The sequence below is a fragment of the Durio zibethinus genome, chromosome 14, assembly GCF_047325235.1.
Source record: "Durio zibethinus cultivar Kanyao isolate XHJ-2024 chromosome 14, ASM4732523v1, whole genome shotgun sequence".
In the NCBI taxonomy this organism is placed as follows: domain Eukaryota; kingdom Viridiplantae; phylum Streptophyta; class Magnoliopsida; order Malvales; family Malvaceae; genus Durio; species Durio zibethinus.
Window position 1 is genome coordinate 8,460,677 of NC_143175.1, and position 144,179 is coordinate 8,604,855.

At 30.2% G+C, this 144,179-nt stretch overlaps 9 protein-coding genes across 12 annotated transcripts; 5 read left to right on the forward strand and 4 right to left on the reverse strand.

The window, feature by feature from the left end:
- Nucleotides 1–8,709: 8,709 nt before the first annotated feature.
- On the reverse strand, nt 8,710–27,690 carry DPE2 (disproportionating enzyme 2). 2 transcript variants are annotated; one of them, XM_022887018.2, is made up of 22 exons: nt 27,011–27,690; nt 25,033–25,150; nt 24,890–24,945; nt 24,604–24,731; nt 24,363–24,489; nt 24,072–24,268; nt 23,620–23,698; nt 23,464–23,502; nt 15,070–15,189; nt 14,822–14,923; nt 14,549–14,632; nt 14,180–14,422; nt 13,896–14,021; nt 13,745–13,819; nt 13,159–13,227; nt 12,159–12,278; nt 11,163–11,260; nt 10,876–11,035; nt 10,663–10,761; nt 9,684–9,881; nt 9,419–9,512; nt 8,710–9,298 (listed from the first exon to the last, which is right to left on the reverse strand). In XM_022887018.2, exons 1-22 carry the CDS (start codon nt 27,362–27,364, stop codon nt 9,075–9,077), a joined length of 2,910 nt encoding a protein of 969 aa, XP_022742753.2. In that variant the 5' UTR covers nt 27,365–27,690; the 3' UTR covers nt 8,710–9,074. The 2 variants fall into 2 exon arrangements, with proteins under 2 accessions (XP_022742753.2, XP_089599548.1); XM_089743422.1 differs by having other exon boundaries at nt 24,363–24,485; nt 24,600–24,731.
- A 1,105-nt stretch (nt 27,691–28,795) lies between these two features.
- Nucleotides 28,796–34,903, reverse strand: LOC111295600 (uncharacterized). The gene is made up of 5 exons (XM_022889146.2): nt 34,264–34,903; nt 31,111–31,223; nt 30,663–31,034; nt 29,673–30,483; nt 28,796–29,197 (listed from the first exon to the last, which is right to left on the reverse strand). The coding sequence occupies exons 1-5, from the start codon at nt 34,517–34,519 to the stop codon at nt 29,130–29,132; spliced, it is 1,620 nt and encodes a 539-aa protein (XP_022744881.2). The 5' UTR covers nt 34,520–34,903; the 3' UTR covers nt 28,796–29,129.
- Nucleotides 34,904–62,926: 28,023 nt separating this feature from the next.
- LOC111295201 (phosphoinositide 4-kinase gamma 1) lies at nt 62,927–66,943 on the forward strand. Its single transcript, XM_022888594.2, has 4 exons — nt 62,927–63,101; nt 63,234–63,280; nt 63,396–63,508; nt 64,776–66,943. Exon 4 carries the CDS (start codon nt 64,885–64,887, stop codon nt 66,571–66,573), a length of 1,689 nt encoding a protein of 562 aa, XP_022744329.2. The 5' UTR covers nt 62,927–63,101; nt 63,234–63,280; nt 63,396–63,508; nt 64,776–64,884; the 3' UTR covers nt 66,574–66,943.
- A 5,526-nt stretch (nt 66,944–72,469) lies between these two features.
- Nucleotides 72,470–79,149, forward strand: LOC111295136 (Peroxisomal membrane 22 kDa (Mpv17/PMP22) family protein). 2 transcript variants are annotated; one of them, XM_089743423.1, is made up of 7 exons: nt 72,470–72,974; nt 75,229–75,316; nt 77,593–77,687; nt 78,079–78,151; nt 78,227–78,334; nt 78,421–78,507; nt 78,925–79,149. In XM_089743423.1, the coding sequence occupies exons 1-7, from the start codon at nt 72,616–72,618 to the stop codon at nt 79,003–79,005; spliced, it is 891 nt and encodes a 296-aa protein (XP_089599549.1). In that variant the 5' UTR covers nt 72,470–72,615; the 3' UTR covers nt 79,006–79,149. The 2 variants fall into 2 exon arrangements, with proteins under 2 accessions (XP_089599549.1, XP_022744249.2); XM_022888514.2 differs by having other exon boundaries at nt 78,242–78,334.
- Nucleotides 79,150–87,623: 8,474 nt separating this feature from the next.
- Nucleotides 87,624–90,368, forward strand: LOC111295620 (elongation factor 1-alpha-like). Its single transcript, XM_022889169.2, has 3 exons — nt 87,624–87,699; nt 88,521–89,002; nt 89,109–90,368. Exons 2-3 carry the CDS (start codon nt 88,541–88,543, stop codon nt 89,994–89,996), a joined length of 1,350 nt encoding a protein of 449 aa, XP_022744904.1. The 5' UTR covers nt 87,624–87,699; nt 88,521–88,540; the 3' UTR covers nt 89,997–90,368.
- Nucleotides 90,369–90,750: 382 nt separating this feature from the next.
- Nucleotides 90,751–91,838, reverse strand: LOC111295621 (calmodulin-binding protein 25-like). The gene has a single exon (XM_022889170.2). The coding sequence runs from the start codon at nt 91,634–91,636 to the stop codon at nt 90,962–90,964; it is 675 nt and encodes a 224-aa protein (XP_022744905.1). The 5' UTR covers nt 91,637–91,838; the 3' UTR covers nt 90,751–90,961.
- Nucleotides 91,839–96,691: 4,853 nt separating this feature from the next.
- On the reverse strand, nt 96,692–97,051 carry LOC149515016 (uncharacterized). Its single transcript, XM_089742959.1, has one exon. The coding sequence runs from the start codon at nt 97,049–97,051 to the stop codon at nt 96,692–96,694; it is 360 nt and encodes a 119-aa protein (XP_089599085.1).
- Nucleotides 97,052–100,844: 3,793 nt separating this feature from the next.
- On the forward strand, nt 100,845–101,629 carry LOC111294476 (large ribosomal subunit protein cL37-like). Its single transcript, XM_022887784.2, has 2 exons — nt 100,845–101,023; nt 101,161–101,629. Exons 1-2 carry the CDS (start codon nt 100,867–100,869, stop codon nt 101,496–101,498), a joined length of 495 nt encoding a protein of 164 aa, XP_022743519.2. The 5' UTR covers nt 100,845–100,866; the 3' UTR covers nt 101,499–101,629.
- Nucleotides 101,630–103,130: 1,501 nt separating this feature from the next.
- On the forward strand, nt 103,131–114,263 carry LOC111293735 (putative protein S-acyltransferase 4). Of its 2 annotated transcripts, XM_022886651.2 has the most exons (6): nt 103,131–103,974; nt 104,559–104,747; nt 105,300–105,608; nt 107,357–107,590; nt 113,215–113,693; nt 113,889–114,263. In XM_022886651.2, the coding sequence occupies exons 1-5, from the start codon at nt 103,915–103,917 to the stop codon at nt 113,689–113,691; spliced, it is 1,269 nt and encodes a 422-aa protein (XP_022742386.1). In that variant the 5' UTR covers nt 103,131–103,914; the 3' UTR covers nt 113,692–113,693; nt 113,889–114,263. The 2 variants fall into 2 exon arrangements, with proteins under 2 accessions (XP_022742386.1, XP_022742387.1); XM_022886652.2 differs by lacking the exon at nt 107,357–107,590 and having other exon boundaries at nt 103,309–103,974.
- The last annotated feature ends 29,916 nt before the right edge of the window (nt 114,264–144,179 follow it).

Here is a 144,179-nt window from a genome sequence, read left to right on the forward strand (position 1 = left end):
CGTATAATATTTTTCTTTAATTAAATAAGTATTAAAATAGAAAGTTAAGAACTTAAAAAATTATTTTTCTTTCTAATTAATAAAATACATTTGGAATATTTACGGGGCTGATTGTAAATTTTTTTTTATAATTAATTTTAACATATTTAAGGATGATAATAAATTATTATTTTTATTTCTTTCTTTCATTGCTTAAATTTATTAAAATTAATAATTAAAAAATATATAAAAACATATAATTTTTTTTAACTTAATCCCTCTTATATATATATATATATATTATATTTGTATTTGTGTCAAGCTGAATTTAGAAGATGATCCTATGGTATTAGATAGGGTAAGTTCAAGGAGAGATGTTTAGATTGAGTTCAAGGCAATAAAAAAACTTCTCAGTTTACGAAGTATATCATCCTTACCAGTATTATTTTTTTTTCTAATCTATTTATTTATACATTTGTTAACTATATTTATTTTTTAATCTTGAGAGATCCGAAAGAATTTTTTCATTTTTTTTGAATTTTTTAATGAGACATTTGGTTAGAGGGAATATAACAATACGATTGATTTTTAAAAAAAAATTTTATTTTTTAAATTTTAAAAAAAATATTTGATACATCAAAAAAAAATTTATTTTCAAAAATAAAAATTATAAAAATGTATTTGGCATGTGCCTTTTCAAAATAAAAAATATAAAAATAATAATTAAATAATTAAGTAAATTGCATCTTTTAGAAAAATAAATTAAATAATAAAAGCAAATTATAATTAAAATAAATATATAAATTCAAATAAAAATATTTATTAATTATTTAATAATCATAAATTTCATAATATAATGATAAAATATAATCTAGCTTTTTTAGCAAACTCAACTTTTATATAAAAATTAAAAATAGACTCACAAAAAATGCTTTTTTTTTTATGCTTTCCTGGTGGAAATTTCGAAGTCAGTGTCCATGGTGAATCACTAAGACCTCCTGATTCGAACCTAGGGAATTTGGATGCTTTCATGCTACCTTTGCATGCATTATTGGGTTTTACATATGTAGAGATATTATTTTAGATAGAGGTCATAACGATTCGAATTATTATATAATATTATAAAATTTTAAAATTTGATTTGAATTTAAATTAAATTGAATTAAATTTTATTAGTTTGATTTTGTTTATTGATTTTAATTTTTATATATTATTTTAATATAAAATTTTAATATATTTAAAAAAATTTTGATATAAAATTATTATTTTTATTTTATAAAAATTTAAAATATATATAAAAACTAAAAAAATGTATAATTCAATTCGGTTTGATTTTTTTCAAATTTTCACTTCCCGATTCAAAATTCGATCCGAACCTAATATATATATTTAATATCTGAGTATAATCCGAACTAAATAAAAAAAAATCGATCCAAACTAAATTGAATATTACGATTTTAAATTACTTTTTAGATTTTTTGATTTTTTCTCACCCCTTGGAGACCTCAAACCTACTCCCTAAATATTTGTCATCAAATAAAACGAAATTTTTAAAAGCCCAGTGTTTCAAAATTTTCATTTCCTCCATTTCATTTTCCTTGAAAATAATTAAAATAACATTTTTTTCTAGTATTGACTTATTTTCATTTTCATTTTCTAAAAAATATTTTCTATTTTTTCAACCAAACAAATATTTTAATTGATTTCCTATTTTATGTGAAATAAAAATGAAAAACAACTTTAATTTTATAAACCAAACACACACTAAGATTTTTTTGAAATGTTACTGTTGAGTATTCAAATTCTTACGTTTGGTTGGGGTGTCAAATTTTTAAGATATTATTAAATTTTTAATAGTACCCAAAATATAGGAATAAAAATAAATATTTTCCTTTGGTTTTTCAAATTTTCGAAAGGAAAGTTATTTTTGTCCCATATTTTACATAAATAAAAAATATTTTATATTTTTTTATCTTTTTGAAAATCAAAGTATGATCATTTTTTTTTGTAAACATCAAATATTGCATTTGTTGAAACCAAATGCAGTAATTGTTTTATTTTTTTTTTATTTGTAAAATTAACATAGAAAACAAACGTTCTCAATTATTATGTAATAATAAAAAATAACGTAATATTTGATAATAATTGTTTTAAAAAATACAATTATTTTTTTTAACATAGTCAATTACTGCATTATAAAAAAAATTAACGTAATATTTAATTTTAGTTGTTTTAAATTTTTAATTTTTTTAATAAGGAACTCAATTACTATGTTGAAACAAAAAGTATTGTAGTATTTGATTGTATCTTTTTTAAATGTCAATTCTTTTGTATAAGACTCATAATTATTGCGTTATAATAAAAATTAACACAGTATTTAATTAAAATTTGCTTTAAATTATCAATTTTTTGTTATAAAAAACTCATTTACTACATTATAATAAAAAATAACTTAGTATTTGACTGTATTTTTTTAAAATATCAATTGTTTTGTATAACGCTCTTAATTACTGCATTATAATAAAAATTAACGTAATATTTTATGAAAATTTATTTTTTGAAGAACTCAATTATTACATTATAATTAAAAAGTAACGTAACATTTGATTATATTTTTTTTTTTAAATGTCAATTGTTTTGTATAACACTCCTAATTACTACATTGTAGTAAAAAAACTAATACAATATTTGATTAAAATTTATTTTAAATTTTAAATTTTTTATTATAAATAACTCAATTACTGCATTTTTATTGAAGTAAACACAGTAATTGACAGGTCATGTTGAGTTACATTTTTTAAATTTATGTAGATGGTTTAGGTTTCAATTTGGATTTAGATACGATGTGGCACATAGATTAAGTTGTGTAACGACATGATTGATATATTGGATATGACAATTTTGATATTTATATTTAAAGAATCAAATACTACTTTACTTTTGTGTATAATGCAGCAATTGATACTTGTATTTATTTCAAACAATCAATTACAGCGTTGTTATGTTGTATAATGTAGTAATTGATTTTGAAAATTAATTACTAACCTAAATGTTGTCTAACGCAATAAGATACATTGTATCTTAATACAATTTATGTAATTTTGTTTATACATTGTATCTTATTTGATTCAATTATTTTTATGTTGTGTTATATGCCATAATTTGTGATACATTTTATTTGATTCAGAATTTTATTTTATTTGTGATACATGTATCTCATACAATTTATTTAATTTGTAAAATTTGAATAATCAAATATTTTTTACTTGAAAAAAAATTATCAATTACTATGCAAATAACCAATTAAATGAAAAAATTGATTTTTTTTTATTTTTCTAAAGGAGAAATCAAATATTGTGTTCATTTGTTATACAACATAGTGATTAATACTTGTTATAATTTCAAACAATCAATTACTACGTTGATATGTTGAATAAAGCATTATTTTTGTAATTATAACTATTTTGAATAATTCAATTACTGAATAAAGCATTATTTTTGTAATTATAACTATTTTGAATAATTCAATTACTGCATTAAATTGGTTATAAATGCAATAATTGATGTTCATTTTTCAAGCAATTGAATACTCATTTGAAATATTATAATGTAGTAATTGATACTTGTATTTACTTTAAGAACTCAAATATTGCGTTACTTTAAGAACTCAAATAGATGTGTTCATTATGTAAGGAAGGATATTATAATAAAAATACAAGATTAAGTGATCTTACATTCTCTCCAATCAAGTACAAGAATATAAAAACAGGATGCCATGAAAAATCACACATTCTTCATATTCACACTTTCCCGAGGATTATATTTTTCCTTGAAATATAAGATTTTGTGAACCAAACGCTCTGTAATTTTTTTTTTTAATTTTTTTATTGTAGCTATTTGGTTTTTTTTTTTTTTTACTTTATTTGAAATTTTTTATGAAATTATAAGTATAAGTTACAATTATAATTAAGTATTATATCTATATATAAAAAATAAAATATAATTAGACAAATCAAATCTAAAATTGAATCAAACCCATACAATGAGCCTTCAACCAAATAGCTTGAGTTGGTTTTTTTTTTTTAATCTATTTAGATTGTTTTTAAGTACTGGACTTTGAGCAAATTTGCTTTAAGAAATTTTATTTACAATTCAAAATTTACTCTTTATACTCATTTATTAAGTACAATCCAAATTTAAATATTAAACTCAAATATTTACTTTTTAGGAGACGTTTGGTTAGTGAAATTTTAGATTTTAGGAAAGAATGTGATCCCTAAGTAAGAGTAGATTTCTGATAATAGGTGATTCATATGTTATGAGAATGTTAGATTTTTGTATTTGGTTTAAGAAAAAATTAAATTACTTAATAAAGGCTTTTTATTATAATAACTTTCATTATTTATGAATAACACATTACTAATATTTCAACTGTCAATTATATTATTAAAATTAAATATATGGCAACCATTAAATAAAAAAAAAAAAGGTTTTTATTTTTATAATATTAAAAATAAAGTGGTATATTAAGAACAAATATAAATATATATATAAATCAAAGACTATATTTAAAAAAAAAAACATCTTTGACCAAAAAAGTCAAATATAGTTAAAGACAACATTTTTGTTATATAATAACTCAAACACTACATTTTTTTATAAAAAATATATAACCACTATGTTTTCTCCTTTAAAAATGTAGTTTTTGAATTAAAAAAATACAAGTATTACATTTCCTCTTTTAAAAATGTAGGCTTTGAATTAAACATGCAATCATTACATTTTATCCTTAAAAATGTTATCTTTGAATTAAAAAATACAACCATTTTGTTTCCTCTTTTAAAAACGTGGTCTTTGAATAAAAAAAATATAACCATTATTTTTTTTTATTAAAAATGTGGTTTTTTTATAAAAACATACTAATTGAAAGTTCCAAGAAAACATAGGGTAAAGCATACATAATCATAAATAGAATACTAATTCAGAATTTGTAGAGCATTTAACGGTGTAAGATTAATCACAGTGCCTATCTACAGGACTTGTTCACCTTTCTAGCACCATTGTAAGAGGAAAAAAAGGCTGAAAGTTGCATGCTTCCACACCAGTTTTTTAAGAAACCGGTGGTATGGACCCTTTGAACCTCATAGGTGCTTTTAAGTTTTGCAAACTTTTTGTGCGTTGTGCTTTGTGACATCAGTTGTCTCATCAAAGGTGACATCATGAAAAAATACAAGGCCGTTATCTTTTAATAATAGGATATTCGTTTCTATGAAGTCTGTCCCCTCTTCAATAATTCTCTGCACAGTATATGGTAAATGTAAGGATTACGTTTCTTGGAAACGTAATTTTTTATATTACTTTTCTAACGTAAAAACGTAAAATTTCAGATATGTTATTTTTATTCATTATCAATCACATTAAATTTTTTTTTGATAGATTATCAATTATATTTTAATTAATAAATATGATCTTTGTTAGCAAATAATATATTTTTATGTATCATAAATATTATTTTAATATTATATCCATTACTATATTTTTCACATAAAAAAATGAAAATATTTATTTTATTTTATTATTTTCATTTATCTATTACGTTTTAAATATAAAAAATATAATATTTTTTAAAATAAAAAATTTAAAATATAAAATTACAATTATCTATTATGTTTGTTCTTTTAAAAATATTTTTTTATTATATATTATATATTATATGTCAAATCGTGTATTAAGTTTTCAATCGTATGATTATAAATGCTTATTTTTATATCAAAATAAATTTTTATTTATTTTATAATTATGTTGATTTTCAAAGATACAATAACTCAAAAAATTTATTATTCGAGTTAAATATAAAACAAAATTAATTTTTTTTTTGAAATCTTAAAAAATCATAAAAAAAATAAATTTTTGATTCCAAAAATTTAGATATTATTAGACATCTTAAAATACCCTTAAGATTAAAATATCGTAATTCAAATGTGAGAATTAAATTATAAAAAATAAGATTTCAAAAGATAATTAATTTTCTTTCAAATCAAACGTCCTCTTAAAATAAAATAAAATAAAATAAAAATATCATTTTTCTTTAACACCGTTCACCCCATCACCCCATCACTCCTCAGTCCTCATTCATCTCTCTTCTTCTTAAGGATTTCCTTATCTCCGAAACATTATCACCCCAAATATCTCTTCAAACCAAATCCATCTTAAAAAACTTCAATTTAAATCCTAAAATCATAACTTTTTTACTAAATCAAATTACTCAATTCCAATTTAGAGATAAGCTGCATTTGATTTTGTTAAATTTTGATTAAATTAAAATTTTATCTATAAATTTTAAGAGACTTATAAATATATAAATCCATAAACTTTTAAAAATTTATAGATATACATATCAATGAATTTTTAAAACTTATAAATTTACAAATTCCTAAAAAAAATTCGCTTACGGGTCTTGACCGTGCTTGATTCATTCTTCCACACTCCTCTACTTACGACTGCTGCCATAATACAGCTCTACAATCGTGAAAGCAACAATTATTGATTAACTCTAGCTATGTAAATTAACTTGCCCATGTTATACACATATCTTACTACTTGCCAAGCCAAGCTACATACATATGCATGACGCATTTGAAAAAGAATAATTCTATATTAACTCGAAAAAAATAATTATTAAAAACTGCGAACTTAAAAATATTTGCAGATTAATCTTCTAGATTTACTATTTCGGGGTATGGGCGAGGATCCTGAAGCTCCTTCACATCATCGCCACGACTTGCAACAACAGCAACTTTGAGCGCAGCAATATCATCAGTTGGAGCAGTGGCCTTTGACGCGGCAACAGGAATTTTCATATGTACACTTTTTTGCCTGCCAAGCTTACTAGAAGGCTCAAGAGTCGTAGGAGGAGAACTCCTCAATTAATCTACATGATTGCTCTGTCAGAAGCCCCAAGGACAAAGTGACCAGTCTCACTGGTGATATCCTCGGTGGCTTTTTGCCTCTCCTACAAGACATGGCCTTCAGGAAACATCAATGCAAAATCCTTTGGAAGCACCTTCAGTTTTGAAAAGTCAATCTGCCTCGTGTTTAGGGGCAGTCGGTGGAGCTGCACGTGGTTCAAGGCAGAGTCCCTGAATCGATGACCAATGCTCAGAGCATAGGCAAAAAAGAACTCTAGCAACTCGTGTTTCTGCTTGGCCAACCTTTCCTCCGCTAAGGTACGCTCCTTTTGCAGTTGGCGCTCAGGCTCTTGCACTGGCAACCAAGATGAGGTGTTCAGTAGCATCTCTGACCTACGCCTCCTTAGTTTGCACCCTCTCCTTGGAGCTATTCATTTTTCCCTCCAACTCATCGACCTTGCCCTGTAAGCTGCTCACAGTTGCCTTCAACTCTTGCATCTTGGCCTTCAATTATTTGATGAGACCTTACTCTCTCGGCAAGCAATTGGTTTTGCTCCCGCTGATGCTTCTCAGCCAGCGCTTTGCCCAGCTGCTTTGTTTGGCTTAACAAATCACGGACCAACTTGCTCACTTGCTCATGTTGAGCCATTTTATTTGCTAAACCCTGCACACACCAAGTGTTAGTAAAAATCATTTTGCCAAATATTCTAAGGATAAGTATAACGTTACGGAAAATTTAAACTGAAAATTTTTTCCAAGTATCCATTAGCTTCCATAAGTCTCCACAAGCCTCTACAATGCTTGCCATGCCACGTCATAGTGCCAGCTCACTAAAGCAATCACACACCAAGACCAATATGCTACTGATAATCTTTTCATTTATATCTAGATCTGATGGGCATTCACTTTGTAACCTCTCTCAGATTTAAGGATAATTGTTATACCTTGATCAGAGTCCACGCTTTGACCGTCATGTCAACCAAACTTGCTTCCATTGACCTTTAAGACGATGATAAACCCATTACTCCGACCCTAAACCACAACATTAGATAAGTCAACTAATCCCTTCAGTAAGACTAACCACTGGCTGATCACGTTAATACCAATCCACTGTATAAAAGGTAAGGTCGAGAGATAGGTAACTCATTCTAACCCTTTTACTTAATCTCATTCACCTCCACCTACTTCACCTTCTCCTACCTCTTTTTTTTTTTTGTTCTTTTTACCTTTTTTGTATAAATTATTGATTTGAATGTCGAAATATGCCCCGAAATCTTACTGCCAACGTATCTTTTCTGTCTTCCTTTTGCCTTTTCTTATTTTGCTTTGATTTGAATAATAAAATAATCGTCAACAAATGATTAACTCAATTAATTAAAATTTATGTTTTTTGATAAAAAAATTTTGAATTCAAATTTTATCGATAATTATTTATTAAAATAATTTTAAATATATTATTTATAATCATTTATTTTAAATTATAAAAGATGACATTTTATTTTGAATTAAAAAATTAAATAACTTATTTATCTTAAAATTTTTTTCTACCAAAAAAATATATATATCGAAATGCACCTCAAAATCTTACCTTCGACGCCTCTTAATCATTCCTATTCTCTTACAAATCACCTTAACCTCCTAGTCAGCTTCCCAGCAAGTTTCCAACAAGGCACCCAATCGTCATGCCACAAAAACCATGAACACTACATTTAGATGAATTTTTTGGATTTGAACTTAAATATTTTAAACATGAGGAAACGTGAGAGTTTAATTAAGCTGAATTTGACAAATACTTCCCAAAAAAATAAATTGAAACCCTTGGTTTGTAGGCAAAATCCAAAATTAATATTATTAGAATCACTTGCAAATTATCAATTGTAATTGGCTGGTGCAACACCCATGAGTTCAATTACTTGAATTGTTGAACATCGCAATTTATTTAACAAGCAGTAGCTAAGATTAAAATATGCTCTGTAAATACTATTAAAAATGTAAAGTGAGCTACAATGCTCACTCACTGTTCACAAGGTTTCCCTCGTTATTTTAAAACCTGGGATTCCCAGGTAAAGAGCTTTCCACAAGAACAGCCTCTACTGTTAAGGGCCTAGCAGCCCAGGCAGGGTTTAATTCTTTCTGCCGAACTCCATTACGAATCATTCAAGTCTATACTCGTCCTATTTATAGGGCTTACATGACAGCAACGCTCTCTTTCCGTGAAACTCCATTACGAATCATTGCTGGAGCATCAACATGCTGCTGCTTCTCCAAAGCTATCGCTGCTGTTTCTTGAATCAATTGCTTTTCAGCTTCTCCAGGAGGAGGATATGATCTCCCGCTACCGAATATGAGACCTTTGATGGTTGCTTTAAGCTCTTCATCCTTCATCAAGGACTCCATTGTAACATGTACACCTGAGTTAGAAGCAGGATAAAGTATTTAACTATACCACCTTGAAGTAAAGCACTGTTATTAAAATAAAACAGAGCAATATCGGACCAATTAAGGAGACATCAGGGACAAGAGTTACATACGGTATCTCCAATAGTGCTTTGGATTTGTAGGGTCATTTATTGTCTCCTCTGTTGGAGGGCGAGTCATGTACTCTTCTTTAAGCGCTAACAAATCCTGATCATCAAACCCACAGTTTCAGACACTTCTATAACAGATATTGTAACGCTTACAAGAAAAATGCCATCAGTAAAATACTTATATTTTATTTTGTTTATAAACTCTCAACCGCAGTTCCAAGAGGACATTACATTGAAGTTGATGCTGCTATCAAGTTCTATCACAAACCTGAAGGGGGAAAATTGCCCACATTGATGGAGATTCAACATGTTGCCTTATGATGAAATATGCCACGTCTGGAACACATCGACTTGGAGGTAGTGCATCAGACCCCATCACAGATTTGAAAAACCGGTGCCGTCTCTCTTCATCTTCTTCCCACCAGGCACGCAGGGTGGAGCAGTCATGACATGATGGAGCACACACCTGAAACATATAGTGGAAGCCAACTCTTAATTAATTTGTTTCTTTTATAAGCAACTCAATTTAAATACAATGAGTTAAGCAAGGGACTAAAAGAGTTCAGTGAAAGCTATTGATCAGGAAAAAGAAGAAAAGAAAAAACTCCGTACAATGTCTATGATATTGCATGCTTTTTAAGGAAAAACATCACTGTATTACCCATCCTTTCTAATATTAATATTAAAGTAAACTAACAGGCCCATTCCCTACTAACACCCTACACTCCCCCTTTAACCCCCAAAAAGAAAAAAATTCCACAATGTCAGAAGCACACTGTTAAGCCAGTAATAACTAAAAGGACATCTATCTCAGAAACAGAAAAAAAAGGACATGCATACTCTTATTGATAAGTCAGACACTTTCATTGCACAGACGATGTGCCCTTGTCTTCAGTGTTAATATACTTCATCATCTTTTGAGGCATAGGAGCACTGACTTTCTAATCAACGACAGGAAACAACTTTTCTACAGTAAGACAAGAGGTTTTCATTTCCATTGAAGGATATCTCTTAGAAAGTGTTCAGCGAAACTAATTAAAATATGCATTATTTATCAGCATATAGTTGAGACAAGTCAGTCCACTTTTCGCAACATTTGGTATATATATCTTTCTTTGAACAAATTGGGCCCCTTTCAAAATTATATAAATTCTAGTATCTTTACCTACTACTTGACAGAGAAGCAAAAATGAAGCTGATTGACATATGGCATATGCAAAGGAAATCTATGTGATATTGGCTCTTACTGTCATGTAGCTGTACTGAGAAGGAATACCAAATTCAAGATCTGGTTCACTGGGCATACGTTGAATACGCAAGCCAATAAGGCCCAGTTCTTGCATAACCTGCACTTTCATATGAAAAGCACAATGAAGGAATATATAAATATAAGCAAAAAGTAGGAAGAAGAGAGTGAGGGGCCAGTCAGGTTAACAATGGGAAACAGTGAATGAACATACAGGATGAACACATGCGGGAATAAGGCCCAGATCTTCCCCACAAGCTAGCATATCGGATGAATTTAGGAGCACGGGGAGGGTCTTCAAAGCATTTTGCCGCCACAACTTTTCTTGCCGATGGAAATAGTAGTCATAGTACAATCTTTTCAGAACATTTTTGCTATATTATGTGACAAACAGTTAGAGATCCATTGATTTATGTGTTTCAAGATGAAATAAGGCTTTAAATTGAATATCAGGATTTTGATTTGTCCCAAAGAAAAACTAAGTTAATATGGTCAAACTACCTGTGATCATCCAGATCTCTAAAACTTGGAGCATCTTCAAGATTAAAACGGGGATAAAAACTTCTTGCATGGTCTGGATCTCTGATAAGAACAATGCTCTGCATAAAGAATTGAACAGACAATGAAGTCTAAGATTAGTACAAGAAAAATATTGAACATCCACAAAAAAGTAATAAAAAACACCCAAGGTTCCAGCATATGCTTCTTATTTGACAACTACAAGTTTCCTGGAAGAATCTATATCAATGGATCCTTTTGACAAACTAGCTTTTACGTAACATGCAATTTGCACGTAACCATGAAGTGTTATCTTAATTATTAAAAAAATAATAATAATAAAACTTGAAGTATCTTCAAGATTAAAACAGGGATAGAAATGTCTTGCATGCTCTAGATCTCTCATAAGAACTATTTCTGCATAAAGAATTTGTGCAGAAAAATGAATAATAGGATTAGGAGTAGAAAATATTGAACATCCGGAAAAAGAAAAAACACCCAGGGTTCCAACACATGCTTCTTATTTGACAACAACTAGTCTCCAGGAAGACTCTATATCAGTGAATCCTTAAGACATACGAGCTTTTACTTGACATGCAATTTGCACATGAACCATGATATGTTATCTTAATTGTTTAAATAAATAATATAATATACAAGTTATTCTACTAAAATAAGCATTCTGTCAATTTTGAACTCTAATAATTTTTTTCAAATAAAATTTTGTAACTAATTATTTTAATCTTATATATTACTTTGTTAAATTAATTTTTTTTAACCAGGTTTTTTACTAAGTTTTAAGATTTATCATTTCATTCAAGGTTGTTTTATTCTAATAGGATAACCACTCAATTAATTAATAGGTATTATAGAGATTACTTTTATTAATAACAAAATGACATAATTGGAATTTGATTAAAAGCAAAAGGAAATAGTTTTCAAAAAAGTTTCATACCCCTTAATCCACATTTATATATAGTATAGATTAGATTATGCTACCTTTAGAAGATCAAATAGATCACTACGTATCTTGTCTTCACTCTCTGGCAACAAGGACCTTTCTGCACATGACTTCAGCTTGGCAGCAATCTTTTTCTCTGTGTTGCAGTCCTCCTTGAACTAGAATTTCATGGAATAAACAATGCAAATGGTTCAGTCATTCAAGAGGACCTGATCTTTGCCGAAACAACACTAAAACTAACAACTCATTACAATCAAATGGTGAAAAACCAATTTATTGCCTAGTCATGATTCCTTCTAGCGATAGAAATAGATGTTTCACAATCACAAACAACCAAAAGAATTGTTTAATAACAAGAAAAAAAAAAGAAGAAAAAGAGGATAAACTTTTCAGAATAAACTTTTTTACATTAAAATCCACCAATCTCATATTGTATTTGTCTTTATACATATTCAAAAAGTTTTTTACAAGATATACACCATAGATTATAGTATTGAAGATATTGAGTTATCTTAGATTGATTTTAAAGAATGTAAAGTTCAAACAATGAAACCAAGAGACATCAAAGGACCAGCAAGCAATTTATGACCAGGAATAACTCAAGAAAAAGGGGAAATAAAATCATCTAATAGTTACGGAAGGTGATACCAGCCAGTGGAGTAATTAAATCTCACGACGACAAACTCAAGTAATTGCATCCATTAAATACTTAGGATTTTGGAATACACCAAAGAAAATGCAATTTTTAACTTCATTCGATATGCATCATTAAAGAAAAGTAATTCATGATATGATTTCCAGAGACATGTTAATCGAATAATTTACTCACATTAATGATCCCATTTTCTCAGATCCCAATGACTTCAAAATATGCAGTTACTAGTCAGTTAAATTAGCATTTACTTCTGTCAATTAGATGAATCAACATGGTCATTCAAGGTTCAAAGTTAGCATGAAATCAGTTAACAGGTAACTTCAAGAGTCAAATGGAAGAATGAAATGAACAACAAACTATAGCAAGTAGAGTATGATCATCACCTCATAACGGTCCAGATACTCGTTCAAAAAAGTTGTAGCAATCAAAGTCCAAGAATCTCCAAATTTTTCCTGAAATGAGGAGAAAACAAACAAAGAGGTAAATATGCATAGAAAGTAACAGCCAACACTGTCTGGAAGGAAACTTAAGTCTTAAGGCAAATTACAAAGGTTAAATATTCATTTTGGAATCTAATGCTTACCATATTCTTCATTTCAGGATTCACCCTATTATTTCTTTGAAATTAGGATGCAACCTTCTCAATTCTATCCATTAAGGAAAATTGATGAAAAAAATTAGTTATTACCAATAATGAACCAACTGATGCAAATCCATATTTGTTAAGGTTACCCTCACATGTTAACTATTGGTTCCAGTTACAATGATCACCAACTTTTTTTCATCAATTTTTCTTAATGGATAGAATTGAAGAGTTAGCATCCTAATTTGACCCAAAAAAAAAAGTTGTCTTCTGAAATGAAAATTTTGGTAAAAGTTAAATCTTAAAATGAGTATTTAGCCAATTACAAACAAGGCAATACTCTTCATAATAAACCAATTGGAACCACCAAGATACTCTTTCCCCACCTGTAAAAATTCTTTTCGAACATATGGACGAGTCAAGCGGTCAAAGTCCCAAATACCCTCTCTTTCAAGTTCTTCCTGAAATCAAAGCATTATTCACATTTACATCAAGAGCAAAGTTGCTTCCCATGATGTTTTATACCAGCATTAATACCTGGCTCAGGGGGATAGATGGTCGGAATTTTCCAATTAGACCAGTCATAGCATGGTCCGGGAGTTCCCAAATTCTAAAGAAGCCTAATATATGATCTATTCTATAAGCCGTAAAGTACTTTCCCATCTGTGATGAAAGTAAAGAAAATTATCAAAATTTCAGCATAAAAGAAAGAGAAAAGACCATACCTTTTCCTTAAAACTGCATGACAAAGCCAAACAGCTTATGAATTTGGAATAGGGGTTTAAAAGAAAACAGTAAAAGAAAGAATGAATTAGCAAAACCTGTGTTAGGCGAGCACGCCACCAACCATAGTTGTCTTTTGACATTCCCTCCCAGTTATAAGTGGGAAAGCCCCAATTCTGGCCATTTTGGTCAAAGTAATCTGGAGGTGCCCCGGTAGAGGTGTTCATGCGGAACAAATTTGGATAGACCCAGGTATCAACACTGTTCCTGTCAACACCAATTGGTAGGTCTCCTTTCAAAACTACCCCTTTAGTTCTTGCATATTCTGCAGCTTCTGACAGCTGTCCATTAAATTACCCAGTAATAAAAACCATGAGACCAATTTGTTTAACAGCAAGAAAATTTTAAACAACAAGAAGCAGAGAGAGAAAGATGCATAAGTATTGAGATTGACTAATTTCATTTACCTGCAAATGTAAGTGGAACTGGATGTAATAATGAAAGCAAATTGTATCATAGTGCAAAGTATCTTTCGAGACAAGTTTCTCAAGCTGTAAGAAAAGGAGAGTGAACATTTTTGTGATAAAAGTTAAGATAAAGAAGCCTTCTATGCAATAAAACCTAAGGTAAAACAGATGAACAGTTACAATTTTGAAAGGACAGGACCATTTTAACTATATTCAACTTCCTGACTCAATTTAGAAGTTCAAGTTAAAGTTGTAACTTGGAACGATCATTACCTTGCCCTTAGAATAAGTAGAAAAACGACCCCACTGACTGTGATCTGATGTTTCAAAAAAGTCCCGCAAAAAACAGAAAACCGCATATGGTTCTAACCAATCCTTTTACCAATTAAAAGTACGGTCAGAATAGTAATCATATATCAGAAATTAACAAACTTGATAGATAGCAGAATATTGGAAAGGGACAGAGATATTTGACCATTATATAAGGTTGATAGATGGAGGGAATTAAAAGTATAAAAGACCTTATTCTCAGAAAAAAATTTATGAAAGGAACTGGAGTTGAGTATAAAATCCTTTTCTTGGATGAAGACTTTCTTGGCAATTGAAAGTTTTGTAGCCATTGTAGCCTCATAATCAACATCCTGCATATACCAAAAATATGTCATTACAATCTTTATAATCATAAATACTAAGACAAGATGAAAGGGGTGCATATGCCAAAATTTACTTCATCACTGCTGATTAATTTTCAACTCTTTTTCTTTTTCTTCCTTAAACCTTTTGTCAATTTTTAGAATTCTACAAATATAATTTCATATCTGGATTTGGATAAACCTTATCCAGTTAAACTAAGAAAAACTTAGGTAAAATATTATGGTCATGAAAATATAAACATAACATAACCATGGTACTACGAACTACAGCTACCTTGACAAAAGTAATCAGAATATTTTTAGCTTTTAAGGCACTATCCATTACACTTTGTATTGTAATCTTATTAGAATGTTATAAAAAAATGACAAGAACTAATTGTAGTCCAACAGATATCCGCTTAACTAACAAATCCTGAAACCAAGTGGTATTCAGCATATGCATACAGCGATGAAATGTATGTATGCATATCCTAGCTGCAACACCAAAGATTACAAGCTCCTAACACTATGCACATCCAATTTTGAAGTTATTGCCCAACAATACACAGGTATTTCAACTAAGCATTGTTAAACAAAGACAATAAGATGAATGCTGACAACAAGGTTTGTGGCAACATGGAGAAAATAAGTGAAAAACATAGGTTTATTAGGTTTATAAGCTCCCATTCCGTTGTGTGATGTCTTGACTTTACTTGCAAGAGTAGAAATTGGTCTGAAATAAACAAACCTATGGCATTCAATATTGAAGCATGATTTTTCCCCAACCTAGATATTCTCGAGTAAATAAGCATGTCTCCATAAGTGGTTACATGCAAAACAACAAATGCAACTTTGGCTCCAAAACTGTCCCTTACAAATGGGAAAGTCAAAAGCCCAAAGCTCTTAAGGCATATTTGGTTGGAATTTCAAATTCAACAGTCAGAAAACCTATTTCTCAATGCTTTCAGCACAAGAGAGAACTCATTCACAGAAACTCTAGTTCAGGAAATAGAATATGCTCTAGCTCTTGAAACAAGCTACTAAATTTCAATACTCAAGGGACTGAGAAGATGGAGGGCGGAAGAAAGACAAGAGGAGTAAACTAGCAAAACTAGGTGCAACTCTTCCACCTCCTTACATTTATCTTGAAAGAAATTTCATTGTGAAGGTTGAAAGAAACAAGCTACTCATCATGAGCTCAGTGCAGACTTCAAAATAGACCTGACAATTTGGACATGGCATGAACGCAACATGGAGTTAAGCAGGTTTTGGTTTAGGGTAATCGTGTTTTGTGTCTTAAATGTGTCAAAAAATTTATGAAATGTCAATTAAACAGGTTAAAAACACTTAACACGAATACGAATATGCTCATTAATTGAAGCTCTAGTTCAGCAAATAGAGTATCTGTAGCTTTGAAACAAGCTGCTAAATCACTTAAGGGATTGAGAGAATTGAAGGGGGGTTGGGGGAGAAGAAAGACAAGAGGAGTACACTAGTAAAATTAGGTGCGAGTCTTCTACCACCTAACATCTATCTTGAATGAAGTTTCTTTGTGGAGGTTAAAAGAGGATCATCCAGCTCACATATGATAAGTCGCTTCTTTTGCATAAAGCATGAGTATAGGGTTTTTTTTTAGGGGGGGTGGGAGGTGAGGGGGGAAGAGTGATACTATAGTAACCTTTAAATTCTCATTCACAACTTTCAACTAAATTTTTAGGATAAGTTGTCCAGAAGTGCCAATGAGAGAAATTATGTAGAAATCTAATTCTCCTATATTAGTGTAGATCTAATTCTCCTACATTAGTGCAGCTTGAGTTCCGAATTTATTTTGGGAATATTTCTCATTTATTCTTCTGATTTAGTCAACTATTCTAATTGTCAAGTTTTTAGGGATTTGTTTCTATTTTAAAATAGAATAATTCTTATTCATTTTGTTATTTTTTGTTTTCTGTTTCATGTAAGTTTTTTCCTAATAAGGAACTTCACTGTTCCTATTTATTTAGATATACTCCTTCATTCTAAATAGAATAAGAAGAAATAAGGACAATTGTTCTTTAAGTTTTCTACATGGTATTAGAGCAAGCCTGAACCATTAGACTGTAGCCACACGAGTTTCCGTTATGGCTAGCAAGAGTGAAAACTCTTCTTCTACAGAGGTATGGCATGAGGAAAGTCACAAAAAGGTGAATATCCAACAAACCCTTCAAAACAAGTTTGTAACCTTTGGAACTTGTTTACTAGCACAAAAAGGTAATTTCCTAAATGCCTTAAGTGCTCCATAGGGAAATACACAATCTTGGATTGTTGATTTAGGAGCATCAAATCACATGACTGGAGATGCATCCTTATTCAACATGTATAAACCTTGCTATGATAGCTATACTGTAAAAATTGCTGATGGCTATCTCTCAAAGGTGGCAGGAACAGGTTCTATTATAGTTTCAAAAGACGTAACACTTGACTCTGTTCTCCATGTCCCTAATTTAAGCTATAACCTACTTTCCATCAGTATGCTTACGAATGATAGATGTTGTGTCACTAAATTTTTTCTTAACTTGTGCAAATTTTAGGGATTGGGCTCAAGGAGGATTATTGGCAGTACTAGGATGTGTATCGGGCTCTACCTTCTTCAAGATGATGCACTTGAGAGATCATAAAACTCTTGTACAACCTTAGCCTCTAGTACCAATAAAGATGATCTTATCATGTTATGGCATTATAGATTAGGAAATCCAAATATTTCATACCAAAAAAGGCTATTTCCCTCAATATTCAACAACATCTCTAAAGATTTTCAGTGTGAAATTTGTCAACTTTCCAAGCATACTTGAAATACCTATCATAGCCTTTCCTATAAATCATCTCAACCTTTCTCAATGATTCACAGTGACATTTGAGGATCGTCAATGGTTAACAATATCACAGGTTCTAGGTAATTTGTTACATTCATCGATGATCATAATCGACTCATTTGGGTATTCTTTATGAAAGAAAAATCTGAGGTTAGCCAAATCTTTCAAAACCTCAATAGCATGGTACAAACCCAATTCCAAGTCCTAAAAACTGACAATGGAAGGGAATACTTCAACCCTATTCTTCGCCCTTCCCTCACAAATCATGGTATTATCCATCAAAGCTCTTGCGTTGACACTCCACAGCAAAATGGGATGAACGAATGCAAAAATAGACATTTGATAAAAGTGACTAGATCACTGCAACTTATTTGGTTAATTGAATACCTTCTCGAGTTATTGGCTTTAAAACACCTTGTCAAACCCTCTTTGCTTCCTACCCATAAACTCGGTTGATCTCTTCCATTCCCATCAAACTCTTTGGTTGCATTGCCTTTATTCATATTAGCCAACAAAACAACAACAAGCTTGATCCCAAAGCCTTAAAATGCATCTTCCTTGGTTATTCCCCAAATCAAAAGGGCTATAGGTGTTACCCAACACAAAAAGATTCTATAGCTCTATGGATGTCACCTTCTTTAAGAATCTTCCATACCACAGCAAGAATGATATCTAGGGGAAGAATACTACTTAGGAATATCAATTCTTAGCTGTTGAGTTGCCAATTTCCCAACTAGCCCCTTCAAAACCAGATTCTCAACTACCCAACCTATCAGCCATGTAGATTCCAAAACCCAACCTATTCAGACAACTCTTGACTCTTCAAACCCTAAGGTTATGCAAGAAAAAAACAAAAGAACTGATAGTCTACTCAAGGAAGCAAAAACCACAAGAAGAAGTGGACAATTGTACACAGCCCATCACTAAAAATCAACCTGATTTGAGTCTCCAAGAACCTGAAACTAACATAGGTAATGTCCCTATTGAATCTGAAACTGAAACTTGTGCGCCAGCTAGTGACCTTGACATTCCTATTGCATTAAGAAAAGGTGTGAGATCATGCACTCGGTACCTTATCTGCAAGTACATCTCATATGATAGGTTAAATCCAAACTTTTGAGCTTTTACTACTAACCTTTACAATGTGCAAATTCCAAAAAATATTTAGGAAGCCCTTAATGAACTAGATTGGAAGGCAATAGCTCTTGAATAAATCAAGGCACTAGAGAAGAATGGGACATGGGAAATTTCAGATTTGCCCAAAGGGAAAAACCCGGTTGAATGTAAGTGGATCTTCACAATAAAGCATAATATAGATGGAAGTATAACCAGGTTCAAAGCTAGACTTGTTGCAAAGAGGTTCACTCAATCCTATGGGATAGACTATGAGGCGACATTGCTCCGGTAGCCAAACTCAACTCAATCAGAATTCTATTGTCACTAGCAACCAACTTGGATTGGCCTCTCCACCAACTTGACATCAAGAATGCATTCTTAAATGGTGACTTGGAGGAGGATGTCTACATAGAAATTCCTCCTGGTTTCGAAAGGCAAGACAACATGAACAAAGTGTGCAAACTTCGAAAATCTTTGCATGGATTTAAACAGTCTCCTCGGGCTTGGTTTGAATGGTTGACCAAGGCAATGAAGAGGTATGGATACCTTCAATGTCAATTTGACCATACTATGTTTGTTAAGTTCACTAATGTAGGAAAAAAAGTTATTCTTATTGTTTATGTGGATGATATCATACTCACCGGAGACCACAAGGAAGGAATAGATGATTTGAAAAAACTCCTTAAAAAGGAGTTTGAAATAAAGGACTTGGGGTTCCTTAAAATATTTCATTGGGATGGAAATGGCTCGGTCTAAGAATGGAATATCAGTGTCTTAGTGTAAGTATGTACTTGATTTAATTAAAGAAACCGGCATAATTGGATGCAAACCTGCCAATACACCCATGGCCTCAACTAATAAAATTGGAAGTGAAATGAAAGCTCTTTCACGGATAAAGGGCAATACCAAAACCTAGTTGGGAAGCTTATTTACCTCTCCCACATAGGACCTAATATCGGGTTTGCCGTAGGGATGGTGAGTAGATAAATGAATAATCCAACCAAGGAGCATCTCAAGGGTGTTCATCGCATCCTACAATACTTAAAGAAGAGTCTTGGTGAAGGTCTATATTTTAAGATGTCGGGTGTACACAGATGTTGATTGGGCTGGATTACTAACAGATAAAAGGTCCACTACTAGATATTGCACTTATGTTTGGGGCAATTTGGTCACTTGGAGATGTAAAAAGCAAGCTGTTGTAGCTAGGAGCAGTGCTGAGGTTGAGTTTAGAGTAATGTCTCATGGTATTTGTGAAGGAATTTGGCTGATGAGGTTACTTGGAGTATTAAAAGTTTAGACCGACATCTATGACACTTTTTTGTGACAATAAGGCTACTATAAGTATTGCCAAAAATCCTATTTATCATGATAGGACCAAGCACATAGAGCAAGATTGACATTTCATAAAGGAAAAGATAGAAAACAGGTCGGTCAAATTGGCCTATATCCCTACAAGTTCACAAATTGTAGATATTCTTACTAAAGCTCTTCCAAGAAGCATTTTTGACGGATTGAAATCCAAGCTGAGTATGATTAACATTCATAACCCAGCTTGAGGGAGAATGTAGAAATCTGATTCTCCTACATTAGTGCAGATCTGATTCTCCTATATTAGTGCAGTTTGATTTCCTAATTTATTTTGGGAATATTTCTCATTTATTCTTCTGATTTGGTTAACTATTCAGATTGTCAAGTTTTTAGGGATTTGTTTCTATTTTAGAATAGAATAATTCTCCTTCTTTTATCATTTTTTCTTTTTTGTTTCATGTAAGTTTTTTTCCTAATAATGAACTTCACTGTTCCTATTTATTTAGATGTACTTCTTCATTCTAGATAGAACAAGAAGAAATAAGGATAATTGTTCTTTAAGTTCTTAGTGATGTGAGATTCTTTACTCACATGAGAAACCTTATCCTAACAATTTTCCCTGTTCACTTGTGAGTTTTGATCAAGTCCCACCTTGGCTCCCATGTGCAAGTAAGTCCTATCAACACCTCTTTTTGGGCCAGGCAACCTTATGTCTTGGATGGTCTCAGTGCCCTTTAGGCCCAGCATTCAACCTTGCCTCTCTATGGGTCTAGGTTGTCTCAATGTCTCTCAAGCTTAGACTCAATCATAGCACACAACCTTAGTGCCTAGGTTGTCTCATTGCCTCTCAAGCTTGGACTCAATCATAGCACACAACCTTGCCGCCTAGGTTGTTTCAGTGCCTCTCAAGCTTGGACTCAATCACGGCCTTAGCCTTGCACTTCCTCACAGATTGACTCAGTACATCACCTTTTTAGGTATTTCAATTCCACACACTCGCTACGTCCAAATCGAACCTTCGACTCTGATACTAGTTGTTGGGGAGATAAGTCACACTTGGAGCCTATAAGAGCACACCAAAGAGCCCATACATACATGTTGGACACCACTTGAGCCCAAAAGCTTAAGCTATTGGGTTCTTGGGTCCTTCATGTATATATAGGACATCTCATTCAGATTTCTTAGCGATGTGGGATTCTTTAGTCATATGTGAACCTTATCCCAACAAATTAGATGTTTACTTCCCTCAAAAGAAGTTTCTTATCCTTCATTAGAAGCTATTCATCATGAGATCAATGCACATTTCAGAATAAAACTGGCAATACAAACACAACTCTTTAACATGACATGAACACTACATGGAGTTAAGTGGGTTTGCATTTAGGATAAACATGTTTTGTGTCTTAAATGTGTCGACATGTTTATGAAACGTCAAATAAACACATTAAAAATGCTTAACACGAATATGAAACATCTAACCCATTTGATAAATTGTTTATCATACCAACCCGTTTAACCAGCTGTGACACCCATTTAACACACATATGTAAAGACCATTTTAACCCTTTGATGATGATTTTGAACAATTAGGTGTAAAGTTATTTACTAAACATATAAGGGCAATATGGTAATAAGCAACCAAACACCAAGGTTCTAAACTAATTTTCACAACTTTTTCTTCTTCTAGCTGCAGTCAGCCTCCCTAGTTGGTTGATATTGATCATTCTCATAATACTAATTTTTTGTTATGGTTGATGATGATTATTATTTGGATTTGTTATTGTTGATTTATGATTATTAGTTTTAAAATTGAGCAACGGAGTTATGATTTTATTTTTATGTATGTTAGAATCAAATTATTAAAGAAACTAAATCTTTGTTTAAACATGTTATTCTTTCTTTAGCAAATATATATATATATATATTCTTTCAAAAAAAATTCAAACAGGTTAATCGAGGTATAAAATTTATTTTGACCTGTTCAATAAACATATTAGTTTGTTAGTCATGTAGTGTGGTGTAACACATTTAATAAAAATATCTAAGTGCACGTTTAAGATCTTGACCCATTTAATTAATCGGGTCACATTCATGTTTACCCATATAACCATTAACAATATGCCAAAACATGATACAATTAAGACATGTTATCATGAATTGCCAAGTCTACTTTAGAAGGCAAAGTAGTTAGAAAACACCTGTTTGTCCATAAAACTATTTCTACTCTAAGACTGCTATGCTACCCCCTTAACTGAGCAGTACGGTAAAGGAATGACTGACAGATCTACATTTAACTTAATAGATGAAGCTACTAAACAAGATCAGAATGACTGATCTGAAGGAAGCACAGAGAAGGAAGGTGAGTTCAGCTAAATGGCAAGCCAAGCCCCTACCAAGTCAATAACAGCCAAGGATGGAAAGGAACTGGATACCTTAACTGACAGTATGCATCAGAGAAAAGTTCATTTTTTTTTCTTTTTGGATGTTTCATAAACAAAAGTATAGTCTTTCAATAAATCAAGAACAGTGGCCAGTTAACAACTGAATGTGGAAAGGCCACATGATCAATGCTGTAAGAACTACCTCAGTAATTGGAAAAAAATCTTTTTGAGTTTGACACTGATTGGCGCTATCAAGGATTCAATTAAGATAAATAAAAATAGGGAAATTTAAGTAGACCAGTTGTTTGATATATTAAGCAAAAGTTAAAAAAGAAAAAAGTCTGATATATGGAATTGTTTAAACTGAAGAAAAGGAAAGAGAGATTGGATTCTATGGCCGGGTACTTACGTACAAATTTAAAATTTCAAGAAACTAGGAAATGCAAAAAGGACCTAGGTGTACTCATCAGCCAATTCCCATAGAGATGGCTAATGACCTCTAACATCCATCATCCTATTTCCAGAAATGTTTTTCTAGCAATCCCACTGTATAATTAATACGTGCCATATATCAACTAAAATATCTTTCTTGTGATAAAACATTAGAAAGTAGTAGAAGTATTTACCTTTCCATCTAGGTGTTCTTTGGCATTTCTAATCTCGTTCTGAAAGGAAAAGAATTAACATGGTGGTTTTAGGAAAAGATCAAAAAGACCTATCAGTAAAATGATATTGAAAAACAACTTGTGTTAAAATTAAGGTTGAACAGGCTGTCAACTCACCTTGATATCCTCTGGCATATTTTCTGAGAGGGCTTGTACTCTCAGGTATAATGGATGCAATGCAAATACGGACAATGAGCTGACAAAGAAATAAGAGAATACTATTGAAATTTTAGCTTTGGTACTTTAAATTTATGGATGTTATATTAAATAATCAATAATAAGCACTCTTACAAAGGAACCAATGAATTCCATGGTGTCAAACAAGATATTAGCCTACTTCCTGCTATTAGGTAATAAACAGGAGAAACTAAAATCAGAAAGAAACATCAACTTGAAAATACATGTGTTGCAACCAACAGAGTTATTGAACAGAAAGAATGCAGCAGTCCACAAGTTCAAATTGAACATCAGCTCCTGCCTTCCAGATTGTAAAGGGAAACAGGTGGGGAGAACTTTAAACAATGAAATAATTTGAGCCATATTATCTACTATCATACTTGTAGAGTTACCTGTATGGATATGAATCCCACCACATCCCGTGTACGGATGTATCATTAATTGGTAGAAGCTGAACTAAATGGAATCCAGACTCCACTGCCCAGTCAACAAGTAACTTCAAGTCAAGGAATTCTCCAACACCAAGATCAACTTCTGACCGGACAGAGAACATGGGAATAGCAACACCAGCACCTCGCCAGGGCATTTCCTACAAAACCATTTTTTACACTAATACCATCATCACTACTGCAAAAGCTCATTATAGCATTCACTTAACTATTAAGATATCCTCAATATTGTACCCTCAACATGCCGTCTGAAAGGAAAATATATTGCGATTGACTTTTAAAGGAATCGAAAGAGAGCTCCCTTGTTGAACCAATTTCCAAAGAAAAAAATCCGTTCTTGCCATATTTACAGTACTTATATGTGAAGCACTTGTTAAGGAAGAGGAAAGAGATAGATAGCAACGCAATAAACAAATTCTAGACCAAAATATATAGAATATTTTCAAATCAGAGAAAAATATCTAAAAAAGGATATTTTATTGGAAAATCACCCCTGGGAATTGCACAGTATGCTTCCCAGATATATTCGCCAGTATAGTGCAACTTAAGTCCATCCTGAACCTTCCAATGCCCCAACTTTGTAGCGCTACCAATCACATACACCTGCATTATTCAAGCATCATAAATACATGCAACTAAAAGGAAGATGGAATATCAAGAAAGCTTTTAAAATAGCAGCTAAAAAGAAGATGGAATATCAAGCAAACTTTTTAAGTAGCAATTAATGCACCCTAGAACTCCTTGGAAATAAGAAAACATACCGATGAGCCTTCTTCTACATTTGGACAGCAGATTTTGAAACGTACAAGGACTGACTCTGTACCGCATCCAAATTTCATGAACAATAATGAACTAGATAAATTCAAATTTCCCAAAAGAAAAGGGACAGAAATGGTGCAATTACCTTCTTGAACCAGTTTGTCCTGAATGATTGCTTCTGGCCTATCAATATTCAAGGTAGAATTTTTGCAAAATATGACATCTTTAAAGGCGCTACAGAAAGGAAGGGCATCACCACCAGTCTGGATTAGTTAACACAAAATTTTAGCTTCAGTTTCAAATGTCAATGTCAAGAAACCAGCATGTTTTACGGTGACCAAAATTCACTCAACCACCAATCCACCATTGATCACAAAGCTAAGGAAGCATCCTTTCAAGAAGAAGAGTTCTTTAAAGAAAACCAACATTTTTCAAGAAAAATCTTGAAGAAATCTGTTGACAGCAGCTTTGGTAACCTGACCTTAACTAACTGAACCATTTAGGCTCAAGAAAGTAGAACCTTGAGGACAGGTAGGTTGATAGAAAAATAAATCTCACAAAATTATGTGGTGGCACTCAGAATGTTATAAAGCAGTATTCATTTGCAAAGAGTGCCAGGTGACAAGTAACATTAGCAATGGCTTGCTATGCAGTCATCACATTGCCAAATGATCAAGAATTAGAAAAACAGACAAATACCTCTAACTGATTACTGGCATTAAATTTTGTACTAAGTTTCATCGAACCTAAAAGTCCTTTATTTTCGGTTCACAATTGCCTCAAAATTGCTATATGTCCATTGGAACTTAATTGTTTAAATCGAAAAGAATTTATGTAAAATCCATAACCATAATGGCAGGCAGATATGCTCAAATTTCAACCTTGCCAAAAGATATTCCAAGACTAATGCAAACACCCCGACCGCCTTTCCCGAAAAGAGGCAGAAGAATAGATGGAAAAACGAAAGCTTAGTGGCTTAACATTTCAGCACAGAAATTCAGGGGAGTGAATCTATAATTACTCTCTGCAAAAGGCAAAGGACGCAAGGCTGCAAAAAATATAGGCAGATGATGGGAAAAGAGACCTAATAGCCCAAGAAAAATTACATGAAAGAGCATAAACTTCACTAAGAGTTCAACAAGAAAATCAAGAGCAAGTTGCAAATGTTTGTTCCATCAGCATAAACTAAAAGAGCTCAGCCCTGACTGTTATAACTGGTCAAAGCTGAATCCATTAAACTGTTCCTGCATTCATTGCACTTGATATGGAGCAGTGGATGGTAATCGCACAATGAACAAGCTAAATACAGAACACCGAGGGCCTCTTTTTATTATTTCTCTGGTCTCAGATCTATTGATTAACAGCATAAAATGATGATATTGTAAATTCATCACTGCAAACAAAATGAAAAGCTTAAGCCTCCCTGGTTGATATCACATATTATGTGTCATGACATAAAGAAAAGGATAGAACAAAGGGAGGAAAAAAGAAATTTCTCTACCTACAGAAAGGTGGCTGAAAAGTCATTGGTAATCAACATTTTAGGCAAGAAATGCAGAACAAGCTCTTCTGACAACGCAAGACAAATGTATAAGCCTTTTTGTCATCTTACTCTGCTAATATCATTTCCAAATGTTGTTGTAAACGAAAGCAACAAACCACAATAAGAGGATGTTAAGAACACTGAAACTGCTGTCTTGCAAGCAGCAGCAAAGCAAATTTGAGAATTGGAGGATAAGTTTCCATTGAAATTAATTTCTTATGTCAAATTACAGCTCAATTATTTGCTTCCTCAAGACTTCCACACACACACACACACACACACAAGTGCAAAACAACAAACAACTTAGTACAGTATAAACATAAAAGGCAATATCAACATATACTAGTGGAAAGAATGGGAATAAGCATATATGTTCTATTGGGTCAGCAGATCTACAAAACTCAACAACATCGACAACAAAAACAATAGTAAACTACTATTAATATATATAGATACAGTTTTCATATGCACTTCAACTACAATAGAAACAAAAACAATTATTGAGATATCGATCTGAAAAGCAATTCAAAGAAAGAAAAAAAAGGGGGGGGGGGTTTGGTGAATCAAATCAGAGAAGCACCTGCCAAAGATCATGAAGCTCGAGAGTGTGACCCTCCTGAAGCAGATGAGGTAATGACAAGTTACGCTTGTTTCCCATCTCCCATCTCAGTACATTTTTGGCATCATCCACCACATAATAACAGTAGTCGCAACTGAAGTGACATGGCACGGCAATCGTTGCAGTCCAAATGAGCTCATCACCTTGATGAACAGGACTCAGCAACAACCCTTTCTTAACGTTCCATGAACCAAGCATCGGTTCGGAGCCACAAACAACCAGGCTTTGGCCCCATTCCGTGTAATACGGAATTCTAAACTTGAGTTTCACAGATTTCAATGACTTCGTTGCTGAAAACAATCCCGAATTCGCCATTTCTTCCTCAAATAGATTGCACCCAGAATCCAAGATCAGACGTTATTTCTCAAATTCTACAAACTAATGAATTCAAACAACACGTCCAAATTCACACACACAAACAGACCTTTACTTAATTTGAAAGTTGTAAGCATCTATCTATCTATCTATCTTATCCAGTACCCTCTAAAGGAATGGTGAAGTGTTAATCTAAAAATAAAAAATAATATATTACTGTTATTATTGTAATGAAAGAGTAACGAAGGAAAGCTGGGAAAAGCAGTGGGTTTGTCCGCTTCTCTCGTCTTTGTGTAGAATAAAATACCTATTTTATCATTTTGTGCGTAGATTTTTTTCAGAAAGAAAGTTTAAATCGAGAATTGAAACGACATATAATTTTGTCTTCCTAATGTCGTGTTTGGGAATGGACGGAAGCTAGTGGCAGCCTGAAAATTGCAATTACAATCACATTCATTCACGGGAGAGGCGAGAGCGACAGCCTGACAGTTGGCTACTTCAGTTACCTGATTTGATATTATAAATTAGAAGAAAATTCCAGAAAAAATAATATAAAACAGAAATTTTTATTAATTGACGTCTTGGTTAAATATAATTAATAAAATAATTATAAATTATAAATTATTTTATAAAAAATAAAAATTATATTTAAAGTATAATTTAGAAGAAAATAATGTCACGTTTAATGATTTACGTAATTACAGATAGATAATAGATAAGTACATGAGCTTGCCTTTTCATAACATGTCATTGTTTCCTCGTGATTTTGTTTATCTTTAAATTTTCTTCTATAAAATTAGTTTCATATAATATAATCTAATTTGATTTGAATTAAATTTTATTGATTTAATTTATTAATTTTTATATATTATTTTAATATAATTTTTAATATATTTAAATAAATTTAAGTATAAAATAATTATTTTTATTTTATAAAAATTTAAAAAATATATAAAATTAATAAAAATATATATTTATTTTCTTTCAATTTTTTTACTTTTCGATTTAAAATTTAATCCAAACTTTTACATTTAATTACTAAACATAATCTTAATCGAATAAAAAAAATTAATCTAAATCAAATATTACAATTTTAAATCAATTTTTTATATTTTCAATCTTTTTTAGCCCCCGAATTAAAATTATTGCAATAATATACCGTTATAATTAAAATATAAATTTATCTCAAATAAAGTTCAAAAACTTTTTTATTATTATTTTGACCTAAGAAACCCAATAATCACGCAAGAAATCAGATTAGAACACCTACATCTAATAAGTTATTGAGGATAAAATATGCTCAAACCCAAATCTAATATGCCACAAATTTCAATAAGCATGGAGTAAGTCTGTCCAGAAACAATGATTCTATAAAAACCACCCAGATCTATTGAGTTTGAAGGGAAATTTTGGAGATGGGTACATGGAAAATAGCGGCAACGCATATAGATTAGTTTTTATTTTATTTTATTTTTGCCCACTTTGATTTCTGCAAAACCGAATAGACAAAAGAGCGGCGGCAATCACATAATCAAGGGCCTGCCACCAATGTGACTTTGACCTGAAAATGCTGCCACTACAAATATTTACAACATGAAAACAGCATATATGATTCCACTCCGACACGAGGGCACGCCCTTTGCGTTGCTCGCATCCACACAACTCTAGTTGGTACAGCTCCTTTAATTTTGGATTATACAATTTGACTCCCTCAAATACAAATGAAGTTATTCTAACTAGAAAATAGCTTGTTACTACTCTGTTGTTATAAATGGAATATAATAGCTAATACAAGTGACAGCCACCATTGCATAGTTGGTAGACCTGCAGAGGCTGCAAAAGGATAGATATTAACATACATGCATAAAAGTGGGCATGGCCGCAGTGTAATGGATCTAAGCAAATTCTGGTTTAAATATCAAGCAAGCTCTAATGGTATACAACCAATGTAAGAAGAAAATGTAGAGCATGGATCTAAATATGAATTAAACTAACCACTATAATGATTCTTAAACTTCTAGAAATGACAGTAAAAGTTCAAACATATCATGAAAATAGCCAAGCATGGATGTAAATATGAATCAAACTGACCACTGTAATGATTCTTGAACATCTAGAAATGACTGTAAAGTTCAATAGTTAAGTATCTAATCAGAGTAAAAATCACCTCATGACAAAAACAATCTTCAGACATCATCTTGAATGGAGAAAATTGTGAGATGATTTATGATCATAACGTTATCATGCAGCACTAGGCTAAGATGTGAAAATAATAGCGTTAACTATTCGTAAAGCATCATTTACTCACCTAACGATGCCAATGTTGATGGCAAAACTGAAGGCACTCTGTCAGGATCCTCTTTATTTGGTTTACTCATTGATGGAGCCTCAACATGAGCAAACACTACATTTGGCAGTGGACTAGATGTGGGAACCAAATGGGAGATGGGCCTGCATTTAGGTTTGGGTGCCAATGCAGATGGGTGTATGTGTGGCAAATCAGCAGAATGGTGAGGAGAAATTTTGGGTGCACCAACAGGGGCTAAATTAGACTCCTGTCCAGTCTTCCCCTTGATCCTTTTATTCCTGTCTTGGCAACCTGAAGGATTTGCCAAGCAATTCCATGGAGATCCAGGTGAAATTATCTTAGGAGAAGGTGAGTAATCTGCAGGTGCGGGTACACCTTTCTCAGTTGATGTAGCAGGTGAAACTGCAGGAGCTAGATAAGCAATGTGGTGGTGATGGTGATGGTGATGGTGATGGTGATGGTGGTGGTGGTGGTGGTGGTGATGGTGGTGATGGTGGTGATGGTGATGATGATGATGATTGTGGCTGGGATGAGGTAACGGGGCAGGAGAAGGGGACCACGAGTTTGAATTGCCATCACTTCCATTAAGGGAATGTTGCAAAATGGATGAAAGCCGAACTTGCTTAACTCTACCAAATACACTGTTGTTCAGGCCAAGGTTTCTTGAATGAGAACCCGTGATGGTTTGAGCTAGTTGCTTCAATCTTGGCATTGATGGAGCATTCCCCACAGCCAATAGAACAGTAGACTGGACTATTGTGGGAGGAGCAACTGTGGAGCCTTCAGAATTAGACAACCTAACATACAAATTCTAAAATTCACAAAACAAAACCATCAGTTTCTGCGTAAGAGATGCTATAGCTAACAAAATCTCTTACAGCATGTAACAAGCTTTAATCTTTTCTCCATAAAATCTAAGCAATAAAATGCAAAAAAATAAATAAGTAAATAACAAATCAAAATCAAGAGAAAAGGAAAATATTGCCAAACCTCATACGGGGCTAGACGCAATCCAGCGTTCAGCTGGCTTGTCAGTTCGTCAAAATTTACTTGTATTTCATAAATAGAAAAGTTTAAGGTAAAGTTGAAAGGGATTTGTACTTTCTGCAGAAGAAACGCACTTTGAGGGGGAATTATAGTAATTCCTTCAGGGAATTTTAGCACCTCGAAGAATAATGGATCCCCAAACAAGGATTTAGTCAAGCGTAGAGGTGGTTGGCGTATAACCAAAGATTCAAATGATGCCCTTATCAAACTTAGAGCAGTTGAAGATATCTTATAATATCCTACATCAGGATCAACCCCGAAGACAACATTTGTTATCTTTGATCCAGTTAAAGGTTTGAGAGATAAGATAACCACCTGGTTCAAAGAACTAATCAGATGTAGGCAAAATTTGTGTGAAGTACATATATTAACAAAGGATCAAAGTACATACTTTGCTTGTGGGAAAGCCTATCTCATCAAAAATGTCACTTTCAAGCTGCAAGAGATTGTCTTCCAGCAAAGAAACCGGCTTCTGAACATTAAAACTTGCTACAATATCATGACCTGGACAAATAAAGATCTGTCAGTATAAAAATTTGAGCCAAACAAAGTTGCATACAATTATAATATGTTTATTATGATTCTAAATTCAAGTGGTCTAACCCAACCCCACAGAAAAGATGAAATTGCCGATCCTATTGGCCACTTCAGTAAGATCACAATATATACAACTACCATAAAATTACCATAATGAATGCAAAGGTTAAGGACCAAGTTGATACATCAATGATGAGTCTCAAACCTTAGAAAGGAATTAGGAGATTCCTTTCAGTAGAATTCCATCTAAAACCAATACCAATCATCTAACAATGAATAACATAATAAAATTACTCCCAGCAAACCACTAATTCTTTTACTCCTAGACAACATCTGTACAGAGCTCAACAAAACTGCAAGTCCAAAAGGCTCTTCATGTTAATTGATTGATGTGGGTATAAAAACAGTGATTAGATGATCTTGAGTGATACAGAACTGCCATTTTTCTTCCTGGAACTTTTTGGTTTTGATGTACTCTGATTATATGCCAGCACCTTGGTAAAACAATTAGCAGAATTGAGTATTATATGTATTGCACGTCTAGATGTAAAGCATGAAGAACATATGCCTAATCAACCTATGAACAAATTTTTATTTCTGCAAGCCAAACTAAATTTTGGTTACAAGAGAAATATAGACGGTGAGATCACAAAAGGAACCTGAACACTACAGCTATTTGATCTGCCATAAAGCACTCCGAGCCTGTTCACAAATGTGCCATATCATAGAATTTACCCTCTTGTTCTTGTAATTATTTATTCCTAGAATAGGCAACAATTTTGATTATAGAGGCTTTCTGCATATTGGTTCATCACTGACTTATTTAGGCATTTTACCATTTGTTCACAAGAATCACAAAAACCTATTAATGCGATTCTATCAATGAAAACTCAAATTTCAACACTTCAGTACCATAGAGAGCTTAGCTTGGTGTCTTTCATATTCAGGTAGCTAAGGGGTTCCTCCCTTAACTCATCTTTGGAGTGCATATGTTCTACCTTCATCCCCTTTCTAACAAGTGGAATCACCCAACATACCTTGTCCGAGAACCACAACCATAACCAGTCCCTTTTTTATTTTCCAAGAAATACTTTAATGACGAGTAGGCCGGCAGCTACTTATCAGTGCCATTAATTATAACCCATAGCCTATACATAAGACCCTTGTGAATCATTTTTTGTAGTCTTTAAAGAATTGCAAATTTATACATAGCTCTTTGTGCTTTTGTCAAAGGTTGAGGAGTGAAATTAAAGCCTATTTTAAGAGCTTTTTACTACTTATTGTCATCATTATTATAAATAGTGCTTTATCTGAAATTTTGAACATTGTATCTATTAGCATTTTTTACCATATAATTTCTTATCAGGAAAATTTTTTTACCATATAATACTTTTTCTTAACAAACCAAAAAGATTTACTTTTCTTAGTGATGATTGTTTTTCCTTTATTTTGTTAATTATGCAAGTAGATTAGTACTTTCAAACTTAAAATTTTTATTCTTTGAGCTCAATAGATTCGCGGGGTTATCATACAACAAAATTATCATCTCTCTTGCCAAAAGTTTATAATTTTATATGCTTAGGTCATGTTTGATGCATACAATGATGGATAAGATAGGATAATAATCATCCTATATTATGTTTGGTTTGTATCAAGAGAAAGGATTGGATTGTAAGGAGGATTAATCATCTTCTTCGTATAAGATAATTCAATCCTCCCAAAGTGGATAGGATTATTTTTAATCCATGATATTGAACTGACATATCCTATTATACCCTTAAAAATTAGATCAATAATTTAAATTATATAAACTTTAAGGAAAGATAATTTTGACTAATAAATAAATTATCCTATCCTAGTCCTAGCATACATCAAACACAAAATAGTATGACATAATTTAATTTAATATTAATCATAATATCATTTTACCCTAGCCTATCATAATCTTGTACACCAAACACACCCTTAAAAACTAATATATGGTAGATTTTTTTGTGCTAAATTTTTGCCCTGCATTTACAATATATGGTGACAATATTATATTAGGTGACTTCTCAAGCAGGCTACTGTATGGAAGATATAATAAAATTAAAAAATTAAAAAAAAAAAAAAACTTTGTGTAAACTCTTTCTAATGAGATGACCAATGGATGGATCATGTGAGATATATCAATTTGATAAATTAAACAAAAAATTATAGTTTTTTTTTCACTAAATTTATAGTGATTTGTTTATAACATTCTGGTTTCATTCATTTTCAATTGCATTAAATTAAAATTAAATTTGTTTTACAATTTTTTACAACTTTTAATTAATAAATTTCACTTGCATAAGATGATTTTCATTTATTATATAGATTAAATGGCGATTACTAAGGAATCTGACATCACAAAGATTGACAATAAACAAGAAGTATGTTTCAGGTGATAACAAACACTAGTGATATATAAAATGTTGAAGAAAGCAAAGGGTGTAAACCAATTTATATATTTAACAGCCAAGCAGAATTATAAAAGGAAATTGCTCAAAATAACCACAAGAGTTTCAAAATATTCTCAGGTCATGTGTCAGAAAATAAAAATATTTTGGGGGGAAATATTACTTCATTTCCAACTCCACTATTGCTCAATATGATGAAAAGAGAAAAAGTGAATTACTAAATTTGGAAACTCTTGTTTTTTAGTTTGATGAAAAATAAAAAATAAAAATAAAAACAATTGTCCAAAATTTCAGAAAGTGACCAAGAAAAGGGAGTTTCCAAATTCATTCATCTTATTTATTGATTATATGTAGAGTAAAAGAGTAAGGAATGGAAAACATTTTCACAAGCTAAAAATTAAAAAAAAAAAAGTTTCATTATTTCCTATTCAAACATTCCCTGTAACACCCAAAAATAACTCAGCAAATTTGAAAACACATAGAAGAAGAAACAAAAAACCAGATCCATTCATATAATAAAATGACAAAATATATATTTGAAAAGAAAAAGACAAAGAAAAAGAGCGGACCTTTGAACTGGGAATCAAGATCCAGATCAGACTGATCTGAAAAATGAAGAAAAGGGGGCAGCCAAAATAAAGCAGAAAGGAAGAGGGCAAGAGAAAAGAGCAGGATGAGGAAGCATCGAAGGCTAAAGAGAGATCTTTTGGATCCACATGCAGCAAATCTGAAGCTCAAGCTTGAAATTGGAGGAGCCGCAGCCTCCACTGATACCTCACTGCTCACACTTGAACTCAACCTCTGCTCTTCCTCAACTTTTCCCATAATGCACCATCTGCCTCATGCTCCATTCCCTCCCTGATCTGCTTCTGCCGCTGTCTTTGCTGCTACCATATTCACTTTTCACCACCAATTTTTACACATTTCCAATTTCTAAGAGCCAGACAATAGTTTTTTTTTAATTATTCTTCCTTTCTGGTTCTTTATTTATTTATCATTATTAATTTTCTTTTGTACTTAAAGATAACAAAAATATGTGTAGGGTTTGAAGATGATGAAAAAAGAACTGAAGTCTTTCTTTTTTTCGAAAAAATAAATAATAAAAAAACTTTTAAATGGAAGAAGACAAGGAAGCTGTGCCAGTGGTCTTTTTTCAGAGTTCCTTTTCTTCCTTCTTTTCTTTTTTTTTGCAATTTTTTTTTAAATTTTAATATACCGCTATCCTTCTCAACCTTTATATATTAAACTCTTCCAACACGCAAAAACACAAATTCCAAGTGTCATTTTAACTTTCATGTCTGAATTAATATTTAATTATTTTCTTTTTAATGTCAGCTTTCAATTTATTTTTTTAAAATATAATGCAATTATAGTGAAAACATGATAATTTCTTAATTTTTTATATTTTAAGATAAAAAAAAAAACCATTTCCAATATTTAGCTCAATTGTAATTACACATTATTATTTTTTTACTCATGCTTTAATTAGTTAGTTTTTATTTTTAGAATATAAACACCAATTTATCATTCTATTTAAATATAAATAGTTCAAATTTACTGTTAATCTTTCAACTCATTTATTATTATACTTTTAATTGTGTAATAAATTAACCATCATCCATCCAAACTATCTCATTAAAAGAATCTTTTAGGCTTGTAAAGGTAACAAATGTTTTTTACTTTTATTCGGTGGGCTTGGTGTGTGTGGGATAGTTGGTTGAAGGTTTATGCCTTAATTGAAGAAAGGACAACCGTTTTAATCATTTTAATTTTAAATTTGATAATTTATTATTCTAAAAATTTTAGTCTGTAGACAAAAAAGATTGATATTAAAAAAGGAAGGTTGCTGCGGCAACATATTATTAGCACAGTGTTTCCGCCTCAAATTTCTTATTATCCTGTTTTTTCACTTTAAATTTGTGTGAACTATTTTTAGAGGTTAGACACTTTAATAATGGAACATTTGCGGTAAGTTAGCATGTTGATCTTAAAGGATTGGTGTTTGAATTAAAAGAAAAAAATTTGTAAACAAAATTTCGTACCCAACTTGATTGCATGCTTGTTGGATATCATGATATCAATGGTTGATCTTGTGTTTGTGATTGAAAAAATTACACACAATTGTGAAGACATAACATACCTTATTCTTTAGTCTCAAGTGTTGAGAAACCATAAAGAATTAAAAAATGAGTCCTGCTATCGCAACACACGATTAGCATAGTGTTTTGACCTAAAGGTTCTTACCAGTTTTATGAAGATTCTTTCATTCCAAGCTAGTGTGGACTATCAATACAGGCTAGACGTTTAGATAGCTGAATGTTTGCCACAATCTAGTTTGGTGATCTTGAAAGATTGGTGTTCGAATCAAAAGAAGAAAATTTTTAAGGAAAATTTTGTACCTTACCTGATTGCATTGCTTGTTGTTTATCATGATATTAATGCTTGATCTTGTGTTTGAGATTGAAAAAAATTAAAATTTCGCTACATATACATGCATAAACTATGTTCAAATCCCAAGAATCACTACCAATACTACTAGCATTGTATCTGGCCATAAAAGTTCTTTCCATCCTTCAAGAAGGCTTTTTCACTCTTTATACTTGTGGACTTTTATTAGACGCTAGACATTTGGATTGCTAAAGGTTTACGACAACCTAACTTAGTGATCTTGGAGGATTAGTATTTGGTGTAGGCGAAGAAACTTTATAAGCAAAATTCTTCACCTTACTCACATGCATTCGTGTTATGTATTATGAAATCAATACTTTATCTTATGTTTGGGATTAAAAATTTTTAAAATTTTATTACGTAGGCCTCAATTATGTTCAAATCCTAACAGAAAATTCATCAATGATAAAGATATATTAGCATTCATCTAAAGTAGTTATTAATGTTAAGGCAAAAAAAAGCTCAAAGGTTGACATGAAGGCTCAATTAACAATTACATGAAGTGTAAAGGAGCATAAGGGATGATTATCACCGTTTATCAAGCATGAGAAGGAAAATAAGTTAGTGGGCATTAGTTAAGCTTACGAACTTTCTAGAATTTTTATTATTTTATGTCATAATATATATATATCTTAGTGTCACGGACTTAAGGAGAAGTTTTGAATCCCACATCGGATATAAAAGGAAGGTTACTGGGGTATATAAGGGTTCACACTACTTCTGCATTGTAAGGCATCTTTTGTAGGATAAAATCGTGAGGCCAAGGGAGCCAGAGGGGACAATACCTCACAAGAGTGTAAACCTTGGTGGTCAGGTTGATCTGAAAAGTCGGATGGGTGGATGCCCGAGTCTCGGAGTCGCGTGAGTCGGAGCTTAAGTCTCGACCCGTAACACTAGAACTAAATAATTAGATACAACATATACAATCACTATCAATCTTTTTTAATTAGGTGTAATTGGTCATTTATTTTAAGATTATCATAAGTTTAACCTAAAGGTTCCTAAAAAAGATAAGTTCTAGTTTTTTAAACAGAACTGGGTTTAAGAGTTTAGTTATATGTAAGAAATGTTATAGCACCCTTATAATGCCTATAAATTAATATCAGTTAATCTTAAATTATCTTTTTAGCCTTAATTCAATGGCCTATTATTCCTAATTCATTTTTATTTTTTTTATTATTTTTGTTAATTTATTATAAATTTTAATATTTAAATATTAAAAATATTTTAAAGTTTTTTCCAATACTTTTAACCTTTTAAAAATATTTCTCGCATCAAGAATATTAAGTAACACATTTATTTCTATGAAGAAGTTTCATCATCGGATTTATTAAATATTTTATAGAATTCGATACATATAAAATACACAATTCACTAAAATAAAATACATAATTCAATAAATACATAAATAACTTACACAATTTAATAAAATACATAAAAAAAATACACAAAAATTCAATAATCATGTAATCACAATTTAATTAATCATGCATATAAAATTGTCATAATTTATTCCCAATTTTAATTTTTTTAAATTAGAAATAAATAAAATTTCTTATATTGAGATTAATTTTTAAATTGTCCAACGCTTTGATCAAATTTAAAAAAAAAATCCTTTCACCTAAAATTTTTTTAAAAAATTACATGTTTGTGATTTCTTAGAATTTCATCATTGGGTAAAGTTTTATTTATCCCTAATTCTTTTATTTTATTTTACAAATTAGTTAAACAAATATATAAACATAACAATTAATAAATAATTTAATAAATTAACCAAAATAAATAAATAATAATCAAAATAAAAAAAAAAGAAAAAAACATAATTTTTACCAAAGGATTCGGCTTAATTTGGCAAAGGTACGGTGCGACTTGGTTGTAAAAACAAAAAAGAGAAGCTAGAATATTCAACTTGATTCAACTACAACTTGCTTCTCAGCAGAAGGAAGTGGGTTAATAGATAAAGTGTGATCGAATTGAGTTTGAAAATGGGAAGTCACTTGAATCCCTTTTGGTTATTGAAACAGTGAGTTTTGGGGTAATATAAAAGCCAACTTTATTGTTTTTATTTTTTGCTTTTCTGTTTCCTTTTTCTCTTTCTAGATTTTTTTTTCCATTTTCTCTTTAGGAATCCTTTGAATACTAGTTGATTTTTGCAAATCTCGCTGGGAACTTCAAGATTCAGCTAGAAACATGATAAAAAAACTCAAATTCTTGCCAAAATTTGGAAAAAACCCATATTAAACAAAAATAGATTTCGATTCTTTTTTCCTTTTTTGATTCTAAGTCCCTTAAACCTCTTTTCAATTTAAATCCCAACTTCAAAACTGATTCAAACCTCCCCCAAAATATTTCCAAATTTGATTTCTTAGAAAACATTTTTTTTTTACTGCACTACACTCTCACAACTTTTTCCTTGTTTCTCTTTTCTAACCTTTTTCTGATAGTTTCTAATTGATTTTCACAACTGTTAATGGGATCCTTCTATAGGCCTCTAATCCTAATTCCATAAGGACAATGTCTTCTTGATTTATAATCTCCTAATCAAACCTAATCCTAGACTTTTAACCTACGTCTCCTTCTTGTCTTTCTTCCTAAATATACTTATTTATCAATTAAACTTTTAGTTCAACCTCATAATTTCATTCTAGACCAAACTTTTTTTTTATTTATTTTTTGTAATTAATCAAATTGCTCAAAATAAAATAGAAAATAATAATAAAAATAATCTAACCTATAAACATTTAGTCTTAAAACATAAAATTAGCCCTAGACTAAATAAGGTATTTATAGTTATCCCTCTTTGCGTCCTTTCTATAAAATAAGAATTATGCAAAGATGTAAACAGCCCTTATGTCCAGATAATTGACTCAACAATTTTTTCTTGTTTGTTTTTTTTTAAAAGACTTTTTTAAACAAAAACTTAAAGACTTTTTTAATGACATAAAAGGCTCTTTTAAATAGAAGCTTAACAATTTCAAAAAATTAACCAAAATAAATAAAATAATAATAAAAAAAACATAATTTTTACCAAAAGAATCGGCTCGATTTGACAAAGGTACAGTGCGACTTGGCTATAAAAACAAAAAAGAGCAGTTGGGATATTCAACTTGGTTCAACTATGACTTGGCTCTCAGTAGAAGGAAATGCGTTAATGGGCAGAGCATGACCGAATCGAGTATGAAAATGGGAAGATACTTGAATCCCTTTTGGTTATTAAAATAGTGAGTTTAAGGGTAATATAAGAGCCAACTTTGTTGTTTTCATATTTTGCTTTTCTATTTTCTTTTTCTCTTTCTAGATTTTTTCTCTAATTTCTCTTTAGAAATTCTTTGAATACTCATCGATTTCTGCAAATCTCACTGGGAACTTCAAGATTAGGTTGGAAACATAATTAAAAACCTCAAATTCTTGCCGAAACTTGGAAAAAACCCATATTTAAAAAAAAAACAGATTTCGATTCTTTTTTCCTTTTTTGATTCTAAGTCCCTTAAACCCCTTCTCAATTTAAATCCCAACTTCAAAATTGATTCAAATCTCCCAAAAAATATTTCCAAATTTGATTTCTTAGAAAACTTTTTTTTTTACTGCACTACACTCTCATGACTTTTTCCTTGTTTTTTTTTTTTTTTTTTTTACCTTTTTCTAATTGTTTTTAATTGATTTTCACAACTACTAATGGGATCCTTTTTATAAGCCTCTAATCCTAATCCCATTAGGACAAGGTCTTCCTAATTTATAATCTCCTAATCAAACCTAATCTTAGATTTTTAATCTAAGTCTCCTTATTGTCCTTCTTCCCAAATACACTTATTTATCAATTAAACTTTTAGTTCAACCTCCCAATTTCATTCTCGACCAAACTCTTTTTTTTTTTATTTTTTGTATAATTAATCAAATTGCTCAAAATAAAATAGAAAATAACAATAAAAATAATCTAACCTACAAACATTTAGTCCTAAAACATAAAATCAACCCTAAACTAAATAGGGTATTTCGAGTTGTCCCTTTTTGCACATTTTTTATAAAATAAGAATTGTGCAAAAACGTAAACAGCCCTTATGTTTAGATAATTAACTTAACAATTTTTTCTTGTTTGTTTTTTTTTTAAAGACTTCTTTAAGAAAAACTTAAAAGACTTTTTGAATGACATAAAAGGCTCCCCTAAATAAAGGCTTAACAATTTCAAAAAATTTAAAAAAGCTCATCTCATTAGAGGTTCAACAACTTTGAGAAAAATTAGAAAACTTATTTCATCTAAGGTTTAACAACTTTAAAAAAATTTAAAAAGTTTTCTCCTCAAAGGTTTAACAACTTTGAAAAATTAAAAAGCTTTTTTCATCAAAGTTTGAAACCAATGATCTTTGGTTAATCTTATTATTCATCTCATCATTCATACTTATCATTACATCTCATTATTCCTACTCATCATTCTAGCTCATCATTCATACTCTTATTTTTTCAAAAACTAAAAAAAAAAATTTTAAGTATTAATGTCTTACCAGGCTTTTTTACTTTCATTTCAATTTCATGGGAAATGCAATTGATGACATATTTTCTCAGGGAAGGCGATAATAATAAAGAGTAAGGTAAATTGAAAGACATAGATAGTCAATACAAGATTAAGTCTGAACAATTTCAAAGTATATTACTGGGATAAATGTTTAGATTGTATAACAATATCCAAATAATGAATATTCAAACAATTTTAAACACAAATCCAAAATTTTTTCTAAAAAACTCATTATATGGATATTTTTCATATTTTGTGTTTATTAAACCAAATCTTGCCTCTATTCCAAAAGATTCTCAATTGATATCGTCTTCTCAATCTGAAGCTGTCTTTTCATGTTTCTAGCTTAGATAGCCCCTTTTTTCTTTACTTAAATTGCTTGTTTGAATTTTCAATTTAAGTCTTCCTTTTTCTCCCCTTTCTTCTTTCATTTTTTTTCATCTTTTTTTCATCATTTCTCTTTTTCACTTATCATTTTTATTCATTTGCCACAATCATTCCCATCAATCCTAAAATATAAGAAAAGATCATAATTTCATTGTCCTTTGACTATATCATAAGCTTGCCTTAATTTAATATACAATTCTTCAATTCAAGCATTCATATTTGAAATAAATTTTTAAGACACGTATTGTAAGTTATGGTGAGGGATTATGAAAAATGATAAAATAGACCCAAAAATGTGTTTGAAACGTCGTAAACCAAAGGATTATTTCATCATTTGAAGCAACCTTAAGATTTTCACCCCATTTCGTCACATTTTCTTTTCCTTTTTCTTTTTCATCTTTTTATTTCTTTACATTTTTTCTTCTCATTATTTTCTTTTCAAAAAAATTTTACTCATACAGAGTTCTTTCCACATCAGCTCATAAATCATTTGTGGCATTTACCTTTCTTTTAATGGATGGGCTTTTCAATCTTTATCCTTGAGTCATTTTGTGATCTTTTTTTTTTTTTTTACAAACAACCTTTCTTAAAGCTTGCCCCTCAATCTATAGGGTGATCTTTGATTAGGATTTAAAAAAAAATTATAATAAGCTCAAAAGGGTAGCAAATGAACATATTTCATTTTTACGAGAGGTAAAAGAAATATGATTATTTCTCATCTCAAATATGAATGCTCTCATTGAAAAACATTTATTGAAGAAGTACAACTTATGGACAATTCATCAAAAAGAATCGCATGCCTTCAACCCCATAGCATATCAATTTACTTTTTTTATATAAATTTATCTTTTTTTTACTTTTAAAAGAATCTAAACATAATAAGGGTCCCAATCATCAATGTTATCAATGTGAATGAGATTTTTAAAATTTAATATTAAATTATTGTCATGATTATCTTAACATTCAGTATCTAAAATCTAAGAATATGTAGAGTTTGAATGGTGTGTAAAAGCAAAGATGAATAAACATAAATATGTAATGAAATGCACTTGCCATTTTATTGAAAATGAAAGACAAATAAATGACCAATACATAAAATACATTCATAATATTCATGATATGTAAAGAATTACATTAATTCCTAAAAACTCCTAAAGCATTTTAAAAATTATGCTTTTGTATTGTTAGGTAAAGGATTCTTAACAACACTTAGCCCTTCTTTATCATCAAAATTTATCAAACCAGCATTGACTAAAATTTTCACCTTATACTTTAATGCTGTGTAATTTTCTATAGAATGACCTGTAATCTCATGATGATAATCATAAGTAGCATTGTTATCATATCACTTACGGTAAGAAGCCTTCAAATGTTTCAAATAAATTAATGCAACCAAGTGGTTTTTAATGAGCTGAAGGAATAACTCAGTGTATGTCATAAGAATTTGGTCAATGAGAATTTTTTCTATTTTTTTATTAATTAGATTCTTATGTTACCCAACTATTTGAATTATAGGTGTAAGATTAGGTGCAAGTGCTGAAAAGTTTATTTGCACACTCGATTATGCAACTGGCTGATAAGTATAAATATTTTAAAAAATGTTGTTCACAACTGGGTAATAAGGTGGGTAAATAAGGTAAAAGATAAAGATGGTATGGGATAAAATCTCCAGCTTATTGCCCTTCATAAATTATAACTTGGGTATTTTTTTGTGCCCCATCATTTTTCTTTACATTCGAAGCATCACTTCATTCAGGTTTGTCATGTTTAATGGCATTTTCTATTATCTCCCTAGATATCATCATGTCAGCAAAATTCTTAGTAATATTTTCAATCATTCTTTCATAATATGAGACTTTTAAAGTATTGACAAATAAGATAATAGTTTATTTCTTAGTAAGAGGTGGTTGAACTTGAATGACAGTATCTTTCCATTTCTGAACATACTATTTAAAGCTCTTAGTAGCTTTTTTTTTCATTTTCTGTAAAGACAGTCGATCAAGAACTAAGTTTATGTATGATGATATTAAGCAATGAATGCCCTTGCTAACTTTTTTCATAATCAGATACGAGTTCTATCAAACTGGACATACCATCTAGCAATGAACTTGTTACATTATTTTGAAATACATGGATCATGAGCTTTTTATCACAAGTATGTGTAGTTATCTTATGGCAATACATGGTCACATGAGTTAAAGAGCATTTGGTCCCATCATACTTTTTAAACTCAGAGACTTTATATTTGGATGAAACCACCAAATCAGGCACCAAACATAATTTAGAAGCATCCATGAACCCATAGAAGTTCATTCTTTCAACATCTCGAAGTTTATTTTCTAATAGATTAATTTTTTGAGAAAACAAGTCTTCTACTACATTAGAGGTGTTTATTTTCAGCTTTTTCTATATTTTATTCCTTAAGATCATTCAAATCAGGAACTCGAATAATATCGAATGCCTTTTTAATAAAGGTAGGATTAATATAAACTTGGAACATTCCTTAGAGAGTTGTAGATGACATTCTTGGATAAGCATATAGATATGTCCCAAAAAAAATTATTGTCCTTATGCCCTTTGAGAAGTTTGAGCCTAGTATGAACTATAATCAAGTGGATATAAGAAGTCTAAAACATCTTAGGATAGACGATTTGGCATAGTAGGAGTTTTTTCTATGGCATTTCCTTTATTCATTTTATTGAACATCTCCATAACTTTTTTCGACTACCCTTTGAATTCAATTTGGGCCTTCTTAACCTTTTTAATTCGGCTAGCCTATTCCTACTTCATAAGTTTTTCTTGAAAACAAGTGTTATAACAGTGACAAGTAGGCTGCCTAGAATCCTCTTATGATTGAGCTATCTTTAAACTTTTTTACCACAATTAGGATAACATGTTACTAGATGCCAAGAACCATTCTAACTTATTAGAAAATTTTTTCTATATGCATGAATGAATATATGAATACGTGTATAAGATGTGATATATAACAATTCAATGATGCATGAATGGATGAATAAATGCATACACATAACAATTTAATGATGCATGATTGATAAATGACTACACTAATAGATGCATGAGTTAATGTTTGCCCCATAATAATGCATAAACAAACAAATGATTGTATATGTTAACATAATAATTTAATGATGCATGAATGGATAAATGTATGTGTGAGATGCTAGATACATAAAAATTCAATGATGTATGGATGAATGAATATGTAATGTATGCCACATAACAACACATGAATCACTGAATAAACTCAAACTCTTTTAACTTTATCACAAAATTCTTACAAACGAAACTACCAAAATGCTTTTATATGTCTTAACTTTGGTTATATTCTAAAAATGGATAGACATGGCTCTATCTTATAACTGGCTTTTTAGGTTATTCTGTATGCAGAGTTAAGATATTTTGATAATTAAGGGTTTTCAAATTATTCCTTACATTATCGTCTATTATAGATTAGTAACGTACCCAAATCTTCACTCATAACAAACTTCAAATGAAAAAAGTTTAATTTGAGTAAGAGTTTTTACTAGCTCACATGGAGAGTATTACCTTATGAGAGTATAGGTATTTGCTCTCTCTTAAAAGAGGACAAAACTTAGGTAGAGACATTACGTATGAAATATATGTACAGTGTGCATAGAGGAACATAAAATGATTTTAAGAAACTTTCCTATTTAGACAAATAGATAAAACAAAAAAATAAATAAACAAATTAGTAAACATGAATAAATATAAAAAATAATTAAATTAAAACCATCAAAGTAAAGCTTGAAATAACTTAAGATTAAGAACTGGCTTGACTCTCTAAATCCCTAGCAAAATTGTCAAATTGTTATAACGTATATGTCTTAGAACTAAATCATTAGACTCAACACATAGAGTCACCACCAATCTTTTTTTAACTAAGTATGATTGGTCACCAAAGTAAATTTATCATTTTTAAGGTTACCCTAAGCTTAAACTAAGTGTCCCTGAAAAGGATAGGTTCTGATTTTCTAAAAAATACTAAGTTCGATAGTTTAGTTACATGTAAGAAAGGTTATAGCACCCCTATAATACCCACAAATTGGTATCAATTAATTTTACATTATCTTCTTAGCCTTAATTCAATGGTCTCTTATTCTTAATTATTTTTATTGTTTTTGTTAATTTATTATAAATTTTAATCTTTAAATATTAAAAATATTTTTAGGTTTTCTCCAACACTTTGATTGACCCCCTAAAAGTATTTCTCATCTTAAGAGTATTCAAATAACACATGTTTCCTTGAAAAGGCTCCATCATTGAATTTATTAAATATTTTATGAAATTTAATACATAATAAAATACACAATTCAATAAAATTCAATAATCATGTAATCACTATTTATTCAATCATGCAAATAAAATCATCATAATTTATTCTCAATTTTAAAAATTTTAAATTAGAAATAAATAAAATTTCTTATATTGAGATCAATTTCTAAGTCCTCTAATGCTTTGATCAAATTTAGAAAAAATCCTCTCACTTAAAAATTTTCAAGAAAATTACACGCCCAAAATTTTATTAGAATTTCATCATTAGGTAAAATTTTATTTATCCCTAATTATTTTATTTTATTTTAAAAATTAGTTAAACAAATATATAAACATAACAATATATAAATAATTTAGTAAATTAAACAAAATAAATAAATAAATAAATAAGTAAAAAGAAAGAAAAGCACAATTTTTACCAAAAGAATTGGCTCGTTTTGGTAAAGATGTAGCATAGCTTGGCTATAGAAATAAAAAAGAGCGTATGAGATATTCGACTCGGCTCAACTGCGACTTGACTCTTAGCAAATGAAAGTGGTTAACTAGTAGAGTGTAATCGGGTCAAGTTCAAAAATGGAAAAACACACAGATCTCATTTGGTTTATTGAAATGGTGTGTTTTTGGGTAATATAAAAGCCAATTGTATTATTTTTTTCTTGCAAACAACCAATTTGTTCTAGGCCTGGATCAATTGGGCCTGGTCCAAATGGGTAATATGGGCTCATTTTTCTTTTTAATTTTAATTTTAATTTAATTCAATTTAATTTAATTTTTAATTTTATTATTTTTCATTTTTATTATGATTATGATTATTATGATTCTTATTTATCTATTAATATATATTTTTTATTTTTATCTATTATTATTATTTTTTAGTTATCTATTAATATATTTTATTATTTATTTATTATTTATTATTTTTATCTTTTTCTTTGATCAATTTTCGGTTGGGATTAGGATTAGGATTAGAAAAAATTAGAATGAATTTGGTCGCGAATTTGGGGACTGGTAGAGTTGGGATTGGATTCAAAGTTTGAATCCCAATCCTAGATCAAATTTGGATTGATTAGAAACTCTTCTGATTAATCCCTATAAATAGATGTTTACACAGAACCCAAGGACACAGAAAGAAAACAGAGAGGAAACAGAAGAAAAAAGTGTTTAGAGACAGTTTAGAATTTTTAGAATTTTTTTTAGAATTTTTCGGTGGCATTTGAATTTTTCGATGAGTTTTTCGACTAACTTTAAAGTTTTTGATGTCTTTTTCCAAATTTCGATAGAACATTCAACCAAATTTTGGGTTCTTTTAGAGAGAGAATAGAAAAAAAAAGAGAGAGAGAGGGAAGGAAGCGATCTACAAAAAAACAGAAATTGAAGCCTTTTATAACCTCAGAAACGACTTTGTTTGGCCTTACTATTCCTAGAAGATCCACATATTTTGTCATCGGATGACCTGACCTGAGCGCCGACCTGCTTTTGACCCGTGTTTGACCCAAGTACCAGCTGACCCCTAGAGCCGAGCCGAGCCGAGCTATGCACTCTAAAGCTGTTTTTTCTAATCGTTTTTTGTCCTCAAGATGAGTCAATTCCAGCCGCTCAAGCCGAGCTGCGTTAAGGTTTTTTTTTTCTTTCTTTGATTGATTGATTGATTTATTATTATTATTATTATTATTCCTTAATTTTTATCTTAATTTTTATTTTATTTTATTTTATTATTATTTTTTAATGATTCTCCTTAAAAATAAAATTCTAAAAAATATATTTTTAGGAAAAAGTTGAAAGCATCAATTTTTTTTAAAAATAAAGTTTCTAAAATAAAAATTTTCAAAAAAAGTATTTTGAAAAAAGTTGAAAGTATCAATTCTCTTTAAAATTAAAATGGAAAAAAAATATATTTTTGGAAAAAAGTTGAAAGTATTAATTTTTCTTGAAATTAAAATTTCAGAAAAAAAATATTTTGAGAAAAAGTTGAAAGTACCAACTTTACTTAAAAATAAAAATTATCAATAAAAACATTTTAAGGAAAAGTTGAAAGTATTAATTTTTCTTGTACAAAAGTAATAAGTTTTTTTTTTTAAAAATAAAAAAAGATTTGTAACAAAAATTGAATCATTATTTTTTTATTTTATTCTTTTATTCTCTCTTTTCTTGAATTTTTTTAAAATATTAAATAATCTGATGATGGAGCTTCTGCAAGTGAAACAATAGTTTTCTTACATACTCTTGAGGTGATGGAATTTTTTTAATTTTTTGTTAAAAGTATTGGAGTCAATTAAGAATAATTTTTAATAATTAATTACTTAGTAAAATTTTTAAAGCTTATTAGATCGCACAAAATTAAGCTGGTACCATCTTTCGATAGGTGTTGTGAGGGTGCTATAACCTTTCTCATATGTAACCATACTCTCGAATCCTGTTCTAGTTAATAGACCCGAACATATTCTTTTAGGGACCTTTAAGTTTATGTGTTCCTTGAAAGGATAGATCTCTTAGGTGGTCAATCGCACCTAAATAAAAAATATTGGTGGTGACTCATAAAGCCAATGTCTAGTGATAGATCCCCAGATCTAGACGTTATGACAGTTTGGTGACTCCACTGGGGAATTGTCAAGAGTTAGGCCAACAAATAAATTTGTGTTATCCAAAAGCCTAATAAAATTGAACCCTTTATATAGATTTTTTATTCATGTATATTTACTTTGTTAATTATGTCATTCATATGCATGTGCATAACATTAGCTCTATACCCGAGCTCTGTCTCTCTATGATGGAGTAAAGTACCTATTGCTTTCATGAGGTTTTAATGCCTTTGCAATGGCTAGCGAAATACTCCCACTCAAATTGAACATTTTCCGCTTGTAGCCTGTAATAAGTGAGGATTTAGGTACTTTATTAGTCTGTAATGGATGATGATGTAGGGAGCAATTTGAAAACCTTTAGATTTTAACCTCAAACCACTTATAGTGAACCTTAGAAGTGCCTAACCTATAGATAGAGCCATCTCTTTCCCTTTAAAATTAACCCAAAACATATGATTCATTCTTCTTATTATGTGTGACGTTTTATTTTATTCAATTATTTATTATTTATCTCTCTTTATTTGATGTACTAACCTCTTCTCTTATTCTTATTTGCATGGTCTATACTCATATTATAAAGTTGCATAAAGAACAATTGCCTGAAAAACTGTCTTCAGTAACAAGTGTTTCATAGACTCGACAGAATGATTAGTTTGCTCATCATCTGTATTAGCTCTTTGTGAGCCACCTAACAAAGTAAAAGTCTAGTTAGAAAAGATTCAACTAAAGATTGGGGATTGTTTACCAATGGGCTATGATTCTACCCTGTCTCAAGAAACATCTATCTTTCTTAAACAAAATAATCTAGAGGATTTGGTTGATATATGGAAAAAGATGAGCCTAGCTAGACAAGAGAAGTTTTGCTAAAGACATGGACATATAGCACACCTTCTCGCAATAAGTGTCAACAATCAATTAATTAGAGCTGCAACGTAATTCTGGGATCCTGCATACAAGTGTTTCATCTTCAATGAAGTTGATATGATGCCAACCATCGAAGAATATTTGACTTTGTTGGGCTTGCACCTCAAGGCTCCTAACAAGATATATGTTAAAAAACACAAATCAAGATTCCGTAAGAATTTGACCTATCTCATAGGGATAGACAAAGAGATTATGGATTCACATACAAAGAAGAAATAAGAACAAGTTTGCCTACCTTAGAAATTCTTTCATGATTTTCTAATACAACATGCCGATGAAGAACATGAGTTAGATGTATTTGCCTTAACTATATAGGAATGGTGATATTTTCAAAGGTTTTAGGTTATATTGAAATAACAATGATTGACTTCTTCAAGAGTGTGATCAATGGCTGTAACCCTTCAACGATAATATTAGCATAGACTATCAGATCTTTAAGTTACTTTCACAGAAATAAAAGGTATTTTATAGGTTGCATATAGTTATTGTACTTATGGATGAAAAGCCATTTCGAGCGAAAAAAAGGTGCTTTCTCAAAGCGTTATGTCTGTAATTAAGCTCTGATTAAAGAATTCTACAAAAGTGGGTGGTCAGAATAAAAGTCTAAAAAAGAATGGATAGCTTTCCTACAAAAACTAACAAGTGTCGAAATAAGATGGTTGATCCCGTGGATGAATCAAGAACCTATGCTATATCAGTATAGAGATAACATTGTTGTCTCACTTTTAGCTTTATGAGGAGCAACAAGTTATGCACCACTTCTAGTAAGAAGATAGTTTGGGATAGAACAGTTCATTCTTATGATGTATGGGCTTCATTAATCAAAATTTTCTTACTATGAGCCAAAAGCATTTCAGAGGATGAATGAGATGATTAAAACATGGAAAAATCCTTGTAGAGTGAATCCTAAATCGTTCACTGATAAAGTCACTTAGAGGTACTTGGTTTGGAGAGTAAGATGGAGATAGGAAATGGTATTCACTTATGAAAGCTTTCAGTCACCAATAAAAAAAAAGTTTGAAGAGACATTATCAGAATTGGAGCTTGCGACAAAAGAATTTGAGTTTGAAAAAGATAAGTTAAAGTAAAAAATCCAAAAGCTTTGAGAGAATAAGGATCAATGAAAAGATAGAGCTGAAAAGCATGAAGTTAAAGTTTGCAAGATTGTTAGGGAACGTGACACAACTGTCAAAGACTTATCAGAATTACACCATGAACATAAGAGGTTATGTGTGAAGGTACAAGTCAAAGAGATAACAATTATTGAGCTAACTAAAGAGAATACACGATTAAAATAGGAATATGCTGAATTAGAAGAAAAAAGTACCTAAGTACAGACAGAGAATAACATATTGAACAGTTACCTAAGCAAGTTGAGGTAGAAGTTGAATGAACAAGAAAACTACATTGCTGCATTGGTTAGAGAGCATAGAGAGTTATCATATCAAGTTTGGTGTGATAAAAGAGAGAACTTAAGAAAATAAAAGTACATTGAGTACTTAGCAACCTAAATTTACAAAAGGGTATCTAAGGCAAGAGAGATGGTAAAAGAGGTAGAGGCATTGAAGCAAGTGGTGGCCCCAATAGGAGAATATGGGTAATTTTTCCTAAATTTCATCGAGGAAGCCAAAGCTCAGTATGAGCATATCAAACTATTTTATGATTATAACTCTATGATAATAAACTCTATGTAAACGAAAGTTCTTTGAAATAAATGAAATCTTTTGGTTGAGCACTGTCTTAAGGCAAATGTTCTTTGCATACATGTATTTTCATTCATTACATCCTCATTCATTACATTTAACAAAGTAACCATGAGATAGTCATATAAACTTGTTAATTTTAAGATATGATATTTAAGGTTCAAGGATAACTCTATCTACAAAAACCTCACCCACTGATATAACACAAAAGCCAGAGCTAGTCAAATAAAGCAAAAAAAATTTCATCAATTTGAAAAATTAAAAAAAACATAAGAGAAGATTGAGAATGAGTTGAGCAAGATTCTGGATACTCTCAATAAGCTAAACAATGGAAAAAATAGAAAAAAATACAAGCCAACAAGGCCTCTTATCACAAGAAGTGGCTGACCCTCTATATCCTTCAAGTTTTGGCCCATAATAAGCCCAGTCCACACAAGATATACCACCACAGTAGTTCACATATCCTGTATACCCTAGAATGTCATCAGTTTCAAACCCAGGGCATTATTATAGCTATGTAAATCTTATTTTTACTGAAAAGATAGTAGAATCGATCTAAGTTTTTGATCTAAATGACTTGAAAGAGAAGGAGAAAGAAAAGGTAAAAGTGGTAGAATCTCAAGAAGATTCAAAGATTAGTATGCTTGAACAAAAGGTTACGAGTTGTAAAAGGAATTAGATTTTATGATTCTGTCGACGCTGTTGGACTTTACTTAGTCCCAGACATAGTCATTCTACCAAAGTTTAAAGTATCAAAATTTGAGAAATATGATGGTACAAAGTGCCCAAAAACTCATATCACCATGTACTATCGAAAGATGGTAGCCCATGGCCATAATGAAAAACTATTAATGCATATTTTCTAAGATAGCCTTACAGGCTCTACTATCAAATGGTATGTCCAGCTAGACAGAACTCGTATCCGTTCTTGGAGTGATATGACCCATGACTTCATCAGTCAATATCGATATATTATGAATCTGACTCCTAATTATTTATCTTTACAGAACCTAGAAAAAAAGGTAAATGAGTTTTTTAAGAAATACACCAAGAGATGGAGATATGTAGCTTTTTAGGTGCAACCTCCTCTGACTGAGAAAGAGACTACAATGCTATTTGTCAGTACTTTGAAATCTCTTTTTATGAAAATATGATAGGAAATGCTACAAAAAATTTTACTGATATGATGATTTTAGGAAAAACTATTAAAAGTGCCATCAAGAATGGCAAGTTGAAAGGAGGTGAAGCATCCAACAAAAGAGCCCTAAAGAAGAAAGAGATTGAAGCTAAAGTCGTGAGCTTTGATAGACAATAATTTAGAGGTTATCAACCCTACCCACCATAAAGATACCCTCTATATTACCCTTCTATGAATAACACTTCTCCTTACCCATACCAATCAATCCCATAATCCTTATATTCCTGAACATATCAACCCTTTTTTAGGCCTCAAAATATCACATACAGTCCTAACGCTCAACCTACCTCAAGACCTTAGACCCGTCTAGCTAGTCCAATGGATGATTCATGAGAGCAATAAACTACTCATGAAAAATTTATATTTCACTCAATTCTCATGACTTATACAAAATTATATCGTGAGCATTACAACAGTCATCTAATTGCTCATAGAAAATTAGAGCCATTGAAGCATCTTACCCTAAGTGGTATAATCTCACAGCCCATTATGACTATCACTACGAGATTGCTGGTCATTCCATTAAAAGTTACACTGCTTTGAAACATAAAGTGCAATGGCTAATTAAAGATGAAATGATTAGCTTTGATAAAAGATGGGTAACTGCACCAAATGTTAGTGGCAATCCTTTGCCTAATCATATATAAATGCCTTGAATAACGAATATGAGGGTCATGTAAAGAGAAAAGTTACAGATATTAAAACACCTCTTAGTCAGCTGTTTGATATTTTATGGAAGACTGACATGATATAACCAGTGAGTTCGCATAGTTATCATAAAACATATATAACAGGCACTAGTTGTAAATATCATAATGGGGTAATTGGTTACTTTGTTAAAACTTATGAGCAGTTTCACTAAGAGATACAAAAGCTCTTAGATTTACACCAGATGAAAGTTTATGAAAGAGAAAAAGACTCAAAGAGTGTAAAAGTATCCATGATTGATAAGCCTGCAAAGTTTTTTCCAAAGCTAGTGATGATTCACTGTGGGAACAAACCAAAGTTAGTCATAGACAAACTCATTTTCAGGTCAGTAACTTTTAAAGTTTCGACTCTATTCCTATATAAGGATGATAAAGTTATACATTAAAAATATGGCTGTGATACAGTAGTTCAAAGGTAAGAGAAAAATGTCTCTAAGACTGACGCTGTCAATATAATTGGTGTAGAGGGCATTACCTAAAGTGAAAGATGCTACACTCTAAAAATATTGAAGAAGGCTGTAAGAGAAAAAGCCAAAGTGGGTGAAAAAAGGAATAACCTCGAAATGAAACCTGAAGAGGATCATTTGAAGCCAGTATAAAAAAAAAGATAAGTGAATTTTTAAAGCTGATAAAACATAATGAATATTCAGTTGTTGAATAGTTGAATAAAATACCAGCAAGAATCTCATTATTATCATTGCTGTTAAACTCAAAACCACATCGAAATACCTTGTGAAAGTGTTAAACTAGGCATATATGGCACATAATGTATCTGTTGAATATGTAAATCACTTAGTTAAAAATCTAGTCATGCCAAATTACATTTCATTCAGTGATGATGAGATTCTCCTAGAAGAAAGGGAAAGTACCAAGGTTCTGCATATCACAATCAAGTGTAAGAGCCATATCATGGTTAAAATTCTTATTGATAATGGCTCCACTATTAACGTCCTACCCATATCAACTTTGGCAAGGTTACCTATTGATTACTTTCATATGAAGGACAGTCAAATAGTCATGCGAGCTTTTGATGATACCAGAATAGAAGTCTTTGAAGATATCAAAATACCTTTGCAAATTGGGCAATGCACTTTTAATGTGAAGTTTCAAGTGATGGATATCTTTTCATCTTATAGCTGTCTACTAGAAAGGTCATAGATTCACATGACAGGTGTTGTGCCCTCTACCCTACATCAAAAGATCAAGTTTAATTTAGAAAGTCGATTGATAGTGGTATTTAAGGAGGAAAATATCTAGTGACTCAGCCATTGAATGTTCTATATGTGAAAGTTACTAAAGAAGTAATGGAATGCTTTTATCGGTCCTTCGAGTTAGTCAACTCTGTAGGTGAAAATTAACCCTTTTCAAAGATAATGATGTGCCAAGTCATCAATCAGGGCTTGTATCTCGGAGTAAGGCTAGGCAAAAACTTACAAGGAATAAGAGAGCCTTCAATGGTGGTGAACAACAGTGAAAGGCTAGGCCTAGATTATGAAGTAGAATGGTGAGAGATTAGAAAGAGACCGGTAAGAAAAATAATAAGATTAATGATCATCCTACACTTATACGAAACTTTCAGGCATGAAAGATTCATGTACCCAAATAAAAAAAAAAAGATTGTGAACAAAGCATGAAAGAGGCATTCGCCCAGTTAACCATCGATGCTATTGAAGATGAAATGAGGCTTGAACAAGAATGGTGGGTTCATTTTTATCCACTAGATTATGAGCTGAACAATTGAAATATCATTGAAATGTCTTTTAATCTTGAGACTAATCCAATATAATTGTCCAATCCCAATAGCTATTGCCCAAGGCATTGGAATGATCTTTCTTGTTTGGATCATTTATCTTTTATTTTAATAAAAATTAAGAAAGATCTATTTTCATTTATTTCTTCTTGTGCTTTCATTTTTGCCATTTTTTCTAAACACATATTGCCAATATATCCTATTTTATTCAATTTTAGGTCTTTAAATAAACAAAAGGATAATTATGATAACAATCAAGATGTTAATTTTGAGAATTCAATTAACACTGATGAACTTGACAATGAAGATGATTCTGAAGAGTATGTTATACCTTCGAACCTAATGAGATTGATTGAATAAGAAAATAAGCCAATTGAGCCTCATTAGGAGATAACTGACTTGGTGAATTTAAGAGATGAAGAAACTAAGAAAGAGGTCAGAATCAAAATTTTACTTGAGGGATAGGCAACATTTGAAATATCTACTTCGAGAATTTATAGATGTATTTACTTGGTCTTACCAGGATATGTCAGGGTTAAATATAAAGATAGTAGAGCATAGATTACTTTTGAAGTTAGAATGTAAGCCAGTTTAGCAAAAACTAAGGTGAATGAAGCCTAAAATGCTACTAAAGATAAAAAAAGAGGTGAAGAAACAGTTTGATGCAAGTTTCTTGCAAGTGGTTAAGTATCCAGAATAGGTAGCCAATATAGTACTAATTTTTAAGAAAGATGAAAAAGAATGAATGTATGTAGACTATCGTGATTTGAATAGGGCTAGCCCAAAGGATAACTTTTTTTTGCCTCATATCGACACATTAGTAGATAACACGACAAAACATCCAATTTTTTTTTATGGATGGTTTTTCAGGATATAATCAGATAAAAATGACTGTAGATGATATGAAAAAGATTATTTTTGTGACCATGTGAAAAAGTTTTTGCTACAAAGTCATGCCTTTTAGATTAAAGAATGCCGGAGTAACATACCAAAGAGCTATAGTAACGTTGTTTCATGACATGATGTACAAAGAGATTGATGTATATGTGGATGATATAATTACAAAATCTATAAATGATAAAGATCATGTCACCAACCTTAGAAGCTATTTGAGAGATTGAAAAAATTTTAACTCAAGTTAAACCCATCTAAGTGCACATTCGGGGTAAAGTCATGAAAGTTGCTAGGTTTTATGGTCAATGAAAAATGAATTAAAGTTGATCTAGATAAAATATGGGCCATTCAAAGTTTGTTGCCTCTAAGTACATCAAAAAAAGTTGGAGGTTTTCTAGGAAGGTTAAACTACATTTCGCAGTTCATATCTCAGCTTACTTATAAATGTGATCCCATTTTTAAGCTTCTCTATAAGAATAATCTTAGAGAATGGTACGAGAAATGCCAAGTGACTTTTGATAAAATTAAGCAATACTTGTCAAATCCTCCAGTGTTGGTACCACCTATTTTAGAAAATTTCTTAATTTTATACCTGACAATGTACAAAAATTCAATGGGATGTGTGCTGGAGCAGCATGATGAATATGATTGAAAAAAGAGAGTTATTTATTATCTGAGTAAAAAATTTACAGAATATGAGTCCAAGTATTCTTTTTTAGAAAAAATATGTTGTACAGTAGCTTAGACTGCTAAAAGACTCAGACAATACACGCTCTATCACACTACTTGACTTATAGAAAAATTGGATCCAATTAAATACATCTTTGAGAAATCTTCTTTGTCTAGAAGAATTGCTAGGTGACAAGTGTTGCTCTCAAAATATGATATCATATATGTAAGCTAAAAGTCAATAAAAGATAGTACAATTATTGAGTTTCTTACAGATTATACTACTGAAGAATATGAACCAATGAGATTGGAGTTCCCCGATGAAGATCTGATGACTGTTTTCCAATTAGAGAAGAACGAGCATGAGAAAAGTGTTGGAAGATGTATTTTGATAGAGCTGCCAATGCTTTAGGACATGGAATTAGGGTAATTCTAATTTTTCAGAAGAACAATACTACCATATAACAGCGAGGTTAAATTTTAATTGCACAAATAATATCGTTAAATATGAGGCATGTGTCATAGGTCTACAAGCTGTTATAGATAGAAAAGTTAAAGCATTGAAAGTATTTGAAGACTCAACTTTAATTATATATCAATTGAAAGAAGAATGGGAAACGAAAGATTCAAAACTCATTCCATATCGTAAGTATATTTTAGAGTTGATAAAATAATTTGAAGATGTCCAATTTGATTATTTACCTCGAGAGAAGAATTTGATAGCTAATATCTTGGCTACTCTGGCTGTAATGATCTGAATTAATTATAATACCGATATTCAGCCTATCAAGTTAAATGTTAAAGATATCCCAGCTTGCTGCTCTAATGTAGAAGAGGAAAAAGATGAAAAGCTCTAGTCTTATGATATCTTATAGTACATTAAGAACTAGCAATACCCAGTCTAAGCAACAGAGAACGATAAAAGGGTCATCTAAAGATTAGCTATAAACTTTTTTTTGGATGGGGATGTTTTGTACAAAAGGAGCCATGATTAAGTATTGCTGAGATACGTAAGTAAAGCTAAGGCAAAGAAAATGATTAAAAAGGAACATGATGGAATATGTAGGACACATGCCAATTGACACATGATGGCAAGACAGATTATGAGAGTAGGGTACTATTGGTTGACAATAGAGAGTGCTTACATTGACTATGCTCGTAAATGTCATAAATGCTAGATTTATGCTGACAAGATCCATGCTTTGCCATCTATTCTACATGTTTTGGCACCACCTTGGCCATTCTCAATATGAGGTATGAACGTCATTGGTCCTATTACCCTAAAAGCTTTTAATGGGCATAGGTTTATTTTCGTGATGATAGATTACTTCATGAAATGGGTAAAGACGGTATCATCTACAAATGTAACACAATCAATGATTTGCAAGTTCATAAAAAGAGAGATCATTTACAAATATAAACTTTCAGAAAGAATCATTTCAGATAATGTCAAGAATCTGAATAGTAAGATAATGTAAGAAATATGTGCCCAATACAATATCAAGCATCATAATTCGGTGCCATACCATCCAAAAATGAATGAGGTAGTTGAGGCAGCTAACAAGAATATAAAAAAAATTCTTGAAAAGATGACTCAAACCTATAAAGATTGGCATGAGAAGTTATCATTTGCTTTGCATACATATCGAACATCAGTGCACACCTCTACTGAGGCAACTTCATTTTCTTTAGTTTATGGGATGAAAGCTATATTACTAGTAAAAGTAGAGATCCCATCCTTGAAGGTGCTAAAAAAAGTTGAACTGAAAGAGGCTGAATGGATTCGAGAGTGCTATGAACAGTTAAATTTCATAGAAGAAAAAAAATTGACTGCATTATGCCATGGTCAGCTATATCAAAGAATGATGATGAGGGCTCATAACAAAAAAGTTTTACCCCGTTGCTTTCGAGAAAGAGAGTTGGTCATAAAAAAAATTCTTCTAAATCAACATGATAATAGAGAAAAATGGACTCTAAATTGAGAAAGGCTATATGTGGTGAAACAGGCTTTCTTGGGTGAAGCATTGATACTGTTGAGATGGATGAAAATAATTTATCCCATCCTATAAATCTGATGCTATGAAAAAGTACTATGCTTGAAAAAAAAATAATAAAAAAAAGAATGAAAAAATAGGACTCAAGGTGAAAATCTTGAAAGGACGGTTTGAGTCATAGAAGGTTTATCTAAGTTGAAAACCTAAAAAGGTAACTTAGATAAGGAGAATACAGTATTAAATCTGAAAATTCATTGGCATGGAGGCTAGCAAATTTGGATGAGCTCTAAGTTGTTAAGTGCATCAGATGGTTGGATTTTCAGAAGAACCTTGAGATGTGTTATCACGATTGTCCAATGATTCATTTTTGGGCATTATCTCTTAATACCTATCCTTGTAATTCCTTCTTGGCCAAAGTTTGTCAACTTTTTTGCTAATAAAAAACATTCTTCTTCATTCTTTATGTGCCTTTTCTGTTGATTATTTCCTAACCATTCTTATTCTTGTCTCATTAATACCTTGCAATGGAAGAAATGTGTGAATACATTTTTACTTTTTGATATTGAAATAATGATTGATAAGTAAATAATAACATGAAAGATTTTTACATTACATTGGAAATGAGCATGAGTGATAAAGGCAAATTTGAGATGTTTAGTTTCTGATAAGGACATTGAATTTGGAAAAAAATTACTTGCAGAAAAGATATGAGAATTAAATGAAAGAGATAATTGAAAGTTACGCTGACTTGGTCTTTGAAGAACAAATGGTTTGAGGCCCAAGAAAAAGCTTGAGAAACTTAAATACCACAATTGAATAGGAATTAATTAACTAGCATTTGCATAGCATGCATTGAATTTCGCATAGCATATATTGCATTCAAGAAAGTATAGTGCATAAATTCAAGGAGTAGGGATATTTCAGGATCCCACATGAAGAAAACATATGTGAAGACTTTTTGATTTTTCAATTCTCGTTTGAGAAAAAGTTTGTGAGGTAAGTTTCTAATCCTTGGAAAAGGATATCTCTTGGTATCAGGATCAATTTGTAAGACCCTTGGGCATGATCTCCTGAAATTCGTTCAAACACGATCTTCGACTCCTCTAGACATGATTGCCAAGGAGCAATTTATTTTCTTAAAGTTTTGTTGCCTCTATTTAGAGGAACCATTTATTTTTTCAAAAGTTTTGTTACTTCTATTTAGAGGAGCTTTATTTATTTTAAAAGTCGTTGAGCCTCTGTTTAGAGGAGTAATTTATTTTTCAAAAGTCATCGAGCCTCTGCTTAGAGGAACTTTGTTTATTTTACTCAAAGTCGTTGAGCCTCTACTTAAAAGAGCTTTGATCAAAATTTTAACCAAAAAAAAAATAAAAAATGTCGAGTTGAGTCTTGAATAGGTGTCTACCTCTTTGCACAATTTTTATTTCATAGAAAATGTGCAAAGAAGGGCAACTGTAGACACCCAATTGGTCCAGGCCCAGATCAATTGGGCCTAGTCTAAATGGGTAATATGGGCTCATTTTTCTTTTTAATTTTAATTTAATTCAATTTAATTTAATTTTTAATTTTATTATTTTTCATTATTATTATGATTATTATTATTTTATTTATCTATTAATATTATTTATTTATTTATCTATTGTTATTATTTTTTAGTTATCTATTAATATATTTTATTATTTATCTATTATTTTTATTTTTATCTTTTTTCTTGATCAATTTTCGGCTGGGATTAGGATTAAGATCAGAAAAAATTGGAATGAATTTGACCGTGAATTTGGGGACTGACAGAGTTGGGATTGGATTCAAAGTTTGAATCCCAATCCCATATGAAATTGAGATTGATCAGAAACTCTTTTGATCAATCTTTATAAATAGATGTTTAAACTGAACCCAAGGACACATAAAGAAAACAAAGAAGAAACATAAACAAAAAGTGTTTAAAGGTAGTTTAGAATTTTTAGAAATTTTTTTTTGAATTTTAGAGTTTTTTTTTTTGAAAAATTTTTGAAAAATTTTCAGAATCTGATGAATTTTTTGACGACATTTGAATTTTTCGACTAATTTTTCAGCTAACTTTGAAGTTTTCGACGTCTTTTTTCAGATTCTGGTAGAACTTTTAACCAGAATCTGGGTTCTTTTAGAAAGAATGAGGAGAAAAAGAAAAAAGAGAGAGAGAGGGAAGGAAGCAATTTACGAAAAAACAAAAATTAGAGCCTTTTATATCTTCAGAAAATGACATCGTTTTGACCTTACTATTCCCAGAAGATCCGTGCTTTTTGCCATCGGATGATCCGACCCACATTTGACCCGAGTGTCAACTGACCCCTGGAGCCGAGCTGAGCTGAGCTGCACATTCCTAAGCTGCATTTTTTAGCCGTTTTTCTTTCTCAAGCCAAGCCGATTCCAGCCGCTCAAGTCGAGCCGCATTAAGATTTTTTTTGTTTTTTTGATTTATTATTATTATTATTCCTTAATTTTTATCTTAATTTTTATTTTATTTTATTTTATTTATTTTTTAATGATTCTCCTTAAAAATAAAATTATAAAAAAAATATTTTTAAGAAAAAGTTGAAAGCATCAATTTTTCTTAAAAATAAAGTTTCTAAAATAAAAATTTTCAAAAAAAGCATTTTGGAAAAAGTTGAAAGTATCAATTTTTTTATAGTAAAATTCCTAAAATAAATTTTTTCAAAAAGTATTTTAAGGAAAAGTTGAAAGTATCAAATTTTCTTGAAATTAAAATTTCAGAAAAAAAATATTTTGAGAAAAAGTTGAAAGTACCAATTTTTTTAAAAATAAAAATTATCAAGAAAAATATTTTAAGGAAAAGTTGAAAGTATCAATTTTTTTTTAAATAAAAATTTTTGAATGCTTTAATAAAAAGTTGAAAGTATCTAGTTTACTTGTATAAAAGCAATGAGTTTTTTTAAAAATAAAAATAAAAAAAAGATTTGTAACAAAAATTGAATAATTATTTTTTATTTTACTCTTTTTTTCTCTCTTTTCTTAATTTTTTTTTAAATGTTAAATAATCCAATGATAGAGCTAAATGTTAAATAATCCAATGATGGAACCTCTATAAGTGAAATAATAGTTTTCTTGCATACTCTTGAGGTGAGGGAATTTTTTTAATTTTCTGTCAAAAGTATTGGAGTAAATTAAGAATAATTTTCAATAATTAATAAATTGGTAAAATTTTTAAAGCTTATTGGATAACACAAAATTAAGTTAGTATCATCTTTCGATGTGCGATGTGAGGGTGCTATAACCTTTCTCACATATAACCGTACTCCCGAACCCTATTCTGGTTAATAGACCCAAATATATTCTTTTAGGGACCCTTAAGTTTAGGTGTTCCTTGAAATGCTAGATCTCTTAGGTGGCCAATCGCACTTAAATAAAAAAGCTTAGTGACGATTCCTAAAATCAATGTCTAGTGATAGATCCTCAGATTTAGATGTTCTGACATTTCTATTTCCCTTATCTCTCTCTAGATTTTTTTTTCTCCAACTTCTCTCCAAGAATCCTTTGAATGTCGCTCGGTTTTTGCAAATCTTGTTGAAAACTTCAAGATCAACAGAAAATGTGATAAAAAAACTCAAATTTTTGCCAAAATATGGAAAAACCCATATTTTTCCAAAAAAGAAAAAAAAAACCATATTTCGATTCTTTTATCCTATTTTCATTCTAAGTCCCTTGAACACCTTTTTAGTTCAAATCCTAACTTCAAATATCTTTCAAAACATTTCCAAATTTGATTTTCTAAAAACCTTTCTTTTACTGCACTGCATTCTCTAATTGTTTCTAATTGAATTTCACGTCTGCTAATGGAATCTTTTTATAACTCTCTAATCCTACTACCATTAGGACAAGGTCTTCTTGATTTTTAATCTTTTAATCAACCCCAATCTTGGATTTTTAACTCAAGTCTCTTTTTTGTCCTTCTTCCTAAATACACTTCTTTATAAATTAAATTTTCAATTCAACCTCCTAATTTCATTCTTGGCCAAACTCTTTTTTTTTTTTTATAATTAATCAAATTTCTCAAAATAAAATGAAAAATAACAATAAAAATAATCTAATCTACAAACATTTAATCCTAAAACACAAAATTAATCCTAGACTAAATGGGATATCTACATTTTTCATTCATGGAAACAAAAATAAGAGTTTTGTAAATGTAAAATGGTTTCAAAAATCACAATCAACATACAATTTCAACAATCCTCTTACTTTATAATATTTTATGCTTTATTTTTACCTTTCAATGTTTTTTTATCTTGATTTTTTTTCGATATTAAGCTTAGCAATAACTTAGAAATCTATCCAATCATTTCTTTTCTATAACATCTTTACATACTCTTATTGGAGGTAGACTTTAACCGCTTTGAGTAATTAAATAACATAGGATTTTATTAAAAAAAAACTAACCAACAAATATATTATACATATATTCACCAAGTAATGTAAATATGAATTATAAAATCAAATAAGACCGCATAACCGAATATTATTCTAAAAAAAACAAAACTCAAACTCAAAATAAATACCTTTGCATTTTATAGAAAGAAATAATCTTGAAATTGCTTGAAAATGTGTTAAAATGCAAGGATTAAATATAATAGAGAGAGTGATCAAGATTAATGATAAAACAAGGTAAAATGCTAAAAAAAAAAAAAAGGGTTCTCTAACAAAAATTTAATAATTATTTAAGTCTATGACACTTTATTGCAATTAATTAAGTTCTGAATTTTTTATTTTGGATCAATTTAATCATTTTATTTTCTAAACTTTTTAGCTCACACTTATTTATGTAGTAGATAGAAAGAAAAAAAATAAATAGTTCCTAATAAGAAGTAGTAATAAATTCTGATAAGGAAAGCATAAAAAATAAGATGGGGGAAATGGAGATTGGATCTTAAGCAGTGGTCAAAAGTTAAAATGGTAGTTGTAATTTTCAAAGGGCGAGCATTAAAAATAACCTAAAAGCAACTAATATTAACCCCAAATATAGAAACCCAAGCATTTGTCCACAATAAAATTTCCTTGTGTCACCTTAGGATTGGGAAGAGAAGACAGAGGCAGTTGGCAAGAAAATAGGAGGGAAAAAGAGAAGTCATTTTAAAGAAGGGAAGGGAATGCAAGAATTGAAAACAAAGGCTTAAAGAATTGTTTATATTATATCGTAAAGGACGCATGAAAAAGAAACAAACAAAGAGGGGAGTGTCGGTGAGGTCTTCAGGAAATTCTATTTCCCGGTGACGGTTTGGTTCTCTCCCGCTCCCGATGCTGTTCTTCCCTGAATGCCTTAATCAGTATTCAGGGTCTCTTCCTCTCTTTCTTTCTTTCTTTCTTTCTTTCTATTCCATTTCATTATTATCTTTGCATGGTAAAATCCAATAAATCTTAATTTTTATTGAGATATTGTTTCTGATATTTTCTCTAAATTTGTACAGAACATTGCGGCAGTTTACGATTAAAGGAGCGCGGGGCTAATTTCTTGGTCTGTTTATGTGGATTTATATATGTTTCAATTCTTTCCTCTTTTTTTTTTTAAATTTAATTTGATTAATTTTCATCTTGGCTTTTAAATCAATGTTCAATTGGGAAAATTTCAGGCTTGATGGATTCAAGAAATGGATAAATGTCAACCTTTGTATCTGTGGGTTGTATGCAAATTAAAGAAATTAATGAATCCAACACCAAAAATTTTCAACATGAATACGAACAGGTTAGTACCATCACAAATATGTACTTACACATGACCTACATAAATATGTATATATCATATTTTTGTCCCGTTAAATATCGTTTAATATGTCATTTTATACTATTGCAAATCACAAATTAATTGGAAAAATCGTTCCTAATCTTTTCTTCGTTAACTTTTTACATTCCAAAAAAAAAAAAAAAGAGAATAAATGTGTAGAGGTTTTTTTAATAACAAAAATATTAATATCATATTAAGAAGTATTGTCATGTTATTTATGTATAGAGAAGGATCAACTTACACAAAAATTTTTGTAGTTTTTTTTTAATCATTGATTTAAATTAATTCAAGGAATAAGATTAATTCATTTTTTTCTTTTCAATTGACTCTTTTATCTCTTGAATTTATTGAAATTAATTGTAAAAAATAAGTGTAAAACTTTTTAGTTTTACAATGGTATAAGTTGATTCATCTCCTATATGTATATATAAAATAGTAATATATTATTAAAACCCAAAATTTGATGATTTTAACTTATTCACCATTTGTTAAGTATTATTAAACTTTTAATTAATTTTTTATAGTACCCTTTGGATTAAAAGTATGATTTAGTCATTACAAACTAATAAAATAACATTTTAGATTTTAAATGCCATAGTACTATATTCGCATTTTTTATGCAGTACACAAATTCAAATCAAGAAAAAAGTTATTTTATTTCTTTGTATTTCATTTTAATAATATGCAAAAAAAAAAAATTGCGATGAAAAAGTTTTATGCAAATGTAAAATAGGTTTTTTTAAAAGATAAAAAGTAATATATTAAATGAAAATATATGTAAAAAGGTATCTTGTGAGAAGTACAAATAATAATAACAAAGTATTGTAAAAAAAAATTGTAGAGCATTTCAGGATTGAGTAAATAGTGTAAGAAAGTTAAACATTGATTAGAAAATTTGAGAAAATTAAATATACAAGGTTATGAAATTTAATTATAGGGTGAAAAGAGATTAAAATTAAAATGTCAGTCTCATGTATATCATGGCACGCATACGCACACTAAACATCAATGGGTGAATTATAAATGTTAGTGAAAATTGCTTTGAATTCAATCAAGTTAAATCTACAGGGTTGATGAAATTTAGGCCAACATCAACCTTTGTTAATAAGTAGTATTAGTTATGGTAGCTAGTTCAAAGCTAGGGTCCTCGTGCCAATCCCATGTTGAGATTTCACTTGAGATATCCAAATTCTTGCTTCTATACTAACAAAAAGCTTTGAATTTGTAGATACATGATGGCTGGTCTTTTAGGAAAGACTAATCTTCAAGGAATCCTCTGGGAATAGCTTTCGTTGGTATGATTGACTGCCGTTTTTACTTGCACGAGCATCTTTAGAATGGCGGTAGCTGTTGATCAACATCATGGATTTAAACCGTTCAACCGATCTCAAAGATGCAGACTCCAATCCTTCACTCACCTCGAGTACAACCTTCTTGAAGTTAGCCATAGAAACCTTGCTCACTCTATAAAACAGGTATTTGAAGTTGCAAATTTCCATCGAAGCGTCTCCACCCCTTGCCTTTCCTTTGCCACTAATGTGGAGGAAGAGTTTGACACCCATCCGAGGATTGAGATTATTGGTGGCCGAAGAGCCCCAAGAGTCGCTGCTCTTGTAGTTGAGGTGGCCATAGCCATAGCCTCCGGAGTAGCACCGATGCCAGTGTCCAACGGGCTTGGCGGTGCCTACTTCTTTCATAATCAGAGTGGTGAAATTATTGCTGTAGCAAAGCCAATTGACGAGGAACCTTTAGCCTTCAATAACCCAAAAGGTTTTGGGGGATTGACGTTGGGACAGCCTGGAATAAAGCGTTCAATACGTGTAGGTGAAACTGGCATTCGTGAGTTGGCTGCTTATCTCCTCGACCATGGTGGGTTCGCTGGTGTTCCTGCAACAGGTCTTGTGAAAATCTCTCATGTTGCATTCCATGTCAATGAAGCAACTGCCGTCTCTGCCACACCTTATAAGATTGCCTCGCTACAAAATTTTGTCTCTCATGACTTTGATGCTGGGGAGTTAGGGCCCTCTAGTTTCTCTGTTGCTTCAGTTCATAGAATTGGGATACTTGACTTGAGAATCCTGAATCTAGATCGGCATGCAGGAAATATTATTGTCAAGAAAAATGAGCAACATGAAAATTATGCTATCGGGGCAATTGAGCTTGTGCCCATAGATCATGGTCTTTGCCTACCAGAGTGCCTTGATGATCCATACTTTGAGTGGTTGTATTGGCCTCAAGCATCAATTCCTTTTTCGGAGTTAGAAATTGAGTATATTTCGAATCTAGACCCAAATAAGGATGCAGAGCTTTTGCGGACTGAACTTCCATCATTGAGGGAATCCTCCATTCGAGTTCTTATCCTTTGCACTATTTTCTTGAAGCAAGCTGCCAGTGTTGGCCTTTGTCTTGCCGACATAGGTGCAATGATGAGTCGGGAGTTTCGTGGTGATGAAGAAAACTCGAGCATACTGGAGACCCTTTGCGCAAAAGCTAAGGCAAGTGTATTTAATACTTTGGAAGCTGATGATGATGATGATATGGATAATTATGATAAAATCGAGGTGGACGACGACGTTGAAGACTTTGAATTTGTCTCTAATGAGGTTGCAGATCTTCCCAAGCTTTTACAGAGCCATTCGAATTTGTCTAAGTTGACAAAATCTTTGAAAGTTTCGTCCGTAAGGTCGATGCCAGGATTGCATGGTGCTTTGTTATCTCCTCTATACGAGGAAATTGACAACGACAATAGTAATTGTGATACAGAAAATGTTGCAAAAAATGGTGATGATGATAACAAAATTAGCAGTAGCGATGGTGACAGCAAAGCAGCAGGAGGGTTGGTGAAAAGCATGAGTTTCTCAGTGCAAAACTCTAACTACGAAAGTGGGGGCATTTCGTTCGAGAATATGAGTGAACATGAATGGGAAATGTTCCTAGAGTGTTTTGAAAAGCTCTTGCCTCAAGTGTTCGAGAGCTTTAAGTTCATGAGTGCCAAGCAAAGGTTGGGATCTTCTTGCAAATTTTGAAAGAAGTTTGGAGGTAGTAAGTAATAGTATCCTACTAATACCACCAAAATGTACATTAATAATATTTGCTCAAACGAGCTTTAGTGTAGATATTTTGTAAATAGATAATTTAGGGTACGGATGGATCAAAAAATTAAGTGATTGGCAGATCAAGCCGTCCTTTAAACTTAATGTCTTGTTCTTTTTTCCCCTATTGAATTGTACATATTAGTATATGATCAATTTCCCTAAAGGAAACCATGTTGCAGAGGCAAAGCTTTTTTACTTGAAAATTTTAGATAGAGCTTTGGTTTTCTTTAGCAAATGATTCTTCCTAATTTGTTCTATTTATTTATTAGATAATTAAATTGATTTAAGTGGTTAAGTTACTATCAATTATTACAACACAACCATAAATAGTTCTTGTTTAACTAGCTTGAGTAGTGCACTAGTAAATTTTAAACATGATATGAAAATGATATAAAAAAAGATATAAAAGCAAAACAATTTAAAATTTTAGTAATTAAAAATTGTATTTGAGTTTGGTAAAAACCAAAAAAATATGTTTTATGTTTAGCATTTCAACATAAATTTGACATGGTAATTTTTTTATATTTTACATGTATTTGAGACACAAATACGATACAGATACACAATTGTCAAATTTACTGTAGTAAAATATTTTAACTTAAATGTATGCATATGAATTATTAGTAATACTGTTTTCAAGTCTTTCATTGTTTGCTTCAACAATGCTCCGTCTAGTTCATTTTCATAGCATAAAAACTTGAATTCCCATCATGGTAATTTGAGAAATATGCAAAAGATTAAAACATAAGAAAGCATACAAAAAACTTTAGAAGACATCATATTAGACATGCAATAGACAAATCTCACCATGTGAATTGCTTTCTTTCAAACTCGTAACTTCTATATGAATGTAAAAGGAAAGAGCCTCTTCAGTCGAAGAAGCTACTTCCTGTGTATGTTTAAGTATTGATACATGCATAATATGGGCGGATGATTTAGGCAAACGAGACTTAGATGTTAAAAGTAGAGTAAAACAAAAAAATTATTTCATTATGTGAAAGATGCAATAAGTTACTGCATTTTTTGTCTCTTTTTCCAATATAATTATGTACATTAATACATGGGAAATTCATATATAAAAAGCAAAAGCACAAAGCTTGATCAATATTTATTAAGGACATTTGATATAGTTATTCTAGCTAGAATCTAAATTACCATCACTTGAAAAAAGAATTTCCAAAAATAAAGGTATATATTTTTGAGTAATGAATAATTTTATTATGAAAAATAAAGAATGAAATGTATGCATAAATTACAACTGCCAATAATTACAAAAAAAAAAAGTTGGTTTGCAAATTAAAGTTGACATTAATCTATAGTCTATACTTAAATTTCTTGGTGTTTGGAGCAAAATTTGTACTTTCTCTCGTGAAAGATATGAAAATTTTGTGGCACAACACCAGGCTTCATAAAACCTGCAGGATGCACACCATTCCAGCACAGATCATATGCATACATAGCTTTCAATTGGCAGCAAAAAGATCTTCCCTTTTCCCCATTTTTCCTGCCTTCCCTCACAAGAAACTAACTTCTTTTTATTGCCCTTCTTTTTCCACAAGAAGAGTGATTCCTTTTAAGGTCTTTTAGTTCATAAAATTTTAGATTTAAAAAAAAAATAATCTTTAGAAAAATATGATTTTTTATGATATCTCACTTTTAAATTCTTATATTTAGTTGAAAAAAAATGAGATTATTTAATCTTATATTTTTATTATAATATTCTTCACTACATAATAAACACAACCATTTATCAAACAAAAATAATAGACAAATAATACGTATCAAATTATAAAAATGCAGTATTCGAGTGATCAATTGTTAAAAAAAAACTAATCATCAATTGTTATATTAATTTCATATAGTAATTGATTATACACATATTTTTAAAAAATTACAATAAACAATTATTATATTTAACTTAAAAAAAACATAATAATTAATTATTTTAAAAAATTATAATTAACAAATATTGCATTTATTTTTAAAACATAATATTTTATTATTTTAAATAAATTATAATGATTAATTATTATATTTATTTAAAAAAAATTATTATTAAGCTTTTTACGTATTTTTAAAAAATTACAAAAATATTTACTATATTTCTTTTGAAAGAAACGCAGCGTTTGGTATCCACACGTTGCAATCGTGTTTTGTTTATTGTTATGTTATAGGAGTCATTGTATATGAAAGTAACTAATGGGAGAGGATGGGACTTGACTGAGAGAGACAAATAGGTGACTTAACTTTTGGAATCGTTGCACCTTCCCTGAGTTTTAGTTGACGAGTTACCTTCGATTTGTAAAAAAAAAAGTCAACCTGATTTTTCGCCTGGTTTGTGAACTTTAACAATTATTGTTTTTCATTGAAATGCAGTAAATAATTATAAATATTACGTTTCAAAGTTTATAAATGTAGTATTTGAGTAAAAAAAAATTGAATTATCAAATATTATATTTTTATTTAAAAAATATTATAAATAATCATAATTATTGCATTTTAAAATTAACAAATGTAATATTTGAGTAAAAAAATTTTAAAAAATATACTTAATTAAAAAAATTCTAAATAAAAGTAAATACAATTATTGCGTTTGGTTCATTAGCAATGTTGTATTAAAAAAAAAAATCGAATACTATGTTAAAGCTTCCAATAAATGTAATATTTTATTTATTTTTAATACCACATTTATAAAAATATATTAAATTTCATTATCATATATTGATTTTTAAAAGAGTAAAATAAAAAAAAGTAATTTTTTATTCAGGTAAAAAAATGAAACAAAAGTTTTTTTTTTTTTTTTCAGAATCTTAAAACCCATAAAAATTTGATACTATTAAAAATCTAAAATTACCTCATAAATCAAATACTTCTAAACCGAACGTGAAAATTTGAATATTCAATAACAACATTACGAAGGAAAATCTCATAATCCAAGCAAATGCCCCCTTAATGCTGATTTATTCACTTTCTGTGAAGTCTGTTATGAAGGAATAGTTATCATTCTCTTGTTTGCTTTTGATATTTCAGTTTCTTCAGTAGCAACTAATAACTTCAGATAATCATCTTTTGAAGCAATAAGTGTAGTATCCTGAAATGGAAACTTGATGCAGAGAAAAGGAATTAAATAATGAATCCAATAAAAGTGAAAAATAGAAAGGAAGCATTACACAAGAAAGCTAAAAACGAAGAACAACTCTTGAGAAAATTCAAGAAGAAGAGAAAGTGAACTATAATGGGATATAAGAGATGAAGGAAATTAGAGGAATTATGTTATTAGTTTTCACAATCTGTTTTTTTCCCTCTTTACATTGCACTTAACACATTGTCATGCCAATTGCTAGTTACATGGATTTTTAAGTATCAATTGTTATATATGATGTTGGCAAACTAATGCATTCTTTGTATTATCTTTCAAATTGTTTTGTGTGAGGGTAATAACTACTGTTAACTTTGTTGAAGAAGAAAAAAGAACTTGGGTAAAGCATTTTCAAGAAACTTTCTTTAAGGATAATAGTTTCCCTACTAAGGTGCAAATGGTCTCTAGAATTGTTGTTCTTAGGACACAATGCCCGAGCAAAGAAGAACAAAATAGCACTCCAAAATTTTCTTAAACTCATTTGAACCAAAACTAGAACTTAGAGTGAATGAAAGGAATTCTGATTTTTTTTTCTTTGAAAAGATGTAAAAATGTTGTAAAATAAGTGTTAATGGGACTATATATAAGCTTCAACAAGTGCTTGAAACACTCTTTTATCTGTGGACATATTTTGGATGAAAAATCACCTCAAAATGAAATACCATATCCAATGAACATATTTTTTGAATTTTCAAAAAGGGTATTCGATGCTCGAAATGGGCATTCGACTATCTTAGTTATATTTTTAAATATAAGACAAAAACCATTTTCAAGCATCCAACTATACAAAGATAAATTTTAACAGAATGTAAAATCAAGTTGGGCATCCAACTACCTAATGTTTTTAAATAGAACTCATTTTGGCATAAGACAGCCTACTGCTAATTAGGAGCATTCGACTCCTTTTCTTGAAATTCATTCCAAAGCTTATTTCATACTTCCAAAGCATCATTTTTTCAATACATATGCATACTACATAATTAAATATAATGTTTTCACTTTAATAAGCTTACGAAAATAGTTTCATTGGCAATATATACAACATCAATAACAGGTAATATAATTACAAAATTAATTAACTCACTCTAACCATATTTACTAACTTTTAACAAATTGGCCAACAAACTTCTTCTTGTATCAATCCTATCCCTATAGTTGAACCTTGTCCTCAAGGCTTGAAATTAGGAAACCTCAACTATAAATCATACAAAACTGTCAAGTAACATCTTTTGGGAATGGATTTTTCCAATACCTATGTAGCTGGTTGATTCCTTTTTATCACCATTTCCTATCCAAAACATTTAAAAGCTCAAGAGCAAGCATATGCCCTAGAACTGGCAACTAAGAACTAGTGCTGTTGTGATTACACAATTGCTTTTTAAGCTATGAAACATGAAAAACATGAACTTGAAAATTTAACTTGTAAGCTACCAACCCAACTATTTGACGGCCAAAGAGTTTTGTTTGTAAAACTACAACTTCAGATATACCCAATCTCCAATGGAGAATTGCCTATATAATCTGTTCATGTCAACTTGGCTCTTTATGTTGTGTTATGCTAGAAGTATATAGTGTTTCAAGAGTTGCAATATCTATTTTCTAGCCTAAAAATTGGTATTCACATTCTAAACTTAAGAATCACTAGGGAAACATGAGACATGAATTGAAGGGACATATCCATAAAAAGCTTCTAATAATGACGCATGAGTATCGATTAAGGATGATAGGTAGTAGACAGTGTCAATGATATTTTAATAATATTCTGATAATATTTTAGATTTATGTCAATGATATTATTCTAGTAATATTCCAATAATATTTTATATTGATTTAATATTGTTTTAGAGAATAGTAGGTATTGATTTAGAATTGATTTAATCATTATTTTTATTTATTGTATTTTTTTATTTTGTAATATTTTACCTTTGTATAAATAAGTTTGAGCCTTATTGTAAAATACAAGTCATTACAATAAAAGTTTTTATCATTTTTTTCTTTATTATGGCATCAGAGCAATTTTATGGTTCATTCCAATGGTGAATCACTTTGGAATAATCAATATTTGTTTATTTTCGTCCTTAGTTAATTTTTACTTTCGCACTTTAATTTTTTTTGTTTTTCTTCTCATCTTTAAGATTAATCTTTTATATCAATATTCATAACTTTTTATGTTTTCATTTCTTTTTTTTTTTCAATTAAGAGTTTAATGAGAGATATTCAACAAGAAATGTACAATCAATTTTAATTATCATAAATAAAAATAACTACAATTGATAAAATTCAGATCGGGTCTGTTTGATTTTAATATCTATTTGATTTTATCTTGATTCTTTTTTTTTTTTTTTACGAAAAAATTTAGAGATAAATAAATTACTTAATTTTTTAAATTAAGATAAGATTTATTATGTCTAACAATTTAAAATGAATAACTACAAATTATGTATTTGAAATGATCCCAATAAATGTCCACTAATAAGACTAACCACTTGTTGGTGATTTTATCTAGATTCAATTCTATAAAATCAAATTATTGCAAATTAATCAATTTTATTTTCAAAGGGAAGGGGAAAAGAAAAAGAAAAAGTCACAGGGTGCAAGGTGAAAAACATAAAACTTCTTCGGGGTCAAAGTGAGTAACTCGACTAGTTTAATTTTTTTAAAAAATGAGCAAGCAGGCTAACCCCATTTATCGCCACTTAGGGCAGCCTGCCTGTCCTTGCCGCAACTTCGGTAACACTTAACACTGTAAGTAACCCAATCACCACAGCTATAAACATAAACCATAAACCATTTTTCAAGTTTTTCAAGTCGTTTGTGAATTGCCGGCGACAAAAATGGTCCCAAATTCCATGGCACTTACCCGCAGATTCCCCCACTTGTGTCGTTTCATGAGCTTTTCTTCCAAAAACTTGTGCCTTCCTGCCCACCGAACTATATTCCCCGTAAGAGATTTTAAGGGCTGTTCCCATTCATATTTTTTGAGTTCTAGTCATGGAGCTGTGTTTAAGGAATGGGGTGCTCGCAAAACGGGAGGTGGGCAGTTGGGTTTTGATTATTTCCGGGTTTCAGCAGTTTCGAATGGTGGGTCTAGGGGGATTGGTGGGCTTGGAGGCTCCGGTGATGGGAATTCAGGTGGCAAAGGTGAAGGCGCTGATGGCAATGGTGGAAGAAGTGGTTGGTCCTTTCTTTCATGGTATTGAACTAAGGCCTTTCTTTTTTAATTTTAAATATCGTTTTGCTATTTTCGAGTTTTCACTGCTTCCAATTTTGTTGATACTATTATTTGGAGCTCTACTGTAATGACATCAATAAAATTCTCTCTATTAGGTTGTTTTGGTACATTAGTCTTTTGTGTGAATGTCATGAAAATGCTCATTATTAGGTTGCTTCATGTACATAAGTATAGTGAGAAGGTGATGGTAAATCAGCTCAAGGAGTAGTCTCCACGGAATGAATCAAAGAACGCAGAATTTCTCATCGCTGAAGTGCAAAAGCTAATCTCAATAGTGGGTATAGTTGATTGCCTAGCTTAGAAGTATGAAAGGGAGGGAGTTATTTTAAAACACGCTGTGTATGCTTCCCCATTGCGAGCAAGGGCCTAGCCTAATTCACGTACTGTAAGGTAGGATGCTATGAGAAAGTGGTAGCTAGTTTTTAACATAAAAATATATTGTTCCCTTACATTACCAATAGAAACCTAGGGGAAGCCCAGTATAATAGCTTTCATTTCAAGAATCTAGTGCGAGCAAGGGTAACCCTCTTTTCATGTGCCCTTTTTTATGTCCCTGGTGGTTTTTAGACCACTAGAGTCTCCGCCTAGCAGTCTGAAGCTATTTCCTTAAGAAGTGCATCAGGTGTGTTTGTAGTGGTTGGCTCTTTTGCCAGCTTTGAACGCTACCTATCCCTCACTGATAATATCTTAGTTGTCCGAACCCGCCGTAGGAACAAGAAGGAAGAACTGGAATGAGAAGTTTCTCGGAGTTCTCTGTTTGTGGCACCTCTCACAAGTCTTTAGGCATGATAATACACGGCCACATTCCAGTTTGCCACGTCTCCAGTAAAGGCCCTTATTAAGCCTTTCTTTTTACAAAACTCCTTCCCATTCATCGCCTATGAATGATGCAAAGCCACATTCTTTGATTTGTTTTGAGGTTTTCTCTATTATTATGATGTCCAATTGCCTTCTGTTTATTTTCAACCTCAGGATGTTATGCTATGCCAGTGATACTAAAGTGGTAAAGGTCGATGGTAGATGAAAAACACAATGTACATCTTGGCTAGCTTGATTGTAATGACGAATGTATGTAAACTTCGCTGCAGAACTAGAACGAAGTAGGTTATTGTTGCTGTTCCTATGTTGTGAATGTATTCAGTACCATTTTAGAAGTAGAGAGAAGAGAAGAAGAAGAACAAAGAGGGAGAATACTCAATTGCACGATAAAAGAATTTTGCAAGACTCTAGCTTTTATTATTAAAAAATAGCTCTACCAAGTCTGACAACAAAATTCGTGTCACTTCATGTTTCAATTGTTGAGTAGGTCATTCAGGCTTTGTGCTTGGCTGAAAAAAAGGCTTTGTGCATGTGCTCGTTTCAGTCGGGAAAGATTTTGCTACCTCTAGGCAACAACCACATGGATCATTGGCTCCCCTAGGATGATAGTTATCTACTTTGCCTATTGATGGGCTATCAAAAATTTGTTTGATAAATATACTTGTTTGACAAACAAAAAATATGGTAATTTTTTGTTTATAGGGTTGAGAATAGTTTTATAATGAGATATTATGGGATAGATGATTGTGGGGAAAATGTTAGTTAAAAAGATAAAGGATTTATTAAATTAGTAAATTACATTATTAAACTTTCTTATATTTTTGAAATCATTTTCTTAGAATTGCTATTTTTCTATGGACATTTTTGGAATGATAGTGCTAATTTTTATTGTTGAAAATCATCATTGGGTTATACACACAGAGAATAGGCTCTAGTGCCCTACGTATAAGGTGTAGTACACTTAGCAATTAGATTTTACATTCTCTGTCAGATTTGAGTTGTTAAAAATGTTCCATAAAATTGAATAAACAAGAGCACAAGAAACGTTTAAGCTTCATATTTAAGTTCATTGGGAGGCTTAGGCTGATTGCTTCAAACTACCATGAGCACAAAAATAGTAGAAATGTTTCTAATATTTTATCATTTATGAAGCAGTTGCTTTGGTTTCTTAAACATTGACTTCTTGTGAATGCCAGTTGAGCAGTGTGCTTGTTATGGTGTTATGGATCCTTATTGGAGGACATCTCATGTTCCAAAAAGAAAAAAAAAAGTTCCTTTTGCGGGACTAGTATGCGAAAGTTCTACTTGAAGTTGCCAAAGTCTATATTTTGTTATTTTTCAGTTATGTGATGCACCTTCCCCCCCAAATATTTGATTTTCTGAAGTTATTTTACAGGTATTTGGCTCTTCTAGAGAAACACCCTGTGTTGACAAAAGCTGTGACATCTGCACTTTTGACTTTTATTGGCGATTTGATTTGCCAGGTAAATTTCTAAGTGACATCTAGAATGACAATGCACTATGTCTAATTTTCTCCTTTTTCTGGTTTTCCATCTGCTCTCCTAATTTCTCTAAATTTTATTTTCGTTTTCGAGTTAATCCAACAAAATGATTGCTTCTCTATTTTTCTATTGTAAGAGCTGTTATTTATGTAATAAACATATTATTGACAAGCAGTGTTAATGAAGAAAAAGAAAAACTAGAATAAAAATGAATGGATGAAGATTATTTGGTTTGATGCTTTTGTAATTTTAGGAATTTTTTAAGGCTAAAGCAAGAAGAAAAAGGTTTTTATTGAAATCTTGAACTTCTACCCGCAAAAGCTCTTTTAAAAGAAGCTAAAAATAGTGGCTTCAATTTTCATGGTCTAAAAGTAGTTTTGAACCTCCTGCCCAAGTTATTTTAATGGTTCCAAATGCCTTGCTTAGGCTTTTTTGTTACAGAAGCCCCTTAAAAGCCAGGCCAAACACCCACCTAGTGAAAGAAGTTGCATGCTTATTTAACTAGTGTTACTGAACTTCAATATAAGAATCTATAAACGAATTTCTGCAAAAACAACTGCTGAAGTGACAATAAAGAGCATGAAAAAAAGATAAAAAATAAAGAGCATGGTGAAGTAAGAAATTTTAATAGCTAGACAAACTCAAAATTTGTAATTTCTAGCATACTTTGAAATTCAACAGATCACCCTTAACATTTCAATGTGAATAAAGCAACGATGTTTCAGATTTCCTAAAGAAGCAGAAAAACATGAGAATAATATCTATAACAGCTCAATACTGTCCTAAATTAGTCGAACGTCAAACAAAGGCAACTATTCTTGACTTTTCTTTAAATTTTGTTGTTAGCATCATACTCTCCTTATTGGAAAAAACTTAACCTCAAGTTTTGAAATGAACAAGTAGTAGTACTTCTTGAGTTAACGCTTCTATTCTCAGCTTTGAAGGAAGATGTAGCAGTTGAGAGTGCTTCCTTGTCTCAATTGATGGCAGCAAGGATGTCATGATATATTGTTTGGGTCATTGAATTCTTCTGGAATGATAATGTCACAAGGATAGTTTATGTTGGCTGTATAAATTCTTCTTGATTTGCACTAGGGTTGGGCTTTCTATCTCCTTTGTTTTCTTCATCTCATTTTCTTGTTTCAGCTCCCATTGAATATCGTTGGCTGCAACCACTTAAAACGATTTCTCTCCTGTTTTGTTTCTTTTTAAACGTTAAGAACATAACAATTGGCTTGAAATTCTAGCATATTCACTGCTATTGTGGACGTATTTGACCTTAAGCATTCTAGCTGGCAGGTTAAGATCTGGCTTTTTGTTTTTAAATCTTGCATCCATTTATGAAGCATATGATGCCTGTACTAACTTATTTTTTATGCTTCATCTCTTTATTGCCAAGCAATCAGGGAGCCCTTTCGCTATGTTGCTTGGACTTTGTTAGACATTGAGGTGTATCTATGTTATCAAGAGTCACAACAATGTTGTACACATTTTGCAATTTGTGTTTGACACATCAAAAAAACCCACAAAATGCCTTCATGGCATGACAATTACTTGTGGTTGAGAGAGGAAAGGTAAGTATCTTGGGAAGATTGTAGAGAGAGAGAAAAGCAAGAAATCAATGTGATAGAACAAGAAGAAAAAAAAGAGAAGATAAAACAGAAAGGAAGATGATAGTCCTGAGCAGTGGTGTTGTCTCGATGGCAAACTTGCAAGGATGATGCACAATAAGATGGAAGTATGCTGGGCTTTAAAGGTGGAGAGGAGTAAGGAAATAAGGATGATGGGGCATGCTGGGAGCAGCGCCCAAAGGTGTTTAGGAAATGTCGTAACTCATAGGCCTGGTTCTAATGCCTGAGCCTTAATTTGGATATCCAATTATTGGAAGCTGTGTTGGGAGCTTCAGTAGGCTTGTTTCTTTTGAGTCCTAGATTTATGTTGGTCATTTTGGTTTTTGTTTCCTAGAGTTTCAGGTGTTAAGGTTATTTTCATTATTTTCATAATTTTCTGATTTGATGAAAATTAAATATTTTGAGTCTAGGATCTTATTTTGGGTTTTCCTTGTTTTAAAGGGTTTTGTTTCAAGTCAAGTTTGTTAATTTGGGTTTTTCTTGTTTTATTGTATCTTTTATTTTTAAGGCAATTGTAATTTGCTATTTTTGAGATATAAATCTTAATTTAACTCATAGATTACTATATCTTTTATTATTAATGCAATTTAGGCCTGACTTGACTTAGCATTAAAATTTTGGCTTCAGCTTGCAATTGATCGAGTGCCATCTCTAGACGTGAAAAGGACATTTCTGTTTACTTTGTTGGGTTTGGTATTAGTGGGCCCTACATTGCACTTCTGGTAATACTTCATTATCAATGTTATATGTGTTTAAAATTTGGTTATATGATTACAGTTATTTTGTTCTCATGTCTACTTAATTTGCTAGTGTATCTCTAGCGCTTTGTTGTTTTATTAGTGGGGCTTATAGTTTCATAATTATATTGTTTGTTTATGCATGCCCAACAAATCATTCGACTTTCTATCAAAGGTATTGCAGAAGAATTTTACTAATATGAATAACTTGTGTCATTGGGATTTCATTTTGGGCCATCATTTGCAAAGTTGGTCTGTGTTTATTATGTTTCTGGACAGTTCATGATGGAATCATGATTATTGTAATTTAAAATGACTTGATTCTGCCTGTGAGATTATTTTTCCTCTTTCATGCATGGCACTTGGTTCTTTGCAGGTATTTATCTCTAAGTAACTTGGTAAAATTGCCTGGAGCATCAGGTGCTTTCTTGCGGCTTTTACTGGATCAGGTGAGCTGTCTCTCTTACTGCATCTTCAGAACATTCTGTTACTTCCATTGCTTTAAGTATTTCTACCGACAATAGGGAAACATATTGCAGTTTCTTTTTGCTCCGACTTTTATTGGAGTTTTCTTATCTACGTTGGTAACACTAGAAGGAAGGCCTTCGCAAGTTGTACCCAAACTTCAACAGGTGCTCTTAATACACTCGGGCACATCTCTTACCTGAAAATATTTATGCATTCTCTGATGTTGGTTTGTGATGGCTTTACCCTTTAGGAGTGGTTTTCTGCTGTTGTTGTAAATTGGCAGCTGTGGATACCTTTCCAATTTCTCAACTTTCGGTTTGTCCCACAGCAATTCCAGGTGCTGCTACTTTCAATCAAGTATAATTGAATACTATTGTCATTTATCATTTTCAACCCTGGCTGGATGATTTGAAATTTGCAAAGCGAGGAAGAAAAGGCTTACTTGTTGATTGGCCATTTTATCAGAACTGTCTTAGCGGGAAACTTGACTGGGTTATTGAACTCGCAACATAATGCGCATGACCTCTTTAACAGATTTTATGGTTTGACATGTCTATAACTCAAAATTAACATGGTTAATCTGCCAAAACTTTGGATGCCTGTCTATGGGCATTAGGTGCCTTGACCTATCTGCTAGATTTGCTTTCTAGTAAGAACTAAACGCCAGACATATAGCTAATGTGTAACTAACCTGTCTTTTCTGGCTTCTTAATTTCTTTTATTTGGTCTAACTGCATGGTTGTTTCAATTTCAGGTCCTTGCTGCAAATTTCATTGCTTTAGTTTGGAATGTGATTCTCTCATATAAAGCACACAAAGAGATAATCACAAAATAGGTATTGCTTTAAGTTTCCAAGTTATAGCTGAAAGTGATGGTAGCTCATGAGTTAATTTCGTTTGTGGCCATTGAACTTTGAGATAGACCATCTTTGTGGTGTTTAACCAATTTCATTTATCCAATCAATTTCTGCCAACAAATGGTAATATTTTTTTCTTTAGTAAAAACTATAACAAGCATTCTGAAATAAGTATAAGTATATATTTTGGAAACATGAAATAAGCATGATTAATGGGAAAAAAATTGGTGTTCATGTATTTTTTTTCTCTTTTTTTTTTAACCGAATGCAATATTCATCTTTTATTTTTTGTATTAATTGATAAAAATCCCATATTGATAATTTATACTTAAAGTCAAGTTTCAATTTTTTTTTTTTTTTTAAAAAGGGGAAATCAAGGTTCAAATCCATATTCACAAATATCATATTTTTAAGTTTAACAAATCTATATATAATAGAAGTACAATGTACATATAATTTTAGTAACATGTACATATATGCCACAGTAGATTGTTAGGGAAGTGCTACATTTGTTGTTTTATTTTTATGTATTTATTAAAATTCTAGATTTTAATAAATCATATTCGCAATATGGCTACCAATGCATGAACAACTAGACTCCGTAGCAAAGTGGTTCACAAGCATGCATTTATGGACAATAGTAACTTCCCATGCAATTAATCTTCGTCTCTTAAATTTAGAACAAAGGCCAGATTTTAGCTATCCATCATTATTTGAAATTAAATTTTAGGATTAGTGTCTAAAATTAATGGGAGCATTTCATCTAAAATTATCTACATTATAATTTAATAATTAATCGATTATAATAAAAAATTATGTAAGAGTCTACTAAAATATGAGTCTCACAAAAATTTTTTATGAATCTCATATAATATTAAATTTTAATTAGTTAATTGCACTACTATAATTATAAGTGATATACTTTCTCAATTAACCCTACACTTAATAATAATACAACAGAATTGAAAATAAAATTAAAATTAAAAAAATTGTACAATGTAATATCTCAATTTATATAAAATAGTATGCGAGAATTAGAATAATCCAAAAGCATTATTCTAATTCAAAAATTATAGTATTATCCTAAATGAAATCATATGAGAAAAAGAATAATCTCGAAACTCAAATATGTGAATATGAAAGAGTGCATGAAATTCGTTTCAAATTTGAAATAATCAAAATTCTAAATAAATTTCACAAAATAATTTGATACCTAGAATCCAAAAAAAATAGACCTTTGAATCTTTAAACAAAAGAACAAAAATTTTGATAAATCCTACTCAAATTGCAAAAAAAAAGAAAAAAAAAGAGAGAGATTAAGTGAAATAAGCGGGAAAAGAGAAAGATCACTTAAATATTGTTCCTTGATTTCCTTCCGTTTCTTGGAATTTTATTATGTAAGGAATGAAAAAGAGAAAGGGAAAGGAACATGTGAGAAAAAATTTTCTCTTCCTTTGGGTCAATACAGTAAAATTCATTTCCTTTTTATAAATTAAAAGCCTATCATTTCCTTCCAAGTTAATAATTTCTTCCTATAATAACATTAATAAAAATTTATAATAGACCCTCTCTTTTTGTAATTCCTCTGTTTTATTAAGCCTAATATGGAATTTTAATTTTTTTGGCGAGAATGCATAATATCAATTTGATAAATGGTTTTATCTATTGAGAAATTCATCCACATTTTTGTAAAATGTAAATTAATTGCATTTTACACTATTTTATAGTTTTTATATGATTTATATTTAATTAATAGAATCATTAGATTTCATACTTTATTTATATAAATTGTGTACATGTCAAATTTTAAGTTAATAGAAAATGTGTAACTGTATGTTTAATAACACAATAAATTTTAATAGTTAAATTTTTTAAAAAATAATATTTTCAGACAATATGATAGAAATATCGAATTATCTTAAAATATTTCATATATTGGATTCAACTCTTGATTTGTTAGCACTGAACTTCCATTTGAATTATATAGGAAATTACAACCACATTTAAATATTATATTAAGAAATTAATTAATTAAATAAATAAGCCAACCAACCAATGAATTACCATATAGTTGAATAAATCTCATATAAATTGGATCTGTTAGCTCAAAATATTAGATTAAACTGAAAGGACGGTGACATGGTTTATAGGAAATTTTTAAACTTTCTTTCAAACAATATAACCTTTGATGAAGATTTAATGAAACAACAAATAATTAATGCACTTAAACCCAAGATCAAAACTTCAATATAAAAAGAGAGATCAAACAATAAAATTTATAGATATTTTATCCTTATTCCTAAGGTAAATTAAATCTTTTCCCTTACCTTTCCTTGTCAAGGAATAAATGCCACAAAATCTTCAATCTTACGAATACATTTCAAGCATAAGGTATAACTTTTACAATTTTAAATCATATCCTTAAAGATTCTGTCCAATTTTTTACCACATCACTAGAAAGTTTCATTTCCCTTAGAACTCACAATTTCAAAAAGATGAATAAGAGTTTTTGCAAACTAAACTCACTGAAAGAATGATATGTAAATATATGATATGATATATATGTAAAAATTTAAATACATATTTGTAATACATTTTTTATAAGATAAAATTTGTTGGATAAATATTTTCATAAATAGTATCAGATTGATTATTAGTAGAAAGTTCGAGAACTAAGTATTACACTATGAAAGTCACTTCTAGAATCCTAGTAAATGAGAATTAAGTGCTATATATAGAAAATCGTCTCTAAAATCTCAACATTTAGTGTGATATTTGTTATTATTTGATGTTGGACTTGATGGAAACGTCAAGATTTAATAGAGGAGATTATGATGTTTCCAATTTCACATTAAAAGAATGTGAAGCTATGATATGATATATAGATGTAGAGATTTAAATTCATACTTATAAAATATTTTTTATGTAATAAAATTATGAAAGTTCGAGAACTAAGTATTACACTATGAAAGTCACTTTTAGAATCCTAGTAAATGAGAATTAAGTGCTATATATAGAAAATCGTCTCTAAAATCTCAACATTTAGTGTGATATTTGTTATTATTTGATGTTGGACTTGATGGAAACGTCAAGATTTAATAGAGGAGATTATGATGTTTCCAATTTTACATTAAAAGAATGTGAAGCTATGATATGATATATAGATGTAGAGATTTAAACTCATACTTATAAAATATTTTTTATGTAATAAAATTATGAGATTTTTGGATTAAAACGGACAACGACTTACAAGTTAGATGTAAATCTTTATAAAAATAACTCAGAAATTTATTTTTCTTTCATAAGAGAAAGGCAACTCAAAAAGAAAATAAAACATAAATAAACAAATTATGCAGCTAATCATATCTATAATTTTGGTTTGCTATTATTATGTAATTTAAAGAAAATAAAAGATTATTATGTAAAATCAACTATAATTTAATTCCTAATTCCTATTAATTTCTTTAACAAAATCAATTTACTCCGCACTAAGAATTGATGCAATCTATATCATTTTTAATTCTTATGTATTTAATTCCTAATTTACTGTGAGAAAATCAATTGGCCTGCATCCAACCAAATGTATAACTGAGAAATCTCATTCATAAGGACTAAAGAAAGAGAAAGAAAAAAAGGAGCTTGCTTTTCTTTGTGATAAGGAATAACAGGGATATGCATACTAATTTGCTACCAAAAAATATTCCATCTAATTTTCCTAATTTTTGCTTCCAATTAATAAAAATAAACCATATTTTGTTTAATTATTATTAAGAAGCAATTTGCCAATTATGTGTTTCTTGATAGATTTTGATTTTTAAGGTTTTCATATAACATTTAAATTCAACAAATGTAGTTCATTTTCCAAAGTTTGATCATTCCAATAATAATAATAATAATAAGAGTGAATAGCATTCTTAATTTTTAAACTTTAATCCAAGTTCTAACTAGATTCTCAATTATTTAAAAGCATCTTATTTTAGTCTTTCCGTTTATGAAACCATTTAAATTGATGATGAATATTAACCAACGCCATGTGATGAAATCAGTCAGTATCTCACATGGCAAAAAAGGGGACAAAACAAAATTTTCTCAAAGTTTAAGATCAATGATGAAATATCTCAAATTTTATATATTTCATATATATTTTATAAAATATTAATTTTAAAATTATATTTTGATAATTTTATTGTACTATAATTTATTAGTTAGTTTTTTTGTTTTTAATAGAAAATAGATTTTCAAAAATTAAAATTAAGTTAGATTTTTCAAATTCCTTTCTTAAAAATTTCAATATCATTTTAAAAATAAACAACATTTTCTACTAAAAATATTCTTTACTCATAAATCATAATAAAAAATTATTTTCTATATAAATCTATTTTTAAAATATTAAGTATCTTTTATTTTCCTTTTTGATATATATTTTATAAAATATGTTTTACAAAAAAGAAAAAAAGGAAAATAATTAAAGCAAAAAATTGATTGTTATATATTTCAAATATATTTTATAAAATATTATAATTTAAAATATTTTCATTTTTTAGTATGATTGATTTATCAATAAAATAATATTTTTAATAGAAAATAGATTTTTAGAAAATTAAAATTAAGTTAAAATTTTCAAAATAATTTTTTTAAATTTCATATCACTTTAAAAAATTAAGTAAAAATTTCTACATCAGCCTAAAAAATTAAACGAAAACTCTATATCATTTTAAAAGCTTATATAAAAATTTTCATATCAATTTTAAAAAATAGATTTATTAATCTATTCAAATATTTATTTTCTATCCAAAAAATCTATTTTGAATCTATTTTTTTGTTAAAAAATTATATTCATACAAAATAAAATATATAATTTAAAATATTTTATTTTTTCTTTTTTATAAAATATATTTGAAAAATGAAAAATAAAAGATATTTAATATCTAAAAAATACATTTTTTGGGATAAAAATAATATTTTTTTGTTATGATTTATGCATAAAATAATATTTTTAACAAAAATAATTTTTCTGTTTTAAAATAATAATGAATTGTTTGAAAAAAGTATTTGAAGTTTTTAACTTAATTTTAATTTTTAAAATCTATTTTCTATTAAAACTAAAAATCTAACTAAAAAAATTATATTACAACAAAAATATAAAAATATAATTTTAAATTTAATATTTTATAATATATATATAATTTTAAGATATTTTCTTCATTGATATTTAAACTTTTAAAAAATTATATTTTGTCCCTTTTCTACCACATGAAATGTTAACTAACATCATCACATGACGTCAATTGGTATTTACTGTTAATTTAAACAATTTCATAAATAGAATAATCTAAATATCAGAACTTTAGGTATTCGCAAATTCAATTAAAATTTTTTAAACAATTAAAGACCAAAATAAAATTTAAATCAAAATTTAAAAATTTCAATTGTTACTAGCCTTAATAATAATTCATATTTGTTTTATATGTTTTGGGCATACAATTTAAGGTTTTTATTAGGAAAATTCTTGCAAGATTTAAACACCAAATCTTAAAACACTTCATCTGCCGTCAATGCACTTAATTTTGTTTCTATGGTTTTTTTATTTAGTATTTTTTTAATCAAAACAATTTGCATAAACTAATAGTAGTTTTTTCCATTTATAATAAATTAATGTTTATTATGCCGTTTACTTTACATGAGATGCCTTAAACAAATTGATGTTTTTTAAACTTATTTTACTTTATATTTATCAAGTTTTATCTTAAATTTGAGTTGCAAATTATTCAAAGAAATATTTATAAATTAGTTAAAAAGTTAGTATTTGATATATTATTAATGCAAAATTTTAATTATTATATATGTTTTAAAAAGTTATATTTACTAAATTTTAAACGAAACTTTTACTTAAAGCCTATTTGTTTATTTAAATTAATTGAATAAAATCAATTACATCATTTGCACCTACATTTATTCGTTTGCACCTTTGAAAGTTAACCGGTGGAATGATATCTCCTTCAACCTAATATAACAAACACTAAAAAAATCAATTACAGCATTTTATAGAATAATCTTTCATAAAAAAATTAAAAAAAAATTTGTACACAAGATTGATTTTAAGAGAAACAAAATTCTAATTGTTTGAAATCAAAGACATTATTAAAATTTGTTTATATATTAGGCTTAAGGGTTCAAAAAACCTTTAAACAAAAATTAAATAATTAATTAATACTTAATTTTTTATTACAATCAATAAAGCTTTTTATACTTTTATTTTCAATCAAATAAGTCCTAAATCGAATAGAAATTGTTTATGTCATTATGTTGAATTACAAGTAAAATTTAATAAATACGCGGCACAAAACGTGTATATCTTAAGACTATTCACATGAGAGCACCATTCATAACTAAGAGAAGAGGCAACTTATAAATTGAATGAAAAAGTAAAAAAATTTTCAAGCTTACGTTGCCAACACCCATAATCACGAAAAAGTAACCTTAAACCTGAGACTCTCACTACCTCTGCCAACGACCCTCTAGTTCATAGCCATTACGTTTAACACCACACCACTACAAAACCCATAACGGAATAGCCCATTCACCACCTTTAAGAACCACTTTCGCCACCACAGAAAATTAGACTGAAACTTAATCTGAAAACATCCTGCACCACTCCTTACCATCCAAATAAAATATCCAAAATTACCATTTACCATCACCATTTTGAAAACCAAAGAAATCACTCAAAAAGCACATCTAAAAACCTATAGAAAGAGGCAGTCGAAACCAAAAAATCCACCCCACTAGCAACTTGAAACCTCATTTCCACACCATTACCACCACCACCTAAACACCCACACTGATCGAAACCTTCGTAAACTTCCAACATCTATTAAAGAAAAAAAATTAAAAAATAAGCCACGTCCTCGAGGGAAATTGAAGTAAAAAAAAAGTTAGTTAAATAAAAAAATGAAATGAAAAGTGTTTAGAGTGGGCTTTATAGGGATTGATTTTTGGGTTTTGAAAGAGGGGGGAGAGAGGATCGATTTGGGGAAAAAATGGAAGCCAAAAAAAAAAAAAAAAGAATTGAAGAAAAAGGCCTAATTCAACTGGGAAAGAAGAAGAAAAGGAAGAAAAAAAAAGAGGGTAGAAAAAGAAATGAGGAAGAAAGAAGAAAGAGAGAATTAAAAGGAATAAGGGAGAGGTCCAATTCAGCTGAAGAAATAGGGGGTAATGGTGCTTGGAGATGAAAAGAAGAATAAGAAAAAGAAAGTAAGTATAAGCTTAAATGGTAGAATCAAATTTTCACGTTATGTGTCACGTAAATACCATGTGTAATTCAACTTAACAGTATAAAACAGTTTTCGTCCAATTTAAGATTTGTTTAATCCAAAATAAAAGTATAAGAGTTTTATTGATTACAATAAAAAATTAAGAGCTTAATTGATTATTCAATTTTTATTTAAGGGTTTTTTGAACCTTTAAGCCTATATATTGTTATTGAATTAGATATGATTCAAAAGTATGTTTCTTTAAATTTTTATTATAGTTACAAATAAAGTTGGTCATAGGTCGGATCGAGTTTAACATGATATTTTAATATTTTAAACAAATCCAATCCTAATGCAACCCGATTTTTTAGATCTTATTTTCTATTCAAACTCGTTTCAATATATAATAATAAAGTTTGAGCCCGCCTAAAGCATTAATATTTAAAATTGAAAAAAATAATTTTTTTTATTTTTTATAAATTATTAATTTAATTAATTTTAAATGAATTTATGAATCACTTGAGTATGAATCCAATTTAATTTCACTGAATGCAATATCATTATTTTAATGTTTTGCATAAAAAAATTGGGTTTGATTCTATTATAAGTAATAAAATAAATAAATTTTATCTATTATAAAAAATAAAGTAAATTGACCTTATTTTATTATAATAAAAATATTTTTTTAATTTTTGAATCGAGCCAAGAGTCTGAACTTTAAACTAAAGCTTGATCTTATTGTTTTATCAGACCTCATTTATTTATTCGAGCATTTTTAATGGACTTAATATTCATATTTAAGTCTTTTAAAATTTTAAACAAATTTTTAAATTCCGACATATAAGCTGGTCAATAAGCATGTCTAATTACAAATTGATCTTCAATTTTATTTTTTTCTTTGTTATTTTACATTAAAATTATAGTTCTTATAAAATTTATTAATCATATTATAATTAAAATTTTTTATACATTATTACAAACACTTGCATTTCATAAGCTTAAAATTAATATATATATATATATATTAAAACATAAAATCTCAATTAATCAACCTAAAATTTTCAAATTAGATATTAAAATATTTGAACCTACTGACTCGGTAAATGAAATTGTTTGAACTTGAATTCAGTTCAGCCATGACAGAATCGCATTTAAACATTATCTAAGTTAAACTCAAATAGTTTGCGATGATAGATATCTCATTTACACCTCTACCCCTTAATTAAGAAATAAATTAACCGAAGAACCTATCTGTCAAAACAAATTATAAGGGGTATTTTAGAAAACATAAAATGGGCAAAAATCTGACTATAAAAGTGAGCATGAGGGTCCCTCGGAAACCCTATCACTCGCTCTCTTATTATCTCTCTCTTTTGTTAGCCGCTAGGGTTTTAGCTTCAAATCTCTCTCTTTTTCGAAGGTTCGATTTTCATATTCTCAATTTTTAATTTCGTTTTCCGTTCCTTTTAGGCGATTTATTTATTCATATTTATTTATTTTTCCTGATTTTGATTCGCTGGCTTTGTTTGCTGTTTTAAGATCTTATTTTCATATTTATTATAAGTTCGAAGATCCGTTTGCTGATTTTTTTTATGAGATTGTTTTTATTTTGCTGTAATTTGTTTTTGATTTGATTCTGCTATGTTGTTATTTTGTTTCTACTTTTATTTTAATAATGATAATATTTCCAAGATCTGATTTATTTTTTTATGAGAAATTGTTGTTTTTTTAAGAAGTATTGTTTCTTTTTTTGTTCTGGCTATTTTTTTTAATATGAATGAATTACAAATATTATTATATAAAATAAAACGGCTGCATTTGTGTTATTTTGTTAATATATTGAGTGACATTTGTTTTGGGATTTTGATGTGATTAAAACATTTAATTAGTCTGTCTGATTCAAATTTTCTGTCTTTGTTTTAAATTCTAGAGTAAAATTAGTGTATCTGTTTGGTAGGTTTGATTTAATTGGATGAAATTAGTGTTTAATTTAGGTTTCATTTTTAGCTTCTATGTATCATAAAACGTTACTAAATTGCAAAAGTGGATATCATAATTCATTGAAAATGGGAAAATGAATAAAATGCAACTTAATACTGCATGTTTATTTTGGGGGTTGGGGGTACATTGGCACTTAGTTTAACATGCTTATTGTTTTTCTGGCTGCTCAGTTCTCTGATTGTTTAAGTATAGGATTCTGGTTTAACCTTTTTTATATTATTTATATATATGTTGGTGCAGCTCCAAGGTAATAGTGCATCATGGGTAAGGAGAAGGTTCACATTAACATTGTGGTTATTGGCCATGTCGACTCTGGAAAGTCAACCACCACTGGTCACTTAATCTACAAGCTTGGAGGTATTGACAAACGTGTGATTGAGAGGTTTGAAAAGGAGGCTGCCGAGATGAATAAGAGGTCATTCAAGTATGCTTGGGTGCTTGACAAGTTGAAGGCTGAGCGTGAGCGTGGTATTACCATTGATATTGCCTTGTGGAAGTTTGAGACCACTAAATACTATTGCACTGTCATTGATGCCCCTGGACATCGTGACTTTATCAAGAACATGATTACTGGTACCTCTCAGGCTGACTGTGCTGTCCTTATCATTGACTCCACCACTGGAGGTTTTGAAGCGGGTATTTCAAAGGATGGACAGACCCGTGAGCATGCTCTCCTTGCCTTCACTCTTGGTGTGAAGCAAATGATTTGCTGCTGCAACAAGGTAGAGTTTTGCCTTTTTTTTACCTATGAAGTTTAATAGCTTTTCAGATTCAGCCTAGTTATTATTTTATTGTTTTTTGCTAATTATTCTATTAATTTCTTTTCAGATGGATGCCACAACACCCAAATACTCAAAGGCAAGGTATGATGAAATTGTGAAGGAAGTTTCTTCCTACTTGAAGAAGGTTGGTTACAACCCTGATAAGATTCCATTCGTCCCCATCTCTGGTTTTGAGGGTGACAACATGATTGAGAGGTCCACCAACCTCGACTGGTACAAGGGTCCAACCCTCTTGGAGGCACTTGACCAGATCAATGAGCCTAAGAGACCATCTGACAAGCCACTCCGTCTCCCACTTCAGGATGTCTACAAGATTGGAGGTATTGGAACTGTTCCAGTGGGTCGTGTTGAAACTGGTATCCTCAAGCCTGGTATGGTTGTTACCTTTGGTCCCTCTGGATTGACCACTGAAGTTAAGTCTGTTGAGATGCACCATGAGGCTCTTCAGGAGGCTCTTCCTGGTGACAATGTTGGCTTCAATGTTAAGAATGTTGCTGTCAAGGATATCAAGCGAGGATTTGTTGCCTCAAACTCCAAGGATGATCCTGCCAAGGAAGCAGCCAACTTCACTTCCCAAGTCATCATCATGAACCACCCAGGTCAGATTGGAAATGGTTATGCTCCTGTCCTTGATTGCCACACTTCCCACATTGCTGTCAAGTTTGCAGAGCTCTTGACCAAGATTGACAGGCGTTCTGGTAAGGAGCTTGAGAAGGAGCCCAAGTTTTTGAAGAACGGTGATGCTGGTTTTGTTAAAATGATTCCCACCAAGCCCATGGTTGTGGAAACCTTCTCTCAATACCCTCCACTTGGACGTTTTGCCGTGAGGGACATGAGGCAGACTGTTGCTGTTGGTGTCATCAAGAGTGTGGATAAGAAGGACCCAACTGGAGCCAAGGTGACCAAGTCTGCTGCCAAGAAGGGTGGTAAGTGAACCGAGCTGGTTTTGGCTGATTCAGCGGAAATATATCATGGTTACTTCAACAAAAGTCTGGTTCTTGTTAGTAGGTCAATCATTGGAAGTTTAGTTGCATGTTTTGATGATTATAGTTTCAAGTCATTACCTTATTCTCGAGGATATTGTTCACAGAATTGGGTTCTTGATCGGCGGTGGTGAGGTTTTATTTTCTGAGTCTGTATTCTGTAGTGTCTTGTTTGCAGTGTCCTATGAGTTAAACTTTAAATTGTTTTTATGTTTGTTTTCCTATTATAACCAGCTCAGGAGTTTTAGGTCTCTTCCTGGGCTCCTCTCCCGGAATGTTTTGTCAACATTTTATATAATCTAAACTGGTTTGTTACCCTATTATTTTGCTATGTTATTTTTACGGTAATTAATTTGTTTTTGAGTATCATAACCTGCATGATTTCCTTCTTTGTTTGAAGCAAGTTGCCAAGATTGCTAAGGTAACTGTTAACCGCACTAGTGTCGTATGAAGGAGAAAAGTGGTTTTAGCAAGCCTGCAGTTTGCATATGCTTTTAAATATTGTCACTGATAATGGCCAGATATGGTACTTGTAATTCACGGAGATCTTTTCTACCATTGCTAGTTGTATGCCTAGAATTCCTAACCAAACAGTTACTGCAAAGATTATCTTGCAAATTAAGTTAAACGGCCTAGTTATAGTATTTTTTTTTACATCATCCCCCAAGATATTTGAACTTTGCTGTATGATTTATGAACACATCATTGCTACCAAAATAAATTAGCCCCATTCATAAACCCATATTATCAAGAACATCATGGACACAAAATTAGAGTAAAAAAAAAAAAGAAAATAAAAATTTTACTAGCCAAGGCCCCAAACTATTAACAGCTCCACCCATATCCCGAACTAACAAAAGTACTGGCAAAAAAGGATACAACTGATAATTAAAAAAACAAAAAGACAAAAGAAAAACTAGACTTTCCAGGATTCTAGAGTGGGAAAGCTGGGAAAAGTGTCAGAGTCAACGGTAGCCCCAGTTGAAGCTACAACCTCAGCCACCACAGAAGACTGAAACGGAAGAAAGCTGGACCCAACAACTGCTCCCGAAGATGGCTGCTGATGATCCAATAGGAACGCCGAGGTGTCCAGGGTAGGTAGGTATCCAGGCCCAGCATCACAGGACAACCGGCTTCCGGGTCTCTGCGGTTCTGGCTTCAAGATCGGATTCAGAGACATCTGTGCATTACCAAATCTGACTCCGGTCACCTGTTGCACCATGTGCCTGAAATTGGCCGGATCCGCTGTTATAAAGGTGGTTTGAGAGCGTTTGGAGGAGCGAGACTTGCGTTTGGAGACTTTCCCAGTGGGAGGGGGGTTGGCGGTCCGCTGACGTTTTTGTGCGGTTTCAGGGTCAGAGCCTAAAACGTTTGACGCACTGGGCGTAGCCGTAGATGAGGTGTTAGGGTTGATGAGGCTCAGGAGCGGGGACAGGGAATCGGAGTTGGAAAAGGAATTAGAGATGGACTTCTGGAGCGCTCTGGTCAGAGTTTCGGTATCGCGAGCAAAGGCTTCGGAGATCAAGGAATCAGCAAAGCTGGGACGAAACGTCCACGGTTCGATGTTTGCCAGGTTTTCCAGTGATGCCATCAGGTATTGGTACTCTCTCTGTTTTCCAACAAAAAATTTTTTTTTTCTTTTTGCGGACCTAAAAATGCAAAAGAAAACTTCACAAGAAAAGAATCATCCAGTTGTTATGATTGGTATGGCTGTAGAATTTTCATCCATTTTCGCTAAAACCAAAAAAGAGAGTGATTCCACATGGGGAAACAGAAAGCAGAGAGGGAAAGGGGAGGGTAAGGGGAGATTCACAAAGAAGTTTAAATAAGGCGGTGCTTGATGGGGGGGGGGGGGGGGGGGACCGCGTCGTGGTTACAGGGGACACGCGTCAGGTTTCTCGAACGAAAATTGAGCGAAGCTAAGTTAAGTCTGTCTAACCATGGTTTATAAAACATTTGTGTTGTAGCGACTAGTGTAGTGGCTTTGAGCTACATATTTGACCGCCAAAGCCGCATATTTCGGCGTCCTCCCATTATTATTATTATTATTATTTGGTTTTTCGTTTTTTATTTTCTTTCTTTCCTTATCAGCTGTCGAACCTTCCTCTTGAAGTTGAAGCGTCAAGCACGACAAAATGGGAGCCAGTAAACTCCCTTATTATTATATTATATTTTTCTTTTCTATTAACAACACCTTTTTTGTCTTTTTTTTTTTAACACATTCCCTGTTTGTTTGTCCATCACTACTTCCTTTCTTCCCTTTTCTTTTTTTTTTTAATCTTCCTTCTTGTTCAAAATTTTCTCCTTTATTTGGCCAGGATGGCATATTTTGGGCAACAGTCACTCTTTTTTTTTTTTTTTCTTTTTTTATATGCGAAAAACTCATTATATTTTGGTTGCATCGTGCAAGGTAACTCGTTACTCTTTTTAAGGTACTTATTACGTTTTAATTCCCATTATTTTTGGAAAAAAATATTATTATTATTATCTCACATTTTCTTATCGGTACTTTTTAACATTTCTGTTTTCTAGAATTCTCAGTTTCCTTCGTATCACCATTTCATAATCAAAGTTGCAAAGTTAAGCATACAAAATTATCTGAATTTAAAAAATTCATTCAATTTTTTAAAATAAAAATTGGACTCAAACAATTTGATTAAAAAAAATCTACCATGTGAACCGCACAATTTAAAATAATTTTAATTTAAATTAAAAATAAATTTAAAATATTCAAACTCATTAAAGATTAACTCAAATTAAATTGATTTCATTTAAAAATTTAAAAATTCAAATTCAAATATTACTAACTGTTTAACATCATCAAATAAAGACAATAAAATGATTATCAATCAATCACATAAAGACGTGCCATAATTAAAGGTAACCAACGATTGGGTTAATAAGAATCCGTAAGAATTGGTTCATGGGTGCAGGAAGGTAGAAAAGCGTATGTTAAAGAAATGAGAGAAATGAAAGCAAGAGAAAGAAACTTTAGTAAAGAAAAGGAAAAGGTGGGATCAGCTGTGGAGCTTTTAAGGTTTTCATTTCGCCGGTGGATGAGTTATTTAACTGACCCCTTTTTGACATTTTTTAAACTTTTTTTTATATATCTTATAAGGAAAAGAATAGTAAAAGGGTCTAAGTAATCGTTTGAATCTTATCATTTTATTGATATAATATGATTAAATTTGTTGTATTTTTAACTAAATTTAAATATTAATTTTAAAAAATTAAATTAACATAAATTTTTTATTAAAAATTTTTTTAATCGTAATTATAATATTTTATTTTTAATCATAATTATAATATATTTTATTATTAATTTTATCGCTAATCTAATGGAACTTAAGATGGCTCTTGTGGCTTTGGTTGTTTGGAAGCGGCGGGTAACGATTTGGCTTTGAATCATGACTATTATTCTCCTTTTTCTCTTTTCTCTGGGAAAAAAAATTGTGAAAAAAAAAATAAATCCGAAATTTTTGGTTCAGAATGTACCAAAATGTGTTTACACATTTTCATCATTTTTTTTTTGTTTTTTTTAATTGTATTGTTCCTCCAACAACTACCACGTGTCTTTGACTCTTTGGTAATTCTAATTTCTATATCCTTTGCCTTTTCTCTATTTTTTGTGTTATTCCAATTAATTTAATTCTTTGCCATTTCTAAACCTATGATATTAGATAATAGATACCTCATACCAATATAATACCTTAAAAATTAATTTAAACATTTTAAAAAAATACTAGTTTTATTGTTTAATTTGTTAACACAAACTTTTTTTTCTAAATAAAAAAATATTGTTTTGATATTTTTTTGAAAAATTAATTTATCTTGTGAAAATAATCAGTTTTTTAAAGTTATTTTAAAAAAATAAATTATACTCTAAACCATAAAATGTGTTACAAATTTTATATTTTGTTTAATAATTATCAAATTATTAAATAGAACAAAAATTTTCTTCTTATTGTTGATTTTTTTATTTTTCATTTTTCTTTTCTTTACTCATTTGGCTTAAGATAAAACAGAATGAAGAAATAAAAAATAGAAAAAAAGATAAATTTTTATTTTTATTTTTTAAAAAAACTCAATGTATTCTTTTCTTAAAAATCTATTTTTAAAAACAATAATTTAGATTTAAATCATAGAAATTATTTTAAATTTAAATTATAGAAAGAATGAAAAAATAAAAATTGGAGATGAAAATTATTTTGAAAAAAAAATTAATTTTTTGAAAAATTAATTTAAAATTTTTTAAATAATAAATTATTTATTAAAAATATTTTTTTGAAAAATTAAATATAACTCTTAACTATAAAATTATAATAAAATACATTTTTTTAGTTAAATGATTTTTCGTAATTTTCCAAAAAAGAAAAATATTGTCATGAGTCATACCCTCTTCTTTATTTCTTTCTCAACGAATTTGTCTAATTTGCCTTGACTTATATTTGTACTATGCGACTAAAAAATAAATAAATAAAATTCGTTTTTATATATATATTTAAAAAAAAATAATCGACGATGGCGGAATCTTTTTAAATAAAAATTAATTCAAAAGTTGGAAAGAAAACAAAAAAGATGGCGTCAGCCAGGATGTAAGTGATGACCTGTCATGAGCTAATGATGACGTAGAGAGTAAACTTTATTTAAATAATATAAGAAAGAAAAAGATAGGATTTTGACTTGACGGTTCTCTTGTCCTTTTATTCTTTTTCGGTTCCGCTCGGCTCGGCTCGCCTCTGGCCACAGCTCTTAACATCTTCGGATTTTATGCTACCGCCGTTATAACGGCCTTTGGTTGCGTCTACCCAGGCTGATAACACGTTTTTAGTTGTTTCTTCTATCTCAAATTTTTTTTAATGTTTTAAGATTATTTTCTTTTATTTCTTAAAAAAACCCAATAATCTTACTTTAAGCAAATGTTCAAATTTTCACATATCATTGTAAGTTTTTAAGAAATATAGTAACATATCAAATAATTATAGAAGCAAATCTAGATGTAAGACTAAGTATATTAACAGTTTAATATCATTATAAGAATATAATAACGGTTATCCGAGTGATGAAAAATTTATTTTTTTTTTAAATAATATCTCAGTTTTGAATTTTAAAAATAAAAAAATAAATATTAAAAAAATTTATTTTTTTTATAAAATTTAATTTAATTTGATTTCGAAATAATCGAAGTCCAAAATAATTACAGAACGTTGAAAAATTTCAAAACAAAAAAATAATTATCTATTCCAATGTTAACCTAAATTTTCAATATCAATTTACCCAATTTCATGAACCTCCGAGGGTTTACTTTTTGTTCTTTTGTTTGAATAGATTTTTTTAAAAATCTTTTTCGTTTATGCAACAGTTAATTACAGTTGTCCACAAATGTTGACATTTCAAGTTCTAGGGCTAATTAAGAAGAGAGTTTTTTACTAGAGTAATACTTCAATTTATTTCCACAAGTATATTTACCAATTTTTAGAGAACAATCTCAATCATATTGTGAATAGGCCTCTAATATAAATTTCTATTGATAACAAAAATTCTAACCAACTCATATTAATAATTAGATAATGTATATGTGGATACATGTGGCAGCCAATGAAATCTCTTTAGGGCTTGCTTAGTGTTATTGTTAAAAGCAGTTTTTACGTTCAAAACTACTTTGATTCAAACACAATATTAAAAATTTTGACTTTTTAATTTAACTACTTGATTTTTCAACCCAATCCAAAAAACTTTTTAAAAGGTGTTTTTGCGATGAAAAAAGTACATTTAAGGTAACTTTTCTTCTTTTTTTTTTTTGAGGAAAAATATTCATTAGATTATATTAATTAAGTTTGAGTAGCTGTTACAGTTTTTACCAACAATATCAATCAAGAAACCGGGACAATCCTCTACCTAGATTACATCACTCTCAACACGTTCTTCATATTTTGCAATTGGTGTGTTATCATGTTGCCTTATACTTCTTGTATGCCTTAACGTGCAACTTTGCATTGTTCTTGCGAGCTTTCGGGCTTCATCAAGGATTATGTTGCAGGAAGCGAGATCTATGTTTGCAGTTTCCAGCTTCTTAATTATGCCCAGTGCGTCCCTTTCCAGTATGATTTTTGTAAACCCCATATCTCTAGCCAGTTCCAATGCTTTAACTGCTGCCTAGCTTTTTGCCATCCATGCATCCTGTACATCTTGTATTCTTGCAACTAAAGCCCTTAAAACTTCTCCTTCATGGTCTCTTATTATGGTCCACTCATTCTGCATGTGTGTTCTTATTGAAGCTTCCATCGAAATTCACTTTTACCTCCATGGCAGGAGGAGCTTTCCAGCCCTCAATTCTACCAATGCATGATATCTCGTTTTTCACTTGTGCTGCTTCCCACTCTTTTAAAAACGATACCACAAAACTATGAGTTTGTTGTGGACTTCTTTTTGTTCCTTCATACATTTCTTCATTTCTACCGTTCCATATAGCCCAAATTGTTATGATGAAATGCCCGAGCCTTTCTGCAATAAGATTCTCACCCATCTTTTTTATTCAGCTTGCTGCGTCGTTGATGGTATCATTCTCCGTCTCCCATACAAAACTTGCAAGGCGCAATATCTCCTTTGCCGTTGGACAATCATGTAGAGCATGAATAATTGTCTTTCATGGTTCATCACATCTTGGGTAACTTTCTTCTCCAATTATCTTCCTTGTCATTAGCTTTGATTTTACTAGTAAAATTTCGTGGATCAACCTCCATCCAAAGACTTTCACTTTATTTGGTATATTTGTGTTCCATAATCTTTTCCATTGAATCCTATCCCATCCACTTAGATGCTGTATATCCTCTGTAGCCAACATGTCTTCCTTTAAGAGTCTATAACCCCATCTAACCGAGTATAACCCATTATTATTATAGTGCCATATCTGTGTGTCAGGTTGGTTCAATGATCCTGTTGGAGTGGCACAGATAGCCTCGGCCTCCTCAGCATTGAACAGATTATGCACCAAATCCTTGTCCATTTCTTTGTCTCGGTGTCTATCAAAGCACTCATCAGCATGTTCTTATCTACACCCTCCCTGGGTTGTAAGGGTTTTATCTCACCTTGATTTCCATCCATGTATCCTTCCATATTGTTATTCTTCCGTCCGTGCCAACTCTCCACCGAATCCCTCATTTGAGTAGGTTTAGAGCACCCCAAATGCTGCGCCAAGTGAGGGATGGGTTACTTCTTAGTTCTGTTTCCAGGAGGTCCTCATTTGGGAAATATTTCCCTTTTAAGACCTATTTGCCAATGAAGACATTATTTTTAGCAGCCTCCATCCTTGTTTACAGAAAAGTGCCCTGTTGAAAGCTTTCATGTCACGTAACCCCATTCCCCCTACACTTTTTGTCATACACATCTTGCTCCATTTCATCCAGTGTATTGCTTTCTTTTTCTTCCCACTACTCCACCAATAAGAACTCAAGATGCTATCAATTTCTTCGCATAACGACTTTGGAAAAGAGAAAACGTTTATTGCATACGAGGGTACTGCCTATAAGACCGCCTTTATTAATACTTCCTTCCCTCATTTTAACAAAATTCGATTGCTCCACCCTTTTATCTTTTTCTTGATCCTGTCCTTTAGGTCTCCAAAAGCTCTTCTTTTTGTTTTCCCTACCATTGTTGGAAGCCCCAATTACTTCTCTGGATTGGATATGACCCGTATCCCGAATGTGTTCTTCGCTTCATTTATCCGTTTTTATCTTGTGTTGTTGTTGAAGAAAAGGATGGATTTTTTGAAGTTGGTCAATTGCCCTGAGTCTACCTGATATTTCCTTAGCATTTCCCTTATCCTTTCACTTTCCTTCCTGTTAGCTTTCGTGAACAATAAGCTGTCATCCGCCAAAAAGAGGTGAGTGACTTGTCTATGAGCTTACACCAAAATTGGCCTCCCTTCTACACTTTCTTCTAATTCTATCCAATTTTTTCTGATGCAATTTAGTTTTGCAATAGAACATATTGCATGGGGATCTTCTCTCTCTTTATCAAGTCCTGGAGAGCACGAACTGCCTATGGGTTCCTAAAGCCATAGCAGTTCCAAGATATGAGCCTCATTGTCTTTGGCAGGACTAGGATCCAGTCGCCACCGTTTTTCCAAAGTTGTCCACTTCAGCCATACGATTATCCCTCTGTTTTTTCTTCTCCCTATCCAGGTCCATGAAAGTGTAATCCACGATTTGTTCTCTATCCGTTCTTTTTGCTTATTTTTGCCCATTTGTTCATGAAGGTAATCCTACATATTCCTAGCCTTTCTTTTCCACATGTTCCTCTGGGTTTTGGATTTAGTTTCCATGTCATTAGTAAGTCCCCCATTCATCGCATCAACAATTACTTCTTGCTCTTTTGGGGTGCCTTCCTTAATGTTATCATTCACCATTAAAACATCATCCTTTATCCCCCCGTTAATTCCGCATTGGATCACGTCAGCCTGCTTTTTCTATACAGTTGTAATCTCTGAGCTAGGTATGATCACGTTTCCATTTGAAACAGCCAGAAAATTCGCCCCTAATTCCATCTGTAAGTTTACGTCTCATGGTAGACTCCCTGATTTCTCGTCTTGTTCCATGCACAGACTTCTCTGTGTGTTGTTGCCATTGTTTCTGGCCGGTTGGACTATATTAATCTGCCGTTCCCTTAAGCGATCATCTGTACAGAAACCCTAGTTTCCCTACCATCCACCTATTCTCTTCCTCCTCCCTTCCCTGTATTATTTCTCCATTGGGTTGTAGACTCTCCTTTTCCTCCTCCATTAGGTTTATGAACTTCCACAGTTCTTCTAACTCGTCAGCCATAACTCGTAATCAGAATTGCTTCACCTTTTCCGAAACTAAAGACTCCGTAACTCTAACTGTTGAAACTTTTGGTGCGAACCCAGTGACTAGCGAGACTTAAAAAAACTCCTCTCGCATAACCCAATTTCTAAAGAGACTCAACTTTAAGGCTTTGTTTGGTCGGATTGTTGAAAAAATATGAGAATAGAAAATTTATTAATTTAATGATTAAAACTTATAACTATTTTTTTATTTTGTAGCTTAATTAATAAATTAATAAATTTTTTATTCTCATCTCCTTCAATCCTTTCTACCAAGCAAAGCCTAAAAATTTTATATGGCAGCTCCTTTTGAGCTAACCAAAAGACATCTCAACAGTAAACCAAAATATAAAATAGTGTATTTAGTATGAAAGGAAGACAAAGACCCTTTGCTTTGGAACTTATATAATCTATAAGTAATTTTTAAAATGAGTAAGTCAATTTAAAAAAATTGTTATTGTGTTACATGTACCATTATGAAATGTTTTACCATCAATACAAATATAGATATAAAATAAAAATTCATTAAAATTTTGAAATCATTATATAAAATAAAAAATACATATATATATAATTTGAATATAAATCTATAAAATCAAAATTAAAAATTAAATATTGAATTAAGCTTTATCAAAATAAATTTACATATTTAAATATAAAAAACTCTCACCTCAATCCCTAATTTTAAATTTTAAAACCTAAAGTATCCTTTTGCCTCAAATTTATTCCAAGCACATGTCAACGTAATAAATTATGCAGTTAACTTTCATTTTAAAAAATTTGCTATTGTGTTACATATATCACTATGAAATGTTTTACCATCATAAAAAAAATATAGATATAAAATTAAAAATAATAACATTTTATTTATTCAATTAATTGTTTTGTTTATTTTTATCTTACATTTTTAAAGTAATTTGATAAATCTAATTCATGCATACATTTTTCCATGCATTGTTTTTGTCAAATATATGTTTTTTTTTTTTTTTACAAATTTTAGACGTGGATAAAGATGAGTAAATAAAATAAAAAAAATGAGAAATAAAAGTCCAAAATAAAAAAATACAAATACAAATAAAAATAATATATTTTCTTTTTTGTTGAGTTGGAAAGGGAGGATTGAAACTCTGTTTTCTTAATTAAGAGATTATACACAAATCAGTGAATCAAATATTTGGGTGAATAATAATAATAATAATAATAATAATAATAATAATAATAACTATTATTATTATTATTATATTTAACCTAAAAACAAATAACAATAACAATAATTTAAAAAAAAACAAAGATTCAATTATATTAAAAACAATATAACACTATTAAAAAACTTATATTAGTAATAATAAAATTAAGATAATAATTTAAAAATATTTATTTTAAAAAAATTTAAAATAATAAAATTTAATTTATTGAATTAGTATGAAAACGAAAAACAAACAAAAAATTGCAAAAAGAGTAACGAGTTAGAACCACAGTTGACATATGGCATCCATAAGTCCATTGTAGTTTGTTTTTATATTAGGTATAGAAAATAAACCCATTGTCATTAGCTTTTATATTCGTTATAGATTATAGAAGATAAACCCAATGTAATTGCTTTTATATTACAATTAATTTAATAAATACAAAATAATCTTTTAAATTTATTCCGTCAATATTTTTTTAAATTAACTAAACGTATCAATACTAATTCTTGTTATATCCTATTATCAAATATCATAATAATTATTTTATTATATTTTATTTTTTTAATTCCTACAAAATATCTATTTTATTCATCCTATTCTATGTAGTGGATCAACCCTGCCATGAATGACTGAAAAATGAAATTGCAAAAAACTTACAAGGAACCATGGCCCATGTTACTTGTTGCTAAGTCCATGACTGAGTGGGTTGCAGCAGCATAGGCCCATCAAGGCTTTTTCTTAATAAAAATAATAATAATAATAAGTCCACTTGTTTCATTTGTTTTTTTAATGGTGTGGAGGCTGGCGGAGAAAAAGAGCATTTATCTGGCTTATCCACTACGGGATTGCAAAGAAATGGCTCTCCTCAGATTTAATCCACTTCCCTGTACCACTTCTTCTTCAGTTTCTTCTTGCTCAAAATCCTTTCCCATTGCTGTTTTACCAAGTAAGTCACCCTTTCTTTTTACTTGATATTCTGTGGGGTTTTTCATCGAACATTTGTTGATATTTTGAGTCCTTTGATAACGCGTTGTAATGTAAACATTCTTTATCTTGTTTGAAAAATTTTGAATTGGTTGTCAGTTTACAGGATGCGGCTAAAAGCCATTGATCATCCTCACTCAAAATGTTTAATTGCCACACAATTTGTACCCAACAAGAAAAGATTGGCCATGACTGTAAAAGCATCTTCTGCAAGTACCGATGGCGAGGCGCAGCTTCCAGCAGAAACCAAGAAGGAAGCTTTGCCAGTGGAACGGCTGCCTTTAGAGTCTAAGATGCAGCAGATGATGGAGCAGAAGATGAGGATGAAGCTGGCCAAGAAAATAAGACTTCGTAGAAAGCGACTTGTTCGCAAGAGGAAGATGAGGAAGAAGGGACGATGGCCGCCTTCTAAGATGAAAAAATTAAAGAATGTGTGACCTTAGCAGGTTTCGTCCTCACCCTTTTGCTTCTATTTGTAGATGTTATTATTTATCTATCTTTTTGTTAATCAGTGATGAACTCTCAGTGAACTGAATCTGCTTGCTGTTATTCAATTTCTTTTTGGCTAGATTCTAGACTTGTATTTCTTTATCCGATTTGATAGACAAATGTCCCAAGTACCTGCATGATTTTGCTATCTTTTAAGCACAATTATTTCAGCTAATTTTTTTTTAATTTAAAAGATTTCACCAAGCATCAATCAACTCCGAGTTAGTGTCACGGACCGCGTATGAGTTCTAGACAAAAAGGATACATGACAAGACTTGCTCAAAATGGTGTGGCTAAAGTACCAAGAAAGATAGAAACCGAAGCGTTACCCTAATGCGTGGACCAAAACCAAAGTTGGAGTACAAAAATATATTCGTGATGAACTGCATGGTGCTAGGCATGAGAACTCCCGGCCCGTGACATTAGCATGATCAATGTCATATCAGCAACTTTTACATGGAAAATTTGACGATGTTAATAGTTGCAATAACATCAACAAATTTTGATAAACTAAAGGGATCCTTTCATGGGAAGAGAGATTAAATCACAGCAACTTTATCTTAACATAAAGACTAATTGCAAATTTGACATTTTTTTCACATAAATTCCAAAAATTTTCTAATCTAAAAAATCTACACAATAGACTAAAATTATTCTTACTGAAAATTAAAGCTTAATTGTCCTCAAACCTTGATTTTAAAAGTGCTTGATGAAGACATAGAAAGCCTGATTTTGAATCAAGCTGTCCCTTCCTTCCCCCGATGTATCTTGTGAAAAAAAAAAAAAAAACCTTAATTCATGAACTATTAATATATATTTTACCAACATTTATCGGTTAAAAATTTTGATTTTTTAAAATAAGATTTTGATTTTAAGTCTTATGAATAAAAAAAACAGATATTAAAAAAATTTATTTTTGTTATTGAGTTTGATTCGATTTGAATCCAGATTAATTGAGATTTAAAGTAATTATCGAATACCAAAAATCACAGATAACAAAAAATTAATATTTAATTTAAATTATGATGTAAGAGTTAAATTAGGTATAATATTATAATCATTTTAGCTAAATTTATTACAGTTGTATCTTGCTTTAGTATTTTAAAATAGGCCATCATTATATCTTATTTTAGAATAGCTCTTGACCGGGACTCTTTTTGATATTGTTTGTATTTATTTTCAACTCATCATGCTGTATTAGTTTTAGTAGTTAAGGTTGACACGTCCTTAATCCCATTATAAATGCGCCTGAATAGGAAGAATTAAAAAAAAAAAGGACTGAATAGGTGGAGATAAAAGATTAGTCCTAAACTTTAAACTTGTTTGTGGCCAAAAAAGGAAAAAAAACCCTTTAATCTTGTCTAAAGTTTAGTCCTGTAAATTGATTTTAATCTAATAAAAAGATATTAACATTAAATTTAGACTTTAACTCTAAATAAATTTATAATTAAAATCTCAATGTTTATATATATTTTATTTATAAATTACAATTTCCTTTGTATTTTTATTGTATTGAAAAAAAAAAAACAAACAAACATCATCTATTTCAGGAATAAGAAACCTAAAAACAAAAACGCCTCGTGAGAGACAAATTGAGACTTAAAGAAACAAGGACTGGAGAATAGGTTGTGACGGCACGTTTTGCTCAACTTAGTTCGGCTAATAGGATCTGGTGACTATTACTAGAACAACAATGATAACTGTTTTTTTTTTTTAAATAAAAATCGAATTCTAGAATAATAAATACTGGAAATTTCTTTTAAAATGAAAAAAAAAAAGTAATAGTATAACTATACAAGGAAGGAGAAGAACAGAAGGCGCGTAAAAGGCGCGAGGAATTGAAACATCCGCCTAACTCAGCGTGCTTGCAATTTGCCAGCTTGATTTTATTTATTTTATTTTATTTTTGGGAGAGGGGGAGGAAGAGAAAGAAACAGAAAACAAAATCTGAGAAGGCAACAAACAAGGTTGTCTCTTTTCTCTTCTTTTCTTTCTTTCCTTTTCTTAAAAAACAAAGAGATAATAAAGAAGGAAAGGGAGAGAGAGAATGATAGCTTGGTACAATCCGTCTTGGTTGTTGTAATGTTGGCAGAGAGAGGAGAGAGGGCAGCAGCTGCAGCTGGTGTTTGCTTTTGATTCAGAAACCTCTCTCCGTCTCTCCTCACTGCTCGTAGATTGGCAAGCGAATTGAGTCACATGCACATCATCAGTCTTAATTATTTGAATTTCTGGAAGATGAACGAGCTTTGGTTTGGTTTGGGTGTATGATATTAGGAATTAATTACTAGATACTTGGGCTTTTTATTCATTCTGCTTCTTTTTCTCCTTTGTTATCATCAATTGTCATCATCGACTCAATCAGCAATGGTCCGGAGTAGCGATCCTAAACCCAAGAGGCTTTATCAAGTTTGGAAGGGGAACAATGTGAGTTTCTTCCTCCTCTTCTTCTTTTCTCTTTCAATTGCGATGATGCGTTTTTTTCGTTTTCGGTTGTGGAAGCTATGATTTAATATCACTCTCCTAACTTACTCTGTGGGACACTGTGACTCCTTTTTTTGGCTTGTTTTTCTACCGAACAATGGATGCTCATCATTTCCTTATGTCCATTGGATTTTGCAATTATGTTGATTTTCTTTTCCATATATCCTTCGTTTAGCTCAATTATGAATGAAGCTTTCATGAATTGAATGAGAGCCTGGGTTGCTATATTTCCATACTAAAAAAGATTCTCATAAATAAATTTTTAGAGTTGTTGCACACTCTGCATCATATTTATTTCATCGTCAATCTGGAGATTCTTCAAACCTCCTAAAAGAAAAATCCGAAAACGAAAGAAAGAAAAACCAAATATTTTGCTCAATCGGAGTTCACTTTGTATAATGTTGACCGCATTTGTGTGTTTGCTCAATCAGAAATTTAGGTACTACATAGTTTATTATTATTATTGTTATTATGACTAAGTTTAATAATTAATGAGGGTTTCGTTGTTGTTCATTTTGTTCTAACAGAGATTCTTTTGTGGTGGGAGATTGATCTTTGGTCCGGACATTGCATCGTTGTTTCTATCCACACTTCTTGTTGCTGGCCCTGCCGTTGCTTTCTGTATAAGAATGTATATGAAGATCAAAGATGAAAATACCAAACATTTTGGTCGCAGTTATTCCATATTAATTCTGGGTGCCGTACTCTCAGCATTGGTAAGTTTTTTTTTTGTTTGGTTGGGCTTCTAGAGGTGGTCGCTGGTACAGAATTATACTAGCCAAATAGTATTCAAACCAGTAAACAAACTGTTTTGAACATGGCTATTTCATTTAATTTTTAAATTATAATTTATTTTACATTCTTATGTAATTTTTTTTTGGTTAAATTTTTGCACTTTATCTTGTATTCCAATGTTCTTGAGCAACAACATAAAAGCTCCTAAAGTTTTATTTGATTAGGCACTTAAGTAGTCCTCACTTTATAATCAATTTTATATGGTGGGTGTTGAATAGAGACCTAACTGCATTTGCATGAAAGAAAGCGAGCTTGGTGTATGAGGACAATTTTGATGTAACATTTAGCCTCTTTTGTGTAAGTGGGCTATGGGATAACTTTTCTTTAGGTTTTCCATGGCCCTTGAGTACATTATATTTCATTTAAAAATTGCACTGATGATTAATGTGTGCACATATATATAATATGTAATATATATTTATATATATATAATTATCTATCTCATCTTTTCTTTCTCCATTGGCTTCTGGCAGGATTTGCTGTTTCTTTTCTGTACCTCTGGTAGAGATCCTGGAATTGTACCTAGAAATTCAAAACCTCTTGAATCAGATGAAGCATTTGATGAGACTACCCCATCTATGGAGTGGGTCAGTGGTAGAACTCCTCATTTTAAACTTCCTCGAACAAAAGATGTAATAGTTAATGGCCACTCTGTGAAAGTAAAGTACTGTAACACCTGTTTTCTCTATCGTCCTCCCCGAACATCTCATTGTTCCAGATGCAACAACTGTGTTCAGAGGTTTGATCATCACTGCCCATGGGTTGGTCAATGCATTGGAATAGTAAGTTTAAGTTTACTCTATGCAAACTTTGTTGTAGACTAAATGTACTTACTGGTAGGATGTACTTAAATAGTGAGTGTGAAATATTTTTCTTGACATGACTTGAATTAGATTGGCATAAATATGGTATTTTATAACAAGAGGTCAACTGGGCTTTGTCATAAAGATTTTGTTTAGAGTATGAGGACTGAAATAAATTCTATACTGGCAATTCATTATTGTCTTTTTAAGCTTGATTGGAAATGCTAGCTATTGATTCTTTCTTTCAAATCTGTTGCTGCCTTATTATCCATATCTCTTAAAAGAGTCATGCTTTATGCTCTTGAGGTAGGTCCAGAGGGACCAAATTTGCATGAAATGTGTACTGTTAGAAAGAAAGGAAGAAATTTAAGGTTTTAAAGCTAAATTTTAGGTTTAAATGGGTGAAAAGGTGGGACATTAAAAGAATAATTTGCGTTTCTATTAAATTTGGTAGGGCATTAATGCCAAGATGACAAAACAAGGCAATCAAAAAGCTGTTTAGAAGCTGTTTTGGCACGGTGAAAGGTACTTTAAAGTTTATGGTTGAGTTTGGATGGTTTATTCAAGTTGATGTAATTGGGGATTGATTTCAAATCTGAACTATGAACTGGACACAGCAGAAAACCAAATGAGAATGAATAAGGAGATATTGGTAAGCTTCACCTCTATTGTTCCTTAAGAGTCTCACTTAGACTTGATTGCATCACACAAGCACTGGACCAATATTGCATGGGAAAATCTATGAGAAGAACTTTCTACAACAGTAGAGGATTATATTGGTATATGCAAAAACCTCTGGAGTCCATCTAAAAAGGACTAGAACTCTAAACCTTACTTGTATTTGACCTAAAAATGAATAAAAAATTATAATTAAAACCTAAAATATAAGAAAGTATGAAATAAAACCTGTAGACTCCAAATTTGCAATTTTCAGTAGATCAACACTATCAGTATCCCTAACACTTAAAATTCAAGGAAGGAGAAAATGAAATTAAATTTTGAACCTAATGGAAAGGAACACATCCTACAACTCTATAATGACTATTCTAGTCAACTATGGTCTTAAACCAGTTCAACATCAAATGAAGACCTAAATCTGAAATATTCTTGAAATATGATCTTGGCTTTTCTTGGCAATTTTGTCTTGTATATCACTGCTTTTAAATTAGTATTAACAATTTGAACATATAATTGGTTCTTTTCATTAAACCTAAAAATTGCACATGGAATTTCCATTTCATCTTGTTGAGGATATTTTATGTATTGGCCATTGTTTGCTGCCAGTTGGAAAATTTAATGTTTATGATTTACTCGGCATTTTTGTTTTGTATATCACCCCTTTTAATTTAGTATTATCAATTTGAACAGTTTAAATGGTGCTTCTCATTAAACCTGAAAATCACGTGTGGAATTTCAATTTCCATTTAATCTTGTTGAGGATATTTTATGTATAGGCCATTGGCTGTGGCCAGATGGAATTTTTAATGTTTAAGATTTACTATATTTTTTCATATTGTCTTCAAGATTATTGCTTGTCTAGATATATGTTCTGCTAAATTGCACAAGTTGTAAAATTATGGTGCCAATAAGGTCACTCCAAAATAAAGTTGTTGCACAATCTTGTATTCAATCTCTAAATGGATGAATTTCAGTTATATAATTGTGAAATGTTATAATTTATTTGTGGTTGAAATTAATGGTGTTTTTGACGTCTGTGGTGGTTGCAGCGTAACTATCGGTTCTTCTTTATGTTTATATCAACCTCAACCATCTTGTGCATATATGTCTTTGTCTTTTCTTGGATCATTGTCCATGAAAAGGAAATTGACAATCATAGCAATATTTGGAAGGCTATGTCACATGATATCCTATCCATTTTTCTCATAGTCTACTGCTTCATAGCTGTATGGTTTGTTGGTGGCCTTACAATTTTCCATTTCTATCTGATTTGCACCAACCAAGTAAGTTTCTTGTCAAAGTTCCATGTTTCATTGAATAAATAGTTACATTTCATTTATTATCATGTTATATGTTTATGTCCCTGTGAATACTTTGACTGACAGTGTAAATCTTGAATTGATTGGCTATATAACTGTCTGTACCACCTTTTCTGTTTGGTGCCTTTAGCCTATTGGCATGACTGGAACTGTAGTAAAAAATGTTGTTGAGGTAGAGCTTTTGGAAAAGTGTTGTCAGATTGAAATTATTTGAAATAATTATGAATATTTGTTGTCTATTTATGTATTTGATGAAATCATTCTATTAGATTGTCATTGGAGCTCTTTTCCCAAGCTTTAAGTTGAAGTTTCATCTTTTTAAGTTGTAGAAACTCATTTTTGGTTTTAATAGAAACTAAAGTTATTGTTCAAAAGCCTTGATTGGCACTACTCACCTTTCTACAACAGAGAAGCTGGTGCAAAAGCTGGCAAATAGGCACTTGAATTTCAAACATAGTATTTAAATTCTTGACTGCCCCGCATGTCCAGATAATACAGTACAAACTTAAGAAAGTGGATGAAAAAGTTGAGGAGAAACTTGAAATCCAAAGTCATGCAGGATAGAGGGAAGATGCTTCAAGGGTTAAAATGTTAAGATTTTAGGTCATAGGGTAATATATTTTATGGGCTTGATTGTAATTATATATAGATATATATTATATTCAATTATTTTGGTATTTAATGTTAATTCATGTTTTGCTTATTTACCAAGTACTAAGGCATTAGGGTAATATGCTATTTTGCCTCTATATCAGAATTTCCCCTTTCTAGTTTCTAATATTTCCTCTCCCTCTTCTATATCACAAAGTCATGCAAGAAAAGAAATTGGAAGAAAAATTGAAAATCATGGTGGGAGCTGAGTATTACAAGTGAGTTTTTCGGCAATGTTGTTTTCCTGGATGAAAAAAATAAGTACTTAAGATCAAAGGTGACAGTAGATCAATCCCTAGATAAAAAGTATAAGGCCATCATCGCTATATTCAAGTGAATAGTATATATATATTTGATTGTAGGTATATCAGGCCATCTAAATGTCCATTATTGTTTTGTTTGTATGTCTTTACTATAATGTTTAGGCCTTATAGACGCCAATTTTTTAAGAGTACTTGAATCTGAGTCTATGGTGCTGTCTCCTTAGTGGACCGTCAGTTACTGGTTAGTCATGTAGATTTTTATTTGCAACTGCAAATGCCACAGCATTTTGTAGGGGCTGAAATATTCTCCTAAAGAATGGATGAATGGTGTAAATAAGTAGATAAGTGGATGACATAGTTGAGTATACCGTATCTACTAAGTTCATATATCAACTTATATGCACATCAATAAACATTCATGCATCTATCACCTCTTTTTGGTGGTGCCATTAATTTGATTTAGACATGTGCTTAGGTATAATGTATACCTAGAAAATTCCACCATAGAAAGAAATACTATACTTGAAAAATACTGGCATTTAGAAACCTTTGAAGCCATGTAAGTCCCTGGTTAAAATAGTAGCTTCTTGATTTCTTTTCTTTATTTAATATTAGGGGACAATAAAATAGTGTTCTTTTTTCCAGTTCTTTGTTTACACCATATTTTCTATTTAATCTCCTAATAATACTCCCTTTTGAACAGTCATACCACCTATTTTCTCGGCATAATTAGTACAAATCATATTACTACAAATTTCTGTAATTATATGCAAATGAGCATAATTGTAGCTAATTTCTGTCATCCCTTTATAGTTTTTACTAAAAATATTCAGTGTACCTATAAACATAAGACAGTATAGAGGTGTGTTTCTTCATTCTTCCATCTAGGTATTTCAAATCATTGCACAATAGAAATCTAAAATATTTACGAAGTTGAGTGTAATCATAACTCATATATTCATGGGATAATCATATATTACACATCTGAAATCTAGATCCCTGCTCTCAAATTTAAGTTCCCAAATGCAATGTTGTTTAACTGTCTTGACTAGAATTTATTATTTTGCTCAAATGTGTAATAAAGGGTTTGACTCTATGGTATTCTGACTCGGGTTTCAATTTTTTCGTATTTCAGAGGGTCGGAGTTCATTACTCTAGTTCATTAGGTATGTCTAGGACGTAGGTACTTCAAGGCAAACAAAGAGTTGAAGTAAACAATTTAGTTTGATCAAGGATTTCATTATACTAACTGTTTAATTAAGGAAAACTGCTAATACATTCCCTTAGAATTGTTAAGGCCAGCTGCATGGCCTAAAAGATGACAAATAGACAAAATTTTTTATTTTATTTTATTTTCTATCTACTTTTGCCTTTTCATTTTTCTTGTTTCTTTCTCTGGATTGGTTCCTTTTCTCCAGCCACACTTCTGAACACCCCCATTACAATTCTAGTCTTGGACCAAGGACATTTAACTCCTGAAAAGAAGGTTTTGTATGCTGTTTCAGTTAGGCTTTGCCTAGTCTGGTGGAAAAGTGGTAACAAAATTATTTTTCCATCCACTTTTCCATCTTTCCTACTAAGCATGGCAATGGAAAGAAAATACGTTGTCCTTCATTTTGCTTTTCTCCTACAATTTCTATCCACTCTACCCAGCAAAATCAATATCATCTCACAGAATCTTTTTCATCCCACCAGCCAAGCAAAAAGTTAAACCCATAAGCTCAGGTCACCACATCCATCAAAAACCAAAATCTCATACACATCTGCATATTTACTGCAAATAATCCAACTTTTGCCAAACAAGACAACCATCATATTGATCTAGTAAGAATGAGAGTATAAGGAGGTGAGAGGAACTTCTAAGCTGCCCTTTTTTTTGCAAGTCAAATCATATTTTATTAAGACGGCAGGGGAAAAACACTGCCATTGACTGTCAGTTACATAATAAAACACCTATCAAATTTCAGAATCCCATTACCTAAACATCTCATTTTGCTCAACCCCTCTTATAAGCTAAAAACATCTTCTATTCCATTAGCTTCCCTAGAGACATTAATATGCGAAACATTCATCAATTCAACCATTAGGAAATTGTTCACAGCAAATATATCTCATAGTTTCCAAGACGCTTTTCTATTTTTAGATACCAGTAAACAACGATCTCATAGTCCCCGATTCAATCACCATTCTCACTTTGCTACTCCATACAGACTTTGTAAGTGCATGAGATACCATTCTAAAAGCCATCAATTCTGCCACTTTAGAAAGTTGAAACCTGCAGGCCCAGAAAACATTGTTTTAGTGCAGCAAATCAAGAGGAAACTGGTGGACATAGATATAAGCTAGTGGACTGGGGGTTTGTTCCAGTGCAGCCAACAATTTAGTTTGTAGGAAAAAGATTGGCTGAAATGATGAGAGTTAGAGTACTGACTCGCAGAAAGAGAAAGAAAAGGAGAAACGAGAAAAAGAAAGGGAAAGAGAGAAAGGGAGAGCATGGCATATATGATTGATGATTGAGGGGAGGTGTGGGGAGAGGGTGGCAGTGGAAGATGTTTAAAGATGTTGCATGGTTATGAAACCACACTGGTACATGGAAAAGTGGAAAGACAGAAGATAAAGAAAGGTGGAAAAGGGATAAAATGAAGAAAAGGAAATAAAAGAACTGAAGAAGGTCATCTGCCATACCGCCTTCTCCATTTTTGGATCATGTGGCGGGACTTAATAGAGCTTATAAATTCTGCAAGCAATTTTCTTCAATTGAATTCAATTGGAATATGAACCTTAATTGAACCAAGTTGCAGGTCAAATCTTATATTCAACATTTGAGCAAAGTGCACATCCTAAATCCTAATGAAGACATTTCACTATTTTCTTTCTGACTGATAGGTGCAAGTTAATTTATTTGTTAGTTTTATTGTCATTGCTTGACATCTACTTTTCGTTTCTCATTCCTTCCAGTTGAGCTGATTAATAGGAAATGTCTCATTTGTCCATACTTTTCTATTCAAATCGTTATGAAATGGCCTTCCTCTATAATCTCTCTTTTTCTCTCTCACACAAGTGCATAGACACAAGTATATTTCTTATCCATTAATGTTAACTGAATTTTTGTTAATGTCTGGTAAATTTTCTTTACCTTGAGTATAGGCCTTTTGATATCTTGAAAAAGGAAAAACACTTTACTGTTTTCAATGAGAAGCTTATTTTCTACAACAGTAACATTGCCAAATAGTGTAAGGAACAAGGATAAAAATATAATATCCTTAAAGTATGCAGTTTTATAGTTTTCTGAGGATATTGAGTTTAAATTGCATTAAGATGATCCTAAAAAGTAACCTAAAAAGTAACCTAACTGCATCCCTAAACACATTACAAGGATAAATATTCTTCTACTAGTTCTTCCTCCCATGTTTCTTTTTAGTATGGAAGATTTCTTTGGAAAAAGTCCAGGGCACAACTTGTGGAGTGGAAGTCACGATTGCATGATGTTTATACCCTTTCTGTGTATTGAGTTTTGAAATTTCTTCTCCAATTTACTGAATCTTAGTTGCAATTAGTTCCTTTCTATTAGCAAACAATGGCTGTTCCCTTCTTCTCGACCTCCTTTTTATTGGACAAAAGTGAGAGGATGAATGAAGCAAAAGCAATTTCCCCTTCTTTATTGGCTACTGCACCACTTTTTCTTGTTTTAGTTCATTAGTAATTTTACAATTTTGTTAATTAGTGATAATAGAATTAACAATTAGGAGTTAAGATGGTATGAAAGAGTATATAATTTTAGTTGGAAACTCTTAAAAAATATATAATATGGCATGTTCTGGATGGATGCCTAAAATTCACTTTTTAGGATCATCCTAATATAATTTAAACTCAAGGATATTATACAAGTTTATATCTTGTTTACTGTATGGGTGTTATGATCTGGAAATTGCTAGGAAGCTTAAGAAGTTTAAGAAATTATTAACTGAAGATCTCTTTCTATGATTACTGATTTGTAATGATTTGAGGTTTTGAGCATTAGCTGTCTATCTCAGTGCAATGTTGGCTGCCTAGATTCATATAATGTTTTTTTTTTTTTTTTGTTATAATGTTTATATTTGATGTTGGTCACTTCATTGGTTGAGCATACTACCTTTTAGCTTTTGTGACCATAACTTCTCATTTGCTATGTTTTGGAACTTGTATTTGAGGAGTCGGTTTGTATTTGTATTTTGTAACCCTAATTCATTGTTTTGAACAGTCATAAAAAGCTGGTTTGAGTCAACTGGAAATTTTAAAATTCTAAATTTCTTTGCAAGGAAGAAATTTCTCAAATTCAAGCCAATTGCAGCTCTCTCCCTTCCAACAGTTTAAATTCTTGAATATCTCATTTTAAACTCATCTAAACAAAGGATTTAAAATTCATTGAAATCTGAAAATTTAAACCAAATCCTAGTACAAATTTAAGTTCTCTTACTTAAATATGAAGTCAGTATTTACTTATTCATGTTTCTTTGCATTTGACCTTCACAATTGTGTAGATGACCATGCTAGTGCTTATCTATGCCTATATTTCCGCAATATATTCTTTTTTTGTTTGGAAAAGGAAATTTATCTGTTTTAAAAAAATCTTATATACCACCCTTGGTTTGTTTCTGAATATTATTGATTTCAGTCTTATCCATTTTCTAACAGACTACGTATGAGAACTTTCGGTATCGATATGATAAGGAGAATCCACATAACAAGGGAACAGCAGGAAATCTTGGTGAAATATTTTTCTCGAAGATTCCACCTTCATTGAATAATTTTCGTTCATTTGTGGAGGAAAGTGCGCATATGGTTATGGGATCAGTGACTCCAAACTTTATGGAACGTCATATTAGCTCAAAGGAGAAAATTGACATTGAAATGGGGAGTGGGCTTGCTGAAGATACTGGTTATACACTTCCTGAAATTTTGAGAAATTTGGATTATGATGATTTGGAGGATGAATTGAAGATAAAGCAGGAAGGGAATGGAATAGTAAGAACCGAGCAAAGTTCAGCTTCTGAAAGTGAAGTTCGAGAATTGATGCAAAGCTACACAGCAGGAAATGAAACTGATACAATGGAGAAAATTGAAGACTGTTGCAATTCACATCCAACCACAGTGTCGTCTCTTCGAGTGTAAAAGTAATCTTCTCTCTTTCTCTCTCTCTTTTAAATTAATAATTTATTGTGCCAATTATTTTTATTTTTTATTTTTTAATTTTTGGTGGCAAAGATAAATGATAATTGTACAAGTTTTGGATTACTAATAGCTTTGTTTGGGGTTGAGTATTTTGATATTAGTGTGAAAGATGATCTCCTTTTCTTATGTAATTGCAGTTGTTGAAAACTAGAGGTGGAATACAAGCTCAAAAAAGTTGTTAAGAGGGTGGAAAAAGCGGCAATGCATCTGTTGATTTTGAAGTTTAATCAAAACAAATGGTGTCTATGACTGTGAGGGTGAAAAAGGTTTCTAGTTTGTGTTTGTTTGATTATATTATGCTTGAGAATAGAGTTTTTATGGTTCATGTGTTAGATTCAAAGAATTGTAGCCAACTACATAGTCTAAGATCTCATTCCACTTCAATGGGGGTTAAGTAATTATGTATTTTTTAGGATGATTATTTCATTTCATACATTGTCAGTGGAGTTTGTAAATTTCATAATAATAAGAATAATAATACTAATAAAAGATTGTCATGTTTTTCTTTATCATATTAATTTTTGATTTTTAAAAATATATCTTGAAAAGATATAATTAAATTTTTTAACTTTCCAATGGTGAATGGGGTAATTTTTTATTTTTATTTTACCTTCTAACCTTTACAGTGGTGTATGACATAACATATATATATATATATATATATATATATATATTATCAATGTGTTAGAACTCAGATTTTATGCAAAAATTACATGCATTTATAATTGAGCTAAATTCTCCTAGAACAAACGTTATACATAACCAGCAAATGTTAATATATATGTGTTCACAAGTTATTTAGGTTTAATTTGAGTAAAATTTAAATTTAATTTAATTATTATTAAATTGAGTTCGGATAATTTGATTTATCGAATGAATTAAATTTGAGCATTTTAATATTTAGCTTAAATAGGTTCCAAGCTTAATCAGACATTTATATTTTAATATATATTTTATTATTTTAATTAAAAAAATATTATTTTATCCATATATATCAATTCAAGTTTGAATTTAAATTCGAATAAAAATAAGCAAACTTCAAGTCGAATATGAGAATATAATTCATTTTTATTCGTTAAATTAAACTAATCAAAAAATTTTGAATAATGTAATTTTTATTTTGAATCAAATTCAAACTTAAAAATTAAAATTCAATAAAATTTTAATTAAATTTTAAAAACAAATTTCGAATCAACTTAAATTTAAACTTTTCATTATATCGATTTAACTCGATTCAATTATACCTCGATTCTTCCGTTCACCTTGAGTTTCTAGTATTCTATCAAATAACGAGTAGCGATAACACTAGTGAGAGATTAAAAAGTTAATAGTTTCCCATAATTAGATTTATCCATGGCCTGAGTTATTGGCGAGGCTCATGGACATGGCTAAGGCTTGTGGGCTTTGGCTTGGCTCAAGTTGAGTTCGTTGGTAGGATTTTTAAGATAGAGCTTAAGTGGCTCAATATGATTTACATTTATTATATTATGTGTTTATTTTTATACTTTTTCGATGAAGATTTTAAATTTCATTTATTATGCTAAAAGTTTTAAATGACATAAGAAAAATGACAAAAGGAAAACAATTTACATTGAAAAAGAGGAAGGCCAAGCTACTTTTGCTTCATCTTAAAAATCCTTGCACAGAAATTAGATTAAAATACTTTTATAGGACAGGTTTGTATTGAATTTAAAATGGCTCTAGATACATTACTCAATTTTTTTTGGAGAGTTCTAAATACACCACCAAATTTTTTTTACACTCAAATATTTTTTTTTAAAAAAAAACCCCATATAAAATAATAATTTTATCTTTTAATATATTATAATTTTAACCTTTTTACACACCTTTTACCCACCTTTCTCTTCTTGTTTCCTTTTTCTTCCATTTGTTTCTTTTTCTTTCTTCCTTCTTTCTCATATCCTAAATTCGAAATCTTTGAAATTAAAACTAAAATTTGAAACTTTTGTTAAATCCTATAAATTGTGTAAAAATGAATAAAGAAATGATAAATAATTATGGGGGAGAGGAGTTCGATGAGGTAATGATATCTTAACCCAATTAAACTTGTAATTTTTATATTTATAAAAATTCATTTACGAGAATACAACATAATTTTCAGAATATAATATAATTTTTAAAAATTAATTTTCAAAAATTATGTTGTATTCTCAAAAATTCATTTTCGAAAATACATTATTTTTTGAAATCCGAAAAGTGTACAATAATAGCATTATTGTTTTTGTTTGTTATAATTTTTAACATATTGTGATATGTAGATCAATTTGAAAATTGCACTAATAGAGTGAGATAAGTCAACAGAAAATTTATGTATTAGATACAATTGCATGGATTCATTTACTACAAAAAAGGTAAGATTATGTTTTTGAGATTTAGGGTTACGGAAGGCATAAAATGTTAGTTTTTATAGATATAATAAGTTAAAGATGTTATGTAAGTGTTTTGTAGTAGGGAAGTTTTAATTTCATAGGCTAAATAGGTTGGAAAAAATCAAGATTTTAAGATTATAATTAAAAACTTTAACTTGGGAGGCCTAAGGAAATTTAAAATAAGATTGGTATGTGAATGAAGTGAAAAATACAAACAGCAAAAGAATAAGGGCAATGTAGAAGATATGCAACAACGTAAAATAATGAAAATAAAAAAAATGTGGTTACCCATTTGAGTTACATTGGATTAAGTTGTCAATGAATGATTAGTAAGGTGTGAAAGTAGTTTATGGATTTCACAATTATCTACTAGCAAAATAATTAGAGGGGCATTCATTTACAGGTTGATTAATTGAAAAAGAAAAAAGAATAGTTGTTGATATGTCAAACAATATGGTTAAACTCAAAAACATATTGTTGACTATAAAATAACATGATGAGAATAATATCAGCACTATAAAGACAATATACAATGAACGTAAAAGATACAAATATGTTAAAAAAACTAGTAGATAAAAAATGTAATAACTTATTAAAAAGTTGACCTATTGTAAATACCTAGAGTGGTATAAGTTTGATAAGTTAATTGACTGTGTGAAAGATCTATTCTCGGCTCATCCTACTAGTGTAGAGTTATTGCAAGTTTTCTCAAATGTCTTGATTATGGAGGTTGAGGATGCCATTACTTGAAATTGTTGGTGTGACTTCCACTAATATGACATTTTTTGTTACATTTGTGTATACGGAAGTTGAGTGTTTTGAGAATTACATTTGGGCACTGGATAAGTTAAAAAATTTGAAGCTTGCTAGTAATTTTCCTACTATCATTATTATTGATAGAGAGTTAGCATTTATGAATGCCATAGAGACAGTGTTTCTTAAAACGATTAATCTTCTGTGCAAATTATATATCTCAAGAATATACTTATGAATTATATGAAGTTTTTTTAACGAAAAGAGAAACGAGACGCATTTATATTCGCTTGGAGTGTACTTATGTATTCTTCTACCAATGATGAGTATAAAATGCATTTAAGTTTACTAAAAATTGATTACCAAATATATTTAGGTGTAATAAAAGATATGAAAGATCAATGGTTGATAAAGTATAAAGACAGATTTATTATCGCTTGAACGAAAAGGTAATGCACTTTGGTAATGTTATAATAAATAAGTGTGATTTATATTGTAATTTTAAGATTCTTTATGGTTTAGAGTTTCATATCAAATCATTAATATACCATTGTTAATTTATTTAAAGCCAAGAGTGCATATGCGAAATTAAAGAGGCACCTTAGATAATATTAAAAGGATTTTGAATCATTATAGAATATAATCAACGCACTTATTGAGCTCCAACATACAAAGGTTAAGGCTTCATTTGAGCAAAATATTACGATTATCGAGCATAATTTTGAGTCTTCATTGTTTAAAGAGTTGTGAGGTTTGGTATCAATTAGGGTATTGAATTTGATAAAAGCTAAGCAATTTAATCTTGTTAGGATTGATGTAAATACTTATGGTTGTGTGATTAGAAGCATACATGGATTACCTTATACTCATGAAATTGTAAAGCATATAAGGATAGGAAATTCAATTTCTTTATCTGAAATGCATTATCATTGGAAGAAGTTGGATTTAATGAAGAGCCAAGGTAATGATATCCATGAAGATTTGACCATCCAGTTTGAAGTTGACCAAATCATAAAATGCTTTAACGAATGTGATGAGTTTAGTAAATTGGCCATGGAAAAAAATTATGAAAACTTGGTGATCTGTTATCTTGATTCCACCATTAGAGATGGCTAAGACAAAAGGTCCCAAAACTATAAAATTTAATACCTCTACTTGATGTAACCCATGACACTAAAAGATTGTGTTATATATTCAAGATAATACATCATCACTGATCATTATAAATTTAGTGAAAGTGACAACATAGATCACTAAACTTCTTGTTCAATATGCCCATAGTAAATGAAAAATACAATATTTAGATAGTTTACTAGTGGAGTTACATTCATATATATAAAGCATCATTGATGTTGAGGCGGATAGATATTGTGGTTTCATTTTATTGTTAGGTTGCTTGGATTTAGATTAGATGATTGGGTATAAGTGCAAGAAGATTTAATTGAAGAGCTTAATCGATTTCGAGATGAATATGTGATTTTTTATGGATCCATGGAGCTTATTAAGGAATTGTTAGAAACCTTATCGTTTTTCGACATTTGTACTTCATGTGATAAGTGTATAACCTTACTTGATATGAGTTATTTGATTGTCTTACGCTATAACGCTACGCTAGCCCACATTAGTTTGAAACAGTGCCTGACATATCTTTATATTAGATTTGTACCACCTGGTCCATTAGAAAATAAAGTCATTACAATGGATTTGTTAATGATAGTCATTTTGTGCATGTACTGTTAATTAGTATTGTCATTTACTTTTTATATTTATCATTCCTATTTTATGTAAGTGTTAATAATATTATATAAATAACATTTCAATTTTATGCAGGTGTTAATAAAGTCAGTTTCACCAATACCTCATATTGCATGCAATTCGCATAAAATTTAATATAATTGTGCTCAAAAGTGAGAGATCCCATATATAGCTCGCATTGAAGATTTTAAGTTATTATTCAATACAAATTCTGATATGGTCACTCAAAAAACAATGCACATTGATTGATTATTTTTTGCATTACTTGTTTAGCACAATAATGTATATGTTAACATTTTATATTAATGTTTAAGGTATATATATAGAACATGTTATCTGATGGATGAGTGTTATGTCAATCATGTTATCTAATGGGATGTCTAATATTGAACAAGTAATCTAATGGATGTTTTATAATACAACATACTATAATGAATGTTTATAAATATACTTAATTAAGTAAAAATAATAACATTCCTAAATCACTACTTTAATTTGTAATATCAATACATCAATTTCTATCTTTCGACCTTTTGATTCGAATATATACACGTGATGGACGATTGGATTTTACTATCATCGATGCAATCCATGTGGAACTCTATAACAGGGTTGATATTGTTGTTAATACAATTGATGGAAGAAGAGAACTCACAGGTAAAGTTGATGCTATTGTCACTGTTGAGGGTAGAGACAGAATGGGCATAAATGGCTTATGCAGTGCAAGTGTCGATGTTGATGGTCTATGGGGTCTAAATGCCTAAAATGATGGCGTATGGTCAATATGTGATGCGATACTACTGATCTAGACTAACTGCTACTGCTTGTTGTAGTTGATGACTCAAATAATATAACATGTGCTCTAATAATTACATATTTCCATATATTGATACTATGCTTTAATCCACCAAACAACACATGCTTAAGAACATACAATGCAGTCGAGCTTTGTTACAAAATATTAATAAGATATTAAGTGTTGATAACATATAATTAAAATTAACAAAGTAATCAATAACAATAAAATCAATTTTATGACTTATAGAATCATTGTTATGTGCACTATCGACCACCTAAGACTAAAATCTGGATTTATGCTTTGGATTTTGGTTTAACGATGTGAAATTGATGAAAACGAAGTATCATAGTCCAGTGAACATTCTTCTAGTCTTCGACATCTTTGGCCTTGATGCTCAGTTAGCACAATGTGTATATCATATCCTTTACAATATTGGTGTAGAAAGTCATATGCAACATCGTATGTGTTGGATGATAATCCTTGCTCAGCTTGAAACAGGGCCAATGAGGTCAGAAAAATGGTTTGTACAAATTCAAACTGTCGTAGAACCCTCTCTAGAGGAAATGGCTCTATGATTGCCCTACACGTGATACATTCAATAAAAAATGCAATATCATGCAATGGATGCTCCTCTCATCGATTGGTTTATGGTTCATAACACACGTTAGATACACTCAACACATCCAGTTGCTCATGTAAAACTTATAATGTATCAACATAAGTATGAGCCTTTTATCATCGAGCATGCGATAGATCATTTGCATATGTCAATATGCCTACTTGACTCAGTTATGAAAAGTGCTCATAAATTCATGCTTAAATGAAATACATGAGTAATATTAATCACATAATCATATATATGAATGATAATAAATAAATCAAAGAACTATAATATGTTTTGACTAATTATAAATACATACTTGCAGAAGTGTCAGATAATGATCTAATGCATATTTGTCTTACTTGCAATGCTAAGTTGCCTATACAAAATGTGAGGTAAGTTATCCCCTAAGTATATTTACTAATGGAGGTGAGGTCACTCAGTAAGGCTCGGTACGTTATTGATACTCTTGTCATGATTTTTTCAACGAATAATGTACATCATAGCAGATGGAGTCAAAAAGTTCAGGATGCATAAACTATTGCCTCATCATTTGATGTATCTATAACATCCTTAAAAGTATCTTGCAACCATTCTAGTTTAGTAGCAAGTCCTCGAGCTTTAATAGTCTTTGCTATAACCTTAACCACAGAAATTCTAAGTAATCTCACTAGTGGTGTGTTCGCCTTATATGATCGTCAAATAATTCATTAAAATTATGGTCCCAGTGATCGATATGTATAAAATTGTGAATACATCATCCAACGTGATGATTATCTCTTCAAATGGTAGATGAAAGGTGTTAGTTTTAGGCTACCATCTCTTAACAAAAATGAACACTATTGTGTATTAATCATACGATAGGTGCAATTAATGAGTGAATTCAACCTTGACTTGATTACGTAGGCTCAGTTACAATTACGTGTATCATTTAAATGCCATTGCTATAATTTTGGTCCATGATTAACCAACTTCAATGAATCTCGCTCTTGTAACAATAAGAACAACAACATCAACAATATCAAAAACAAAAACAAAAACAACAGAATAAACGATATCATCAACAACAACTATAAACCAATTCACTCTAAAAACTTAAACTAGCACTATCGTATTATATAATTCAAGTGATTACCTAGTTATTCCAAATTTGAAATGCAACATGACATCTAAAATTTTTAAGGATAAATGTATCGATGAAACTTTTAGAAATTGTTCAACCTATTATGTGCTGTCATCTGCATCCCTATCAACACCTCTACCTTTAGCACCAACGCCTTCACCTTATGTACGAGCCATATTTGTTAAAAAAAAAAAAACCAAGTAAGCTTACAGATATATTTAAATTTAATACTTTCAAAAATGGATTTTTTAGAGCTTTAAAACCTTTTTGAAAATCCATTTTTGAAAAGCTCAAATTTGATGAATCGAAATGGTGAACCCTAAACTATTTTTGCGCCAATTTAAACCAAATTAATTAACAAACATATTGAAATCTTACAAGTAATCAATGAAATACTCAAATAACTTCTGATTTAGGGGTTGATTTAATGGTTTTTGGGTTAAGTTTGAATTGAATTTTGAGTGAGAAAATGAAAAAAAAAGTTTAAAAAGTATAAAAAGAAATGTGATTTTATTAGATAGGGTGTATTTAAAAGAAATAGAGATTTTTATTTTGAAAGTGGAGCGTATTTAATAATTTGGTTTAAAGAGAAATTTTGGGGGTATAAATAGAATTTCTCAATTTCATTTCACACCTCAACATATTTTTTTCCAAAAAAACTCATATATAAAATACCATCATTTTAAAGCTCTCGAAAATCTATTTTTGATAAACATAATTTCAATAAAAAACTTTACATCCCATTCACATTCTATTCAACTTTTAAAGCTCTCAAAAAGTCATTTATGAGAAACCTTCAAAGATTTTGGAAATAGATTTCCAAGAGCTTTTTAAAGCTTTCAAAAATCTATTTTCGAGAAACATGATTTTGAGAAAAAAAAAACTTTCATAAAAGCCCTAACTTTTACATGATTTCAACCAAATTAATGAATAAAAATCTTAAAATCTTACTTGCAATAAATGGAATACTAAAAAAACTTATGATTTAGGAGTTGGTTTAATGGTTTTAGAAGTTTGGATTGAATTTTAATTAAGAGTGAGAGAATGAAAAAAGGAGTGAAAAGGGTATGAAAGAAAATGTGATGTTGTTGGGATAAGGTGTATTTAGAAGAAATAGAAAATTATATTTTAAATGTAAATTGTATTTAGTAATAGGGTGTAAAGAGTATTTTTATAGGAATAAATAGAATTTTCCTTGATTCTATTTAATTTAGATTTGACTTAATTGTAACCTTAAGTTTTTTTTTTTTTTTTTACCAATTAGCTAAAGTCTATGAGCCTAAAGCCCTTGGAAAATGATAAAGTACTCATTTAGCTTTCCAAATATATTAACCTTGTTTTTTTTTTTTCTATAAAAAACATAAATGAGTTATTTTTTTAGTTAAATCTTATTTTTATTTGGGTAAAGAATATTAAAACTTTTCATAGAAATTTTTTCAAGTTGTTAGCTCAAAGTTGTGAAATAAATCAAGCGGAAGAGAATTGATTTTTTAAAAAATTTTAAAAAATTTACAAAAGGTTAGGAGAAATTGATGGTACAAGTAATATAAAGCAATAATAAGAAAGTTAAGCAATTAAAAAAAATAGAAAAAGAAGATTAAATGCACCCATTTATAAAGATTTGACCCTTATCAAATAAAGCATCTATATCTTTTTTCTTAGTTTTTCTTGCTAAAGTGCTTAACCATTAGTCATGAATCCTTTTACGAATGACCTCTTTTAGACTAAGGTATAACAGTTATATTCTCTATCTTTTAAGGTTAAAAGAGCGATCTCTAATCTTTTTAGGAATTTTACCAAATTCTTAAATAAACCACTCAAAAAGATATCTCACCTTTTAATTCATAAATCCTTTTTGAACACAAAAATTTTTGCAAACTAATAGAAACCTCCAATAATTAGGTGTTTGCTAAATTTGGATACAATATTGAAGAGATAATACAATGAAAAATATTATAAATTAATACAAAGAATAAGGATTGAAGTTTAAGAATACTTGGAGCACTCATGAACACTTTGAAAAAATAAAGGATATCAACTTCTAAATCTTTTGGAATTGTCTCTTGAATTTTTTATTTGATACATTTAGAATGATGTTGTTTATCTTTAAAAGTGTTAAAGAGATCATATTTATAGTGATAAAATCTTTGAAGTTGTTGGAATTTATTAAGAGATGAAACAAGCCATTATTTGCGTGCAAAATTGAGCATTTTTTTTCTATCATTACATAAGGGATCGATCTTTTCAAGCAAAATTTAAAAAATATAACCATTGAAAGGTAGGGGATCAATCTTTTATCAAATGAGATTGATCCTGTTTGCACAATACTTATTAAATTGATCCCAATACGAGTTATAGAACTTGAAATTATGATTTGTTTGAAAATTTGGAAACTAACTAAATGGGCTTTTCCTTCATATAAAGTTTAACACGTGTATCAATGTAGAAAAGTGCAAAATATTCTAAAACTATCATTTACGCAATTATTAGACAACTTGCTCAATTTTTAGTAGAAAAGCAATATTTTTACTTAGAAAATTAGGATTTCAATTTTGTTTAGTCTATTAAAAAGTAGACTCAAACTACTTTCTAACCATATATAACTTGAAAAATAAAAATTTATAAATAAATATAGAAAATAAAACAAAATAATTGTTGCAAAAATGTTCTTGCGATGTTTTCTCTAGTTAATTCATTTCTTAAATCAATAGTATCAAAACTACATTGAATACAAGATAAATAAATTTACTTTAAAACAACGTTTTGACTTTCATTTAATGTCAAATAAATTATCTTTCAAGAAAATTTTGGTTTGAGAAACACAGAAACATCTAAAGCCAAATTTAGGTTATAAAACACACTTAAAGTTTTAGTCATTTTAAAACCATGATCAATATAAGGAAAACAATCTCTTCTTTCTTATATGGCTAAACTTTAAAATAAAATTTGCTTTTTATAAAATCCATATATTTGAAAACAATTTGAAAAACTCCCCCTTAAACAAAGATAGTTTCATGGTATACTTTAGTAATTCATAGCATAATTTTCAACTTAATATTTTAGCACAATCCATTTACAAGATATATCATTTAAGAAAAAAAATTTAATAAAACATAATTTACCAACACAATATATAGTTATTTGTCAAAGTAAATTTGTTCATCAAAATATCTTTCCCTTTTTTTTCATAGAAAAAAAAATCAATTGAAAACGTAAAACAATATTAAGAGCAAATAATTTAATTAGGTACAATAAACCATAATACACAAGAGTATAAGGAATCCAAGTATTCAAGCGTAATAGACATGGTGAAATTCAAATACATGTATTTAAATATAAAAACAAGCTTATAAATATATTAATTTTAAGCATTTTAGCAAAATAGTCATAAAGTCATAACATGATATTTATGAGAAAAGATATATAAAATTGTAAGTGGATAAGTTTTATAAATCATATCACATAATCACGCCTTAGATAAAATGTGCTTTGTATGTAAAATTTTCAAAAAATTATTTCATCAAGTCATTTATTTATATTAAAAAAGGATAGCCATTTAAGCATATATATTTAAGCTCATATCATATGTTATATAAAAAAAATACTAGCTCATATGTGAACAATTTTAATTCAAGCGAAATTTATTTTTAAGATTTCTTCCTATTTTATGAAAGAAGAAACGATCAATTTAAAGTGAAACAAGTTTTGCATGAAAGGCACAAACTATATCAAAGATATACATTCTATATTAAGCATAAACACATATTTTTGCTTGCTAAGTACATTCCAAGAAAGTTCAAAATTTCATTAAAATTTTTGTCCAATAACTTTCAAGAAACAAACAAATTTCAACCATATAGAATGTTCTAAAATGTATCTCAATTGATAATTTTCAAATGATTAGTAATCTTCCAAATTAATATCAATAAGGAAATTTACTCAAGCTTAGGATTTTTTTCAAGAAAATAAATTTAATTAGGTGATCAATCACACCAAAATAAAAAAAAATAGTAGTGACTTCATTTGCATCTAGGGGTTAAGTTCTTTGACTTGCACATTATGACAATTTGGTGGCTTTATTAGGAACTAGTGATTCAGTTTTCAAACTTGCACATTATAACAATTTGACGACTTGACTAATGACATTTAAATGGTCAAATTAGTAATTAGTCATATGTTATTCTAAGCCTTAATTTAATGGTCTTAATTTAATATTTAACTTAATTCCTTTCTATTTTTAATAATATTTATTAATTTAATTTGTTTTATTAACATTTTTATTATCTTTTTTATTATTTAAAAATTGTTTGGACATTTAAATTGGGGTTTGTGAATGAAAGGTTAAAGGTTTGGAGATTCCCTCAAACATCAATCCATCCATATTGATACATGGGCTATACACTAGGCTTTGTCCCTTTTAATAGGGGATAAAATACTTATATTGAAGTGTTAACCTTCGTAATGGCTGTTGAATAATTTTAACTCAAATTAAATCCTTTTCTTACAAGGATCAAGATGACTTACTAGTTCAACAGAGATAACAATAAGGAATAATTTGGGAACAGTTTAGCTTATAGAGATATCTAAACCCAACACTTAAAGAAAACCTAAAAAGGTAGCCTTAAGCTGGAGCCATGGCAAACTATTGTGTAGAAAATAACCTGAGATTAAGACATATTAAGAAACATCTCTTACCTATTCATTTACTTTTTAAAAACTTAGATTCTTGAATAAGTAATGTTGAAAAAACAACACAATATCTATAGTCAAATGAATTCCTTTTCTTAAAGGCATTAATGCATGAAAAGTAAACCATAAGGGACAATTTTTCATAATTTACAAAATTTTCAATTTCTTTAGGATCATGAAAAAGGATACCATGTTCTTTAGTCAAAGGTCAGCCAATATTTCATTATTGAAAAAATTTAACTCTTCTTATATTGTTACTTTGGTTTCATGTTCACGCATTTACATCATTAGATTGTTCATCGTATAATAGTTCTTGATAAAGACAATTTTCAAAGTTAAATTGGTTTAGTTTAGTAGTTGTTAGGCAACAAATACTTCTTAACGCATTTACTAAGTTCATTGATGCATTTAGCTCATTATCCAAGCATAAATATTCTTTTTATGTTGTTAAAAAGAGATTTTTTTTGTTGTGAGTGACACTTATCAAGGTTAAATATTAATTTGTTCTTATATTATACATTTTCTATCAGTTTGGTATCTAAAAAATAAAAATTACACTAAAGTACCTAAATTTTTTCCTATCATATACTTTGGTACTTTACGCTAACACTATTAGTTAAGTTGTTGATATGGCATAAATGCTCAATAAAATCATGACACATGACAACAAAATGTCACATCATTAATGGATTCATCATTATATCAGTATGAAAAAAAAATTCACAAAACTTAAAAAAATCTAAAAATTTTAAAAATTCATAATTTAAAAAAAATTGATTTTTTAAATTTAAAATTAAAAAAAAAGCAAAAAAAATTCAAAAGAAAAAAGAAAAAGGGGTAGAATTGAGGAAAAAAGAGAGAATGAAGAGAAAAAGGCATTATTTCCCCATATTCTCATCAAATTCCAACCTACAATATTCATTGTCTCAATTTTCTCATAAAAAACCTTTCTTGCATCAAGCAAACCTTGTTTTCCCATACCAATTGTCGTAACAGTTTTGGGATCGCTAAATGTTTAGAATTTTAAAATCGAAAAAAATAAAAAGAGTTACCACCGATCTTTTTTAGGGTGTGATTGACCACCCAAAAGTTTATCTTTTTAATAAAACTATAAAAGCGAATTTAAAGTTTATCAAAAAAATAAACTTCGATCTACGAAAACTAGGTTAGGTCCGGGAGTTAGTTATATGTGGGGAAGGTTAGCACCCCCACAACCCCTATAAATTGGTACCAATTAATTATGCGTTATTTTTTATATTGGCTGAAATTGTTTTGATTTAAAATTTAATACTAATTCCTTTCATTTTAAAAAATATTTTTGCTAAAATTCTTTATTTAAAAATATTGAGAAAATCTTTAAGTTAAAGAATTATCTTAAAATTCTCCAACATCTAGATAGAATTTAAAATAACTCTTGTCGTTTAAGATTTAACACAATATTCCTTAAAATGAAAATAACACTCTTTGTGAAAATGATTGTTGGTGACCTTTAACATTTAGGCAGAGTGCCAGGAATTATTTCCTTTAGAATGTTATTTTTATTTTATTTTATAATAATTTTAAAATACATATTTTCTTTTTTTTTGTAAAAAAAAAGTTTATATGAGAAAGTAAATGATGATATTATCAAGTAGCAAATAAAAGTTAAAGATAGAGAAATGCAAAACTAGTGCTAACAATAACATGATGACGTATATATGCTAATGGATGCTATACAATGTAATGAAATGCAATTTAAAAAATGATTTTTAAATATAAGGAAACTACCTTGATTTTTCAATATCTAAGCAGAGTTTAGGTGTGACTATTTATATTTAAGATCTCATTTTATTATTATTATATTTTTTTCTTTTATTAAAGCTTATTAGTCATTAACCTTATTGTTAAAGTGGATTAAGGACTCGCATGACAAACTTAATGAAATAAAAGTTCCTAAATATCCCATCGTCTAGGTAGCATTCAAGTACAAATTACTCTACTTGAGATTTTCACACGTATCCTTAAAGTTTTGGAATGGTTTTGACTAGGTTTAAAGATTATGGGGTTTAAAATTTGAAATTTTTTTAGGTTTGGGGTTTTAGAGTTTTGATTTGAGGGTTTAAGATTTTAAGGTTTTCAGTTTTTAAGGTTTGAAAGGTTTAGGGTTTTAGTGTTTAGGGTTTAAAGGATTTAGGGTTTTAGTGTTTAAGGTTTAAAGGGTTAGGGTTTTGATTTTACGGTTTAGAGTTTTAGGGTTTAGATTTTAAGGTTTGGGGTTTAGGGTTTAGATTTTAAGGTTTGGGGTTTAGGGTTTAGGGTTTTAGGGTTTAGGGTTTAGGGTTTAGGGTTTAGGGTTTGGGGTTTAGGGTTTAGATTTTAGGGTTTGAATGGTTTAGGGTTTTAGTGTTTGGGGGTTTAAAGGGTTTAGGGCTTTAGTGTTTTGATTTTAGGGTCTGGAGGATTTAGAGTATTGATTTTTAAAAACACAAACATCACTAAACATTTTTAATATCTAGGTAGACTTTCAAAGTAAGTTTAGTTTTTAAAATTAATTTAATTTTTTTATGTATTTTTATTTTATAACAATTTATTATTAATAATATTATTAATATTTATTGGTTTTCTTTAATAATTTTTTAACATCTATGTAGAATTATCATTATTTAAAATACGATTATATTCTCTCCAACATCTAGGTAGGAAAAACTTCATTATTACTAGTTTATTTTATAATCATTTTATATAGTTTATTATTATTATTTAACACTTAGGTTATTATTCTTAAAAAAAATTAAAAAGAATCAAAAGTTTTAAAATCAAATTTTTATTATTGTTGTTGTTATCATTATTATTATTACTATTATTATTATTATTATTATTATTATTATTATTATTATAAAACAATAAATTTTAAAAGTTTTTAAAAATACAAAAATAACAATAATAAAGCTAAAAATGATATAAATAATATATATAAAAAAATAAAAATAAAAATTTTTTTGCCTGAACTAGATCGATCAACATCAGTTTGGTCGGTTTGACGATTCGACGATTCAACGAGCGGTTTAGTTGAATCAGTTAAGGGTTGGCTGAAGCAGTTTGCTGGATCGGGTTGTGCAAATCTCGGATTAGGTCACGATCACATGAAGATCCTTGCCCCTTCAAACAACGTTGTTTTGCTTCTTTGTTTTTTATTTTATTTTATATAAAAGCCATTTTTTTAGCTCATTTCATCCTTTCTTAAAAAAAAAATTCTCAACTTAAAAAACTTTTTGGTTTCATAGGAATCCAGGTGCCATGCTGTCAAGTAGACTACTGCTTGTGATTGCCGTCGGTGGTCATCGTTGATGGTTGCTAGTGACTGAAAAATGCCAAAAAACTTTCAAAAATTCTCTTCAACATCTTTTTTCCAAATTCAATCTCATTTTTTTTCGGGAATAGCCCCGATATGAGCAAATAGGGCTTTGAAGTTTTTTGCCTCTTTTTTTTTTTGTAAAATCAAAATTGATATACTTTTTTGGTTTTTACAGCTAGCTCGACGCTGATGGTTCCTTGCTTAATCGGCGAGGACTATTTGTTGTTTGGTTTTCTTGTTTCCCTTTTTTTTTTTTTTTTTTACTTTCTAACGAGAACTAGGGTTTCTAGGTTTGGGATAGCTTGGGTTTTTAGGTATGGGAGCTTGAGGTTTCTGAGCATGAAAGCTTGGGGTTTTTTGAATGTGGGAGCTTAGTCTAGGGATGGAGCTAGGTGCTTTAAAGGATTGGGTGTCTGGGAAGTGGGTAGAGTAGATGCCTGGCTCAGTATGAAAGTTGGCAGGGTAAGGCTTGTGGATCTGGGTAGTTTAGGCAGGTGAGGTGCAGAGGCTTTGATAGGGCTAGGAATGGTGGTGGTAGGGGTAGGTGAACAGGCTGGTGCTGTGCACACACCATGCCTATCCCTGTCCCTATCCCAACTTTTTTTTTTAATTTGTTTTTCTTTTTTAATTTTAATTAAATCAATATTATTATTATTTATTATTATTACTATTATTATTTTTCACTATCATAAGGAATTAATAATTTTAATATTAATAAACAAAAACTAAAAATGAGATTTCATCTAATAGACCTAGATAAATTTGGTGTCTATACCTATCAACTAAAGCACTCTTCACAATCATATTCTTATTAAACCCATGGTAAAACCCACACTATAAGATTTTATCATGGCAAACAAAGATAAAAATTCAAGTGGCTTAGGATTTTGCACAAACTTAACAATCACCATTGTATAACAAACTTCATATTATTCAAGCATTTCATAGAACACATTCTTTGCATTCTTGAATGGCGATAATTGCATTACAATTAATTGATGCATAACCAAAAAAATGATTGAATATTGAGGGAAAGCTTAAAGGAAAAAGGGAGTAATGAAAGGTTGAAGAAATGTTGATTTATCGCAAGTCTAATTCATTTTCCTAATCTAGATTATCCAAAACAGTAATAAAAATTGAATAAAAGAGAATCAGACTCGAATGAGGATTCAAGTTCACAATAAAAGATAGATTTTTTAGAAAGACTTTAGGTCATTGAAGGGTCGGATCTTTATGGTTCTATAGATGTAGTTGGGTTTACTTGGTGTTTGATGTGGTTATCCCACCAAAGTTTAAAGTCACAAAATTTGAGAAATATAACGATACCAAATGGTCGGTGACCCATATCACTATATACTGTTAGAGAATGGTTGCTCACATGGATGACGATAAATTGTTGATTCATGTATTCCAAAACAGTTTCACATGGTCAATGACCAAATGGTACATCATGTGGGATAAAAATCACATCCATTCTTGAAAGGAATTGGGAAGAGCATTTTGTGCAATACAAAACATGTCGTATCAAATTGGCTATCTTTGCAAAGTATAGAGAAAAAGGCCATTGATAGTATCATGGAGTATGCTCAAAGGCTGAGATTGTTGGAATATGTCATAGAGGATAATTAGAGTTGTCCAAATTACTCATGTTATATTGTAGATTTTATATCTAATAAAGGGTCTTGATTTATCTATAACCTTTCAATTATATTTATATATGCTTGTTGTTAAAGTTTTTCAAATAAATAAGTATTGTAAGGGAATTACAAACAAGTTATAATTATGAGATCATAATTGTAGTAAAGCTATATTCTTTAAATGTTCATGCTTAACACTTTGTCAAGAAAGAACATTGATAAATCTTGTTTAGACTAACACATGATTTTGCTCTTGCTTGTGAAAAAAAGACCAATCTTATAAGTTGAAGTTGGATAAACTTGAATTAATATGTGGGTGTTTATTAAAATAGCAAGTTCATTGAACATGAATCGATATGAGAATGTCATATGGTAAATCACTTGAGTGTCTATGACAACATTTTCATAAGCTTGTTTTATAAATGAACCTTAAACTTGAGATTAATAATGATTTTATTTGAGCAATGTTGTACTTTGATTTACCTTATTGTCCTAACCATGGATGCTCTAATTGTGTATAGTTAGGTATAATATGAGACATATGAAAATGTTAGTATATACCCTATGGCTAATCTGATTGACTATAGAACAATTGGTTGTATTTAGCATTTCGCTGATAATAAAAGACATTCTTTATCTTTTGGTTTGTTTATATTCAATTATTTACTCACTTGATAAGGTAAAGTCCATGAAATAAATACACTTTACAAAAAAAATTACAAGTTTGTAATTATGATATCTTTATTGCATCATAATATTATTCCTATAATTATTCCTAGTCAATTCTTTCTCAAAAAATGGATCTTGATATAAGCACTCGAGATTGGTAAAAGTTTATGCTCTTACTCAAGGAATAAACAATTGATTTCATAAGTTGAAGTATGAATGTATTTGAGCAAAACATGTAAACGCTTATTAGAAGAATAAGTATACTGAACATGACCCACCATGAGCATGTCACATGGTAAATCACTTAAATGTCTAAGCCAATATTCTCATGTGATCGACACATAAGTGGTCCTTTGACTTATGATCATTATCCAACTTTTATGACAAGTGGATATACTTTGATACCATTTCTACAATGATCCTAGCCAAGGATGCCATATAGGATAGTCAATGGGTATATCATGAATCATATGGAGTTCGAGTATTGATTAAGAAAGGATTTATCACCTTGCGTGATCAGGTGAATATCGCACTATTATTGAGAAGAATTAACTCTAAGTCTTTGTAAAATGAAATAAGATTTTGGGATATGATTTGAAGTTCATTTCAAGTGTTAATGGTTTCGAAAATCAAGAATCGCAATGGTTAGGGCGTATAGAGTAGACTTTAGACCATGCTCTAGCACTATCGAGATATAATGATGAAAGGAATGAATTATGTACTTAAAGGCTTTGCATAAATATGTTAAGTCGAACCTTCTTGACTATTTTAATATTTGGGTAATCATGACAAATTGCTTGATTTTAATCTTGATCTATAATTATCTACTAGATTAATTTGAAATTAATGATAAAACAAAGGAGTTTGATTCATCTAATCTTGCTTCTAATAGGATTATAAATGTTCAAATTTGTTATCAATGAGTTAATGGATCGCACGCATTAAGAATAACATTGAAATATTAAAATGGGAAAAATCTAGTTGGACTTTATTGAAATAAAGTTTGGAACTTTGGGGACTTAACTAATTGAATTAAGAGTTCAAAGGGCCAATTTATGTGGTGGCAAAATACAAACCAATTTGGAATAAGAATTTGATTAGGGGCTGCCAAATTCCCCTTTATATAAAGAGCCTCTAGCCGTCCCTCTTGACAAGGAAAGAGATAGAAGAAATAGATGCAATAGCATCACAAAATAAAAAAAGGCAAGAATCCTACGCTAGTACTAAGTGTTTCAATTTTCGGCATCGTTTCCTCTTTAAGAGGTTTGCTACAACCTAACTAGATGGTCTAGAAATCTTTTGGATCAAGAACCCCTAAATTAAATACTAAAAGGCTTTTATTTTGATGATAGATTTTTGTGTGCTTAGCAATATCATTATATGATCCTATCGATTGTGAATTAAAAATTTTAAATTTCGATGTGTTAATATATGTCTTCCATGATTAATTTCCAACAATGATATCAGAGACTCTTTTAAATTGCTATGCACATATGAACATGCTTGATTACAATTTTATCTTAAATAGTTTATTGCATGCCAAAATGTATTAATTTGGAAAATATCATTTTCATTCTCGTTTTGAAAAAATCCTTTTAGAGTATAAAAAATATAATGTGTTAGGATTGTTGTAGATTAATTTCATGATTGATGAAACTAATTAACCTACAAAGCTTGAATTTAGTTCCTTATCATGTTGCTCTCCTGATTTTTGGAAATATGTAGTATGAATACAATTACATAAAAAAATAATTAAAGGCAAATTTACATGATAGTAAAGTACCTATGTACATATTAACAAAATTGTATAATTACACACGCTTGTGTATAAACATTATGTACTACTATTTTGAATCAAAATTATATACTTTTACATGATATAATTTAAATACATTGATTAAGTGTGTGAAAAGTTTGGTTAAACTATTTATTAAATGAAATATTAAATAATTTAAAAATATTAATATTTGAAGAACCTAAGGTGCTTATTAATTTAATCAATTAATTAGTTTTTTTAATTCCTTATAAGGACATGTTCTTGTGTAATTGAATATGAATATATGGTTTGATAACATTAATGCTTATCAACATTAAGTACTCATTCTCTAAATAATTTAAATTTTGGTAAATTTATTGTAGTGCAACGATTTAAATATTTTTATGTCAAATTAGCATAACTAAGTACTCTTGGATGTTCATTTTATGAAAATTTTTCTGTTGAATGCTAAAATTAATCCTAAAAACGGTGCAAAGATTTATGAAAATGAAATAAAACAATTGATTATTTATTATAAAAGATCTTAATAAAAAATTATAATTACATTAAAAAAGATAAAAATGATAGGAAATATTTCACTTATAATTCTTTTTTTACAATATTATAATTATTCAATCATAGTCAAAAATTACGTAGGCATTCATCATTTATAATTGTAGGTTTCATATGAAATTTTCATGATCCTCATTAGGGATTAATCGATCGAGTTTTATTTTTTTAGCTCAAGCTCGATTAGAGTTAGAAATCAAACTACTCAAGTTCATTTGATTAACATGTAAAAATAAGTTCGATTCTTATATTCGATAAAAGCTCGATTATTTATATTCGAACTCGAGCTTTAGTTCGAGATATTTTATTAATTAAAATAATAAAAATATATTTAAATATAAAAATTTAATTAGATTCATGAGCTATTTGAGTCGGGTATAAGAATGCTCGAATTTGACTCAATCGATGAGTTGAGCTACTCGAATTCGAGTTCGACTCGATAATAATCGAACCGAATTCAAATTTTAATCAAATCGAATTCAAGTAACTTATAAGTACTTATGTATCATTTACATTTTTAATTCTCATAAAGAGTTGTGAGATACCTGGTCTTGATGACAACCTTCTCTAAAAATGCGAGAACAGGGTGTTGTGGGTATTGCCATTATTCAATCAATTGAAATTTGAAACTGAAGCTTACATTCAGCTTTAATTAGAAATTGATGGATTGTGGATTGGCTTGCAATTTGCAAACCAATTTTCATTTATCTTTTACTGAAAAAGTCTTCGTTAAACGATCACCAAATTTTTCTATTTGCTGGTTGCCAAAGCAGTATGGGTTATAAAAACAATGGGACCATTTTTTTTTTTTTTTTTTTTGCATAATAAAGGTAGATTTCATTCATTAATAAAGGTACAGTCATCATGTATGTGTTGCAAGACTATAACAGGGTAGTCAACCGGTACTCATCTTCCGAGGCATATATATGTAATATGCTACATTGTAAGCCACATATTTCCAGATCTCAGTGTATGTGATGTAAAGCAGATACGGAATGCAGACATCTTCACTTTGGCTTCTTCGGTTATCGTACCCATAGAAAGACAAGTCAAGTTCTGTTGATTTAAGCTTCTTCATGATCCCCAGAGCCTCACCTTTAAGTGTAATGCTGCTAAATCCCATTTCCTGTGCGAATTCTGGTGCTCTGATCGCTGCAATAGCTTCCACCTTGAAAGGATGGTTAGTTTCTGAAATTTTAATAGCAGCCGCACCTTTTAATAGCTTCCACCAATTTCTTTGTTATTGACTTGAAAGAATGTAAAATAAATAAATAAATAGAAAAGGAAAATGGTAAAAGGACAAAAAGGACAGGGAATTCCCCTTTTGGCATCCAAATCTTTGTTGAAAATTCTTGTTAATCAAATCTTAGACCCAAAAATTCAAATGCCCATTACTTTTGTTTAAGAGAGATTTGCGTTGCATTTCTGGTCTAAAAAAGCATATCACTTTTATCAAGTATGCTTGAATGAAAGGTTCATTCAAAAATGAGATAAATTCAAAATATTCATTAATTTTAATATAAATTAATAATGACAAATTATGTGACATGCTGACATGATTTAAGTATCGTAATAATATAGGTCATATTTGATGTATAAAATAATAGATAAAATATAATGATAATTATTTTATATTATATCTTATTTATATTTAAAGAAAATGATAGAATAATAAGGAAGATTTAGAATAACAAGGAAGATTAATATCCTCTTAGTATAGAATGATTTAATCTTCTCAAAATGAAGATTATTTTTAATCCATAAAATTGAATTTACATATTTTATTATACCCTTAAAAATTATATAAATAATTTAGATTGTATAAACTTTGAGAAAGAATAATTTTGATCAATAAATAAATTATTTTATTTTAATCCTTGTATACATCAAACATAAGATATGATGATATTATTTAATTTAATCTTATTTATAATATCATCTTATCTTATCTTATATAATTTTTTGTATCAAATACATCCATATCATATATCATATAAAACATTATATTACAACATGCATAGAAACTTGATAAGATTTACTTATGCAGACGCTTAAGTGGACAATCTATATTATTGACACATAATATAGTTTTAAATAATTTTATTCAATCAATTATTTAGTTTTTAAAAATTTTAAAGTTTTACAATTTATATTTATCCAAATCTTTTAAAGTATGTAAGTATTATCTTAATTTAAACTTGAAAAAACATATATAATACTTCACTCTTATCCATATATATGAAATACAAATTTCAAATAGTGTTTGAAGGTTAAATTATTAAATCTTGGGAATCATAAAAAATCATACACAGTTTAAATCAATATTCATATAAATTTAAATAAATAAAATTTGTTGTTGAATCATTGGTATTTATCCATTTTTTTCATTTATTTTTCTATAATTTTTTTAAACATTATTTTCCTTTGATTTAAAATAAATGAGAAAGATATTTTATCACAATTTAAAATTACACACACATCTAAAATTAAAATTATACTAATTTCTTTTATCTTAATTTAAATTAAACTTGGATAAACTACATTATTAAAAATTTAGAATATTTTAAAATTAAATAATTATCAAATATATATTTATGATTTCTTCTCACAATTAATATTTTCTTCTTTATAAAAGATAGAACAATTAGATTTTCATCATAAAATATTAACATGATAAGATTTCAAAATCAAATGTGAAAAAATCTTTTATGATATAGTACATGCTTAAATCTTAGTTTTTATATTAAAATAATATATACTTTTAAGAGTGAATGTAATTATAAACAAGAGATTGACTTTGTCATTGACATTTGTACGTAATTTTATTTTTATAATTCAAAGTTTTTATAATGCTTATTTAAAATTTTTCATAATAATTTATATATAGATGGTTTTTGTAATTTTAAATTACAAATTATAAATAATTAAAAATATTTTTATTTATCTATATATAATATAAAAATTAGTATGAATTATGATTTTAAATTATAAAAAATATAATAAAAAATTTCGTGCATGGCATGGCTAAAAATAACTAGAAATATTATATTACAGAATATAAATATACCTGATAAGTTTTGCTTATTAGTACACCTACATGATAGTTTTTTTTTTTTATTTGACATATAAAAAATTACTCAAAAAGTTTGCTTATATGGATATCTGCATTAATAACTTTTAAATTATTGACAACACAATCTAATTTAGATATATTATTTTTTTAAATTAAATGATTTTCCTAATAATCTAAAAATATATTTTTTTAAATTTAAAATTTTCAAATGTGGTAATATATTATCTTTTAAAGTTATATTTTTTTGACATATAAGAAACTAATTTGTGACCCATGTGATGCATGAATTAATTTTATTTATTTAAATATTTATAGATAAATAAATTAATATTATTTAAGTTACATATTTAAAGTATATATAAAACACATATAATAGTTAGGTTACAACATATTTTGGGTTGATTGGTCAAAAGTGAGCTAACTATGAAAGGATGTAAATGTTAATTAAAATGATCAATTATTAAAATTAATAATAATAATAACTACTATATTCTCTTTCTTCCTTACATTTGCAATGTCTAATTTTCATTTAATATAAAAATAACATAAACATGTTAAATAAAAATTTTAAAAAATTTCATTTATCTGAAAAGAACAAAAAATAGTATGATATATGACTTGTTAATTTAATAGCACACGAATAGGAATATCCATAATTTTAAAATCAATGTAGCAAAAAAATTCTAAATATGATATTCAATCTAGTTAAAGAAACAATAAAGAAATGTCGTCAATTACAACCTAGCTAAAGGATATATTAAATTAAAAATTTAACAACTGTAGATTGATATACCTATCTTTAAAATGTTGATTTATCATAAGTTAAAAACAGAAAATACTTCAAAAAGCTAAAACTTCTTTTAATGTGAAAACGATAATTGTTTACAATTTTTAATTATAAATGAGAGATTATTAATAAATCATAAGTGAAGAGATAAGATAGATTTGTTTAATTTTAATTTAATAGATGTGTGTGATTTTAAATTGAGAAAATATAAAATTTAAATTATGAACAAAAAGACACAAAATAATTACTACTATTACCATTGCAACAACAACATCAAATAAGGAAAAAAGTTTTGATTATGTACATCATTTATGATTAATTCAACTTGCCTAGAGACCCTTTTGTTATTCTTAAGAGTAGTTACTCTGGGGGTGATTATGTTGCTAGCATTTTTTCATTTTCTTTTTTGCATATTAATTTTTCTTTTTAATTTCTCTAAAAATTGTAAAGAGAAGCTAAGGCTCTGTTTAACTTGAGAAAATGTTTTTTGTTTTTATTTTTATTTTTTATTTTTATTTTCTAGAAAATAGTTTTTATTTTTTTATTTTTTGTTTTCTCAAAAATGTATTTGGTATGTGTTTGTGCCGAACTTTGATCTTAGGGTATTCATGAAAAAATAGAAAAAAAGGATGGTTAGAAGCAAAAGCAATGAATTTTCCTTATGTTTACACTCCGATACATAAGTTAGAATAAGTGAGATCGGAATGAGAGTAGAAAGAGAATTAGGAGTAGGTTGAACTTGCCTTAATGATGCCTGAACATTTGTATTTATAGATGAGAGATAGGAGACCATCAGAGGACAATAAGAATATGATTGAGCTGATGTGACATTGAGTATATCATGTCAGGTCGATACAAATGTCAAAATTATCCCTGACTGTCTGTTGAAGGCTTTTAATGAGGAAAAAAACTAATATATGTTTTAGACCATCAAATGTCCCCAACATTTTGTTCCCCCATCAAGTAATCTGTATGTAGATTGCTGGGTGTGCGATCGATACATTTTGTGTAGACCAGATAAGCAAAGGGGGATGATGTGAAATTTGATTCTTTGTAGTCTACATCATAGTGGAGGCCAACATTAGGAAACAATTAACGTTAAGTCATGGTCCAACCTTGTGGGGGTCTTATCTTGTATGTATGTCTTGGTTTGAATGCATAGCTAGCTTGAAGATTGTCGAAGTGTTAATTTTCGAAGTGATCCAAGATTAGTGTTGAAGTTCATCTGGTCAACATGAGACTTTTTGTTTTATTTTAAGAGTTTTAAACTTTGATGATGAACTTGGCGTTCGGTTTATCCCGAAGAGTTGTTCGGTCTAGTTGGTTTGATGGCATTAAATAAAGAGAGAGGTAGTTTGAGTGAAAAAATTTTTAAAAAGAAGATAAAAAGACATCTTTCCATTTTTGCTATGACATGTTACATAGTCTTTGTCGTTCATCTGATATGAGGAGTGGTTATATAAAGGGTTGTTGGGGCTTTCATTTTTTACTTTTTTACTTTTTTTACTCTCAATCAGATCTAAATTTTTCAATCTCAAAAGCTTTTCGACCTTAAGGTTATTATTCTTATCACTCATTTTTTTTTATTTTATTTCGGTATTACTTTCACTTATGCCTTCTAGTTTTAGTTCTGGGGAGGTTAGGAGTTTTAGGATAGAACTTATGGGTTCAGCTCAGGCAGGACGACGATGACCTAATTTTGCTAGTCATCAGAGGTCATGATTATTGAAAGGCCACCTTTTGATTCAATCCGATGTCTAAAGAAAGGTAGCAATGAAATGAAGACAATGCTCAAGCAAGAGGAGAATAAGTCTTGAGCATAGAGAAACTATATGTTCAAATAGATTTTAACTTATAAAATTCACCTCATTTTTCCATCTTTCAGATCGGTCTATCTTCTATGGCTGACTTTTTTTCATTTTCAACTAGTCTTCTTTCTAAAGTCCACTATTATAAGTTTTTTTTCTATTTTTGTTCTTCCACCAATAGATGCTTTCGTTGTCATTTTTATTCCTTTTCAGTCAGTTTTTATTGAGATTACTTCTTTTCTTGAAGGGTCTCCACCTCATCTTTCTTCTTCTAAGGTCATGTTGCTATCAGCCATGATTCAATCTCAGAATTCTACTTCTGTTCAAAAGTCAAAGTCTTATAGTGGTGAAGATTCTGATGATTAGAAGAGTTTCAGAGAAAAACAAGGGAAAAAGAGTCCTCGATTGGAAAAAGTGACAGTAAATAAGAGAATCTTATGTAGTACGATAAGTTGATCGAGGTTTTTATATATACTATTTGTGACCTTAGTATGATCCCCAAAGACATGATAAAAAATTAAAAGGCAAAGCTAATTTTAAAGACTATCCTAATATGTGTTCAACTCATCACGTACGCATTCTGAAGATGACCTTTTTTTTTTCTTAGAGAAAGGTATAGCATATTATTACCGAACTTTTCAGATCGAGTCACTGATAAACTACAACCACATCGACTTTATGTATATTAGGATTCATTTATGATCAATTTGAGGTTTTTATTTCATTTTTTGTGTGTTTTAATTTTTAATTCTTACAATTTAACTATCACTCAGCTCACTCCTAACTCTATATGATACATAGTAGGCTTTATCATTCTTTGTCAACATCTAGAGGTTCTTCTTAGTTTCTCTCTATTCAAGAATTTTTTTTTCATTAAAAATACCATAGCAATAAAAAGTCGTATTACATAATAGCTTGACCTAATAAAAAATTATTTATCGATTGCCTGAGCTCTATAAAAAATTAGAAGCTATTTTGTTTTACCTCCAAAAGTAAAAAATAAACAAAAATATTAATACTGAGGTTAAGGCTACTATCGAGGTTAAGGCATGGGAGATAGTAAATAGGTTCGACATTTTTATGGATGCACTAGTAGCTCTTTTTCCATCATAGATTTATTAGATCGAGCTAAAATAATGGGTACACCTATAAGAAGAGTTCATCATTAATGCTCACGGGTTGACCTATCCCAAAATAATAAATGAGACGAAGTACTTGGGTAAGTGTAAGGTAATCTCATAGGATTTTATTTTAACCTACTTTTTATCTAACTGTTAGCTCAATTTTGTAAAAATGTTCATCAATAAAAACTTCAACTTCTTTCTGTTTCAGCATGTACTTAGGCCTAAAAAGGGCCAGAACAAAAAAATTTAGCTTTGAGCCCTGTCTTGCAAAGGAGACAAGGTCATCAACCCTTTGGCTCAGCATTCCTCCATAGTTCAAAAGGTGAAGTCCATAGATTATTGGAAACTCTCCACAGCACTTTTTTCTGTGAAGAAACCGAGGGTCGAAGTCTTCTCTTCCACCTTGGAAAATTTTGAAGCAAGGGTGTTAAGGCTCAGCTCGAAAAGAATTTGCACAAGGTCAGAGTACACTCCTACTGATGATCCCATAAAGAACCTCGACTTGGTAAAGAGGTATCGTAAGGTTGCAGTCCCTTCCCTTAGTAAGTACTACTTGACTCTAGCTTAATTTGTTTATTTTACTAAGTTTGAATTCATTCTATATAATATAATATAAACAACACCAGTGAAACCCTTCACTACTTTTACCTTGCAATGGCTCATCTATTCAAGGTCGAGAAAGATGTGGTTACCTTGATTGAGGAGCACTAGAAGAGCTCAGATGCTTTGGGTAACATCAAGTCTAGCTTCAGTGTGTCCCTTAAAAGAGAGACTGAGCAAAGCAAGAGGAATGACAAGCTAATAGTGAAGCTAGAGTTCATCCTGATTGAAAAAGCCTCGATTGATTCTATGAGAGAGTAAGCTGAGCTCAAGTTTATGATTCTTAAGCCGATATAGTAAGGTTGGGGTCTAAGTTGGATGACAGAGAGAAAAAAAAGGAAGATCTAAAAAAGAAAGTTGTTGACTTAAAGGCTTCCAATGAATTTTTTCAACTTTAAGTGAAATTCTTCAGGGTCAACGTATTCGGTGCCTTAGATCTGGCTAAAAATAAGGTTCAATTCATATTTATCGACCTTAACCTCAATCTCTTTGATATTAATATCAATAATATTAGATCGAGACCTCTTCCATGTTAACCCAAAAAAAAAAAGAAGAAACAAGACGATGATGTGGCCATGGATGTCAAATTGAGGTAGCTCTGAAGGCCAAACACGAGGTGGATGAAGCTGAGGAGCTTGAGGCCATTACCGCTGGTCCTACTGATAAAGGTGCCACTACTGTTGATGTTGCTAACACATAATTTTCCTTTCTTTTTTAGCTTTTTGTAAGATTTTTTGTTTTAAAAATGCTAACATATAAGGTCAATTTTTATGGTGACTTGAATAAGAATCTCTTACTAACAAGCCTTTTGCTGATAACTTTTGTATCGATCTTACCAATAGAAAATCAAATATATATTTTGTTTAGTTTAAGTTTAAGTTCAGTTTCATTATTATTTTTTCTTTATTGATAAAAGTTTAAGCTTAATTAATCATGGTAACATGAGTTCTTTGAATTTATGGTAACAAGTTTAAGCTTGGTGCTTGATTTGGTTAAAGTTAATTCGAACAAGCCCGGTTAAGTAGGTTAAGGATTTACTTAGTCACTTAGGAATATTTCAAAGTAAATTAACTTAAGAATCCATTTAAGTTTTAAGTTAAATTTTATTAGATCAGTTAAGATATGAGCTCAATGTAACTGTAAGCGTCATCGGGTAAGCGTAATTTGATTTTTATATTCAAGTACAAAGTACAAGTGTAAGCTCAATTTAGTTCGAGCTACTGGTAATAGACCTTTAAGCTATTCGCATTTCATGTCTTAGGAATAATATTTCCATTCATATCTTATAGTTTGTAAATCGCATCATGGACGATCTCATTGACTACATATGGCCCTTTTTAGGTTATGACTAGTTTACCACCTCGATCATATACTTCTGAGGCTTCAACTTTTTTAAGCACTATATCATTTTTCTAATGTTTTTACATCGAACCCTTAACTAGACACATTTTGTTAATAAGCTGCTATCCGTGTTAAGGTTATATCTCTCTATTCCTCGATGAGGTCTAAGTTGACCTTTAGTGTTTCTTTATTTTTTTATCCTAATTTGACCTTTAAGCTCGAAAGGTTGATCTTGACAGATACCATGGCTTTCATTTCAAATATCAGGTGAAAGGCCTGTTGGTACTTTAGTGGCCATCTTAAATGCTTATAGTAACCTTAGTAGTTCATCTGCTCATTTTTTTTTTCGCTTTATCTAGTCTCTTGTTCAGGGTTTCTAATATTGTCTTGTTTATCGCTTTGGCTTGTCTATTAGACTAAGGGTGGGTGAGTAATGTAAATCCTTGGTTGATGTGAAGGTTTAAATACCATTACTTGAACTTTAAGTTTTTGAATTGTTTGCCACATTATTATGGATCGAAGTAGGTCGAATCTACAAACTATATTTTTTCATACAAATTTCTCAACTTAGGCCTCTGTCGTAGTAGCCAAGTCTTTAGCTTCAAGCCATTTTGTAAAGCAGTCTAGTACTACTAAAACAAATTTGCTTTGACTTGTGGTTGGGGTTAATGGTCCAAGAACATTCATTCCTCACTGTACGAAAGGTCATGGGCTGATGATAAGAGTGAGCTCGATCAAGAAAAAATATTGCATGTGAGCATACCTCTAATATTTATCACATCTTTTAACCAGTTCAATCGTATCCTTTCTGATGGTAGGCCAATAGTAACATTGCTTAAGCACTTTGTAGGCTAATGGCAAGGTTCGAGATAATTTCCATACATTTTTTCATGGATTTCTAACAAGACATAGTCTGCTTCTTTCTCATCAACGTATCTTAGGAAGCCAAGCTAAAAGATCTTTTGTATAATTTTTTCTTGATCATCGTGTACTAAAGAGCTTTTCTTATCAATGTTTTAGGTCAGATCCTATCTATGGGTAATGTTTTCATCGTTAGATATGTTTTGATTGGTGTCATCCAAGTTTATGTTTCCATGATCTACCTTACGAACTCTTCCTTAGTGCTTTTGTGTGCCAGTTTTTCTATCAAGGTTTGATCGAAGCTTTTTGTCATTATTCCTGAAACTAACTTAGATAAAAAATCTACTGGTAAATTTTTAGATGTCGGTATCTTTTTTACCTCGACCTTAGTAAAACCAACCACTAAAGCCAGTGTTTTATCTATATATTTTTTTAATTCCTTTTTTCTGAGCTTTGAACTCTCCATTTATTTGGTCGACCACTAATTGAGTCATTATATACAATTATATGTTGAACATTCAGCTCAATTGTCAATCCTAAATCAACTATCAATGCCTCATATTCTGCCTCAGTGTTATATGTTTAGAACTTAAATCTTAAGGCATATAGATATTGTATTCCTTTCAGGCTGATTAGAATAAGCTCGGCTCTTCCATTATGGTTCATGACTGATTTATTAATAAAAAGCTATCAACTTTCCTGATTTAAGATTTTTCCTTTTCCTTAGGTTATCTTTTAATGGAAACTGAGGTAAGCTC

Coding starts and splice junctions, on each gene's coding strand:
- DPE2 (XM_022887018.2), bottom strand. CDS start 27,364: ATGGCGAATTCGGGATTGTTTTCAGCAACGAAGTCATTGAAATCTGTG. Junction 14,423..14,548: donor AGTTCCACTTACATTTGCAG/GTAAATGAAATT, acceptor TTTAATGGACAG/CTGTCAGAAGCTGCAGAATA. Junction 12,279..13,158: donor AGTATCTGGACCGTTATGAG/GTGATGATCATA, acceptor ATGAAATTCTAG/TTCAAGGAGGACTGCAACAC.
- LOC111295600 (XM_022889146.2), bottom strand. CDS start 34,519: ATGGGAAAAGTTGAGGAAGAGCAGAGGTTGAGTTCAAGTGTGAGCAGT. Junction 31,224..34,263: donor TCTTGATTCCCAGTTCAAAG/GTCCGCTCTTTT, acceptor TTATTTGTCCAG/GTCATGATATTGTAGCAAGT. Junction 29,198..29,672: donor ATCAACATTGGCATCGTTAG/GTGAGTAAATGA, acceptor ATCCTTTTGCAG/CCTCTGCAGGTCTACCAACT.
- LOC111295201 (XM_022888594.2), top strand. CDS start 64,885: ATGGCGGTAGCTGTTGATCAACATCATGGATTTAAACCGTTCAACCGA.
- LOC111295136 (XM_089743423.1), top strand. CDS start 72,616: ATGGTCCCAAATTCCATGGCACTTACCCGCAGATTCCCCCACTTGTGT. Junction 75,317..77,592: donor TTGGCGATTTGATTTGCCAG/GTAAATTTCTAA, acceptor TTTTGGCTTCAG/CTTGCAATTGATCGAGTGCC. Junction 78,152..78,226: donor TGCGGCTTTTACTGGATCAG/GTGAGCTGTCTC, acceptor TACCGACAATAG/GGAAACATATTGCAGTTTCT.
- LOC111295620 (XM_022889169.2), top strand. CDS start 88,541: ATGGGTAAGGAGAAGGTTCACATTAACATTGTGGTTATTGGCCATGTC. Junction 89,003..89,108: donor TGATTTGCTGCTGCAACAAG/GTAGAGTTTTGC, acceptor ATTTCTTTTCAG/ATGGATGCCACAACACCCAA.
- LOC111295621 (XM_022889170.2), bottom strand. CDS start 91,636: ATGGCATCACTGGAAAACCTGGCAAACATCGAACCGTGGACGTTTCGT.
- LOC149515016 (XM_089742959.1), bottom strand. CDS start 97,051: ATGGACAAGGATTTGGTGCATAATCTGTTCAATGCTGAGGAGGCCGAG.
- LOC111294476 (XM_022887784.2), top strand. CDS start 100,867: ATGGTGTGGAGGCTGGCGGAGAAAAAGAGCATTTATCTGGCTTATCCA. Junction 101,024..101,160: donor TCCCATTGCTGTTTTACCAA/GTAAGTCACCCT, acceptor ATTGGTTGTCAG/TTTACAGGATGCGGCTAAAA.
- LOC111293735 (XM_022886651.2), top strand. CDS start 103,915: ATGGTCCGGAGTAGCGATCCTAAACCCAAGAGGCTTTATCAAGTTTGG. Junction 103,975..104,558: donor AAGTTTGGAAGGGGAACAAT/GTGAGTTTCTTC, acceptor TTGTTCTAACAG/AGATTCTTTTGTGGTGGGAG. Junction 105,609..107,356: donor TTGGTCAATGCATTGGAATA/GTAAGTTTAAGT, acceptor TGGTGGTTGCAG/CGTAACTATCGGTTCTTCTT.